At 40.8% G+C, this 118,700-nt stretch overlaps 3 protein-coding genes, 2 long non-coding RNA genes and 55 other non-coding genes across 62 annotated transcripts; 2 read left to right on the top strand and 58 right to left on the bottom strand.

The window, feature by feature from the left end:
• Positions 1 to 269: 269 nt before the first annotated feature.
• abca1a (ATP-binding cassette, sub-family A (ABC1), member 1A) lies at positions 270 to 45,843 on the bottom strand. Of its 2 annotated transcripts, none has more exons than XM_036564760.1 (50): positions 45,684 to 45,843; positions 42,773 to 42,866; positions 40,000 to 40,093; positions 36,621 to 36,762; positions 36,202 to 36,320; positions 30,753 to 30,874; positions 27,391 to 27,582; positions 25,864 to 25,953; positions 21,425 to 21,665; positions 20,775 to 20,914; positions 19,678 to 19,794; positions 18,545 to 18,739; positions 17,371 to 17,576; positions 17,057 to 17,233; positions 16,332 to 16,554; positions 15,990 to 16,211; positions 15,491 to 15,695; positions 14,691 to 14,804; positions 14,417 to 14,591; positions 14,189 to 14,320; positions 13,819 to 13,958; positions 13,583 to 13,720; positions 13,115 to 13,347; positions 12,929 to 13,001; positions 12,635 to 12,837; positions 12,473 to 12,521; positions 12,246 to 12,365; positions 11,886 to 12,034; positions 11,658 to 11,782; positions 11,082 to 11,180; positions 10,719 to 10,908; positions 10,403 to 10,497; positions 10,279 to 10,311; positions 9,947 to 10,052; positions 9,445 to 9,519; positions 8,660 to 8,829; positions 8,391 to 8,568; positions 8,005 to 8,120; positions 7,724 to 7,868; positions 7,487 to 7,610; positions 6,871 to 7,000; positions 6,614 to 6,734; positions 6,386 to 6,448; positions 6,104 to 6,210; positions 5,312 to 5,453; positions 4,760 to 4,894; positions 4,133 to 4,236; positions 3,823 to 3,915; positions 3,173 to 3,416; positions 270 to 2,807 (listed from the first exon to the last, which is right to left on the bottom strand). In XM_036564760.1, the coding sequence occupies exons 2-50, from the start codon at positions 42,836 to 42,838 to the stop codon at positions 2,667 to 2,669; spliced, it is 6,813 nt and encodes a 2,270-aa protein (XP_036420653.1). In that variant the 5' UTR covers positions 42,839 to 42,866; positions 45,684 to 45,843; the 3' UTR covers positions 270 to 2,666. The 2 variants fall into 2 exon arrangements, with proteins under 2 accessions (XP_036420653.1, XP_036420654.1); XM_036564761.1 differs by having other exon boundaries at positions 12,255 to 12,365.
• A 148-nt stretch (positions 45,844 to 45,991) lies between these two features.
• Positions 45,992 to 48,421, top strand: LOC118804218. The gene is made up of 5 exons (XR_005006973.1): positions 45,992 to 46,046; positions 46,172 to 46,272; positions 46,405 to 46,454; positions 47,380 to 47,605; positions 48,009 to 48,421. It is a non-coding gene; the product is annotated as an uncharacterized LOC118804218 (long non-coding RNA).
• A 5,767-nt stretch (positions 48,422 to 54,188) lies between these two features.
• LOC118804215 lies at positions 54,189 to 60,080 on the bottom strand. Its single transcript, XR_005006972.1, has 3 exons — positions 59,970 to 60,080; positions 58,112 to 58,274; positions 54,189 to 54,340 (listed from the first exon to the last, which is right to left on the bottom strand). It is a non-coding gene; the product is annotated as an uncharacterized LOC118804215 (long non-coding RNA).
• A 3,245-nt stretch (positions 60,081 to 63,325) lies between these two features.
• slc44a1a (solute carrier family 44 member 1a) lies at positions 63,326 to 79,798 on the top strand. Its single transcript, XM_036564768.1, has 16 exons — positions 63,326 to 63,806; positions 65,501 to 65,587; positions 67,710 to 67,852; positions 70,663 to 70,799; positions 71,473 to 71,566; positions 72,165 to 72,334; positions 72,547 to 72,636; positions 73,679 to 73,818; positions 74,017 to 74,203; positions 74,810 to 74,978; positions 75,402 to 75,558; positions 75,694 to 75,777; positions 76,078 to 76,215; positions 77,099 to 77,335; positions 79,099 to 79,179; positions 79,467 to 79,798. Exons 1-16 carry the CDS (start codon positions 63,783 to 63,785, stop codon positions 79,488 to 79,490), a joined length of 1,962 nt encoding a protein of 653 aa, XP_036420661.1. The 5' UTR covers positions 63,326 to 63,782; the 3' UTR covers positions 79,491 to 79,798.
• A 1,337-nt stretch (positions 79,799 to 81,135) lies between these two features.
• On the bottom strand, positions 81,136 to 90,527 carry aptx (aprataxin). Of its 2 annotated transcripts, none has more exons than XM_036564769.1 (8): positions 90,066 to 90,527; positions 87,188 to 87,234; positions 86,994 to 87,047; positions 85,000 to 85,254; positions 84,032 to 84,091; positions 82,821 to 83,047; positions 82,368 to 82,471; positions 81,136 to 81,552 (listed from the first exon to the last, which is right to left on the bottom strand). In XM_036564769.1, exons 1-8 carry the CDS (start codon positions 90,193 to 90,195, stop codon positions 81,398 to 81,400), a joined length of 1,032 nt encoding a protein of 343 aa, XP_036420662.1. In that variant the 5' UTR covers positions 90,196 to 90,527; the 3' UTR covers positions 81,136 to 81,397. The 2 variants fall into 2 exon arrangements, with proteins under 2 accessions (XP_036420662.1, XP_036420664.1); XM_036564771.1 differs by having other exon boundaries at positions 85,000 to 85,306; positions 90,066 to 90,166.
• Positions 90,528 to 95,242: 4,715 nt separating this feature from the next.
• On the bottom strand, positions 95,243 to 95,314 carry trnae-uuc. Its single transcript has one exon. It is a non-coding gene; the product is annotated as a tRNA-Glu (tRNA).
• Positions 95,315 to 95,643: 329 nt separating this feature from the next.
• On the bottom strand, positions 95,644 to 95,715 carry trnah-gug. The gene has a single exon. It is a non-coding gene; the product is annotated as a tRNA-His (tRNA).
• A 567-nt stretch (positions 95,716 to 96,282) lies between these two features.
• On the bottom strand, positions 96,283 to 96,355 carry trnam-cau. Its single transcript has one exon. It is a non-coding gene; the product is annotated as a tRNA-Met (tRNA).
• A 356-nt stretch (positions 96,356 to 96,711) lies between these two features.
• trnar-acg lies at positions 96,712 to 96,784 on the bottom strand. The gene has a single exon. It is a non-coding gene; the product is annotated as a tRNA-Arg (tRNA).
• Positions 96,785 to 96,952: 168 nt separating this feature from the next.
• trnae-uuc lies at positions 96,953 to 97,024 on the bottom strand. Its single transcript has one exon. It is a non-coding gene; the product is annotated as a tRNA-Glu (tRNA).
• A 330-nt stretch (positions 97,025 to 97,354) lies between these two features.
• On the bottom strand, positions 97,355 to 97,426 carry trnah-gug. Its single transcript has one exon. It is a non-coding gene; the product is annotated as a tRNA-His (tRNA).
• Positions 97,427 to 97,993: 567 nt separating this feature from the next.
• Positions 97,994 to 98,066, bottom strand: trnam-cau. The gene has a single exon. It is a non-coding gene; the product is annotated as a tRNA-Met (tRNA).
• A 356-nt stretch (positions 98,067 to 98,422) lies between these two features.
• On the bottom strand, positions 98,423 to 98,495 carry trnar-acg. The gene has a single exon. It is a non-coding gene; the product is annotated as a tRNA-Arg (tRNA).
• Positions 98,496 to 98,663: 168 nt separating this feature from the next.
• On the bottom strand, positions 98,664 to 98,735 carry trnae-uuc. The gene has a single exon. It is a non-coding gene; the product is annotated as a tRNA-Glu (tRNA).
• Positions 98,736 to 99,063: 328 nt separating this feature from the next.
• trnah-gug lies at positions 99,064 to 99,135 on the bottom strand. The gene has a single exon. It is a non-coding gene; the product is annotated as a tRNA-His (tRNA).
• Positions 99,136 to 99,702: 567 nt separating this feature from the next.
• Positions 99,703 to 99,775, bottom strand: trnam-cau. The gene has a single exon. It is a non-coding gene; the product is annotated as a tRNA-Met (tRNA).
• Positions 99,776 to 100,131: 356 nt separating this feature from the next.
• trnar-acg lies at positions 100,132 to 100,204 on the bottom strand. The gene has a single exon. It is a non-coding gene; the product is annotated as a tRNA-Arg (tRNA).
• Positions 100,205 to 100,372: 168 nt separating this feature from the next.
• On the bottom strand, positions 100,373 to 100,444 carry trnae-uuc. Its single transcript has one exon. It is a non-coding gene; the product is annotated as a tRNA-Glu (tRNA).
• Positions 100,445 to 100,774: 330 nt separating this feature from the next.
• On the bottom strand, positions 100,775 to 100,846 carry trnah-gug. Its single transcript has one exon. It is a non-coding gene; the product is annotated as a tRNA-His (tRNA).
• A 567-nt stretch (positions 100,847 to 101,413) lies between these two features.
• On the bottom strand, positions 101,414 to 101,486 carry trnam-cau. The gene has a single exon. It is a non-coding gene; the product is annotated as a tRNA-Met (tRNA).
• A 356-nt stretch (positions 101,487 to 101,842) lies between these two features.
• Positions 101,843 to 101,915, bottom strand: trnar-acg. The gene has a single exon. It is a non-coding gene; the product is annotated as a tRNA-Arg (tRNA).
• Positions 101,916 to 102,083: 168 nt separating this feature from the next.
• Positions 102,084 to 102,155, bottom strand: trnae-uuc. The gene has a single exon. It is a non-coding gene; the product is annotated as a tRNA-Glu (tRNA).
• A 328-nt stretch (positions 102,156 to 102,483) lies between these two features.
• trnah-gug lies at positions 102,484 to 102,555 on the bottom strand. Its single transcript has one exon. It is a non-coding gene; the product is annotated as a tRNA-His (tRNA).
• Positions 102,556 to 103,122: 567 nt separating this feature from the next.
• trnam-cau lies at positions 103,123 to 103,195 on the bottom strand. The gene has a single exon. It is a non-coding gene; the product is annotated as a tRNA-Met (tRNA).
• Positions 103,196 to 103,551: 356 nt separating this feature from the next.
• Positions 103,552 to 103,624, bottom strand: trnar-acg. Its single transcript has one exon. It is a non-coding gene; the product is annotated as a tRNA-Arg (tRNA).
• Positions 103,625 to 103,792: 168 nt separating this feature from the next.
• Positions 103,793 to 103,864, bottom strand: trnae-uuc. The gene has a single exon. It is a non-coding gene; the product is annotated as a tRNA-Glu (tRNA).
• A 328-nt stretch (positions 103,865 to 104,192) lies between these two features.
• Positions 104,193 to 104,264, bottom strand: trnah-gug. The gene has a single exon. It is a non-coding gene; the product is annotated as a tRNA-His (tRNA).
• A 568-nt stretch (positions 104,265 to 104,832) lies between these two features.
• On the bottom strand, positions 104,833 to 104,905 carry trnam-cau. The gene has a single exon. It is a non-coding gene; the product is annotated as a tRNA-Met (tRNA).
• A 356-nt stretch (positions 104,906 to 105,261) lies between these two features.
• On the bottom strand, positions 105,262 to 105,334 carry trnar-acg. The gene has a single exon. It is a non-coding gene; the product is annotated as a tRNA-Arg (tRNA).
• Positions 105,335 to 105,502: 168 nt separating this feature from the next.
• On the bottom strand, positions 105,503 to 105,574 carry trnae-uuc. The gene has a single exon. It is a non-coding gene; the product is annotated as a tRNA-Glu (tRNA).
• Positions 105,575 to 105,902: 328 nt separating this feature from the next.
• Positions 105,903 to 105,974, bottom strand: trnah-gug. Its single transcript has one exon. It is a non-coding gene; the product is annotated as a tRNA-His (tRNA).
• Positions 105,975 to 106,541: 567 nt separating this feature from the next.
• trnam-cau lies at positions 106,542 to 106,614 on the bottom strand. The gene has a single exon. It is a non-coding gene; the product is annotated as a tRNA-Met (tRNA).
• Positions 106,615 to 106,970: 356 nt separating this feature from the next.
• trnar-acg lies at positions 106,971 to 107,043 on the bottom strand. The gene has a single exon. It is a non-coding gene; the product is annotated as a tRNA-Arg (tRNA).
• A 168-nt stretch (positions 107,044 to 107,211) lies between these two features.
• trnae-uuc lies at positions 107,212 to 107,283 on the bottom strand. Its single transcript has one exon. It is a non-coding gene; the product is annotated as a tRNA-Glu (tRNA).
• A 328-nt stretch (positions 107,284 to 107,611) lies between these two features.
• Positions 107,612 to 107,683, bottom strand: trnah-gug. The gene has a single exon. It is a non-coding gene; the product is annotated as a tRNA-His (tRNA).
• A 567-nt stretch (positions 107,684 to 108,250) lies between these two features.
• trnam-cau lies at positions 108,251 to 108,323 on the bottom strand. The gene has a single exon. It is a non-coding gene; the product is annotated as a tRNA-Met (tRNA).
• Positions 108,324 to 108,679: 356 nt separating this feature from the next.
• On the bottom strand, positions 108,680 to 108,752 carry trnar-acg. Its single transcript has one exon. It is a non-coding gene; the product is annotated as a tRNA-Arg (tRNA).
• Positions 108,753 to 108,920: 168 nt separating this feature from the next.
• Positions 108,921 to 108,992, bottom strand: trnae-uuc. The gene has a single exon. It is a non-coding gene; the product is annotated as a tRNA-Glu (tRNA).
• Positions 108,993 to 109,320: 328 nt separating this feature from the next.
• On the bottom strand, positions 109,321 to 109,392 carry trnah-gug. The gene has a single exon. It is a non-coding gene; the product is annotated as a tRNA-His (tRNA).
• Positions 109,393 to 109,959: 567 nt separating this feature from the next.
• On the bottom strand, positions 109,960 to 110,032 carry trnam-cau. Its single transcript has one exon. It is a non-coding gene; the product is annotated as a tRNA-Met (tRNA).
• A 356-nt stretch (positions 110,033 to 110,388) lies between these two features.
• On the bottom strand, positions 110,389 to 110,461 carry trnar-acg. The gene has a single exon. It is a non-coding gene; the product is annotated as a tRNA-Arg (tRNA).
• A 168-nt stretch (positions 110,462 to 110,629) lies between these two features.
• Positions 110,630 to 110,701, bottom strand: trnae-uuc. The gene has a single exon. It is a non-coding gene; the product is annotated as a tRNA-Glu (tRNA).
• A 328-nt stretch (positions 110,702 to 111,029) lies between these two features.
• trnah-gug lies at positions 111,030 to 111,101 on the bottom strand. Its single transcript has one exon. It is a non-coding gene; the product is annotated as a tRNA-His (tRNA).
• A 567-nt stretch (positions 111,102 to 111,668) lies between these two features.
• Positions 111,669 to 111,741, bottom strand: trnam-cau. The gene has a single exon. It is a non-coding gene; the product is annotated as a tRNA-Met (tRNA).
• Positions 111,742 to 112,097: 356 nt separating this feature from the next.
• trnar-acg lies at positions 112,098 to 112,170 on the bottom strand. The gene has a single exon. It is a non-coding gene; the product is annotated as a tRNA-Arg (tRNA).
• A 168-nt stretch (positions 112,171 to 112,338) lies between these two features.
• On the bottom strand, positions 112,339 to 112,410 carry trnae-uuc. The gene has a single exon. It is a non-coding gene; the product is annotated as a tRNA-Glu (tRNA).
• A 328-nt stretch (positions 112,411 to 112,738) lies between these two features.
• On the bottom strand, positions 112,739 to 112,810 carry trnah-gug. Its single transcript has one exon. It is a non-coding gene; the product is annotated as a tRNA-His (tRNA).
• A 568-nt stretch (positions 112,811 to 113,378) lies between these two features.
• On the bottom strand, positions 113,379 to 113,451 carry trnam-cau. Its single transcript has one exon. It is a non-coding gene; the product is annotated as a tRNA-Met (tRNA).
• A 356-nt stretch (positions 113,452 to 113,807) lies between these two features.
• trnar-acg lies at positions 113,808 to 113,880 on the bottom strand. Its single transcript has one exon. It is a non-coding gene; the product is annotated as a tRNA-Arg (tRNA).
• A 168-nt stretch (positions 113,881 to 114,048) lies between these two features.
• Positions 114,049 to 114,120, bottom strand: trnae-uuc. The gene has a single exon. It is a non-coding gene; the product is annotated as a tRNA-Glu (tRNA).
• A 331-nt stretch (positions 114,121 to 114,451) lies between these two features.
• On the bottom strand, positions 114,452 to 114,523 carry trnah-gug. Its single transcript has one exon. It is a non-coding gene; the product is annotated as a tRNA-His (tRNA).
• Positions 114,524 to 115,089: 566 nt separating this feature from the next.
• On the bottom strand, positions 115,090 to 115,162 carry trnam-cau. The gene has a single exon. It is a non-coding gene; the product is annotated as a tRNA-Met (tRNA).
• Positions 115,163 to 115,518: 356 nt separating this feature from the next.
• trnar-acg lies at positions 115,519 to 115,591 on the bottom strand. The gene has a single exon. It is a non-coding gene; the product is annotated as a tRNA-Arg (tRNA).
• A 168-nt stretch (positions 115,592 to 115,759) lies between these two features.
• On the bottom strand, positions 115,760 to 115,831 carry trnae-uuc. Its single transcript has one exon. It is a non-coding gene; the product is annotated as a tRNA-Glu (tRNA).
• A 328-nt stretch (positions 115,832 to 116,159) lies between these two features.
• On the bottom strand, positions 116,160 to 116,231 carry trnah-gug. The gene has a single exon. It is a non-coding gene; the product is annotated as a tRNA-His (tRNA).
• A 567-nt stretch (positions 116,232 to 116,798) lies between these two features.
• trnam-cau lies at positions 116,799 to 116,871 on the bottom strand. Its single transcript has one exon. It is a non-coding gene; the product is annotated as a tRNA-Met (tRNA).
• A 356-nt stretch (positions 116,872 to 117,227) lies between these two features.
• trnar-acg lies at positions 117,228 to 117,300 on the bottom strand. Its single transcript has one exon. It is a non-coding gene; the product is annotated as a tRNA-Arg (tRNA).
• A 168-nt stretch (positions 117,301 to 117,468) lies between these two features.
• Positions 117,469 to 117,540, bottom strand: trnae-uuc. Its single transcript has one exon. It is a non-coding gene; the product is annotated as a tRNA-Glu (tRNA).
• A 328-nt stretch (positions 117,541 to 117,868) lies between these two features.
• Positions 117,869 to 117,940, bottom strand: trnah-gug. The gene has a single exon. It is a non-coding gene; the product is annotated as a tRNA-His (tRNA).
• A 567-nt stretch (positions 117,941 to 118,507) lies between these two features.
• On the bottom strand, positions 118,508 to 118,580 carry trnam-cau. The gene has a single exon. It is a non-coding gene; the product is annotated as a tRNA-Met (tRNA).
• Positions 118,581 to 118,700: the final 120 nt, after the last annotated feature.

Here is a 118,700-nt window from a genome sequence, read left to right as displayed (position 1 = left end):
ACCATCCATTAGTGGCCTGTTGTAATAGTTATAATGCATGTGAGCCGCTTTGCTTCATAAGGGCACAAAAGTTTAATGTCTATTTCATGCTTTTGTAGATTAAGAATATCTTAGCCAATTCTAGGGTTCAAAATCACTGTTGGCCTGTTACAAAAACAAGAATTATTCATGTCAACAGCTTGTGTGTCTTACTGTAGCATTGTGATAAAATGGCACATCAGTGTCTACTGACCAAAAACATCTTCAAGGAATAAACACAACGAAGGAGACTGAATGTAGTCTTTTTTATTCATATATAAGTACAGAAAAGACATAAAAGAGACTAAAATAGCCTTTTAATACTTAAAATGTAAACACATAATTTAACACAAAATGACCATAAGACATTTTATAATAACGTCTTAATCTTCTGTTAAACAAAGAGCATCCTGTGTAGAAACTTTTTAAAAAGTTCAAAAGTCCAGAACAAAACTAGTTCAACAAAGACTGTTATAAAGTGCTTCAATGTTGGACCTATGATGTCAGGCTACAGAACTAGAACTGCATTCAGATTGGAAAGACTCTCTTTTGTCTCTCAAATCGCAGTGAGGATTGTTTATTTGAAAGGAATTGAACTATAAAGCAGCTATGCAGAAAAGAGTATCGGTGGCACTTTGTCACTTTTGGTCACTCTTAGCTTTAGGCTAGCAACAACAGCGCCTCTGGGAGGAGAGCCCATAGTGGTTTCACAAGATAATGTAACGAGACGTCACTGTCGTAAGAAAACAGTCGCACTACTGTTGTATTGTGTGAGATTTTGAATGTTTGGACCGTTTCCATTGGTCCACTCCTTATGAAATGTTTATACGATGTAAAGGGTAACTGGTGTATACAAATGGTGTGGAAAAATGTAAGTTCAAACGTTTAGTTATGACAGTGACGCGGGAATTGAATTGCAAAAAAATGATGAAATTTAGAAAGAATTAAATCCTGAGTTATCAACTCAATTGTGTGCAATACCCGCTGATAGGACAGGTAGCCTACAATTGAGCTGTTAGTCTTCTGGTGCCAGATATGGTCTCATAATGGGAACATCTGGGGGACACCAAAGAGAAATACTAAGCTAAACGTGGGTGAGAACGTAGACTTAATGGGGGGATAAGCTGAGGTTTTAAGGCAGCTCTCAAAGTAGGGGGGGGCTATGTTTTGCCTGTCAGTCGACAGCAAGCCTGTTGTCAGTCTATTAACGGCTGATAAGTCCCCCAAAAACTCCAATTTAGCATATAGATGTGTCATGTGTGTGATAAAAATGAACATTTTAACATTAGCTTGTTTTGCGGGGTGGGTTTTAGAGGAGCCATACCCTTGTCTGCAGCGGATTAAAAGCTTAACATGTTGTCCCCAGATGTCTGTTCCACTATTAGATCACATTTGGCCCCGCAAAACTACTAAGCTGTTAGATGTCCAAGACTATTCAGGAGTAAATCTCTGTATTAAAAAACAAGCATGTGGTGTATAGGCTACTACAGCACGAAAATCACTGACCACAGCGCATGGAGTAGTCTACAATGGTGGATGACATCCAACAGTACACCACACTACAATATGTGTCCAACTAGCTAGCTTGCGCTCTCACATATTAGCCTGACTCGGTGGGCTTGCAGTCACCCGACGCGTACTAGGAACTCTCGTTTGGCACACACAATGTGTCACAACGTTTATGTAATATTTAGTTATAGGCCTCCTTCTCCTCATCTGTTTTTTTTTTTACGATATTTTATCTGTATTTTATTACAAACAAGTAACCTCTCAGTGAAGTCCTGCCATATACCCCCCCATTATCCACCTGTTGAAACTCTCTTGAAAACACAACAGTAGGACACGACAGTACTAGCACTCTTATAACTGGAATAAAGCACATGCTTCGGCTCGCACAGGAGTCCCCCATGCGGCTTCTTTGTAAAGCATGCAGCACACACCTCAAAGAAACCAGTAATTAGCATCCGCAAAACTATTTTAGCCATTTAAGGCAGTAAAACTCCTGTGCTCGAATAAAAATGTCTTGGTTTACATCAGCCGAAATCACATTTGTACCTTCCTCAACTTCTTGTAACAGCTGGTATTTTGTCCTCTTTTCCATTAGTTGAGTGTTGACCGTCAACTCAACCATGAAAGCCTCCTTACTGAACAGCAGTGGACAATCTCACTTTGTGTTTTTGCCAAAAAATAGTTTGATAGTCAAAGAGAGGCTAAAATTGCTGCTCCTTGTAATTGTAAGTCTGTTCTTGAAAGAGATGAACTTAGGCCCTGAATTACAAGTCTTGGTGGCAGTGTCTGATTGAAACTAGGCAGAATCTTCATAAGCACTCTGGTCTGTCGTCGCTACAACACTACACTGGAACAGATAGCTTCAAGTTTCACGCACGCTAATGTTGCGATGCAGCAAGGGGCACCAGGCTCTTCCTTGACAACATCGTAGTGGATTCTTCTCCATTTTTGTTTGTTTTTTTGCATTGATTTGCATTGAGTTTTCTCTCAGTAGTGTGTGGTAAGTCCAGCGCCCTCTTGTGGGCACACACTCCACTGAAGAAGTATAACAAAAAAAGAACTAAAAATAAGTATGAAAAATGACACTAGAGTCTCAAAAAACGGATTTCAGCACATCCGTTTGTGGCAAGTTTGGCGGATCACACCACTGTCTCCTTGGCTTTTTCGTCCATGAGGAAAGAGTTGAGTTGAGAAAAGTCCACCACCACATCATTCTTGCTTATGGAAATGTCTTTAAAGTGGTCCTCGTCACTTTGGTCCTTGGCAAAATTGACGAATACCTAAAAGAAGCAGAGAGAGAATGGAGAAGAGTGTCAAATACAGGTTAAACAAAAAAATCTGAGGTTTTCGAAATATTATAATAAAAGTAGACAGGTTTTGTATTTGCTACATTTCATGTTTTGGTATGAAAGTGAAGGAAAACGCTATTCTTAACTGGTTCTTAAGCTTAAAGTCAAGTTCATGTACATTCAAGTCAAACTCAATTATTTTTAACCAGTACATTAACCCTTGGAAGTGAAGTGTTACTATTGTCGTTAACTATTAATGTTTAATTATTTCAAGAATGTCTGGTTCAGCAATTAATAAGCCAGATTTCTTAGCGACAAACAAATTAAAAGCAGCTCATCCAAACCCATACACTTACTTGGTCTAATGTGGTCTGAGAGACGGAGTAGTCCTCGATATGGAGCTCGTCTTTGTTCTTGGCGAGGATGCTGAAGATTCGTGCTAGAGAAGACAGTGAGGAAGGCAGCTGGTACTGCAACATGTTCCTGTGTTTCTCCTTCAGAATGCTGCCAGGCAGCTCATGCTCAATGAACTGCATCACCGGCTCCAGCTGTGGGTCGGCCCCTGCGACCCGGAGGATTATGGTGTAGCCGTCGCCAAACCTGAACACACAAAACACTGATCAAACACTGTTCTTACTTTGTCTGTTGTCTGTTGTTACTACTGAAGGTCATCTATGATATCTACAAGTATATCTTTCATATAATTATTGTATTCTTCTTGTTGCCAAAACATACTTGACATATCGAACACATCTAAAATTACCATCTAAAAGTATTAAGAACTACACTGTATGTTGTTATTGTATATAAAATAATAAAAATAATTCATATCAAAAGTGATTTCAAACGTGCACTGAATTTAGTGTTTAGTAGTGCTAATATGATTTGGTTGGTGCACTCTTAGAACCAAATTTTAATGAATTCCTAGAACACACGACAATCATTGCTGGCTTCTGAGCAGAAGTCCTGTGGTGTGTTGAAAAGCATCAGTTCTCCGAGTTCCTACCTGTTTTTTAAGTGTTGGACACTGCCCAGGCAGCGGAAACTGCCATTGACCATAATGGCCATGCGAGTGCAGAGGGCTTCACACTCCTCCATACTGCAAAAGAAAAGCAGTGGATTAAGTTAGATATGGACTTCAATCAATCAAACTTTGAGTGACAGTGAAAAGGATTCAAGGGACAAGGGAAAACTGATATAACTAGTTATATGTATATTATTTGACATCACTAATGCAGTTCCAAAATGAGTGTAACTTCATTAAGTCAACTTAAAGATAACGTCATTTTAAGCTGAACTGGCTGTCTCTCTCTTACCTGTGTGAGGTGAGAACGACGGAGCGTCCCTCTTTAATGATGCTGAGGATGCAGTTCCATAACGCTCGCCGGGCCTTGGGGTCCATACCAGTGGTGGGCTCATCCTGTTACCAGAGCAACAATCAGGTCAAGTGTTACCCACAGATTGAGCCAGAATAACAGGCAGAACAGCATGAACAGCAGCAAAATGGTCATGATGTCTCTCGCTCTGCATATTTCCACAGGGACATGGCCAAGCTTTATGTGACAAGTGCAAGAAGACCCACCCAGCTTTAAAAACCTCTGGGAGGAACTTACAGTATCATACAGGGCAAAGACAGTAACAGAAGTCACATTGGTGTTGTTCGGGTCTTAAAAAAGGGATGGTAGCCAATTGGGTTTAATCTTGGCACTGTTCCCAAATGGCTCTGGCCAAGCCAGATTAATCTGTTTTCATGAATGGCAAATGTTAACTTAGATGACCCTAGTTAACCCCCTTCGCCTTTGGCTTATATTCTAGCTAATGATCTTTAGACTTATATTTTGTGGTATTTACATTGTATTTATTAATGTGTTATGCAGCTGTGTACATTATGTCTTTAAGCAAGGGCTCAACCCTTGGTTACTTTATATATGTTTCATACTCACCAAGAAAACCACTGGTGGACCCCCGATCAGAGCGATGGCAGTGGAGAGCTTACGCATATTTCCTCCACTGTAGTTCCCTGCAGCTTTGTCTACATATTTCACCAGCCCCAGCTTACGGATGCCCCACTCCGCCACCTAACAGCAATAATCAAGCATGAAACAATACTGTCAACTAAAGACTGATACTTATTAATAAACAGGTAGAAAAGGATCGATGCATTCATCTGAATGTTTTCAAACTCTTTCATTTTTATTATAATAATATTACATTAACTGTGGACTTTGTGGATTTTGGTAAACTGAGGTTATCTTAAAATGTGAGTCCCCAAAAAGTTTAGTGTATTGTTTTTGATGTTCCACTACTGCACAGTCACATTTGTAATACTGAAATCATACCGAAATAATCGAATTGAACTGGATCATGGTGAAATCTGATGCACTGAATCATTCCCTAAAGAACTGTTCTTGAATCAGTTCGATCACAGCGATGCTTATCAAAGATAAGGTTCCTCACAGTTCTATCCATACTGACTTTAGTTGATGATTACTGACCTCACAAACTTCTTTTTCAGGCACTCCCCGCAGAATGGCGTAAAACTCCAAGTGTTCTCGGCCAGTGAGCAGGTCATTTATGGCGTCGAATTGTGGACAGTAACCCATGTTCTGATGCACCTCATTAATCTCTGTCAGCACACTGAGAAAGAAATCAAGCATTTACATTTAGCCTTTTTCCAATTTTCCAAAGCTTCTTCATAGTTCAATTGTTAAGATGAAAACAGTCATTCGGAGTGGTTTGATGTGAAATGATTCATTCTAGAGAAACTTGCCAAGTCAGAATTGCTTGCAGTGGTGGTAATAAAAACCAGATCTCTTGTCTCAAAGAAAAATATTACATGAAATGGTTACAAATATGCTACTTGATGCCTGAAACATTGTTTTACAATACTTCTGAGACAAATTAATGATAAAGAGATACATGAGGGGAGTTCTAAAGCAAAATAGTCCCCAAAGAAAACTTTTTTTTCTGATTTACCACTATTTTACCATTAGCAGCATTATATGTTAAACTCAGAAGACGTGTCTATATTTGTGTCATAGATGTCACAAACCTTGGTTCCTATCACCACCACTGTAAAGAAATCTGAGTTGGAAAGTTTGTTTACATCTCAAAAAATTACAATTTTTGAAAAATTGTCAGAATTTTTAAAAATTGTTTAGAAATATTAAAGACTTTCCCAATTTTTACTAAATGCATTTTGCATACAGTGCTAAAACAGAAAGTGCAGAATTATTTATTAGCTGTATATTAGGTTACAGACAACACATTGAACTGAATTTGCTTACCTCTTGCCAGCTAAATAGGCCTCTCCATTTGTGATGACAGAATCACCAGTCAGCATCTTGAAGGTGCTTGTCTTTCCAGCACCATTTACACCAAGTAAGCCAAAACACTACAAAGAAAAAAATCATTTGAATAATCATGAACCTAATACAAAAAGTAAAGCTGATTAAAATTTTAAATATGAACCATTCTCAATTGTATATAGGCTGAGTATGCTCAGTAGTAGACTAAAAGCTCACAACTGTTCAAAAAGTTTATAAAGCTCATTGACATTATGTACTTACTTCTCCAGGTGGAATTCCTACACACAGCCTGTCCACAGCTGGCTTTTGTTTCCTTTTATACACCTGCAGGAACATTATATCATCACTTTATTAAGTGTCTGGCTATATTATTTCTGCTGAACCATCAAATCATCACTATATTGCTAAAAACGACTGGCTATATTATTTTTGCTGACCTATCACTTTACAAGGGACTCTTCATATTGCTTCTATTGTCTAAAAGCCTACCTTGGTCAGCTGTCTGAGCTCCAAGATGTCACTGTGTCCACCTCCACTCAAGATCCTTTGCCTTTCTCTGGCTACATCCTCATCTTCCTCACCGATTGGCTTTAAATGAGCACTAAATCCCCTGTACAAACAAAGATAGCCAGTATAGATGTAAATGTGGGTTAATGGCAAGATTAAAAGAAGCAGCTTTATTACAATGTTTCACAATATCTTGAAAAAAAATGCAATAAGCTAACAGCAACTGAGTGGAGTGTTACCTGGCCTTGATGCAGAAGCGGTACTGTATGAGCACAGTGATGAAGAAGAAGACCACACCTTCCACAGCCATAGCAAAAAGGTTTTTGCCCACCATATCCCACGCCAGAGGGGAACGGAACCGATTCTCACCTGAGAACACAAAGGAAGGTTATATTAGAATTTGCCCAAACACACAAATTCTTTTATTATTGCAATTAAGGGTTATATGGATGCTCCTGAAGGTGTTTTTTGTCTTGCGTTATATTAAGGAAAAATAATCTAAAAGTATAGGGGGACATTATAATGCCCTTGTACTGTGCTTATTAAGCCTTCATAAGCCAGTAGCTGGTAAATAACTGGCTGCTTATTACAATATTATACAAATAGCCAACTAATTACAACTACTTGCTAATTAAAACGTAATAAGCATATTACAATATAATGCCCCACTATATTCAATTCTTCTTCCCAACAAATTAAATCACTTTTATATAAGGAGACACCTTCATGGGATCGTTGCCATTTTTTGCGACAGGCAAGTGTTGGTACGCATGTGTAAATGGCTGTTATAAGCAGCTATCAGCTTTCATAAGCTTTAGTGATTGTGTGAATCTGAAATGTGAGACAATATCCTACCGAATCTCTCCAGGGCGTCAGCCATAGCCTGGTTCTTCACCATATCTATCAGTCCTCGGCCCAGACAGAAGTGGGGGAAGATCAGGAATACATTCTTCAAAATGTCATTGATGCCGCCAATCTCCTGCAATCAAAGACATCAGAGAGGAAAGACTTTATCTTGATGTAATTATGACGTTTAGGAAAGCACACTGAAATCAAGTGTGTTTTAGTGAAAGGCACTTGGTCAGTACTTACATTGCTGCCAAAAAGCTCCAATACAAATGTGGACACACTGCCATTAATTCCAATCAGGATGTTGACACTAGTTAGGACCACATATGCAGTGCTGGGTATCTTAAAGAAGAACGATGCTGGGTACATCAGAGGTGTTATGGACCACCTGTATACATATACAGACAGATACAGAAGCATATGAATTAACACTCCCTTGGAGAATAAAACTTACAAGAAAGTTAATTCTTATAAAATGTGCTGAGTAAGAGAACAATGTGCTGCCAGGTTGATTAAAGCCTTACCCATAGAGCAGCAGAAGAAGAGCCAGAACAGGCAGGTTAGTGGAGGAGACGTAGGCCTCTTGTTGGAAGCAGACAAAGATGATGATGACAAGGGTTGCTGGGACTATGTAGTTGCACTGGAGTTAAAGGGACAAGATCAGAGGTATGCGTATAAGCCACGTGTTGCACCCAACTACTCTGGCATTCAATCTGCACAGACAAAGTCTCTACTCCTGTATTACCCAAATACTAGTATTGCTTCTTACTAGTATAACTTGTAAAATTATTTATAACATTAAAAAATTCTTATTACATTAATGTATTTTAAAGCTAACAAGTAGTACCATCTCAGTGCCATTTTAATATTACTTTTGTCTGCTGTCCACAGAAATCCAGTAAGCTCTTACCATATCCCAGACAAAATTAGCCAGCCAGTAGAGGAAAGGCTGCACTCCACTGATAAACTGCATGTGCTTGGCTTTGTTCACTCTCTCCTGGATGAGGAAGACCACAAAGCTGGCCGGGACGAAGGACATGGCAAAAATGACACAGATGGATACCAGGACATCGACAGAGGTGGTCATCCTGGGAAAATAAGGAAATAGTAGCTTGTGATATTTTACTGACAGCAATTTTTAAAGTTCTTTTTTTTTTAACTGAAATTGTCTTTACTCACAGGGCCACTTGTGAGAGCTGCTCTTTGGTTAGATTTAGTGGGTGGTTAAAAGCTCTGATGGCAAACTTGGCAGGGTCCAGTCCAGCGGGCAGGCTGGCACGCAGGATGCCGTTGTTCATCACATTGAGGAAAGCTCCGATGCTATGCCAGCCTTTGTTATTGAACCAAACCTGCACGAGGACAAAAAAACGAATTGTTAGTGAGAAAACACATAGTAAAGTAAAGGTGGAGTAAAGACACCTTAGTTTATAACCACAAAAGCTGCACTTTAACTGTATTGTACAATTCAACACTTGTTGGTTTACAATATGTATGAATAAAGCTACAGTGAAGGTATTGCTAACAGTGAGTCTCCAATCTTCTACTTAAATAATTTTTTTCTGAACAGATTTAGTTTTTCTAAACAGTTTAGTTCTTTGATCACAACCACTATGAGGAAACCAAATTACATATGCAGTGCTAGTGAATAAAGACTTTTACTGCAGCTCATTTAATAGTATTACTGATTTGGCCTTAGTTGATAAGGACAGCTTTGTTGAAACTAAACAATAAGCAATTTTGCTATAATCAGCCATCACTAGTTGTATTTGTAGAACCAACTGTCTAAGGACATATAAGGAATAGATATATAAGAAAAAGATCCCAAACACACAACTTCAGCCTGAGGAATGCTACCTCTCTTACACAAGCATACAGTACTTTCATTAAACCCAACAAGTCAAAACATCATGATATTTATGGTATCAAGCACAGACTATTCCCAAACATAAAACAAGTCTTCTGACCTTGACATTGTTCTTGGTATCCAGGCCTTGGATGAAGCCAGATAGGCTTTTCAGAAACCTGTCAGCTGCAGTGCCCTGGAACCAAATCGCCAAACTGGTTTAGTAAAGTATGACTGACCGAAACTGTCAGTCACTACTGACGATCTGTTAATGGTTTGATTCTTTAATAAAATATTTGTCAGTAGTTGAGCTCTGTATGAGTATTTAAATAACATCAGAACCTGAAAAAACCTTAAGTCCAGTACAGTGCATGTTCTTGCCATTTTATTCAGTAACTACAGAGAAAAGCATTTAATTTATTTGATTCAAATATGCGCACCATCTTCACACAAATAAAATATTTTAAATCAACCCGATTATTGCCAGAAGGAAGTAAACTGAAATGATGTGATAGGATTTACTCTTATGGAAATCAGATACACATTTGAATCAAGCAAAATCTGTGTATTTATCTTGTAGGAAATGATCTATAGGATATTGTCAGACACAAGCTGAAACTCACCCTTTCCAAGCTGAAACGATGGCGGATGTGAGAGATAGCATCAGTGATCTCATCAGCAGGGGGCAGGGCCTGTGAACTTCTCGCACCTAACGAAAATCCACCATACCTGTGGACAACCAGGGCAGAGGTGTCAATGAAAGAGTGACAAAATCCATTACTTTTATGAAGATTAGTGGTTATATATGGTAATTTGTCAGTAAATGTGTCAGTGAAAGAGTTATAAAATCCAGAAATCAAGGTTTTTCACACAACAGGAATGTTACAAATGATATAGTATATCATAAAGACATCACAACATAAAGGCATTTTGAAGTTAAAGCTGATATACATACCTGAATTCATTGACCCAGATCTTGTTCTTCAAACTATAAAAACAAAAAACAGCTGCTGTTAATATGCATAATACTTTATTGGAGTTAAATGTTCTTCATAGTTTCTTTGTCTCCATTAACTTACCTTTTGCCAATAATCTGTGCATATGTTTTCACCAAGTAGTCTGAGATATTTCTTCCAGTCAGATTTTGCAAAGTGTCTGTGCTGCTGACTTTAATCTACAGACAATAAATGAAAAAAAAGGTTAAAAAGACAAAGCACAAAGAAAAACACTATATTATATATAAAAATGAGGGCAGGGATTTATCTACTTCTAGGCTAGTTATAGTTATGTTGAAACTTATTATTCCATAACTATTACAAATTATTTGGTAGCAACTGTAAAACTAATATGTAGTTAACCCAGTTTAAGGGGTTAATGTAATTTTTGTGTTTTTACCTGTGGTGGTGGTAGACCACCTGCTCCTGGTGGACACTCTGGCAGCATCTTCTTTTTCTTTTCACAGCTGCATTCACAAAGAGGTGAAGGGTTCTCCATGCTCCAGTTCCCTGTCACAAACATGTCCCGCACTGTCTCAGAAACCTCCTGCAGGGCCCATTCCTCTTCTTTAACCGGACAAGAGCTGCCTCTGTTTTATAGAAAATAAAGAATTAGTCATTCACTTCTGTAAGTTCTGTAAGCTTACAGACTTCTGATTTCCTCCATTAGACAAAGCCTGTATTTAATGAGAAGATGAATTATGTTTCCACCTTGGTGCTATAATACAGATGTCTGACACGATTAGAAGATTTCAGGACTTACACAGACTTTCCTTCCTCTGCACATCGTCCACTGTAGGCTGGTTGATCTGTTAAGGTTCCAAGAAGCTTGCCTGTGTGCATGTCCTCTGGGGCATCATTGCTGGAGTATAACCATGATTGTTAGCGTCCTGAAGATAGTTTCTTGGCTTATGCAGCATTTACATTACAGTTTTTATTGTTTTTTTCCTCCCGTTGATAACAAGGGATGAAAAGGTAATGTAATAAATGAGTATGAAAAATTAGTATGAATTGCCATCAGGAGATATTATATGAGTATCGGACAATATAAATACCAATACCAATATATTTTTTTAACTACTAAGCTATAATATCAGATTGGTACCATGTACATAGCATATTGGTTGAAATTTGTAATTTTTAAAACAATATTAGGTCTGTGTGTTTCAACAGGACTCAGAACTATCCTACAACTTAACATGCACTTTTACTCTAGGAAGCTAAATGTGCTTACACACCCCCAAAGCTAATAGCTAATAGCTGGCGAGGGAAGCAATTCGCTTCACTATTATGAAACTGCAGCCTTACTCTTCGAATTAAATGTTGTGGTGGGTTATACCTGATGAAGGTGTACTGCTCTTCATACATGCTGGGCTCCAGCTGTAAGCTGGGGTATTTCCCAAAGGGTGGAACAATAAGACTGAAGACCAGGGCAATGCAGACAAACACAGCCGGCAGCACGATCTGGAAAGAGCAAATTTGGTTGGAGATATCCTATGTATTTGTGTGTAAGTGTGAGAAAGTGTTGTGAGCCCATATAATAAATGTTCTGGGATGATGAACTCACCTGAGCAAAGAATCCTTTTCTGGAGCGTCGGGCATACAAGAAGCGTTTCCAGAGCAAGGCCACAAACTGCTGTCTCTTCAGACTCCAGCCTTTTACTTGGTATGAGCCTTTTCCGTCAGATCCACCCAACCAGTCCGTCTCACGAGATTCTGGAGATGCAGCATTACACATTAAATGTGTGAGCTAAATTCTCACTCTTAATACCTTTTATTTTTTTCACTTGGCAAACTGTGGCCAACTCACATACTCATTTCATGATTTGACAGATGAGATGTGATGTATGACATAATTGCAATATACTACTATTATACTAATATATACTAAGATGGGAGTGAAATGAGGGATGGGTAACAGAACTACCTGGATCACCTTCTGAGTCATTGAAATCAAAGCTATCATCTTCAGTGAATGGTTTCAGGCAGCTCTGATGGTCACCACCAAATGCATGTCTACGGTTCCTTCTGGGAAGAATAGTGCCATCTGGAAGTGAAATGATCAGAGAAACGAATTCATCAATGCATACTATTATGCACAGTTACAATGCATGCTCTACAGTGACTTCAACAAAAGAACAGGTTTGAGCTTACCTGACGTTTCAGCGTCAACTCCATTGTCCTCTGCAACTTTGAGGAAAATCTGCACCACAGAACATTAACATTATATCATACTGTTACATATAGTGGACTGAATTAAACCAAGCATCAAAAGCCATTCGATCAATTACAATAAGGACAGTAATACTGAAGTACCTCTTCCAGGGTTGTGTCTGAGATCCCATAGCTGGAGATACCAAGGTCAGTGAGGCGATCATCAATCTCATGGAACAGTTCCACAAAGGCTCCGTCTTTGGCTGCTTCATAAGGCAACACATATGTGATCTCATGACCTAGATCCTCTACCAATCTGGCAGATGGGACATGCTTGAAGATGACATTAGAGATGAGGGAGATATCTGGAAAGGAAATGAAGATAAAAGTAAATCTCTAATCTCATAAAAAATTTCATTCTTAGGAAACCATTCATTTGAAAAGTAAAATTCTTACCGATGGTGGTAGTTTCACTTTCATGGTCACTGCCCAGGCCAGCATCAGAGCTGCTTTCGGAGACACTGTCCTCCTGAATGGAAAAAAAAGCATGTTCATCGTTTTTCATTCTATTAGGTTACTATATCATTAATGCCCTGTTTACATAGCAACTTACTCCTATTATTTGGTTGAATGGATACCCACCTTCTTGAGGCTGTTCTTGGAGTAGGAAACAGTGCTGCTGGAGTTATGGCAGGAGCTCAGCGAGAGGTCAAAGTCCCTCTTGACCAGAGTCAGATAGTATCCAGTGCCCAGCTGTGTCTTGAGGAAAAGGGAGGAGCCTACACAGCACAGCTTCCCGTGGGAGATGATGGCTATGCGGTCGCCTAAAATGTCTGCCTCGTCCATGTGGTGGGTGGAGAGGATGATGGTTCGACCTGAAATTGTGAAAACCACTATTTGCAACTGTATCGCTAAACAAGTAGATGATTTAATTAGCAATGATTATGCTATGTATAAATGAGGATCAAACATTTTATATGCTTTAAATAGCTAGAATGACTACAACGGACTCAATACTCCTTTATACTCCATTCGCCAAACAAAGGACCCAAAGGATGAAGTAGAAAAGTCCATATTTTAAAATGTAAAAGAAATGTCCATATTCTATACCTTGACGATACTTCAGCAACAGATCCCAAATGCCCCTGCGGGCGTATGGGTCGACTCCAGCAGTGGGTTCATCCAGGATCACGACTTTCGAACCTCCAACGAATGCCAGTGCTACCGACAACTTTCTTTGCATTCCACCTGTAATGGAATCAATACAAATTATACATTGCACTGCGACAATGGTAATAGTGCTGCAGTGTGTTTAGCAACAGAAATACTTTTTGCCACATGCTTACCCGACAGCTGACTGGTGCGTGATTTGCGCTTGTGAGGCAGGCCGAGGTCTGCTACAATCTGATCCATCTCGGACTTCACCTTGTCCTCAGAAAGACCTTTCAGCCGAGCATAGAACCAGATGTGCTCTTCCACTGTCAGCCTGGAGGCCAACCAAGCACAACAAGTTCAAACACAACACTCATAGCTGGGTTTATGGCAGCAATTCCAAGCAACTGAGATGCTAATTGGGTTAACTGAGATATATCAAGTATCGTGTACTTGTTGTTATAAATTTATACTTGTTGTATTGTGTGCTTTACTGAGTTATGAAACAAAAAGTAATTAAACTGATGTTCAGTGTTCAGCTTAACAGAGAACGGGATTACGCACATGCTGAAAAGGACATTGTGCTGTGGGCACACGCCCAAATTCTGACGAATGGCGCTCAGATCCATGCGGATATCCTTGCCCATGATGTAGGCCGTGCCAGACGTCGGGGGGAACAGGCCAGTAAGAATAGACCTGAAAGAGAAAGCATTTAATACAAAATATTGCATATATAACTCATCAATTCTAATGTGATATACTGATTGATATATATAATATTAGTGGTCTTACATGGTGGTCGTCTTTCCTGCTCCATTGTGCCCCAGGAAGGATGTGATCTGCCCCTCATAGAAGCCCAGAGTCAGGTCATCCACTGCCAGCTTGTTACCATGTCTGTACACCTTCACCAGATTCTCAATGTAGACACCAGGTTCCAGATCAGCTGGTACCTCCTCAATGCATATTGCTTTAAGGAAACACATCATTCATTTAGGCTCAGCCGCAAACTCATTTCATCTCATATTATTATAAAAGAGACTAAATTCAACTGTTTTACAAGGCCTACCTTCTGCATTTTCCTTCTTGTTGGTGGTTGGAGGTGAAGTCCAGCCACATTTCTCTCCACACCAGTAGGACTTAGTGAAGGGGAAATACCATGGCCGAGGAATGCCATATTGACCTTAGGGTAGACAGAAAGCATTTAAGAAATGTTACCAATGCACAAAACTGAAACAATTTCAACACCACACACTCCTCCTATATTTAGCCCAGTCAGTCATACAGGACCTGTATAATTCCGGATACTATTATAGTTGCAGCTTCCGCAATTAAATGACTAGGCACTGCACAGCACAGTGATAATGTGTGCTGATTTATGCTTTCACAACAGTGAAGATTTGTGAATTATCAATAATTAGATTTAACACTGATGTAATTCTGAGTCACCACCAGAAAATAACATGACTGCTTATGAGAATACTCCAATGCTTTTCAAGCTAATCTCTGTGTCTGCTGTGTCTGTGTTGTACAGTCGATTGCAAAGGACAATAATTTTCACGTTTCTCTGTGTTGTGACAGAAGCCAGTGGGCAGTTACATCAACACCTGCACACTGGTTTCTAGTTTTAATGTGTTTTGCGCAGTGTTTCACTGTGATTAGTCAAAGAACATAAAACCTGTTGGCACTTATAACAGAACAGTGCCCATTGAATCCTACTATAAACATGCTTGAAGTTAGTAGGTTTTCAGTTCTTGGTGCCTACTTTGTCAATGATAACTGACCATGATGACCAGATGCAGCAGATTAGGTTGGAAGACTCTGTATTCCTTTAAGCCAAACCCCAACTACAGGAAGGTGCAAAGTTACCTGGGAAGACAGCTTCGATGTACCAGGTCATGACAGCATAGAGCAGAGCATCAAACAGCATGAGGGAGATGGACGTCGTGAGGCTGTAGCTGTCCTCCTCCAGTGGGCTAGAGAGCAGGTTGCTCCACTGAATTCCCACTCCCTGTTCCTCAAACAGGGCAAAGTACTCACAGCCAAAGCCAAATGCCACCGGTGACAAGAGGCTCTGAAAGACAGAGTGAGACACATATGTATATAAATATATATGCATATTCTTTGTCCAGTGACAAGCTTTCATTATTTATGAGGTACATTAGCCTTGTAGCTTCAGTGCAAAAGCAAAGAACCAAATTTCAGACACCAAGCATTTCTTGTTTGCCTGACTACATTTGAGGTAAGGGATCAATTCTGCAAATATATTTTTTGCTGGACTATTTGTTTAACAGTAAATACAGATACAGTGAAATGCTCTTTCCAGTCCTTCAAAGTCAGCCACTCTTGTGATCAACATGGCACTCACCACCACTACTTTGGCACCAAAGCCCACATAGTCCTGCCAGGCCACGCACAGAACATAGGGCAGGTAAAGGGTGAAGTAAATGATGCCCCCACAGGCGGCGGCCAGGTTAGCGCGGGAGAATATTGTACTGATGAGGAAGCACTGCATGATGGTCACTATGGCAAAAGACACCAGAAAGAGGTAGACCACGCCTGGGTCACTGTAGGGCAGCAGGTTCCCCATCTGTAATACAGAATATAATATTATACAGAAGTTATACAGAAGCTTTAATGAACAGGACGAATAAAGTCATCTTGGACCATTTCCAGGAGGCATTCTTATGACACTGAGAAGGACACATACCTTAAGAATGAGGACCAGCAGAGCGCCGCTGATGAGCAGAGGAATCAGGCTGCTAATGAACCAGCTTAGCCACAGGATTCCGTTATCCAGTCCCATGATCCTCATGGTCTCCTTCAGACGTGCCTCCTTCTCATAGACCACGCCCTTAATGATGATGGCCACTGAGTACATCCAGGCCAGGGTCATGAAGAGAGGCATTGAGCGACTCATCACGCGCAGGAAACTACAGCGGGGACAGGTGAAAAAAAATAAGAAATGTTTCGAGCAAACAAAAGCTATAGTTAATTCCGATTAGACCTCCCACTGCAACTAATGACCTAGGCCTGTCTTCATTGATTTTATTAATAAAAGAGCAATTTGTAGATCATTGTGATGGTTAATAAAGAAGAGTTTCAAAAAAAGCCCCCCAAAAATAAACTTAACTAATAAAAAAACACTAATAAAAAGATCCCTTAATACGTATTGGAAAAAGATACACAGCAGGTTTTACAAATTGGCCAACTGGCAACTAATCTCTGCCAATTCAATGAGAAGGTCATTTTTAGTACTGCAGATTTTTAGGGAAATAATCAAGCTTAATCAACTAATCATTGCAGTTCTACAATAATATGAGAGGGTGAATCAGCCTAATATGAAATCTAATTATCCATGTACAAAGAAAGTCAGAAATGCACACCAAAAGCACCAAGGTTTGCAATGTGTTACGTTATCATAACATCTCTTACATGTCATCAACATAGCACGGGTAAGGCATCTGCTGGATGTAGACTCCAGTTTTCTCCTTGCTGCCTGTCAGGGCCCGGATGATTCCATGTTCAATAACATCCTGCAGGTAAGAGAATCCGCCCCAGACGTAGCGCAGATCTTCAAAAGGATCAGCACGAGGACCAGGGTCCCAGTACCTGATAGCAAAAACCAAAACATCTTATTCTGATGCAAACGATACTCAAAATAAATGCTTTTTGTTGTCCTAACAATTAAAGAAAATTTTCAAATGGAAATTACTATACACAGCCCTTAAAGAGGAAACACTGCCTACCCGTCCTTGATCTTGTTGGTGCGCTCCACGTTGTCAATATCCATGCGGATCTTGTAGCTAACGTTCGGCGGAAGCTCTGAGGAGTTGGCTTTCATGTCCGGAAACACGATTCCGGCCCAGAACTTGCGATCATCCAGCAGACGCATGGACTTATTTACCAGCCGCTCCTCATTGGCCACTGGCTCCAACTTATCCAGGTTAATGCACTTTTGAGAAAATCAATGAGCAACTAGCATTAAACTTAAAAGAAAAAAAAAAAGTGAACTAACATAGAAAATAAATAATTCATTTTGAGAAGACCCTGGTCAACTTTTTAGCCCATTTCTTAAGAATTAACCTAAGTTTAAGGATTAAATTGCAAGCCAGTAATTCAGTACTGTTTATATGTAATCACTGTGACTGCCATGTACTCTTTCTGAAGTAGCACACTTGGCTACTTCAGGCCAGCGTAACCGATTTGCAGCTGTAACTGATAGGCAACTTTCATAGCACTACAGAGCCTGCAGTTTAATTTTGACTCACTGACCCAGAAAAATAACACACTGTCATTTTTTGCATCACAGTGACACAGATTGATTCAAGCACTTGAGTTCAAAAGCCTGATATGTCTATAGCACTATAAAAGCATTCTATTGAAGTGCAAATGTACACTGCTATTCAGAAGCTTGAAATTGCCATTCAAAAGTATGGAATGAGTGTTTTGAATAATATAAAATCTATTTTGTTGTGGACACAAGTTACACTAAGCTAAAATAAAATGAATATCCAATTTAAAAAGTTATTCAATTTCAAGGCAGGCAACTTGTTAATTACAGCACCTTAGTTTTTGCTTATTAATGTCTAGCTGTTACCAAAAAAACTACAAATATTTGAATAAAACATCTAAAATTACCTTTTTGTGTCTGCTTTGTAATGCTTAAATCTACACTGAAATAATTACAAATAAAGTGTGATTCTAAACCTTTGAATGGTAGTGTAATAGCTTGTTAATGGTCATGGCCCACCAGTGGGTCAAACTTTTATTATGCATTTATCATTTAAGAATAACTCAGCTAATTGCAGTCTAGTTCACACTGTTACTGAATAATAAGCTTTAGTTTGTAGTAAGCCTGGGATTTTAAAGGGTTACAGACAGAATACTGTACAGTGTCGAGCTGTGTGTGTTTGTGTGTACCTCCATGAAGCGGGAGATGGTTTGGATGGCCTGGTCCGTCTCGTTGAACACTTCTCTCCATGTGTATGCTGTACCAGGGGGACGTGTGTCCTCTGAGGCTTTAGTCAAGAACCTGGAAATGTCCTCCACTTGCCAGTCTGTTCCCTTCAGCTTGATGTTAAAAAACCGAGCACTGGCGTTGTTCTGGAGCAGAGTCTGTGGACGGAAGGCAACTTTCAATCAATATAAAGCTCACCTTTTTATGAAGGTAGCCTTCACATAGAAAAATGGACACAGAATTCAACATTATTTATTGTGTCTGAATTACTTGGATAATGATCTTTTATTCTAACCCTAAAAATTGAATAAATTATATCTTATGGCTGTTTTGACTGGAAATTATAATAATAAAGGTGGTCTCTGACTTTTGTATTTAAATGCATTGGTTTTCATGACATCACAAAAACAGTTCATTCAAAATGTAGAGTGGGGAGTCCATGGTAGGTTTTGAACCATAAAACAGTGTTTATAACTACATCAAACTCTTATTTAAAAAGGGGGAATTCACTTTTTCGTAAAATGAGCCCTTCACAACTTATTAGTCAGTACTTAGAATGAAATTAATGTAGTTATGGCAGTGATTAAGCCTTTCAGATGTTAAACATGGTACTATGAAGTTAGTAATGCTGTTCAGTAATACGTTACAATGAACTACTGCACAATATGCTATCAGTATAGATGACTTTCCTCTGAGCAAAACAGTGTCATTAATTATAAGCCATTAACATGATAATAGGAATGAGTAAAAACAGCACATTATGCTTTACACCACCATTATCTCTTTATATGACGTATCATTGAATTTGTTCAGCTTTTTGTGAACGCCCAGAATATCTTGTGTCCCCACTGTACTTGAGGGGACTATCAATGAGGTCCAAAAAAACACCCAGCCCAAAGCATTGCATAGCCCAACACGTTGAAGACCATGTGAGCTCGGGCAATGAGGTTATTCTGCAATACAGTAATGGACCACAGTGTGGCACTGTGGAGTTTATATTGGAGTAACGCTTCATCATTCTCAATAAGGGGATTCTCACACACTCAGGCTGAGGTAAGACGAAAGAAGAATGCTTGTGCACGTTAGTGAAACTCACACGGACGAGGTCCATTTCCTCACTGTTCTCCATGAAGTTCCACACTTTCGGTCTCATTTCCTCCCACATCCCCCCGAGGTCTCTCAGTACACCGAGCTGCTGAAACGTCTTATTGACCTGAGAGAGAGAGAGAGAGAGAGCAAGAGTCATTAAGAGTATATGGGATACCCAAGTCCACTTTACATGATCCTCAGTGGTAACACGTGACAATGACAGCTCTGTTAGTCCTCAAGACATGATGATCAGTAGCGGTCAGCAATATGAAAAAATATAAAATATAAAATCATGACACCTGAAGACCTTTTGACATTACACTTGAACGCAGGGTTTACAAGAATGCATTATAACGACATAAATTCCACAATTTTCATCGTTGATGTGCAAAGTCTATATGTCATATTATATATATATATATATATATATATATATATATATATATATATTATATACAGTAAAAAATTCCAAGTCCTTCACGATTGTAGCCTTGAGCTGTCATGTGTTACGTCTTGTTTCTTAGTTTTCCACTTTGCTGTCACTTCTGTTGCTTTATTCATTGCTCTTCTGTGGCAACTGTCTAGTGTAATCTGCTAAATGACTAACATTTCTGCATCAGCGGTGTGTTTTGCTTGTAGATGATAATTGCGACTTGATGTTTTTTAATGATAAATATATTCATAGCTTTGCAGCAGTTGGAAAAAAGGGAGCCATCAATAGAACTTGCCATTTAAAAACTATATTTGAACAATGGTGTTAATCATTTATCATGTTAATACATTATTGCCATATTAACTTTGACAACACTACTAAAAATAAACATGACATATGGTATAACAGACTGACATCAAATCAGTGACTTATAACTGTGAAGCTTATGCATTTACTACACACTGGCTGTTGTTTACAGGCTTATTATAGTCTATATATAAATCTGTCTTTATTATAACACATTCAGTTGTTCTGTGTTCTAGAAGTGCTGACGAGTCCCATCATAATATGCTCAGACAACCATATTATGATGTAATTTATCACAATAACTATAGCATATCTCCATCTTGCCCACTCCTGACTATCAGCCTCCACTAGTAAAGCTTAGTCACCTCATGTATGATCCTCTGAGTGGCTGGAGTGTCGGGTGTGTACAGGATCTTCCCCATCAGGAGAGGCTTCAGAGCCCTCCAGATCATTCGTGAGATGGGGCTGGACTCCAGGTTCTTCATCATGTTGTTACAGTAGGGAGCTGAAAGGAAAAGAAAGGGAAAAAATAAAAATAAAAAAATCAGAATCAGTCATTTTTTCTTGGCATGCTACAAGTACAAGGAGTTTGAACACATTTTAGTGTGTAACATCAAAGCATGCCACAAAAATATGAAATGTGATAAATAAAAAAAATAACCAAAAAGGTATATAGCTATAACAGATTAGTGGTATAAAAAGGAACAGTAAATATGTACATATGTGCAAAGTTTGACAAGATCTAAGAGACAGTATGATATATATTATATTATAGTATGATTTGTCCAGTGTGTAATGGTGAAAAGGTTTGTGCTATGACTGCACATGTCTGGATTCTTTAATGCTTCAACATTCACTCCCTATATTTCTTTATGATAAGTGTATGGAAAGACAACTCATGTTCATTGGCAGGGGAACGGATGGACTGAATTTTCCAATAAATTTACTGTAATATTGACCATGTGCAGACATGTGATGAGAATGAACAGATCTGCAGCAGTAAAAGTGCACTCACTGGACGAATTGTCGTAGACGGACATTGGCTCGCTGTCGCTATCATTGTGGTTGCCAAACAGGGCCTTGTAGTTGTTGTCTTCGTACCAGTTGAGGGATTTGATCTTAAGGCCGCCACCCTCTGGGTGGCCGCAGACGATACGGGACACGGCCTGGTACATGTGGTTGGGTGAGCGTGTGACGTTGCCTGTCAGGTACAGGATCTCATTGCGCATGTCCCGCCAGCTCTTCATACTCACCAGCTGAGAGGAGAACAGAGGAGGAGAGTTGATGATGCAGAATATTTCTCAGAAGATAAATGATCTTAATGCACCTAAAAGTGGCGTTTCGTTTGATTTTGGAATGTTACATCATAATGAATTTGAAAAATATTCAATATATGCTCATTTATTGATCAACATAAAATTCTCAGGCTACTTTCAAGTGTCAAAGAAAGCCTGGTGTCTTGTTTAAAATCATGTGAATTTCAATGCTGTGTAAATATTTCCTAGTTTCCTTTTTTTCCTATATCTTTTTAACTACTAGTCACCATGATGATAATCATGAGTTATCATCATTTTTGAAAGGTTTGAAGCTGCTTTTCCGATGTTTTAATGTCAACAAATGATAAATGCGGTTAATGTTTTTTTCTTTCCATGAAACAAGACTGTGCACAGCAATAACTTCTCAACAAATTCAAATCATTAAAAAACTCCTACTTACAAACACAAATGCAGTATTGATTAAATGTTCAATAGCAATACTTTCAGCCGAATTTCTGAGGTTGTTGAAACCTTCAGTCTGCTTGTTTCAAAGAGCTATCAGTGAGAAATAATTAATATTAAATTGCTTCATTCTTTTGTTATTGGCTAAAATTGGCAGAGTACAAACTAAGTAACTATTCACAAACATGCTGTTTTTGAACAATAACATGGAGAAAGAATGATGAGACAAGACTAGTAACATTAGCTAAGGTAACAGATGACTAGCGTTTGTTTGTACATCTTGATGACTTTAGACTGAGTACCCTTTTAGAGTAAATTTAAGGCCACGTGCCATCTCCTATGGTTTTTTGTGATCTTGTTCTATGTTTGATTGCTAGCAAAACGCTGAGTGCAGATGCAGATACGCATGCAGATAAGAAACATAGACTCTGTTTATTACATTCCCCATCATTCCTGTAACGGCTGAACAAGTTCAAGTGGCTGCCAAACGTTACATACGACAACAGGTCTGGCAACCGTCACAATGTGCAATTAGTTTGAAGTGTTTTCAGTATCAGCTGCAGGGTGTTGTTGTTGATGACTAAACTCCAAGCAGACCAAACGGAGACCAAAAAATCTTGTTCTGTTAGCAATAGAAGTCTTGTGTCTTAAGCTACTTTGCCTTATAAAACTGCAAATGTGATGTAAGAAGGTTTTGCACTGTGATAAAAAAAAGTGGCACCAAGTGCCAGCTGATCTGAGAGTTCTCCAAACGTTTTTTTAAAGCGCAAAGTCTTTTGGCTTAAAAGTGCTTTCAATCGATGCCACATTTGATTTATGAGTAGAAGAGGGGATCATTTATTGTAGTTTAAATGTAATAAGAAGTTATGCAGTCATGTTTATGTCATTGACATCGGAACAAAGAACGTTGGACATCCAGATTCAAAACTGCCGATACAGAATGTAAATTAAATGCAATTCATTACATAACCCACTTGATAATTAGATATGTAATAGTGTAATTACATTGAAATAGTATAGCAAAATGACAGTAATACCACACAACCTCTGAGGGTTAAGGCAAAAGGTAGAGCTCGTTCGGCATATTTAGAGTTATCCTAGGCTTGTGGAGTCGAGCTTGCTCACTGATTGCCCAGCAACAGTCTGAAGAGAGAGCTGTTAAGACATGCCGGAGTGCGTCTGCTTGAACAATGCGGCGGGGTTACTATCGGTCATTTGGCTGCTGCACTGGCAGAAGCCCTCTGCCAAAAAGGACAAAAGATGCTAATTAACCCAGTTCTCTAGCGACACCTCTTCACCGTGGGCTACAGTGTCACCTCCGCTGTGAAAAAAACAGTGCAGGCTGCATCTGCGTGCTCCGTTAACACTATTTCTCTATGTTTGCCGCTAGCGCTGAACCGTGAGGTTACTATGGGTCATTTAGCTGAGGAAAAACCTGCAACGATTCAACAGAGAATAAACATGCCTTTTCGTGGGCGTTCTATGAAGTCATGCGAGAGATCAAATAGTGTACGGTCATTCCTTGTATACAGTGTACCTTCACTGTCATGGAATAATACAAAGAATAAACAGAGCAGCAAGGTAACTCTCGGTCAAGTTGCAAATTAGGGAACTGGGCAGCTTCCTCCTACTCCTGACAAAAGACTTATTTTGAGCCACAGGCTGTACAAAATACAAAAGTACATGAGCAATGAAGGTTGCTCCAGACTTCTGAGTGTTAAATATGGTTGTGTACAAAGTGATATCTTATGTTTTTTTTACTGGGATCTTCATGTGCCTACTTTGGCTTTGAACAATTTGAAAAAAATTGTTGTCTATCTGTCTATCTATTTTATCTGTCTGTCTGCCTATCTCTGTCGATATAATAGCTTTTAAATCATGTGTAATACACATTTTTTTAGTTTCTGCTGTTCCATGTGTTTAGTCATATTCCAGTAACCACTTCCACGTATTTCATCCTGCAATCCTCTAAACGTACTGGTACATTCTGTCCTAATAAAGGTTTCCTGAGTAATGACGGTTTCAAAAAATCTCACTGCTGGATTCTTTCGCAGTCATCTCTGCCAGAAGTCACATGCTCTGAATCATATTTTATGAGCCTACCCCAGCATCTTTTCCTCCTTTAGTCTGCATGCTAACCACAAGCCAAAGGAGGAAGGCTATTGTTAAGATGTTGCTGTCACTGTGTCACCCCTTCATAAGGAGGAGGCAGAGGCAGCCCTGGAGGCGAATACAGTAGCACAAACAAAACTGAGGAACTCGAGGAGCGTGGAACGACCTGGAGTAACCTCACTGCTTATGTCTACAGCAGGGGTTACTGTAGTTCAGCGAGTGCTGGCCACAGCTGAACTGAGAACAAAGAGAAGCTGATGCAGGCTATGGCAGCTCTGCTGTTTGCTTTATTTTCTGTTTCATTTACCTACTAATGGCTTGCATTAGCATGTATAGTATAACAAGACTCTTAGGCATGTAAGAATAATTTCAGATATCTTCTAACACCATCAAACATAAATAAACCAGTACCTACTTAAGCGACACAAGATAGGAACCTCTAATACATAAAGCATTCCTCTTAAGGGAAATATAGCAAAAATTTCATGATACTTATCATGATATGAGAAAGGTATGGAATGCACCACTAAAATAGTATTTCCACATTTAAAATAGGCAACAAAAAACAAGTGCACGTTTTCCAATCATAAACTATTTAAAATGGAACAGAAAAAAAACAACTGATCAATTATTTAAATAAGATTATGGCACAATGGGTTGACATCCAATCAGCTACTTGTTACACTGCAGTTACTATACACTGCTTTTTGCTGTTTACAGGCTCTATATTGTCATTTTTATGAAACAAGTCCATGATATATTTAAAAAATTGTGATCATTTATCACGATGATGATAATATATCTATGTATCACCCACTCCAAATTATCCAGTGTCTTACAGTAAAAGGGAAAAAAACACTTCCTAATGCATGACACAAAGTAACCCCGTGTTAGCTAACTCAGCTATTTCAGCAGGAACAGCAGGACCTGCCAGCTTTTGAGAAAGGGAGCTGGCTCTGTTAAATCACTTACAGCTGTCTCGCTGCCTGGTTTGACTTTGGTTTCCAAAATCCAGGACCAAAATGCCTGCGAGCGGCCAAGCAGCCCCGGCTGACTGATCAGTGGTAGGCTTCAGGCTCAAATTTCAAGCCCCTGCTACTGTTTCCAAGAGCGGAAATGTAAGGGATGCTTATGCAAATAAATATGCCTTTTAAGACTTTGAAAAGCAACCACTGGGTGTAAGTTGCTCTTTGTTGGACCATGACTATAGTCAGAATCAATTTGCAACACTCAAGGGATAAAAGGGAGGAGGCGATAGGTAACTTATGGAAGGCCACAGAAAAGGATGCTGTTCTGATGGTGCTTACACAAGATCTGTCTGTAAAACCAAGCAAAGAAAAAAGTAAATCCTACCTAAATACTAAACAAAAAACAAGGACTGAAGACAATGCAAACTGCTTAGAAGAGTGAAGAGTCTACAGATGCCTTAAGTCAATGTACTCTTTGGGTGCACTTTATCTGTTCTAATCTCAGTCTAGTGGCGTTTGACCTACAAGCACACTCAGACACTGCAGAAGAATATTCTGGATGTGTGGCAGAAACTTTATCAGACTTATCACACTGCTTTGGCGCTTCCAGTCCTGCATCCAAAAGAAGCTGAGGGATATTTTAGGGGGCCACTCACCTCTACAGTCAGAGCTCCCAGGCTCTCCAGCAGCCTATCTGTTGCCATGGACACATCCTGGACGACTTTGGGGTCAGACCTGACGTCTTTCTGCACAGAAAAGGACATAAAGGCATATTTGGTTAAATTGCCTGATCCATGTTTACAAAACCATTGGATCATTTTCCAATGGAATTTTCAAGAATTTAGCACTAGCATCAGTATCTTAGCAGTAAGCTAACAGTTACTTCACATGAACAAATTATGGTTATTCTAGATTAAACACAGACATTTGAAGCTTGTAAAACAACAGATACATTCACATATATTTTACCGCATAGGTAACAGTTACTTCAGTAAAGGTGCCTGGCATAGACCTGCTGCCACAGTTTGATGACATTGAATAAAAATTAACTGCAGAAATGTATTTTTTATTTCTTAGAAATTAGTAGGCTTTCTTCTAGAAGGCCCTGACGGTTCCCCACTAATGGGTTAGCATCTAACTATTCACTTAGTCACACAGGCCCCTTAAACTATAGGACATGTTCTTGAGCTAAGTCTTTGTTCTGTTGCTTACATAAGCAAATTAGTTAATATTGTAGCTGGCCTTTCACGTCACTGTCTTGGGCTCTGATTACTATGAAAAGACAAAGGCAACATTCACCGCTGTTTGAGTTAGCATAGACTCTAGACAACGGCATCAATATGTTGATGCACTTGGATGGCGGCCACTGCTGTCCAATTCCCACAGAAACATGCATTCATCCTTGCTGACCTAATTGTCCCAACTTTTCATAAGGTTTGCATGTACACACTGTATAAAAGTGTTCATTATGCGGTTACAAAATTCCTTCCGTTGAACTTCATGAAAGTTCATTTCACAAGGGACAAAAATACACTTGTCCTGGTTTGTGGTAATTTGTTGGATGCACCATTTCTCGGCATCATTTACTATACAAAGTGTCCATTGTCGAAGTCAATTTGGAAAGCACCCAGACTTTGTTCTGTCCAGTTGTTCTTGGTACTGTCTTTTCTAAGACTGTAGAGAACCTAAGGCGATCGCTGCAATTATTTTATTTGCAAAAACAAACTGTAGTCCAAATCAATGCAAGGTCTGAGAGATCACAAATGATTTGGATGTCTGAAAGGACTTGCATTCTCAAAACATTTAATTGGATCATCTGAGGCCAATTCATCACTAGACACAGCAGTAATTTCAGTGCTTTTTAAGTGCTGCTGTTTCAGACTCAAACTAGAACACATGAAGTGTGGCCTTTTTTGAACAGAGCTAATTGCATCATCTAAAATAGCAAGTCTGATTAGCAAGAGAGTAAGTATCCCAGTCCCGCTGTGTCTGAAACCATATTTCATCACCAAACCCATACATATTTGAATCATTTTGAATTACAAAGTTCAACATGTGCGCTTCAAAAACAAAGAAAAATATCTGCTAATGAGGCATCATGTTCATTGTTGTCCTATAATGGAGATCTCTTTACTCTGGTCACATTACTCTGGTATGTATTAGAGCTGTGATGGTCTTCTTACCCTGATGGGCTTCAGAAAGTCCAGGTTAGATAGGAAGTGGCTCTCTGCGTTGTTCAGCCAGTCTGTGGAGGCCTGGCAGATGATGTGCTGGGTCAGCTGGGACACCCCGTGGTCAGCAATGGTCACAAAGTCCTCCAGTGACGTTGTGTTGCACAGGTCTCTCAGATGCACTCCGAAACCTTTAATCAGCACCTGAACAACAGAAAAGTTACACTTTATGTGTACATGTAAAGGGCTTAATTCCAAAATAGATTAAACGATACTTTCATTTTCTTTCTTTTTTCATGATATACTTTGTTCGGAGTGACCTTTACACATACAAGAAATATCAGAATATGCTATTATGACTAATACCACTTTCTAGCGAAATAAAAATGTGTTTTTATTTTTAGAGACCAGCTTTTATTAATTCATATCTTTCACATTTGTATATTTTTAAAGAAATATTTAATACATACATATGAATTAGAGCAATCCATAACACTACATACATACAATAAATAAAATTATACATAATTAAAAATGATTGTATTTATATATTACCATTTTTAATTTGCTTTTAAAACAAACACTTTGCAGGAAGATTAAAACAGATTGTCACAAAAATTATTGACAAAAATCAAAAATTGGAAAAAAAATAACTGATAAATAAAAGACTACAAAAAACAACTACAAAAATAAAATAAAAAACACAAAAATATAACTAGACATTGATTCTTCAGGCAGTTTCAGAGTTTGAGGCCACAGTGAACTGAAAGCTGACCCTCCCCTGTTCAGTATCTAATAATAAATAATTTCTTAAAGGAATACTCCATCTGTCACTAAAGCACCAACTTCTACTGTAGGTGCGTTTTTAGTCAACAGGTTTTCTGTTCTTTTCTAAATATGGAGAAATTACAATTAATGGGAATTTATCATATGCTATAGGTGTGGTGGATAGAGACTGGGTTGAGTATTCCTTTAAAAGTTTTAGGACAGAAGCATCTCCACAAAGAGAGCACTCTTTAGTCAATGGGCTTGAAAAGACTGAAAGCGTGGACCTGTACAAGTTCGAGTAGGTTCAAAATCTTCCAATACTGAGCTAAAAAACTATTGTGAGAACACTGAGCTATTTGAACAGTACATGTCATGTGCTTCATAATCTCTCTATTTCGCAGTTTGAGGAAAAAATAAATAAAAGGAAGGTTCTGTTTTTAATCACAAGCTCATTTTATCATCAGCTACCTTCTCACAGTGGAGAAAAGACATCCAGTACTGGCCCATTCATTTCCTGAAGCAACAGATGTTATGACGACCTTAAGATTCTTTTTGTGGATGCAGTGCACAAAACTCTACTGACAGCTGCCTCTCTTTCTGTCTGCCATCCAAACCCTCTCACTCTTACTGACTGCTTAAGCTACGTGGATAGCGTGCTGTCATTCAGCGTCGGGTCTGAACGATGTGGCTGTAGTTAAACTTGATACCCTTTCAGGGGGGCATTTCTTGGCACATTTTGCTGTATGATAAGAATTTTGTTGTCCACATTCTGTCGTCTGGTTCAAGTAACAGGGAGTCACTTTACAATTCAAAAAGTACTGGTACTCGGTTATTAACACTGACTAACATATGAATATGAATAATGTGTAATATTATTGCTTATTACAACTACTAATATATAAGCACCACTATGTATTCATGGCAGTACAATGTATAGGACCCAATCAATATATAAGCTGCTAAAACTGGCTGATACTAAAATTGCACAGATTTAATGGATTGGTAAAAACGCCACCAATAAATCAGTGGCCAAATTTTTAAATACTACATTTTTATCAAAGGTCCAGTGATGTTTATTTTTATCTAAGGTCTTGTGTTTGTGTGGGTTTTTGTACTAAAAAATTATTTTTTACATGCCCATCTTCCAGCCTCTCTCTATCCCTTTGAATTAAACAAGCTGCTTTTGTAACTATGCCTTTTCAACTGATATATGTAAATGAGCCCTGTTCTGATTGGCTTCCCTGGTTAGACAGCATCAGACTAAAACACTTGTTATAACTTCAGTGCGAATGGGTGGGGCTAAACTGCTGTAGGGTAAACATATGTAAATACATCAGTTTTCATGACATCACAAAAACAATGAATTCAAAATTGACCAAATTTGTCGTCTGGAAGAAAGTTTCATTGCCTAAATGTTGCTTTTTGATGGCTTAATGGAGATTCTCCTAAATGTTCCCAGAGAAATTAGACAAAAAAGATGATAAGACATGAGACAGTTTAGTTGCAGATAAACACAATTGTGTTTACGTTGGCAAATCTGAGTACAATATGTGATTTTTTTGGCATCTCTTCTCAAGCCCATGAGAAGACACGTGAGAGCACTAGGCTCTTTTTTTCAGGAGAAAAAACTGAACAGCAAGAGACTGACGCAAAAGTCTCTTGTCTTTTCAACTGATTTAATTGTTGTATAGGAAAACTACAGAGACATTAAGGATATCTCTTTATTGCTTTTCCTTTCCTATTGGTGTTTAGTTTCCATAAAAGGGCTGAATGGACTGGGTATGTTTTACATTTTTAGCAATGTTTATGATGGTTATCTGAATTTCTTTCTTCAAAATGTTCATATCAGTCAGCTACTAATAAATAATGGAAAAGACCAAGTGATGTAATTTAATTGGGGATGTAAAGAAGCAGCACATCTCAAACGGCTGTGTCATGATAAGAATGTGGTCCAGCTCTCTCAGGATTCTCTCTGCTCTGCATGTGCTGGGCATCAGTCATGTGACTCCACCCCTCCTCCCCTCTTCCCTCGCTCCCCTCACGTGAGCATCTGTGGACTGCAGCAGTCCCGTGGCAGCTGGGCTGATGATGCATTATCTGCACTGTCTGCCGCTTTAAACCCAGCATGTTTGACCCTGAGTGCCACAACAAGGTTATCTATATGCAAAGCGGTTCGGATGAGGGGATTGATAAAAATAATGCAGGGAATTGCTTGATTTTATCTTTTCTACATGAATAAAATATATTACATTAATCAATGTATTTCATTCATGTTTAAATAATGTACACATTTGAATCAAGCAAATTCATTGCATTACATTCAGTGCAGTGTCCATTGCTTCTTACATAACAGCCCCAGGGTGAAGTGACACTTATTTCACTATACCAGCCTCTAAAGTGAGGTAGCGTACAAATGAGAGGAAGGGGAATGAGGGGAGGGGGATATGTGCTAAATATAGCACAGAAATGGCAAACAAGTGTGGTCTACAGGCACAATATTATACACAAGGTAAATGCCAGTTATTCCTGAATTACGCCCACCTGTGCTGATATTTAATGTGACTATTTGAGGCAATGTTTAACAAAAGAAACAACAGCTGTCTTACCTTCTCCAGGTTGATGTCAGCTTCCACTATTTGCTGCACAGCGTGTTTGCTCAGGGTTGCGTTCTTCTCCAGGAACTCGGACAAGGTTTCATTGTCTCGGAGAAAGTCCTTCAGCTTGAAAGCTGCAAGCCAAAACAAATAAAATTATTACTGAGGGTTAAACAGAAAAGGTCATTATCATGTTCAAGATCCTCACATGGCATTTATCTAATAATCTATCGGAACATGGTTACGTAATGGTATTACGCAGCCATTTTGGGGTCATAAAAACAAAATAACTAGGTGTTCAGGCAACAAAATACAATTTCACTAACAGCCTGCATATTTTTTAGTCATGATTCATACTAGGAATGATCACTCAATTATTACTCAGTTTAAAAAGATTTAGATTAAAATTGATCAGTCAATGATTTAGCCATGATCGTTATAACAATGATGTTATGATTGGTAGCATGACGCTGAGATTATTAGCTAATTAACAGCCTACACAGTCGTTTTTATTTTTTAAAGAGGTCTTTTTACCTGTTTTCACACCTAGTTAATTTGATCCACACCAGAGATTAGGCTTTTGTGACATTGTATGTTTTCATTTGGTTTAACTGACACTGTAACAGTTTATTATACTTCTCATGTGGATGTTTGTTGATTGGTCAGGAATTTGGTGTGGATACAACCCCTCAGTAACTTCCATGTTTGCCCTCATTAGTGCCAAAACACAAACTGATGCCTGGCACCATCTACCAAAAGTACATATAGCGTTCCTGTGCCAGGATGGAATCTAAAATGCATTGCTTTGCTATTATTCTACTGCTTGTATATCATTAATAGCACCATCCTTTGCTGTAACAATGAAATGAGGGCCTGTAAAGAGGTGAAACAGGCAATTGTATGTAAAGTATACTCTGACACTGAATTCCTGTTTGGTGCAGAGCATCATAAACATGTGTTCCCATCAGCAGTGAGGACTTAGAAATAGACCGAGGCAAACAAGGCACGTGAAGAAGTAACCTCTAAAGACTATATAGTGTATCTTACTTCAATAAAGTGTTATGGCATCTCAGAAAAACTATGCTTTATTACAGTCCAGCTAAACCCTTTTTTGCTGTGTGCAATCAATAGTGACAGCTGTAATTCATATATAAATAATCATTTCTGTAATTTAATACAGAGTGGAAGAAATGTGACAAACAGGAAAAATGGCTAACTCTGCTACAAAACAGAAACAGGTAACATATGTGGTACAGACACTGCAGTAATCACAAGAAAAAGTGTCCACATATACCAAAGCATGAACAATATTGCTATATGATAGCAAGGATAAACAGAGGGGAGAGAGAGAGTGAGGGCAAGCGAGGCCCTCTTAACAGTGCTCATTGTGTTTAGTGAGTCAGAACGTTCCAGAAGTGTTGTCAGTGTAAACCAGATTGAGTCAGCCTTCTTCCCCTCAGAGGTTACTCTCGGTCATTCCCCTTTGTGCAATATTAACATCTTAGGTCCAGGAAGGAGCTCACATAACATTCTTTTGGTGTTGCCTGTATGTTGTGGTGCCAGTGCTATGAACCAGAAAAGGCACTTTTAAAAGCATATTGTAAAGCCAGTTTCACACATAAGAAGTTTTTTGATGGTGATTCAAATTGCAGACTGAAAAAATTGCAGAAATTGCGACTGATGTGCTTCACAATCTGGACGCTCAAAAACTAGCTAGATGATTCAGAAACAGGTCAAAAATATCAATATGCCTTTCATATAGGCTTGCCATGTCTTCTCTAATACTTGTTAAAGCATGGCGCTTTTCAATTAATCTCAATCTGCAGCACCTGTAGCATACTGTGATTGCTACAGACATGTCAGATAGACAGACAGGCTGGAATTTAACTTCAGACCCATACTTTGCACAATGTAAAGGTTACAGGTATGACTGTGTGTGTGTGTATCCGTGAGTGATGGTAGGAATGCATGTTTTATTTTATTTTATTGTTTTTTTATTTTATTTTATTTTATTGTATTGTATTTTGCCCTGCGATGGACTGGCGACCTGTCCAGGGTGTATCCTGCCTTCCGCCCAATGACAGCTGGGATAGGCTCCAGCACCCCACCGTGACCCAGTAGGATAAGCATTAAGATGATGTGTGTGTGTGTGTGTGTGTGTGTGTGTATTGTATTTTATTTTATTTTATTTTATTCACTACATGTAAATGTTTGATACTGTGCACTGTGAGCTCCTGTAACCAAAACCAAATTCCTTGTATGTGTAAGCATACCTGGCCAATAAAGCTTGATCCTGATTCTGATTCTGATTTCTTTTAAATGATTAAACTTAAAATTATTGCACTGTTCTATAATGAACTCATATAGACCTCTGCGAATGTCTTCAGCAGAAATCCCATCTGGAAGAAGGGGAAATGTTTAACTGTAGGTTGGCCCTCGGGGGCATGCTAATTCTCTAGGTGTTGAAGGTATGTAGGTGTTGCACGCTTTGCAAAGTAGGCCTCAGGAGCAAACAAAACCCACTCTGGGGCCATTAATTAAGATCTGTCAGCACCAGGTAGAAAGCTACAACTCCCAGCATGCTTTCTAACACTTAACACCAAGTTAAATAGAGCTGAAACCACAACATCCCATGCTATGCAACTTCTGTAATCCTTTAGTGCTCTGATTGGCTAATCGAATATGACCAAACATGTTAATGTGGCTAGCAATGAACGGAAGTTAGTAGCCACTAATTAGCATAATTACCACAGTGCTATATGATGGCTATCCATTTTCGATCCTTTTTAGCAACATTAGCTTTATTTGAGCAAACAGTACCTTTAACCTTGGACTAAATACTAAATACTGAAGCCTGAGTGTCAAAACCTGTGAATGGAACTTAGTGAAGCACACTTAAAAACATCTGATGAACCCAACACAAATGCTGTCCAGTAAAATCAGCTTAGTGGAGAGAGAGTGACTAATGACAGGCAGCATCCTGCTGTGTAGAGCCAGGTCTTGTGCAAGCATGCATGGAAATGTTACAATGAACTGAAGGGGTCATCGAGTTTTGCTGGACCGTTTTCAAAGAAACTGAAAAAGGAACAGGCGACTGCCTGAAAAGACTGGCCTAAAGTAAAGCCGGAAATTAGTTAACCTGCACCAAAGCAGCAGAGGAACAAAAGGCAGCGAGTAAAAGGACGTGTAGATTGCCTATAGTGTGTGTGTGTGAGACGTTTTCATTTGCATATATTTGATTAAAAGTGGGTGTTCGTGTGTCCCATCATTGACCATCAAATACCAAATTGCAAAATCAAATATCAAATGTATTCAAATGACAAAATTAAACCCTGCCTTACATAATATTCCAACTCTTAGTGCTAGGACAAGATACGAAGGCAAAGTCATGAATTGGCCTATTCAGTCTCCGCCCACAAAAGCGATCTTTTGTAGCCCCTGTTGCAAAGTTGGACAAGCTTTGCTGAACGCTGATAAAAATTCTATACAATCTAATGAGAAGCTGTAGCACAAGTTTTTGTCGAAATACATATATTTAGTGTGCATTATTAATATGAAATGATATTTATTTTATATATGTGTGAATGGTCACAGCCTTAGGATAGACTGAGTATTGTTTTATATAATGTAATCAAGACATTTACCACCTTCAGCTGTCGATTCAATAAAAATCTCTGTATTTATCGTTTTTATTTTTTATTATTTTTTTATGTGGCACTGCTGGGGCTTGTTTTACTGTTTCAACTATCAAACCACGGAAAAACTAAATATCATGATGCGTATCATGAATTGAGAAAATGTGTCCATGATATTACATTTTTGCTATATCACCCACTGCTAATAAAGCTATATTAATAAACTGTACTGAGACAACTGAAGAGCTTCAATTCAAAATGCTGTACATTCACTTGTAACACTTTTGGATATAACAAGTTTTTAAACAACAACAGCTAATGCATAAAGAAAAAAACACACTTCTATTTCTGTAATAAAGATGGCATTGGTCAGAATATTGATATTTCTTTTATGTATGCCCACTCCCAACCAACAATGCTATCAAAAAAAAACAAGAAAGTATAGTTATTATAGTGGCCTATAATGTGTTTTAGATCAAAACCCTTCAAACATAGGTGGAATTATTTACATCTCAACATACACAGATAAACAACACAGAGTCTCTAAAAGGTTTGTAGACGATTCATGAATGTCTACTGTAAGGCAGGATGGGATTACACCACACAAAAAACTGCACTTGATCTATCCTATCACTGTGACCCTCACACGCATACAAGATAAATACCCTTTGCATTCTAATGAAGTCTGAGTGTACTACAATTTCTCATAAAGTTTAATGGGATTTTTGCTAATGTTCTGTAAAGCCTTGCCCAACCTTGTGACAGTTGCTATGAGAGAATCTCTGGGCTGTACTCATTCAGTTATTTGGCCTCTAATGGAAATAATCTACACAGTAATGACCTGAATTTGACAAAGACCAATGTCAAGTCCTGAAAATGGCTCTTGTCAACAACACTGTAGCTGGTGAAAAGATGTTTATGGATCTGTGCATTCTTCCATCATGTATCATGCCACCATGCTATTTAAAAGACCTTGAGGCCATTGCACTCTATAAACCCACGCCAGTTGGGACTGTACACAAATGTCACGTATGCAAACATAATGTTAATGGAAAACAATTAATAATTGTCTTTCTGTCTTTGTTCATTATTGTTAAAAGAATAGTTAACTTATTAAAATAGTTTATCTGGCATATAAAATGGCACAGTTATAAAATGCTACTATCAACATGTTCACCATGATACAGGACATGCATTCAAATGGGCACACATTTTCTATATAAATAAATATATATAACACATGTATTGACAAAAGTAAGCAAAACAAATGACAAAACTGCGCTGAATCAAATGAACTCAATGCATTTTTTCAGTGTACTGTATCTTGGTACATGCTGATCAGATTCTAATTTGCGCAGCATATTTTAGAATGTTTGCACAAAACCAGGAAGCGAGACAGGAAACAGACACAGACGCCCCTGGTGTCTTCAAACAGCGCAGACAGATACAGTGATCGACTGCCAGCTCTGGGAGGATGTGGGCCTCACATATTCCCCTTTTATTAACCCCATGTACAGGGCAAGCAAGTTATCTAATGCTGCCCAGAGCAGGGCATGGTCTGATAATGCACTAGAGCTGGTGAGGGAAGTGTGAGGTGGGACTGTAAAAAGTGAATCGTGACATACTGCGATAACTATAGCAGATCATCATATTGCTCACCCTTGTCTTCCATGATGTTAAGCATTCTTGTTTGGAAACTCTAAATCATACTAAGAACGTAGGACCCTGTATTGAGGCTAGCAGGTTTTCACAAGATAACTCCTAGTAATCCTCCAAATAAAAGCCATAAGGCAAGGCATGTGGAGATTAGGAAAATATTGGCATACCCGCAGTGTTCCTTTGCAGTTTTCTAAGGGCCCTGACGAGTCCCTTGTACCCTTCAAAGCTCTTGTCGTTTTGGCTGTAAAGGAGGATTTTCTTGGCATCAATGAACAGCCGGGAGATTCTGTAAGAGATACAGAGACAGAGTCAGTTACAGTTACTTTAAACTACCACGCTGTCTAATTACGCTCATTTAGCTTCAGAGGAACTTTCCATGTGTTTACTTTACTGCTTCCATCTCCATTTCATTTTGAGATTTTTGCTGGAAATCATATGCTGCTTTGACGTCATGGGCGAACTCAAATTGTAAGCTACGTGTGCCGTGGGAGGTACCATTTTATGACTTAAAAGGCTCCATTTTGACTGCACTTGAAATGAATACAAATTGAAATTATTATTAAAGCATGGATTATGGAGGGCTTACATGGAGTCGTTGAAGTTGCCCACCACCCCAGGCGTCTCTCCAGGAGTGGGATAGCGGAAGCAAGGGTTGTTAGCATTGCAGATGATGCCTTGCACCCATGGTAGAGTGCCCGCCGAAGGCATGGCCTTGTTGGGAAAATGGCCTAAGAGGGGGAAAGAAACTTTCAGTCATCATAGAATCCAAAACAATATGAATTTAAATCTCTGAAAACAAAAGTTAATGAAGATTCTTTAGAAAATGATTTGATGAATTGTGAAATATCTGGCTTTGCAAGATTCACTTAGATTTTGAGGAAATGATTCAATGAATTCTGAAGTCTCTGCACACAATGATTCAATTAGATCACAATTCTTGATAAAGTGATTCAAGGCGTTATGAAATGTCAAATTTTATCACAATTCAATTTCATTTTGGCTCTTTAGGATGCAATTCACTGTATTTTAAACTCTCAAATTTCACAATTATTTCATTTTATTTCATTATTTTGTCTCAATTCACTATTACAATTGGAGCTGCACTGAATTTACAAATGTGACTGGATGAGCTATTTTCAAAGTAGTGGAATTTAGACAATAAAACAAACAAATAAAGGTCTGGTTTTTATTTATTATGTTTTTTTCGAATATTATTGTAATCAATTAGAATCAATTCTAAAATAATTAAACAAAGATCATTACCCTTTTTACACCTTTAAAACATCAACATAAAAAAATAAAAAAATCATCAACACAATAAGCTTAATGTTTAAACCATATTGCCTCATATTACTCAGAAAGTGACAGAAAACTATCCTCCTTTGGCATCTACCCCACTCACTGAAAGACATTATCAGGAACATGACTGCCAAAGTAAATAATTTCACTATATTCCGACCTGAACAAGTTTATCAAGTTCATCAAGTTCAAGCTACACACGAAGCTCCTTGTTGTTTTGAAGCCAAAAAGAGCCATTCTGGCCTAGTTTAGTAGGTGAATTTAGCCAAGGTATGTCAGGTGCATTAAGATTAATAAGGTGATGGACTTCTTTTTTTTGTTTTTTTTTTACAATGACTTGGCCTATGAAGTCATCTGTGTACAGTGAGCTGAGCACACTGTGTACAAACTCTGTTACACTGATTATTTACATTTCAGAGGTGGGTGAATCTCATCCCATAGGCAGGTGTTAGCACGAAAAACAATACAAAACAGTGAACCAGTGATTCTGTTAGGTCACGTTCTCTATGTAATATACAGTACTGTGCAAAAGAGAGACCATGCTTCATTTATTTATTTATTACTTTTTTTTAGCATCAGGAGAAAAACAGAAAACATATTTTACAGAGAATACATATTTTACCCAGAAACCTCAACAACTAAATACACTTTTATTGGCCTTTATTAATCAAATATCCTTTAATACCCTTTGCCTTTCTTACAGATGGCGCCTTGACAGCTTTTACTGAGCACGAGGTTTTAAACTCATATGCTGAGTTGTTTAATTACAGCGGAAGGACAGACAAAAACTCCTGTGGATTTTTTCAGATCTGAAGCAAGAATGGAGCTTGATTTTCTCCTCTCTTTAAAAGATGAAAGATTTATGTACTGTTTATCTGATGGTGACAGTCTCGGTGGTCTACCAAGTCTTGCATGGATGTTATTTGCTCTGTAACTTTTAATGATTTTTTGGACTCCAATTTTGGAAACTCTTGTTTTTCCACTTTTTTTCTTTGGCTTTCTCCTTCCTTATGCAAATGTATTACTTGACTTGACTGAAATCTTGCATTTAATAGCTGAAGGGTGGTCTCTGACATTTGCTCAGTACTTTACCTGTTCTTTTTAAAATTATCATTGGTTCCAATATAATTCGATCACTGCTAGTGGAAAAGAAAAAAGTGTATCAGAATTTTGGAAGTTCCAAGGCCATAACACAGAATTCGCAGAGAATAGGTAAACACTCCTGGAAGCATATTTCAGGGCTACTGCATCACATGTAATTCCATACTGTTCTTGGAGCTGCTCTGGCACCTTGACCTCCTTGGGGTCACTTTCCACACAAAAGCAAATATTTATGGTTCAACTAGGCTCGATGCAAATACTACAAGTTCAGGCTAATGCAAATAAAAAACATGCCGACCTTGTCAAGACCATTCGGCTGAGTCATTATTCTAGTCATTTAAACTCAATTGCTTAGTTGCTTATACATTACTTAGTTACTTTTACATTTATTCAGGTGACCTGCTCATGCAATTTCAAAACTACTACATGACCTATTCATTTGATTTCTGCAGAATTTTTATCCACAGAAATAAAGGTTATACTCAATACTGTGTCAAATCAGCATAGGAAAACGGGTCAGTGGTAAATTAACCTACATTGCTTGCAGTCACTGGTGGTAAACTTAGAAACAGTTCATAAGCAGGAACAATTTGGTAATCTAGCATTCACATCACGCAGTAAGGGGCATGTCTGGCTGTTTACGAAGGTAAAAAATTTGATCTGTATCACTACAGAGTCATGAAAGTCATATTCTTGTTTATTCTAAGACAGAAATCTCTACAAGAGATGAAACAAAGTTCACTTCCAACTTGTTTACATATGTGGATAAAGAATAAAGAGTCAAAATATGTGGCACTTTACTTAGTCCTCTGTTTACAGATCATTTTATTGGATATTTTAACTAATGAGCTTATGACATGCCATCATGTTAAGAAATGCTAACTATTTGGCTACAATAAAAGCTGCTGCCTGCTATTTAGCAAGAAGTTTTGATGATGTAATATCTTGGCAAGTGAAATGTAGGCAAATGTATTTTATCTAAAAGATCATGCTATGACATCAATGATTTTTTAACCTATTTTGAGATATTTTATTTATCTTAAATTAAATTTTTATTACAAGTTTTGCTTTTTTCAAGTACAATTAACTACAAATATCTGCCAGTGCAGCAAGATAACTTCAGCTGCTAAAATGAATATACAAATGGGTTGCATAAACTCATAATATTTTACAAGCTCATAATGAGAATGTTTATGCATATTCCCTACATGTAAGGCGTATTCATTTGTCAACACTGTAAAAAACGATTCAATGTTTTGATTTAAAAAAGTAAGTAACTTGACTGCCTTCAATTTTTGCGGTCATTCAACTTCTAATAGTAAGTAAACAGAAACATAATACATTTCACATTCTGTTGACTTATTATTTGAAGCAAAATCATATTGTGCAGCGCGATACCACAAACCTACATGATTTTGATACAATCAAAAGCTTGTGACTAGACTAGTTCTCATGATCCTTAATTCATGTATTACAAGTCAAGAAAGGAACTGGAAGTGGGCAGAAAGTTCTGGAACAGAGCACATTTGATTTTCGATTTCCATTGTGTGTCAAAGTTCACTTACATTCATGTTGCTCATACGGAGGATAGTGGAGTCGCACGGATATCAGAATGAAAAAGATGAAGAGGGGCCACACGATCTCAATCAGCAGCTGGATCTGTGAGAGAATAAAGAGACATGACTGTTTTGCCTTTCTCAGGTTAAATCGTTTTGGTCTTATCTTAGCATATAAAGTCTACTGATCTTGGCTGATGTGCTCAGATATTTTACCTGTGCACAAAAATCTTTCTCTAACATGAATAATAAGCACTGCTACATATTGTGATTGCGATAAGCCTGGCAATATATTTAAAAACATTGCTGAATCAAAAATGTGATGGTTAAAGATTGCTGTGCAGTACTTTGTCCAAAACAGTTGGCTTTTATTGGTCTGATGCCCTGATTCATCAAAACAAACACAGAAACTCATCTGGAACTGTGACTGGTAAGGATTCTCACCATGAAGAGCAAAACACTGACTGGCTAGAAACCTTATTTGTATAATGAAGTCAAAGGCCAGTATGGATACTGAACAATTAGCAAACAATATATCGTGCAGCCCTCGTGCATGACTGCAGTTTCTGTACATGATCTTTCAAGAACTGAGAATTTCCAAGGTTGGTCACGCAGCTGCCCAAAACTGAAGTGAAAGAGTCATTGATAATTGACAGTGTCTTCTGTTTGTTCATGCATTTTCTGGTGCACTCTTGCTCTTAGAGAACTGTGCAAAAGTCAGAGGCCACCCTTCATTTATATAATTTTCAGTCTAAACGGCCTTTAGGTACAAGTTATTCATTTTCCAGCATTAGGAAAAAAACAGAAAACATTCATTTCAAAGAAAATTACAGAGAAGCCTCAACTTTCTTTTTTTTTTTGGTATTTAATGTGTCTGCACTGTGCCTTTATTACAGCTTCCATTGTTTTCAGGAGGCCTGTTTTCAGGTCACAGAAGGAACTTGAGGGCTATTTTTCCACATCTCCAAAGTTTTTTTGCAAATGTTCTTCTTTTTTGTCCATTTCCTTTTTTCAGTAACAGCTTCTTGACAGCTACACATCCTTTGAGGCCCATAGTGTTGTGTCGTCTTCAAAATAGAAGGACACTTCCTTATGCAAGTGGAATATCTTATACTGTCTCAGAAGTATCTCCTGAAAAAATAGTACCTAATGGTTTTAACTAGAAATTAAACAAATATAGGGTGGTCTCTGACTTTTGCAGGGTGCTATGGATGTCTATTGCTGTTGTTTTTAGCTTAACACACACATAGAGCGAACACTTGATGTTCCTGCTATAAATGGACCACAATCAAATCAATTACACTACCCACAAATCATTTATTGTTACAGTTTTCTACATTTTGCAATAATAGTGAAGACATAAGAACTATTAAATCACTCATATGGAATTATGCATTGAGCAAAACAGCGTTAAACAAATTTAAACATGTTAAATTCTTCAAAGCAGCTGCAATTTGGAGCTACTTGCGATAGGATATATGTAAATTCAAAGCATTTACACATAAGCCTTTCGATCAAAATCTCTTTAAGATTGTGAAAAGCATATATTCAGTCAAACTCTGAAGTAATTCTGCATATTGTCTTTAGTTAATAGCCATGTCATTGTTTGAATAATAAAGTCTACTCATCTTACAAAGCAGAATTAAGGTACGCTTTGGTTTTGCTCTGCCTATGACTGTCATTATTCTCTGCCTTGTGGTTAAAACCACAGTGTTTCGGTCCTTTTAAAGCCTTGTCAGCCATTTTGTATGAGGCACGTTTCTGTGTTGCTGATGCCCCTGAAGAATGTTTTTCTTTTGTCTACGTTGCTACATTATTGCTGCAACACAAAGAAATGGTAAACAACTGGACAAAAAAACATGCCAAGCTCCACACGTGAACAAAACAGTTTAAAGGGGGCCTTTTGGGTCTGAAGGGGGTCAACAGTAATGTGGGAGCTTGTGGGGTGGCAGATGATCCTGAAACATCAGCTGTTTGAGACAATCCTCTTTTCATTATGAGAGTTTGTTCCCAGCTGCCCCTCTACATCTGTTGGTAGGCCCCCAAACCCTCAGCAGATGCTTCTAAACTGGCCTCCAAGACAAAGTTTGGAGTATATGTTCTAAAAATGCTAAATTTGGTCATGAATTGGTTAGTAGAATCACGTGTGTTTGAGTGGAGCAATCACAAAAGTGTAATGAACTTTTGCCCTGAAGCCAAAGTTAGACACCAAAAGGTATTTTCAGATGTTCATGTATTCAATATTCCAACTGTTTTGGAAGCATCAAGAACCTACTACATCATATGCTGTATTTATCTATTTACAATAATTTTGTCTCAAGGTTTGATCACCACTTTTGAAAGACAAGGCATTCTGAACATTCTAGATATTATTTTTATTGTTTCTTCATTTTCAGTGCTCATCAATCTGAACACATCTACCTTCTCCTACATTCTCCTACACTTATCTGCAATCAAATTGAGTTTCATATTATTAAAAACATTCTCCAAACAGACTCCAAACTGTTGATTTGCACTTTGGTAGATTGTGCCAATGTAGGCAAGAAGTTTTAGACAGTGGTTTGAATAAGACACCACTGATTCAAATCCAAATGTCCAAAGTATAAAGTGTGCAGAACAGTGATGAATGTTTTACCATTATAGTCAATGTTTGATCTCCATGTGAGTTTAATCCTTTATAATGTCTTTAGAGCACTGCTTACTTAAAGCCATGGGAGTAGTTTTCAAAAGTCAGAAGATAAAACAACTTTTAACGTGAGAGATAATGATGGTTTGAGCTTACGGTCTGTCTCCGTCGGTAGGTGAAGTTCTTCCACAACAGCAAACCCAACTGAGTGGAGACGGCCATCTTGCCCGTCCGTGCCACCTCTCTGGACCTGCAAAGACAAGAATGACCAAAAGAAAAGCTTTGTTAGTTCTGCGAATGGGCCACGATGCTAAACTAACTATACGCTTCATGCAGCCACCCAGTAGAAGCTAGACGTTTCTATTTGCTGGACAAAACTCACGCCACCCTTATCTTAAAGAGAGTTTATAAGATGAGAAATGGGACTGCATCCAAAATCTGCACCAGCACAATGTTGCACAAAAGTCAACAGAGACTTTAGAACCGGTAAACATTCGAAGCCAGAAGACCACCCACACATGCTCCGGTTAATAAAGCAAGTTGTACAGCTACATTCAGAAAAACCACAGGAGGTTTATATTTAAACGCAGCTAAAATACTGACTACATAAGACAAAAAAACGACCTCATGCGCACCTGCCTCAGCTTATTAAAGTCTTGATCATTACCTGTATAATCACAACACCAAAAACAAAAAGTCTAGGCACCCCTGGTCTATTGGATTTATGGATTTATTTTAGTTTACCTTGTATTTATGTATGTCATCACAAAATGTGAATGAAATGGCAACTTTAATGTAACAAAAATCTTTAATGTAATGAGATTTTCTTCTAGGCAATTTTGGATTATTTTTATAGGTCTATTTATAAGAAAAAGTTGATCCAATGCTAGGGGCAGCTTTGTGTAAATGGTGTAAAATACGTAAATAATTTAATATTCGAGGTTTTAATATGTATTATTTATGCCTGTACTGGCTTATCAATATGGCTATATTACACTATTTTATCACTTTCTCTCTTTTTTCTGTTCTTGTTCTGTTTTGTTTGTTTTTATTGTGTCCAAAATTAAATGAAATTTTAACTAATAGACCAAAAAAGTAAAAAGTTTATTTGTTTATTACAACTCCATATATATGTATATATATATATATATATATATATATATATATATATATATATATACTTTTTACTTTTTTGGTCTATTAGTTAAAATTAGTTAAAATTGTATTTAATATAGGACAACTATATATATATATATATATATATATATATATATATATATACACACATACAAAGGAATATAATTTTCAATAGTTTACATATAATATAACCAGAGATAGTTTAGTTATGTTTACGGCTATGGTCACTGTAATCCACCTTCCACCAGGATAACACAGTCCTAATGAAGGTGACAGATGGTGCATCCCTGCCCCTTCCTTGAAATGGAAGCTGTCAGGTTAGCATTGCACAGGATAGCCGGTGTGTGGTCACTGGTAGCATTTGGACAGCCTTTTTATGTCCACTTTAAAACACTTGCAGAGAGCAAACCCAGAGACCTCCTGGTTCATGAAAGAATGATTAATGACATATCTTCTGTAGAAGAGCAGGCATAAATCCACCTGCCACCCATGACTGCTCCTGGATGGCCAGTGCGGACAGAAAAAGCGGACAAAAGACAGAATAAAGAGGGGTCTGTTTCTTCTTACCCTGCAGCTCTTTGAACTCAAAGGCGAATCGCATGACCACACGGTATAATGGCGATAGGCCCTCTAGTGGTGCTCTGGCGGAACTGCATTTTTTCCTCTTGTTTATCACTTTTCTTGTTCGCATTGCTGTTGTGGTCCACAATGGGGTTACAGCCTATATGAGCGTGGTTTTTCACTGGCAGTCTAAACGACCATTTGCTGCTTGTAGACGAAATGTGGACGATGTGTCCTGTTCTAACAGATGTGATGAACGCAGTTGGCAGCAGACAAAGCGTTGACTGCGGTTAAACTGATGCCAGTCACTTTGGAGCGCAGAAAAGAGGATGAGTGTGAGAAAACAGGGATAATTGAACACACTGCTCATTCGTTTTTTGAGTAAAAATTAGGCGTTATTCATGTTTCTTTGTTCTGTCCCATTGTTTTCTTATGCAGCCTATTGAACAGTTCTGAATGAACATCTATAGTTTTATTGACATCCAGTGTTGACTGAACCCTTTGATTTGAGCTGGAATTAAATGAAAAGTGTGTACAATTAAATTAAATTAGATTCGATTAACGGTGACTTTACCATTGAGTCTCTAAAACGACAATAACTGGTCAATTTGTGTTACGCATATGTAATAAATGCGTAATATATATGTATATATGTAACAAAAGAAAGACAGAAAGAGCGTGCTTGTATTAAGCTTCATGTGAACAGGATACAGCTGAACTTCAGGGTAGCTTTGCGGAGAGAGAGAGAGAGAGAGAGAGAGAGAGAGAGAGAGAGAGAAAGAGAGGGAGGTTACTCTCGGTCATTTCGCTCAAGACTCCTCACAGCACAAAAATCCCCAGTGTTGCTTTAACACCGTCAACACTCAAATAGGTCCAGCAAACGGACACAAATGGACTCGCAAGTGCGATTTTAACGCTGTTCGTGTTAATTCGACGCTGCAAGATGATAATTCAACTCTGTGGGCAGCTAAAGGAGACGGACAGATAGATGCTCGACTGCTGCACCATTTAAGGTGGAACGGGAAAACTCGAACGAGAAGCTCGGTTCAATTTAGCATCTTTTACCACAGAAAGTGTGAAAAAAAATCCCTATCAGTGAAGAAAATTGACTTAATGTCCTAATGTATGTGTCACAGTTATAGCTACTCAGTTGAAGAAATTCATCAAAACAAAGCTGAAAGCCACAAGTCCTTCCTGACAAAGAAAACCTACCGAACAAACGTTTTTCGTGCAGACTAAACATGAACGCTGAGCTAAAAGGCACCTGTCAACACGGGACAACCACATTTCATCAACTTACAAAACTTAACAGCTCAGCGTCATTTCGATAGAAAAGGGGAAAAATCCCCCAAGAAACGCTTCCACTCACCCTCGATCCTCAGCTGCTACTTTTTCTTTTCATAAACCGTAGTTCCTTCAGAGAAAGAATGGAGGAGAAGTTCAGCCTCCTCAGACTCCGGCCTGTCTACTCGAACCGTTATGCTCCTCTCGGCTCTCTGCGCTGTGTTTGTGTTGTACTTTTTTTCGCCTCTCCACTCTTTTATAGCGCGAGCTGCGCTGCCGCTTTAAGAGCAGCGAGCGCGAGGTAACTCTCGGTCAAACGCGAGCCGAGTGTGTGTTACCCCCCCCCTCCCGCCGTGGAAGAGGAGCACGTGCGAACCCAAAACAGCTCTTAAAGGGGCAACGACCAAGCTGCAGCATGACGTTCTTTGTCTGGAGAAAAACGTAAAACGTAAAAAAACGCATAGAAACGTTTGTGATTTTTATGATTGTTTCGTTTAGTATTTTATTATAGTTTCTTCATAATTCAATCGTTCAGATGTAAACAAAGTTACTCAGTATGAATTCTCTATTCAGGAGAAACGTACAACTCGATTTCTTCACAGTGGTGGTGAACTAGGGGGTTGCTTCAGGGGTGCTGGAAGATTTCAACACAGAGATCTTAACTTTTTGAAAATGTAAGCGTAGCAAAGTTTTCTGTGCTTCTTTTAGAAAGGTGTTGGCATTTTTCTGTTTTTTTTTTTTGTACATATTTTCAAAATCTGCAGAAGCTGTGCACTATTTAAGTTATCTCTGTGTTTTCATTACAGTGAGCCGAATCGCTTCCCTAGAGAACCTTGGCTACATCACTAAAACACAGGTGGGTGCAAAGAGAGAAAGTGTGTGCAGCCTAATACTTTTGTTAAACAGTAAAAAAATATATAAAAATCTAATGTAATAAAAACGTTTTTTCAACTGTAATATCGCTCTCTCAGTGCGCTTTCCTGTGTTAAACGACAAAAAAGTGTGACTGTGAGTGTGTCACACATCAACAATCTGATTGGTCTCCCCTTTTTTTCATATTCATCCAGAATAAAAGAGCAGAGATAGGACATGTCAGTTATATGTATATATTGTCGTCTCTCGCCTCATTATAGCGCAGTATGACACATTCTGTTTAATGTAAATTCTGGAAAAAAACAAATCATTTTGCATGCATCACTCATGCCACATATATGCTGCTTAAAATCTTCTCGCATCCCTGGGTTGCAATGTATAAAATGCAAATGTAGCCCTTTTAATTTGTGTTCCAGCAAACAGTGAACCTCCATGTGTCTTCTGAGTTTTTATATGTAATGTCGTTGATGGTAAAATAGTGGTAAATGAGAATAATTGTTTTCTTTGGGGACTATTTTGCCTTATAGCACCCCTATGTACACCTCCCCCATGAATACATTTTAAAATATTAAAGAATTGTAGTTGGTGGGCATTTGCACAAAGTGATGAGCAGCTGCACGCAAACCTAGGATCACTATGTGCAATGCCATGCAATAGAAACATGACAAATCACACTTAATTATCTGGCAGTCTGATGGACGAATCTGTGTTTGGCAGATGAGAGGTGAACGCTACCTACCAGGTAGGAGAATGCACAGTGCCAGCAGTTAGGTTTGGTGAAGGAGGGATAATGTGCTAGGGCTGTTTTTCAGGGTTTGGGCCCCTTAGTTCCAGTGAAGAGTAATGTCAATGCTACAGCATAACAAGACATTTTGGACAATTATATGCTTCCAACTTTTTGGCAACAGTTTCATGAAGACCCTATCCTGTTCCAGCATGGCTGTGTCCCTGTGTACAAGGCGAGCTCCATAAAGACATTTGATGAGTTTTGTGTGGAGGACCTCCAGTGGCCTGTACAGAGCCCTGACCTCAACTGAACACCTTTGGGATGAATTGGAACATGGATTTTGAGCCAGGCCTCAGTGTCTGTACTCTCAAATGGGATATCCAACAAGCTCACATAGGAATATGATGGTAAGGTGTCCACATACTTTTGGCCATACAGTGTATGTTTATAACCTCACATCTGGTGAAAGTATAACCAAAGATGCTGAATGGCCTGAATTAAAAGGCTAAAGGGTAAACCAGTGCCCAGTAGCAGGACCGAGTTTACTGGATAACTTTAATAAAAACATCAGCAATAAAATGGTGGTTCATAATACAGCAGATTATAGTCTTAGGATGGTTTATTTGCCTCAGAGTTTATTTGTTTTCAGCTTTATTAGGTGTTGTTCACCAAGTAGTTTAGATACAGTATGTTGGAAATCAAAACATTAAGAGCCAGACAAAACTTTGCCAGTCAGCCTGTGACATGTACAACCTTGAGGTTTCTCCTTTGTCTGACCATGTGATCTATGTTTGCATCCTGTTTTTGCAGCCCACTGTCTCTGTGCATTAGAGTAGGCAGTATGGGAGCCCAGTTGGCAATGAAGGGAGTCACCCAAAGCCCCTCCATTCTCCGTTAAACATGCTGAGTAAGGGATTTGTTTGGGAAAATAAATGTATGTAAACTACAAATTCTCTTAAAGGTTTGTACTTTTCAAACCGTACACTTTTCTTGTGAAGCCTAGGAATCTGTTGGTGTACATGAACAATTTTAACATCATGATGTGACTAAATTTCTAACGATGTGCTAACACTGACCAATAGAGGATGCACACTGACCCTATGTAGTAGTGCTGTTCCTGTGGTAACTGATCAGCCCCATAAAGGGCTTAATGACCAGTTCATGAGTGGAATCAGGAGCACTTCAACTCTGCAACACAGGGTATTAAAATTCTTGCACATAAAGTCTTGCCCACTTTACATTGCAGTGATGACCAGTTTTTAAGACAGCATTAGTTGTTTTATTGAAGTGTACATGATGAACTTGAAATGTACCCAATGTACCAAAGTAGAATAGCTTAATCTATGAGAAAAGGAAATCATGAGCAAAACAGAAGACGATGTCTGCATGGTGATGAGATAAGAGTATGCAGCAGAAAAACCTTTTAGATTTGTAACTGCTTAAAGGCAAATCTATCAAACTGTAGTTACTTTGTGCATTTTATGTTGCATGCAGAGCATATTTAGAGCATATTATATGCTTTCATTGAGTTACATTAACATGATTTATATGCAACAATGGGACAAATACAGGAATGGACCAGGCCCCTGGGCTCAAGCATCTCATAGCAAACTAAAAAAAAAAGCCCTGAAAAATTTGAAAAAGTTAATAATTATAAAAAGGGGAACAGGTGACATTTATAACAATCATGAATGAGAAAAAAAATAATTTATTTTGTCATTTGTACATATTTAAAGTTATCTGTTCATGTAATATTAAATCTACAGTGTATTTTTCAGGTATGTGCCACCCCAGGCCTTGTACTCTGAGGCCCCATGAGGTCAAAGGCCCCGGGTAGTGGCCCTACTTGCTTGGTCACTAACCCATCCTTGGATAGATTCTATATTTAAAACTCTATCGATGAAGATATAAACACAAATTTTTCATGTTATTCATGTCTCATACAGTTAGCAGAAGTAGTCGCAGTACAAATTCTATGTACAGCAGGTGGGGCCCGCTCTATGTGATCTATCTCCCTGTATGCATTACGTCAGCGCAGTATCGTTGCCCTTTTAAGAAAGCGTCTCGGTTATAGCGATGCAGCAAAACGCTGAAAAAAAAACAACTTCGACGACGACCGTCAAAAATAAAAGTAAAATACAGCATGTCGAGCGGAACATATACCATTTTGACAGAGGAAAAGCCAGAATAACCCCTTTAAATCTGACACATGGTGCTTGTTCTTACATTTGCAGAGAATGTAGGCTGAACAAAAGAAGTACTGAAACAAAACAGGTGACGGAGGCTTCCTTTACTTCAAGCTTCACTGTCTCGGTTTCATTTACGACACATACAGGCTAGTTTGACCCCCTTCAGATCCATTTTATTGCTCCCATCCCCCTAAAGGTGAACGATTGCACAATTAAACGGCTGAGATGTGAACAGATTCATTCAGAGTGTTTTGGTGTGAAATACACTGTTCACCGTGGAGGTGATAGGAACCAGACGTCCTCCTCTACAAGCTTCCTCACATAAAGTTATTATATGAAATCGTAATTAATACACTGCCAATGTCCGAGACATTGATTAATGGTAGTTTTGTGATCAAGCTGTGGTCTAAAACGTATTTTAATCACTTTATTTTCATCGGAGGAATATTAGCAGGGCTTTGTGGGGCAAAATAGTCCATTATTTTAGTCCAGACTATTTTACCATCATTAACATTACATATAAACACCCAGAAGACCTGTGTAGGTTCACCTGTGGTTTTGGATAGTTAATAAAATGTATTTGTGTGGTAGACATTGTGACACCTTGTTCCTATACACCAGTGTAAAGAAATCTGACTCTTTCTTGTTTTTCTACAATGAACCATTTCACGTGAATCACATCAATTATATTTCCAAAGGGACGCAAGTGTTGTTCGCCTTTTAACTTTAGATTAAAGCCGTTCAGTTGTGCCTGCTAGCCTACATTGAGCATTTCACGGTCAGTACACAAAACAATGTGGATTTGAAGAAGAAAAACAGCTTAATGCTCCCCCATTCAGTCATCAGTGAGCAGTTTGGCCGATAGTAACCTCAGGAGCTGAAGGAGAGAAGGGGGGAGGGGTGAGTTTGTCTAAAAATAGCTTAGCGACATCGTATGAATAGCTGTATTCTTCTGTTTTCCCTCTTATCGCCTTAACACTGACACGACTGACCGGGTTGTACTTTTGCATGGCAATTTTGACTTTATTTTCGTTTATATTTTAACCCACACCGCTTTAAAATGTACAGTATTCGAGCAAAACAGAACCCGGAAAGACGAGGCTGGTAGCAGGCTAACTAGGAAAGCGTTAGACAGCAGGCGCTACGGAAACTTCAACGTTCAGCGATGTTTTTACGTTAACTGTGATATATTGAGGGAAAGTTTGTTAGTTCGCTTTAACCTCTTTTAGTGGAGCAGTCTGGGATGCGTCGGGACTGCTTTTGTGAGACTGAAAGAAGAGAAGGAGCGAGAAAAGTCCTCCTCCTCCGCTTTCTCTCTCAGTGACCGATAGTAACCTCGCCTCTGCCTGGAACTGGGTGAAAGGGGACGTGACGTCACTGCGCCGCACGAACCCAGGCATAGGGTGAGAAAATGAATAGAAAAGTGTTTAAATATAGGTGACATGATTGTATTATCACAGAAAAATCATGATGAGATGCATTTTATGACACATGGCCTGAATGACACATGGTCATTCAGCAGCCCATTCATTTCCAAACTGCTGTCCTGCTCTTTGTGCCTCGTGTGCCTCCACAATTGCATATTTGAAAGTATATTAAAGGGCCTATATTATGGAAATAACACATTTTTTTGGCATGCATACATGGCATAAGGAGTCATAAGGAGTGTTTCAACGACTGTTTTTACAATGGGCCACAATACAGCCAATGGCAGCCAATCAGAACAGAGCTCATTTCACATCCGTCTGAACAAGAACAGCTATTTAATTTCAAGGGATAAAGAAAGGTTGGAAAATGGTCATGTAAAATGAATTTATGTTTTTGGTACATAAAAGCACACAAATGATAAGTGGACCTCAAGGAAAGAAAGAAGAAAAATGTAAGAAATGGGCCCTTTAAATACTTTTTTACTCAGCCATGACATCATCACTCTAGGAACCAGGGGTTGCAATGTTTACAACACAAATATAGCCATTTTATTTACTATCCAAAACCACCAGTGAAACTACATTTGTATTTCTGTATGTGATGATGATGGTAAAATAGCGATAAATCTTAAGAAATAACTTTTCCTTAGCCACTATTTTGCTTTCCAACACCCTATATGTACCCTCTAGCATGCATGTATTTTAAAACATACATTTTCAGCCAAAACTTTTTCAAAACTATCGTAAAACAATGTATTGGGCATGAATTGGTACTCATGATCATTTAGTGTAATAACTTTCTGTGAGAGAGATTTTAGAGGTACTCAGACATCTGGTTCCTATCATCATCACTGTGAACAATCCTGACTGGGGACATTTCACATCAAACCACTCTTAATGACTTTGCTTCCATCTTAGTGATTTAATTATGCAGAAATCTTGATAATTTAGTTCCCCTTTAAGTACCCCGTCTAGGCCTGTGATTAGCATATTAACATTATCATGACCACTCTATTCACTGAGTCATCAGTCTAAATTCACCTCTAGAGTTAGAATAGGACTAAAGGAGACAGTTTAGCTTTAAAGGAGCTGATGTAACACTAGTTGTCCAGCAGCCTATATGTAAGTCATTCTTCTTGGGTTTAGGTTCAAATCACGCACGTCATATCAAGTACTGAATGTTCTCCCTCACAGAGAGTTGAGGTACTTAGAAATGTTCAGTGTGTCAGAAACATGGGCAGTGGGTAGTGCTGTCACCTCACAGCAAGAAGGGCTTGGGTTCCGGCTGGGCGACCAGGATCCTTTCTGTGTGGTGTTTGCATGTTCTCCACGTGTCTGCGTGGGTTTCCTCCAGGTCCTCTGGTTTCCTCCCACAGTCCAGCAGTCCGACTGTCAGGCTGATGGACATGCTAAATTGCCCTAGGTGTGAATGTATACGTCTGTCTGTCTGCCCTGCAATGGACTGGTGACCTGTCCAGGGTGCATCCTGCCTGGGATGGGCTATGGCATCCCTCCATGGCCCAGAGGGATAAGCGGTTAAAAAATGTGTGTGTGTACAATTAATTTGTACTGTAACTGATATTTACAAAATATTAAAGGACCCATGTTTTTTTCTGAAAAAAAGTTTGATGTATCAAACAAATATTGATAAACTTTTAAAACAATGTTCACTCCCCAGTCCAGGGGAGCTCAATAGTGGTCCTGAAGATCCACCACCCTGGAGGGTTCAAATCCAACACTACTGGCTCATATAGTCATATGTCCTTGAAGGCCTTGATTACCTGGATCTGGTGTGTTACATTAGGGTTGGAGCTAAACTCTGCAGGGTGGTGGGACCAGGACCCGGATTGAGCACACCTGTCCCAGACCATGCAGTGCACGTAAGGAAACTAAACTGAAAAAATCAGTAGTTATTAATTTTGTGTTTTCACAAAAACCAACATTTTCATATAACCAGCAAATCAGCCTAAAGCAGTTTAGCCCCCAGTTAATAAGCAGTGTTTCAGTCTGGATTGCTTTTTTTGAATGAGGGCAGCCAAAAAAGAAGTCATTTACATACATCAGTCTGAAAGGTACAGTAACAAAATCAGCCTGTTTATTTCTAAAGGATTCACAGAGGTTGTTAAATGGTCATGTAAGAATGAATGACTGTTTTCGGTACATAAAAATGCATAAAAACATTAAGTGGACAAAAGTGAGAAAATATAAAATATATTTAAAAATGTATGACACAGGCCCTTTAATTATACATTCATACACAATTGTTCCTGCTATGCATCTCCTCCACAAGCTTTTTGTGACGTTCTCAGACAAAAATGATGGACGTGTCTGATTTTTGTGGTTTTTAAGTATCACATTTTATTCTATCATTTCATGACCAAATCTTTTCAATTACATAATTTCAGAACTGTATGCTGTATGTTCTCATTGAATATGGAGTATAATGAAATCTGTAAGTCACGATGATGTTATCCAGCCTATTAGCTGACATAAGCATTTGTAAGCCTTCCAGTTAAGTAAATGATGCAACATTTCCACTGTGTAGCAAAGCAATGACTTCATGTATAAATTCGACGTAAAATGCTCCAATGTAGAGAAACTTACCAACTCGGAAGTCTTTACAGTGGTAGTAATAGAAACCAGGGATCGCAATGTCTGCAGCATGAATATCGCCATTTTATTTACTATCCAAAATGACTAATGAACCTACACTCTGAGTTTGCAGATGTGAAGTTGATGATGGTAAAATAGTGCTAAAAAATAAGTTTGCTTTGGAGACTATTTTGCTTTACAACAGCCAGTATGTATCCCTCCTCCATGAATGAATAAAAAGCAAAACCCTTCTCAAAATTATCATAAAACAATGTCTCAGGCACCAAACAGTGTGTTTGTAACTTTTTCATGTACTATTTTTCCATGCAGGAGCTTTTAGAGGCTTTGATACTCCAGACGTCTGGTTACTATCACTGCCACTCAGAAGTAATCTGATTTAGCAAGCTTTCTCTAGAATGGAGCATTTCACATTAAACCACTCTGACCAACTTTGTTTGCATTTTAACAATGTAATTACATGGAAATTAAAAATAAAATCAATGGCATTCCTCTTTAACTAGCACTACTTGGTTGCTGGAGGCCCTGGAGGAACATTATTTCATTCCGCTGTGGACCTGTATATGGATGGGCTGGCAATAAAGATCCTCCTGGTCTCGAAAACTCAAATGTCTATCATAATAAATGAAAACAAAACTGGTTTTAGTTTAGCACTGCAAGCAACTTCCATCAGCACCACGTCCCATTGGCCTCAACAACACGTCTGCACTCCCTCTATGCTTCCTGTCTGTGCTGAATGCTCACGCAGCTGCTCCACCACAGAGAGTTTTTTGTGTGTTGCCCCCATACTGGACCTCCACTGGTCAAAACTGCTTACAAGGCACAAAGGCCAGTCATGGCCTCCTCCACAGTTCCCTCTCAGACACTGGCAGGTTCAGACTCAGTATGGGCATGTTCGTGATCAAAATCAAAAGCGCTTTGAAAAAGAGAAGTTTGAAAAAATATCATTTGATTACACCTACAGTTAAAGGGAAAAAGGATGTCAGATGATGTCGTTGTTATTTTATATGTTACCAATCTCTATCTGCCACATCTCAATAGTCCAGTTGATACCAAGGACAATTAATCCATGTACTCAGAAAAGAATAGAATAATTGTCTCGAGGCACACTTACAACAGAAGTCAATGGGCAGATGCTGAAACACCTATGGTTTGTATTACAAAGGTTCATTGGTCTTTTACTTCTGCTGATGTTTTACATGGAAATAGATGTAATAGATAGAGATTACGTTGAAAAACACTGGAGTTCTCCTTTAAAGTGACACAACTTCCCCTTAACTCTCTTTGATGCTCATTTATGTTTCGCTACATGAAAGTTTTATATTCTTTATATAGTATATCCTTTATACTGCTGAAAAGTCAGAGACAACTCAATGTTTAGTTTCCAGACAGCCATTAAGTACAAGTTATTCATTTTCAGGAGATATTTCTGAAGAGATTAGATATAAGATAATCCACTTGCATAAGAAAAAAATGTTTAAAGACACTGAGAAAATGGAACTCCTAACAACCACCTGCAGGACCTGGTAGACCACCAAAACTGCCTCCATCATGCTTTTATCTTTGAGAGAGAGGAGAAAATCAAGCTCAATAGTTAGAAATCTAGCAAATAGAAGAAAATTTGCAAATAAAACAAAGAAGCTGCTGGTGGTCTCAGAATAATGGACTAATGGACCCCATGAAGTCCAGACCTCACTAAATGTGTTTGGCATTACTTGGTTGGTGAGAAGCAGAACATGCAACCAACTTTGAAGTTTGGAAGTGTGGAAAAATATCAATGCAGATTTTTCTGAAAAACTGAAAGTGAGTCTTCTGAAAAGAATAAAATGTAATAAAGGTAAAGTGTGAATGCCAATAAATGAAATATTTGATGGCCGTTTTGACAGCAAATTAAATTAGGGAAGGTCTCTGACTTTTGCACGGTACTATGCAAAATAGTAGTCAGATCTGTGTACTTTATCAACTTTGACATGATTGTACTTAAAACTGTTAAAAAGATGGATTGGATCGTTTTCCTGCCACGTAAAAGTAATCGAAGAGCCATGTTTTGCTTTGTGCATTTTGGAAGCTATAAAGCTAATGTAGCTAAAAACAGATGTGCCAATATGGTTTCTGACACCCCTGCTGAAATGACGTTTTGTTAATTTTCTAAGTGAAAATAAATGAACACATTCTCTACAAAGAACACACCTCTGCACACTTTAATGAACAATTACTGTTTATTTGCTGAATGTAACACGTTTTTGAATTTAACATGATCCTTTACTATCCAATATGTTAAACTTAGCAAATAAACAAAGTTATATATATATTATTTATCAACACTACATATAAAAAAAAGATTTGTGTAGATTCACTGGTGGTTTTGGATAGTAAATAAAATGGCTATATTTATGTTGTAGACATGGTGACCCTGGTTCCCATCACCACCACTGTAAAGACTCAGCAAGGATGTCTACAGTAAACCATGTTATATCAAATTACTCTGAATGATTTTAGTTACTTCACTTTATTTTATCTCAACCACTGAACTATGCAGAAATTTGAAAAAGAAGGTAGAGTTCCACTTTAAGAAGTGGATTGGGACACCCCCCCATGCAATACCTACAACACTCTGGACAGTCCGAAACCAAGTCCTGATCAACCCTAATAGTCACATAAGTATGGAAGATTCTAATGTAGAACTCTTGCCTAATTCCTGGTAAAAGCTGTCGTAGTTGTAGAAGCATCATGTCAAAGGCCTATGTACTCCCAAAGCACGGCCTTGCCTCAATCGTTGGGTCCCTCATGAATACACTGTTATTGCACACAAAGTTCACATTCAGTTTGTAAGTGTGCTGTGTATTGCTCAGACCCGAAAATGTCACAATACCATGATATAGAACAATCTACACTGATATTACAAGGACAAGTCTTAAATTTGTCTAACTTCAATCCAGAATGCAGCTGTATTGGACAGAAACGTTAAAACATATTAGCGTGGTGGGCCAAATGTGTGTGGAGTTGGGTTTATGAAAACTAGGTTTAATTTATCCCTCATCCCATTCTTTCCATCATCAAAGCAAGCAAGATTTGGTCAGTTACACATGGTTTTAGCTGCTCATAGACTGCTTATGATTGACAGATCATATTTAGGCATCAGCTTCACTATTTTTATTTGTCCTAAATCTAATTTCAAGTGTGGAAGCGTAAGCTTAGAGATAAAAATGTCTAGTTAATGTGCATGAGTCATTACTTCACTGCAGTACATAATGTCCCTTAGATAACATAGTACATGTACGCTGTACACACTTACAAAAGATGGTTCTTCAAGGGTGCTTTAGTAAAGAAAATGGTTCTATATAGAACCATGAACACTCAAAGAATGCTCTGCATGATTAAATGGTGCTTTGCATCATGAAAGCGTTCTTCAGATTAATTGAGAATGTACTTTAAATGGTTCTATGTAGAACGTTTTTGAAAAGGGTTCTATACAGCAGCAAAAAGGTTTCTTATATTGTTACAAGCTTGACATTGTAACAACAGAAGAACCCTTTCGGTGCTACATAGAACCATATACAACAGATTTTCCATCAATCTGAAGAACGCTTTCACAATGTAAAGAACTCTTTAATCATGCAAAGGGTTCTGTGAATGTTCATGGTTCTATATTGAACCATTTTCTTTACTAAAGGACCCTTGAAGAACCATCACTTTTAAGTGAGTTTATATGTGTGTGTTACATATGTAAGTGCATGTGTGTAATAAGAACAAGTCTCCGGACAGTTTTTATTATTTAATAAACTTCCAGTCCATAACTCCACTTAATAATTACGTTGTCTTTTGACTTTGTACCAATGAACAAAACAGTAAAAACATTGTCACTGTTGTGCGACAACTTTGTATCTCCATTTTTTGTTTGTTTTTTTTTTTCATTTTTTGCATAATATAACCTTTCACGTGTTAAAATTCTAAGAAGAATGGGCCAGTAAAAATGGTTAAGAATTACTTGAGAAAAGTCTTGCATTAACTTCCACTGAAAGTTACGAATGTATTTCTTTCCTCTGAAAAGGTACCATGTTTGGCCCACTGTACTTGGGAACCTGTCTTCCCCAAGATTAAGAGGTTCTCTCTGATAGACTCTCAATTTCAAAATCTTCCACACATTTTAAATGGGATTCAAGTCAGGAGGTTGGATAGACCATGCAAGCACCTTCATGTTTGTGCCAGAGCCTTTTTATAAAAAAAATTTAAAAATATTCAATGTTCAAAGGAAGTAACCCTGTTTTAAAATTTTGAGTTCATTGAACTTCAATAGTAAGTTAACAAAACAATATTTGTTTTATATTGGGTTAACATTATTTAAAGTTCAATGAACTCAATATTTAAAGGTAACCAGGTTGCTCACTTTTTGAGTTAAAACACTGAGTCATTTTTACTGTGTATGTTTATTTTTGCAGCATTAATTTGTAGAATTTATTTTGAACTTAGGTAGAATATGATTTTTTTAACCTCATATGTTTTTCAGATAGTGTCTGAAAACTTATTTTCCTATCAATTTGTAAAAAATATATGTATATGCTTGAGAGTACATGTACTTATAAATAACCTTTATATATGTGTATATATAAACACATATATACACACACACATATGTGTGTTATATGTATGTGTATAAGTGAGATGCTTCTCCTGTCCATATACTAACCTTGAAAAGAGGTGAAAACTGCATTGACTGGACCACTGAGGAAAACCTGACCAAAACCAACCAATGTGACCTCACATCACATAGATCTTCAGTTGAGTGAGTGTGTGTCGGCAGACAGCTGTGAGAGGGACACAGCAGTGCACGGTGAGTAAGCACTCTCTGGCTGAAAAAAGAGCAGAAAACAGATTGATCCGCCGGGACTGGAAGATCGTGCACACTTCACTGGTAGCATGTGACTGGAGGGAAGACATTTCCCCCTCTAACCCCCAAAACATGGTATCTTCCTTTGTAAATCCCACTTACAAAGGACATCCCATAAAATCCTCCACATGGGGGAATCATGGAATTGCATAATATCATATTTGGAAAGCTGGTAAGTGATTCAGTAAGTAATTTATTACGTGAGAGGTAACGTTAGAGGTACTGACATAAAGTCTGCCTTAAAGCTGAAATTGCTGTTTCAGACTTCTTTGGACAACTACTGCCATCAAGTTTTATTTTATTGAACAAAGCATTGAAGCAGTGAAATGAATAGGTACAACAGGACAACTACCCCCACCATCCTACTGTTACCCTTCATTATAACAAAAGATGAAGAGAACAGTAAAAGAATAAATAATTTAAAAATGAATAATAAATGTAATAATAGGTTCCTTTATTTTATTATTATTTTTGTGTACAGAATCTAAATGACTATATTTACTTGCATATATAACTAAATAAATACATCAATATATTAAAATAAATTACTTTTCTATTTATTTGCAGTAATTTGTATTATTTTATCATTTATTTACACCAATTTATTTTTTTAATTTATTATATCTAATAGTATATAATATATAACTTTATGAAGGTGATGATGTAATAATAGTATAACATATTACAGTACAAACAACATAATGCAACAGTAATGATCTATTGCTGGATCACTGTTTCCAGGAAGATGAGCACATTAAAAAAGGGGACTGGGAGGGTTATTTTACAGAAAAGAGAAATGAAGAAATCAAGTGGTGACTGCCATTTTTACATGTGAAATGAAACAAAAGTGACCTCAAAGAGAATCTACTTTCACTACAGTCCACTCTCCAGTCAAAACTGATGTAGCCATAGCAGTAAGAGCTATGGAAGGAAAATAAACACTAAAAAAAGCCTTCAAGAATCAAAATGAAGGCCAAATCTCCTCCATTCCCATTTCTCCGCCCCATGTGTCTACAAATGACATAATCTTTCGTCCTTTATCATTTTTTATCGTTATAGTTTTTATTGTCAACGAGGTCACTTTTAGCACATTGTGTTCCCAAACAAAAGAACCTGAAAGTTCACCCTGACTGTTCAACATAAAGCCAGAGTTGAAATACAATGGAACATCAGCGCCATCTAGAGGTGATGAAAATAACCACACAAAAAGTACAAGGTCAGTACAGTCAAAGGCCCAATCCCATTTCTTATTTTTACCCCTTTGCTTTCGAGGGTCACCTTGCCCCTCGGAACTGAGTTACAAGGATAGTGTTTGAAATCTTCCCCTATGAAACGGAACAACCCTCAAATAAAGAAGAACATTACTTAATTAACAGGCTACTAGCGGTGCTCTGTAGGCGACCCTGACAGTCTGCAGATATAGCAGAGAAGTAAAGATCAGCAACCTCGCTGCCGGGCTTTAGTTACGTTATTTGCCAACATCGTACCAGTACCGCTGGACTATTTGAGATGGAACCGGAAATTTAGCTACCTAGCTACCGAGAAATTAGCATACTATTAGCGATTTTTATGCTTGTTATGAATGAAAGGACCATAATACACGGAAACGACATTAACCTAAGGTTATACAATAGTTATTGTATTTGTAACAACTCACATTTGTAGGTTTCTTTGGTAGCTTTTGCAGCCATCTTGCCGGTTTTTCCTTTTTCTCATAACACTTTGTTTGGAGTGTCATGTAGCCCTAACACTTCATCCTACCCCCCTGTCTCAACTAAAATCGGGACAGCCCACCCCTAGACGTTAAAAAGAGGGCTAAGGGCTAAGTGGGAGGTGCAAGAGGTGAAATGGGATTGGGCCTCAAGAGCTTCAACTATGAGAGAAAAAAGAAAAAAAAAGAAGTGATAAATATAGGCTTGATAAATATGGAGAGGAATTCGTGCCACATTGAAAAGCAATCACAGTGGACATTACTTTTCCACTGTCACATGCCAAAATGAAAAACCTCTATTACATCGTTTTCACCTCTTTACTGAAAAACAGCACAAGGATTTGCATTTAAAAAATAAAATGCAGAAATTCTGTCAGAATTGAATACAGTCTGCCTTAAAATATAATGAAGGCTCACTTATTGCTTTCAACTGTGCTGTGCAGTACTTTAAACAGATCCGCCTCATTAAAATGCAGTCATGACAGTGAAAATAGTGAAATGCAGTACACACATGGCATTACTTTTCCACGGGTGACATGTAGAATATGAGCCAAAGATGAAAAGCAAAGATTTATTTTCATGTTGCTTGACTTTTTATTGTACTTCAGATGTATATGCCTCATTGAAATGCAACCAAAACAGTCAAATGAACTGCACACGAGATTGCATGTGAACAGCAACATGCAGAAAACGTGCCAAAATGAAAAAGATCCATAACACTGATTTAATGTTGTGTGAAGTACTGCACAGCAGAAAGCTAGTCATGCCTTCATTAAATGTCAAGGTGGATTGTATTCAATTCTGACAAGAATTCTGCATTTAATTTTTAGGTGCGAATCCTCATATGTTGTTTTTTAGTAAAGAGATAAAGAGACATAAAAAAACAATGCATTTTGTTTTTTATTTTGGCACATATTACAACGTCATGTGTGCAATGCGTTTGCTTTTTAACTAGGCATGAATTCCTCTGCATGCATTTGATGGAGTGAACATAAAATGAACATCATGATATGTTTTTCAATATCTTGCACATATTTTGTACGCCTCGGTGTTCTTTGAGATCCCAGGCTGTTTTAGCTGTATAAAACATAAGAAATATCAACACACATTTGTTTTGGCTGTTTTGGATGATATTGAAGTCACTATAACATGCAGAGCCCTAATCTGACATAACCACGCCTGTAGTGATATGAGAACCACTAACAGTTTACACGACAGGATGGGAAAACGGAATTCCCACCAGAACTTTGATATTTCCCTGAGGTTTAAATTGCTGGGGTCAGACTGATGCCAAGGATAAAACTGGTTAGTAAAACAAGACAACAGGAGGGTTAAGATTACTGCAAGAGTATTAGAAGTTTATTTAACGGTAACACTTTATTTAGAGTGGTCCTTTGTGATGATTAATAAACTCTTAACAGATTATCAGTAACCCATCAACAACATATCAGTAAAGTAGCAGTAGTGAAGCATCTGAATACACTGAAGTAAATATCTTGTAGATGTTCTGTTGATACATTGCTTGCATTAAGCAGATGTATTGTTTATATGGTACTTCTATTATGCAAAACCTAACCTCACCCAACCTTATCCAAAACCTAACCCTAACCCTGGCCCTAATTCTAACCCAAACCTCAACCTCAACCCAAAACCTAATCCTAACCCTAACCCTTGGGATGCATGATCAGAATCGGAATTGGCAGACTCTCCACAATTGACTAGTTCATTGCTTTTATTTTGGCTGATCTGTGTTGCAAGTTTTTGATGTAAATAATGTGAGTCTGATAAGTCAAGTCAAGTAAAAGTTTTTTCTATAGCACTGTTTACAACAGACATTGTCACAAAGCAGCTTTACAGAAAAATTCCCATGTGCAAGCCAATGGCGACAGGGGCAAGGAAAATCTTGAGAGGAACCAAGAGTCAAAAAGGGAACCCGTCCTCCTCTGGTTGACACCGGATAGCAAAAGCATAACACAGAAAAAGTGCACTTACACTATATTATATATTTGAATGCTGTTTCTACATCAAATGATATAAAAAATGTCATAATTATGCATGGATCGATGTTTTAAATAGCCAGTCACCACTTAATTTCAGTGATGCACTTTATTTTATTAATGTTACTTAAGTAGTCAACTGATTTTTTCATTTAAGAATTACAAATTCAGTTTGACGCATTAAAGAACACGTGATTTATATGGTGACTTCTAGAATGTATTGGAAATAGAGGTTGATATTGCAAAAAATAGAATATTGTGATACTTCAAAAAGTTGTCAAGATAAACAATATGTAACAATATTTATTTTTTCAGCTGTCTGATCAGCTGGAACTGAGAAAAAAGAACAAGAAGTGCTACTTCATGTTGTTATAGAGGGTCAAGCATGTGTGCCACGTGTGGCAACTTTACCACATTTCCTAGCCATGGTCACTCAGGAAATTTCAGTCTGATTCATCAGTGTTTTAAAGAGATCTGTGCCAAAGAGTGTTTTCAGGGCATATGAGTCATTTTTTCAACACAAGCTTTTTTGCTTACTGAGCTGTTTGTGTAAAACACAAAACCCAACCTTATATTACTGTAATCACCATCTTGTCTACAACGCCACACCGTTTTGAAGCATGCGACAAACTTACAAGAAGTGCTAGCTGGGCTTAAGTACAGCCTCTGCACTGTGGGGGTTGGTTACAACTAAGCCACCTTTAGTAAACAAAGACAAATAAAGTAAATCTTTCAGTTCCATATGTTCACACAGATTGTAAAATGAAAAAGGAAAATGAAATTTATTCTACTTAATTAGTATCTTTCAGATGTTCATGTTTTAGTGGTTTTAAAGAAGTATATTAATGAAATTGACATTAACAGTTGGTAAATCTGTAGCTATTCCTTAGCAATGTTCCATATTTTTCGGATGCGAGATTTTTTCTTTTTTTTATTTGCTGTACATTGGACAACAAATAAATTTGTTATTGTTTGACACACAGTCTCATGTTAGCAACCGAGACATTAGCGTACTATTCGTGATTTTTATGCTTGTTATGAAGAAAAGGATCATAATGCATTGAAAAGACATTAAACTAAGTCGTTTCTAACATGTTTATGTTATTTTTTTTTCCACAGGGTGTGCTTCAGGCAGAAAAAGCCTAATAAAAATCAGCTATCGGTCAATTATGATGTGAAAAAATCGGAATCAGCCACAAAACTGATGATCGGTGCATCTCTAGTCACTGCTGGTTGTGCTGTTGTGCCTCTGGGCCTCCGTAGCTCTACTACACCAACCGGTTCACTCATGCTTTGCCAGTCAAATCTGCCGCCGATGCTTCAGTCCTCTAATACCGAGATCAAACCGACTCAGGATCAGCTTAGACTTCTAGAGGCCGCGTCGGGTTGAACCTAGGCTAAAAACAAGCCCCTGATCCCGGATCAGCAGTCGATGAGAACCATTTTCCTCCGCCTTCTCGTTTCACTCGCTTCCACACCATTCAGGAAGGAAGTTATTCCTGTTTGCCAGATCCAGAGAAACAGACAAGCTAAAGTTAATCCTTTTAGCAGACCTCGGCAGATCGGACATGCGATCGGTGTGCCTTTCTTTTAAGCTGGCTACTACACACGCGGCCGTCTGAGGGCGTTTGCTTTGCTGAGTGGGATTTGTGTTGTTTTCGGCTTGCATTCCCGAGCTGAGCCAACTCCCATGTTAGTTTAGTTCATAGGTGCTGCCGTTTCCTCTCTGATTCGGACTATTTTAGCTCAGGAATTTCCTGCGATGGGGTGCTGTGGTAGCACAGAGGTAAGCATACATACTGAACCTCACTGTGAAGGCATGCTTTCGCGTTGAACGGCTCTGTTTTGTAATCACAGTCGGTAGAAATAGATTTTTTTTTCAATTTTCCAAACGCAAGGTTGGTTGGGGGTCTGGGCTTCACGAAGCTGAAGTTGACTTCCTGATCGCCAGCTTTTTGCTTGAATTTTCCCGTTCCACCTTAACGTACAGTTACTGCGGCACCATTTAAGGTGGAACGGGCAAATTCGAACAAAAAGCTGGCGAATAAGAAGCTGACTGACTTCAGCTTCATCTGGTCTCCTCCTTCTGAGAAACAACAGAGTTATAGAGACTTCATGTCTTGCATTTAAGTAGCTTTTAACACAAAATAAACACAAGTCGCTAGCAAATCCATCGTTACGTTGAACAATTTAAAATAAGGCGAGGACTCCCTGTAGCGCTGCAGAACGGCGCAGTTGTCAGGGGGCGTGGTCACGTTTACGCGTTCAAAACAACAGCCCATGTGTAAAAAAATGGACTGTCTACTACGATTACTGGGGGCCGTATTACAGAAACTTAACTCAGATCTTATCTGTTTAGTCACCATGACAACTTAGGTTCAGTTTAGGACAGAAGCTATTACAGAACAACAGTTCTTACGTTTATAATCTCATCTATTAACTCCAGATAAGAAAACAGTATTACAGAAACATCCTAACTTAACTACATTTTCTAAATATTGTACCAAATTTGACACTCCAGAGGTGTCTTAACTTCTGTGTTAACCGTCTGTTTCTGTTGTTTTATTCAGAGACAGGCAGCACAGTTTACTATAACTGGCATACTGACATTTGCTACATTTATCTACATTGAAGGTGCTTTGACTTATGAGTTTTTTTTATAACAGCATTTTAAACATACCAGACACGATCTCCACCTCCCTCTCTTCTCATACCTTTAATGATGGAATCACGTCAGATAAAATATTACAGTGATGGTGGTGAATAACGAAGAGGCAGTGTTGAACGTGTGTTAAGAGACATATCGTTAGCGCGCTCGGCTGAAGTGTTTAGCTAGGAAACTGAAACTGGGAGCGACGACGCTCTGATAAACAGCTGGAAGCGCTCTCACAATATTCTTAACATCAAGTTTATCGCGCTTTAGTTCTGTTTGACCCTTTTACCCCAGTACGGGTAGCTAAGCTTAGCGGTCTGGCTAACTAGCTAGCTAACCTAACTTGATTATTTTGATTACGCATTTACGTTTTTAGCTGTGCGTATGGTCGGTTGCTAGGTAACAGACATAACAGTTGATTGTCGACTTCGATCGAGTAGGTTAAGATTTCTTAACTTGAGATAAGGTGCTGTAAGATAAGGTTGTTAAGATTTGCTGCTGTAATACGAATATGTGAAAAATCTTATTTTGACCTGATCTTAATTTAAAAGGATTTTTTTCCCAATATTTCTGCAAACCATTAAATGTAAAGAAAAGTCATTTGTAGTGCTCTGTTGCAAAGAAGCTTACCCATTCACATTTCTTTGCATCGTTTGTGATAGGAACCAGACGTCTGAGGTGTTTAATACCTCTAATAGCTACATACATAGCTTTTGGGAAGTATTGGGAAGACAAATACAGAAATTAAGCATCTGAGAAATTAAGATCTTTTCTGAGTTGGAAAGTACCATTTGCAGACGTTTCCAACACTTTGTATTCCTTGGCAGAAAAAGCAAGACTGGAAGCCTCTGGAGGATCGCAGGTGCACAGACATACCATGGCTGATCCTTTTTGCCTTGTTCAACGTTGGAATGGTGAGTGCATGGATACTGACTGGGTGTCCAGTTCAGGTCTAGCATGGTGTGTTGTGGCTGTCATGAGCTTGAAGCTGTGAAGCTTATTCTGATCTATAAGGTCCCAGATTGAGATCCAATGTATCTTTTATGAGAAACAGAAGACATACTGCAGTGTTTAATGCTGGAATTTAATGGTTGTAATGACCTTAGTGATGACCTTGTTTCTTGAACTTGAATTCAAATTCATCTAAGACAGCACAAAAGCCATATTTATCTGAGGGCAATGGAGTTTATAATACTAGATGATCAGCCTTCTTCTTGGATCGAGGATCTTTTTTTTCTTCTGTTGTTGCTGTAAATGTAGAGCAAATTTGCTCTGTGTGTAAAGTTTTTTTTTGACCAATTTTGGATGCACAGTTTCTTAATTGCCCTTTTGAAAGGCCTCAGAGATGTCTTTGAACAAACTTAAAGGGAGTCTAGCCGGACTAGAAGAGTCTCCTGATGATGTATCTTGAAGGTTGGAGGAAAAACTACAACTGCTTCTGGGGTGCGTTTTTGGTGGCGGACTGTTTGACGTGCATGAACATGAGCTATTTGACTTCTTTCTGCATTCTGCATTCGGGCAGGAAGTACTAATACTTTATACATTATTTGACTATTAATTAAGTTAGGAAGAAACCAGACAAATACAGATAGGGTCAGATCATTGTTCACATATTGGAATTCTAGTTAAAGAAATACATTCATGTGGAAGTGGAAGAGGGTTAGTGGGGAGAGTTTTTCAAAATATGCAATCATGGGGTCCCATCTTCTATGGAATTTTACAGCTGCCTTTCTAGATGAAAACCTAATCTTTTCTAATTTAAGGGGCATAATAGGAGCCACTGTGAGGCCTTTGGTGGATAGGGTTGTTTCCAATTCGAAATTTGATTAATCTCCAGTTCAGATACTTCTGGTAAGCAGGTAGTAACTGCTTACTAGAAACTTGACAATACTTGACAGCCTTAGCTAAATGACAATGATGTATCTTGGTGGAATTTTTGCCAGTTTCACATTGCAGTAATAACCCTGTGAAGGACCTTAAACTAAATAAAATTGAGTAATGCACATGATAAAAATATATTACTTATGTTAATAGCAGATTCCCAGGTTTCATCAGGTATGACCAAACCCAACTCTTCATTTAAAGCTGTAAACATTTTTTCAAAACACATATTATAGAGAGGAGTAATTTTATTATAAATCCATGAAATTAATTTATGTTGGGTAATATGAGAATATCTACCGAAGAAGGTTTAGGTGGCAGAGAGGGAAAGTAAGGGCACTGATTATGCATTAAATTCTGAATTTGAAGGTATAAGTAAAACAAGGGTGGTAACTGAAACTTAACTGAAAGATCAGAAAAAGAAGCAAAGACTCCATCAATGTATAAAACTGCATATCTACTGATGCCCTGTTTATGTCAATCATTAAAGACCTGATCCATAATTGCAGGAATAAAATGATTTTTACAAATGGGACTAGATTAGAAAATCCAGAGAGGCCAAAGTGCCTCAATTCAAAGTGAGTAGTGGTAAATTGGTTGTTACTAAGGCTGGAAGTGAGGATGAAGTACAAGTATCAGCTTCCCAAATGCACCATTTTAGCTGTGGGGTTTGACAGTTATAGTTTTTTAAATGTTCCTCCAACCTTCAACATGTCATCAGAGGGGGTATTCCTGGCTGGAGTGTACCTTAAAAAAAACTGAATGATCATACAATTGGCAGTAGTGGTAGTGCAGCAATCCTCATATTGCTTGATTACATTGGCTGTCTTATGAAGTGAGGACAAAAACTTTTTTATGGAGTGATAAGCTGAATCTGATGTGTTTGAGCCAGAATTATGCTGGATTTCAATCCAGGACTAGAGTTGGACACCCCTGATTTTAGACAAATGTTATTAGTTAACACAGAACATGCAGATGTTTCATCTAACCCTAACTGGTCAAAGACTGGCATTTGAAAGCCTATGCTCAGAAGTTTAACATGCCTCTATATAGCAGGCATTGTGGATATATTGTGATACAGATGTGTTCAGATTGCATGTGATTGCATGGCTATAGAGATGTGATTAGATGTGTGTTTTTAATTGTCCTTGGTAGCTCTTCATTTGCGGGTTCGCAATATCAACGGGAGCGGCCTCCAGACTCATATCAGGCTATGACAGCTACGGAAACATCTGCGGACAGAAGAACACCGAAATCCCAGGGATCGAGCACAGCGGCCAGGACCAAACTTTAAAGAAGTGAGCAAAAGAAAGATAAAATGCTTTCTCTTTTTTTTTTTCTTTTCTGCTTTCTTCTTTTATTGCCTGCCTTGTTCTCAGAGGCACCTATTTAGGCCCATAAAAATAGCTGTTATGTTCTATTGCCTACTTTTCTTTTTTCTGCTATTGCTGCAAGTGTAGAACTGAAGTCCCTCTGTGTGCAAAATCTTTGTTTTTTTGACCAGTCTTGGACAGTCACAACACTGTTTATTATTTGCCTTCTTGAAAGGCCTGAAATGACGGTGATGAGGTAAATCAGGTTTATTAAAACAGGGAAAACAGTAAGCTCGTACCCAGCACAGCCCTTGGGCAGCCCCAGCTAGTTGACATGTCCTACATTTTTCTTCTGTTTAATTTTATCCCTGTGTTGTACTCATCATGTTTGTGTGGTTGTGTGCACAAAAAGCAGTTGTAATTCATTTTACATGACCATTTTCCAACATCTCATTATGCCTTAAACAAGCTGCTGTTGTTACTGTGCCTTTCAGACTAATTAATGTAAATGAGCTGTATTTTGATTGGCTATCCCATATTGTGCCTCATTCATAAAGCAGTCCAGGCTGAAACACTTCTTATAACTTAAGCGTGAATGGGTGGAGCTAAACTGCTGTAAGTAGATATATGTAAATGTTTTGATTTCTGTGACATCACAAATCAATGAATTGGAGGAAACTCAAGCTAGCCTTCTCCCATCGTGATAGTGTCATTTGACAGGGAGGAGACCAAGCAGCACATAGAAATTGGCCATGATTAAATTGAGGGAAACACTGGGTTAAAAAAAAGCCATCAACAAACCAACCAACCATTCTTGATATTGCACAGCTGCCATCTTCTTTTGACAAAAAACTAGTGGATGTCAGTGGAATTATACCAGTGTGGTGAAAAAATACTGTCATCAGATATAACAACACAGGTAGAATGCTTTTCAACCAATCAAGCTGCAGGCTGTGAACTAACTGTTGTATAACATGTTCTTACACACAGTTTCAGCTCTTGATGGACTTGATAAGAGTCTGTGCTGTGTCACTGCAGACACAGCACACTGTGGACTCCCCTACTTTGACGTATATTGAGTTTCAGTGTGAGCACTTGTTTTATTAGATGAGATGAAGTAGATCTGATAAAATTCTTGTCATTTCTTGTTGTATTTGCCCTCAAGGTAAGCAAAGCAGGTCAAAAGCCATGTGAAAAACCCTCTTCTACCCTTAGCTGCATTACTGGGGTAAAACACTGCTACATTTGCTACGTGTCTAAAAGTGTGTGCATGAGTCACTGGTTTAGACATGTGTCCTGCTTGATGAAGTAAGTGGTTTAATCTGATAGGGATCACTAGGTTAATGGATTACCTCACAGAGAAGTTCACTCAGCGACAGCTGTACTCTTATTGTTGAGTAACTGTAAGTAATTTTTATTTACATTTCTTTTTTTAAGGCAAAAGTTTTTTTTTCAAGAACAAATTACTCAACAGTATTTAGCACTGATGCACTACTATCATACAACCCCAATTACAAAAAAGTTGAGACGCTGTGTAAAATGTAAATAAATATAAATAAAAACAGAACACAATGATTTGCAAATCTCATAGACCCATATTTTATTCACAATAGAACATAGAACACATATCAGATGTTGAAAGTGAGATATTTTACTATTTCATGAAAAACATTAACTCATTTAGAACTTGATGGCAGCAACGCATCTCAAAAAAGTTGGGACAGGGGCAACAAAAGGCTGGAAAAGTAAGTGGTACTAATAAAAAACAGCTGGAGACACAATCTGCAATTAACTCACATGACTGGGTATAAAAAGAGCATTTTAGAGAGGCAGAGTCTCTAAGAAGCAAACATGGGCAGAGGTTCACCAAACTGCGAAAAACTGCTTCTAAAAATTGTGGAACAATTTCAGAAAAATGTGTGAAATTGCGAAGACTTTGGATTTCCCACCATCTACAGTACATAATATCATCAAAGGATTCAGAGAATCTGGAGAAATCACTGTACACAAGGGACAAGGCCAACGGTCAGTATTGTATGCTCGTGATCTTTGGGCTCTCAGGTGGCACTGCATTGAAAACAGGCATGATTCTGTACTGGAAATCACTGCATGGGCTCAGGAACACTTCAAGAAATCATTGTCTGTGAACAGAGTTCACTGTGAAATCCACAACATTCCTCTCCCAAAACTGCAGCAGTTGGTCTCCTCACTTCCCAGACATTTACAGACTGTTGCTAAAAGAAGAGAGGATGCTACACAAAGGTAGACGTGGCCCTGTCCCAACTTTTTTGAGATGTGTTGCTGCCATCAAGTTTTAAATGAGTTACTGTTTTTCATGAAATGGTAAAATGTCTCACTTTCAATATCTGATGTGTTCTGTGTTCTATTGTGAATAAAACATGGATCTATAAGATTTGCAAATCATTGCATTCCGTTTTTATTTACATTTTACACAGCGTTACAACTTCTAGAATTTGGGTTGTAGTATTTGAACTTTATACACTGGGCTATAATTTTATTGCTTAATTTATAGAGAAGAATCTAATACTTATATTTTAGTTGTCCAAAAACATAGAACTTCTTCCATCATTTTTTGTTCTGTATATTTTAGACGATTTGAAATAACAGCAGCTATTTACATTGTGTAATGTTATGACAAATGGGTGAATAGAAATGGTCCAAAATTATTTGATACTGAATAAAATCTTGTTACCTTAACATACAATAAAAATACGTTTTTTCTGAAAATCCTCCTAGTCTGTATTTGCTGATCCAGTTTTACACTTACATTGCAGGTACGTCTTTTTCCTGGATCCATGCAACATTGACATAGTGAAAAGGAAGATCAACTCTGTAGCCCTCTGCGTCTTCAGATGCCCAGAGACAGAACTCCAAACTTATGATGACCTCAGAAAATTTGCATTCACCAACGGTTAGCACTGACTTGCCTCTGTGGAGTCCTTTCAGTGTTTACACTGTTGAGGAAATGTCATTCTTATTGTCTAAACCTCATAACTCCACTTATTATTATTATTATTATTTATTTTTTTTTTTTTTTTACATGATTTGAAAACACCAGCTGCCCTTTACATTGTGTGAAAAGTCCATGATTTGAACATTTTGGATAGAATCTCATTATATTAACTTGCATTAAAAATTATGAACTTTTTTTCCTTATTCTGAAGTTCCCATTTCAGAGATGTGCGGTTATATTATGACAGTGACTAAAACTTTTCAAAGTAAGAACAGTGATCAGTTTGCACTGGTTTTAATCAATATTGCTACATTAGTGTCAAAGCTCATCCAAAATTAGCACTATATTAATCGCAAACCTAGTTTTAATATATCCTGTATAAGTATTAGTCAACTTGTTTACTTAGTTTTTTTTCCACTAGTAAACTATAGTTGCAACTGTAGTTGTTTCTGCAGATGAAAGTTCAGTACCATATAGTTAGTAAGTTTAAGCATCATAAAAAAATGTGAAAGTCAGGCATTAGTTGAAAATCCTTAGCTGGGACCCTAAATATAAAAATTTCACTCAAACCTGTAACACGATTAAAGGAATGATATGACTAAAGTACCTGTTTTTGTTTGTTTGTTTGAAGGTTCTAAGTTGTGCTCCTATGAACTGACTCCTGAGAGATACAGTGATGACCCAAACAAGGCTACAAAATGCCCCAAACTTCCAGTTCCTCCAAGGCAAATATGCTGACCATATTATACCAACAATTTTGAAAAAAAATACAAATGTTCATATGTTAAATTACACATAGCAATGTCATTAGCCTTTTTACTGTATGAAAAGATTTGGAATTAATTGTCATGGATAGTTCTTAACAGAAAAAGGAACATATTTGATCAGTATGAACAACTATTGTTTTTTTTTTTATTTTCACATGATATTAGAAACTACTATAATTATCATTTTTAAATAAATTGCCTCAGGATTTGATTGCTACTTTTGAAATATGAAGCATTCTATATAAGAATTCTATTAAAATCTCATGTTGGATTCTATAGAGATTTTTTGTCATTTTAGAATTATCTATAGCTTTGTAATTCCTTCTGAACACATCTAAAACTTTTTTTTTCACAGCTTGTTTTTGTTTCACGGCTTGAAAATCATTTGAAATGTGAAAGCTGGCAGCATATAATTTTACATAAAATCATTTTATGCATGTATCTGCAACAAAATGGATTTTAAATTTTAGAAAATATTGATTTTAAAGTTTTGAATGGATCTTTTACCACTTGTTGTGACTCATAAACATTGCTAATCTGTTCTTTCCCTGTGTAGTAAGTCTTTGCCAGTGTTCCACCGCTGCACTCCGGCAGATATCTCCTGCTATGCCAAGTTTGCTGAGGCGCTCATCACTTTTGTGAGTGACAACAGCGTGCTGCACAGGCTCATTACCGGAGTGATGACCTCAAAGGAGATCATTATGGGGCTGTGTCTGCTCTCGCTAGGTACGCTAGCCGTGTCCCAATTTAGCAAAACCTATTTACAGGGCATGCTGTATTGCTGAGGTAGACAAACAATAGCAGGTGCACAGTCGTGCTCCCAATTTAAGCGCGTCACACAATACAAAATGCTGAAAGTAAGCTAAAGTTAGGTTGTTTAGATAATATCCTGGCTCTTTACCACTCACTTACATGTATCACTCTTGTGTCCCCTGCAGTTCTGTCCGTAATTCTGATGGGAGTGATCCGCTTCATCTCAGCACTTCTGGTGTGGCTTCTAACAGCCATCGTGGTGCTCGGTTCCCTAGGTATGCACACACAAACTAATTAGGTGCAATTATAATGTTGTGACTTTGTTACAGATAGCACAAAAAAACATGAGATTAAACGCCTGGAAATCTTACATGTATGGTTTTCTAGTTGCCATTTTTTGAAGGATTAAGCCAAAAAAAGCTAGTGCTATTGGCGACTAATGAAAGTGAGTAGCATCCAGTTAGCAGTATGTGAATCTCTGCGAATTAGTGGCTACTACTTTCATGTGTTGTTAACGATGTTAGGATATTTGGTCAAGTGACGTCTTCTTATTTTCCCCTGAGGTCCATTTGTGATGTTTGTGTGGTTTTATATGCCAACAAAATAAATGTTTACATAACCATTTTCTGATCTCTATCACTAAGAATGACACAAATTATTTTTGTGAAATAAAACGTATATACTAAACCTCTGTAGGCTGTACATCAAACTCTTTTGTTTCAAAAAAGCAAGAAAGAGTCTAGGACCCTTTAAAATACACTATACATCCAAAACTTGTAGACACCTTCTAATTAGCGAAGTCAGCTACTTTAAGGTACTCCTATTGCTGACATAGGCATTCAGTTGCACGCATACAGCTTCTATAATCTCCACAGAAAAGCACTGACCAGTAAAGTAGGATGCTCTGGAGCAGCCACACATGAGGCTAAGGTCATCATGCCCCGTACCAAGTGTCAGCTAGAGGGGTATAAGGCCCTTCAGCATTGGACTGTGGGGCAGTTGAGCTGCATTTTCTGGAGTGGTGGAGCACCTTACAGTACCTTTGGGATGAGTTGGACTGGTCTTTGTGATCAAGACCCAATCATCCCAACATCAGTAACTGACCTTACTAATGTTCTTGTGTCCATAAATAATGCAGGTGTCTACAAACTTTTAGACACATTGGTAGTGTAGAGGAAGTCCTTTAATGTACAGCTTTTTGACTCTCCTCTGCTAATGTTAATTCTCAGATATGAGAACATGAGACAGAAATGATTGTAAATTATGCCACACTCTCACTGCCTTTTTCTTGAAATACTGCTGTTCTGTCTCTTTCAGGTGGAACTGGAGTCCTCTGGTGGCTCTATGTGGATCACAGGGTATCTGCCAACACCACACTGCCTGCTAATGAACTGCAGGTGGCTAAAGATAACGAGAAAGCTCTGCTCATCTATGCCATAGCAGCTACAATCTTCACGGTACAGTCCTTGCTCCTGTTAAAGGACAGTTAAAATGTGTTTTGTTGACAAAGATTAGATAAGATTTTTTGGCATGTTTAATTAAGATACAGTGCTCTTATCAACATGTTTCAGTGTGCTCAGTTGGCAGATGCCAGAAACACATCAACACCAAAAGTGTCTTAATATGCATATTCATATCTACCCGTAATCTTTTAGCTGGTCCTGCTGTTGCTGATGTTCTTCATGAGGAAACGAGTGGCTCTGACCATCGCTCTGTTTCGTGTGGCCAGTAAAGTGTTTGGCCACTTGCCTCTGCTGGTGCTGCAGCCTTTCTGGACATTCCTGACCCTCATGCTTTTCTGGGTCTACTGGATCACTGTACTCCTCTTGCTCGGAACAGCAGGTTTGTTAATAAACAGTTGGTCCCCTAGATTTTTTTTTTTTCAAGCCAGCTGGTAGATCTTTTTGAGATTTTGAGATGTGTATGTGGTCTCAAACATGCAGGAGCCTGAGTATCATCCTGCATCATGACCCATTATGCACCAAGTTTTACATTCTCTACACATTTATTCTTTACGCATGCAAAGTGCTATCATGAAAGTTATTATTAGTTTATTTATAGTCAGTTGATTAATTTCCAAAGGATTCATGAATTAATACTTTGCTTTAGAATGGGCCAAAATCTAATTTGCATATTTTTATATAGAAATGTATAAGAATAGTGTTAATAGGAAAGCCTACACTTGAATGCCTATGTCTGCGAACATCTAGAAAGGGGAGTTCCTGCTGGTTTTCTTTGTTGATAAAATGAGAGATGAAAAATGATGCTTGAGTTTTGCAGCTTTTATATATACTCTGAAAACCATATCAGAGCTAGATGCTACTTTTCCACCACAAGCCAGCTTGCATCTATCATACACTGCTATATCAATATCCAGAACCGAATGTAGTGTATTGAAAGTGTCAACACAGTTCATCTTAATGCCACTATGATATTTTACATCCACAGGAAATCCAGTAAAGAATAACCAAACTGGTTTGGTGGAGTTCAAGATGGATGGGCCACAGCAGTATATGGTGTGGTACCATGCGGTTGGTCTCATATGGATCAGCGAGTTCATTCTGGCCTGCCAACAGATGACTGTAGCAGGGGCGGTCGTCACATACTACTTTACCAGGTCAGATGTCACTATCATTATTTATGTATCTTTTTTTTTTTTGTGCAGTTAAATAGATTCTGGCTCATGGCAACCACATGCGTGATGATTGCATTTAAGAGCACTCTTTGTGCTGAGATGCTTTTTGTAAACCTAGCCCTGAACATTAAGGCTTTATTTTATTATTTATTATTTAATATAATAAATGTATATATGTCAGTGTGTTAGCTGAACCTTTTCCAAACCTCTCCTCAATATGGCTCCATATTTGTACTTACCATCTAATACTTGGTTACATACCTTGTGCCCAGACAGATCATCACCTTGGCTGGTCTGAGACTTTTACATAGTACTCATCTTCAAATAGCCACTTCAAATGTTAGTGATAATCAAAGGATATATAGTTTCATTATGCATTATGTAATGTCTCCTTTTTGATTGCAGAGATAAATCTCAGCTGCCTCTGACGCCCATCTTGTCTTCTGTGATGTCAGTAATGCGCTATCACCTGGGCACGGTGGCCAAAGGAGCCTTCATCATCACTCTAGTGGAGATACCACGCCTCATCCTCACTTACATCCACAATCAGCTGAAAGGCAGCGTGAGTCTAACACATAATGTACAAAGTTGTCTCCATAATCCAAATTGTGCAAATTTAATACACAATTTCTATAAATGTTTTCAAAGTATTAATGCAGTATTATTAGACGACCTGGTGTACTGCTCTCTTTCCTAGGAGAATAGCTGTGCTCGATGCATGGTGAAAGCTTGTGTCTGCTGCTTGTGGTGTCTGGAGAAGTGCCTCAGCTACCTGAATCAAGTAAGCAAACACAGCTCAAGTTTACTTATGACTCTGAAAGCTATTAGAGCTTGATACGGCTTTTGGCTGTGTCAACACTGCTGACGGCAGCAGCCGTTAACACATGATATAGTGATCTACTTGAGAAAATTTAAGCAAATGACAAATGGTTATTTGTCCTTTATGTTAATAACCCTGTTACATGTTCAGACTTAAACTGTTATTTGTAAACTTACATCTCTATCAATTGTATTCGTTTTCATGGTGTTCTTTAAGATTAGAGTACAACTTTTTAAGTGAAACTGTTCTTACTCTCTTAAGAACGCATATGTAGCAACTGCCATTAACAGCACCAGCTTCTGCACATCTGCCCGAGATGCCTTCTTCATCCTTGCTGAGAATGCACTTCGTGTGGCTACAATCAATTCCGTTGGAGACTTCGTCCTATTTTTAGGAAAGGTATGACCTCATACAGGAGCACTGAATAGTTTGAGGGTACGGCTAATATGTGCTTTCTTCAAGATCTGCCAGCACATCTTTTCAAACTGCCACTAAAGCAATGCCATTGTACAGCTTAGAGGAGAATGCTAACTGCCAATAGGGTAAAGGGGAGTAAGAGCCATCCTACCCACCCAGAGAGAACAAGGCCCACCATGGATGGCTATAGGTTGCAAGTTTGATCCTGATGTTAGAGTGAAGGCTAAGACGAAGAGTGGGAAACTCCTGTTCTGAAGAGCCAAATACCTCCACAGTTTTTTTTTGTTTTTTTTTTTTAAGTATTGAGAACTAGCCTGCTCAAACGCAAATACAACACATTAGGTTACTAGGTTCAGTTGGTGTATTTGCCCAGGAAAATCGTCAAACTGTGCTGGTCTCTGGCCCTCACACTTGGCTTAGACAGTTGCACCACTTGGGAGCCCCTCAAGTGTAATTCTTTAGTTTTGCCCTGGAGCTAACAAGCAAAGGAAAGGTATAATCCCTGCATTGTTATAAAGTAATCTCAAAAAGACTTGCTTATATGGTTTGACACTGTAGGACAGCTATAAAAATGGACAAAGTATGCTGTATGGCTAAAAACATGAGTAGCGTATGATTTTCATTTTGCATTATGCCAATTGTTGGTCATGTAATTACTCACAAATCAAACCTCAGACCCCAAACATGTCTTGGCAGATCAACTATTTTTTAAAATAGTTTCTATCTAATTATGTATTAGATGTATATAGTACTATAAGTATTGTTCATTATTGTTCTGAATTGAAGGTAGCGAAGCAGCAGCATCATTGGGCACAATACTGAATCCAAACTAGTATTTCTAATATGTGGTGGTTTTGGGTTCCAGGTCCTGATTGTGTCATGCACAGCGTTTGCCGGAGTGCTGGCGCTGAACTATCAGCGAGAGTACACAGTGTGGGTGCTGCCACTCATCATAGTGTGTCTGTTTGCGTTCCTGGTGGCCCACTGCTTTCTCTCCATCTTCGAGATGGTGGTGGATGTGCTGTTCCTCTGCTTCGCCATCGACACCAAATATAACGATGGCAGCCCAGGCAGCGAGTATTACATGGACAAGGCCCTGATGGTAACGTAAACCTTTGTCCTGATAAATTAGTTTTACTCAACTCCAAAATTCGTCATAGCCAAATCCCAATTACTATGTGGTTCTTCCTATAAATACCAACCTCTGACTGTGAGTGATAACACCTCTTCTTCTTTATACACTATTATTCAAAAGTTTGGAAACTCATCATTAGTATTTTTTTATTTTATTGACAAATTTTAATGTAAATTTAAATATTACAAGCTAGACACTTGTCTACTTTAAAAAAATCATCAAGGTATGATCACTTCATTCTACATGTTAATTTTATTGTAGCTTCATTCTCAGACATACAGCCTCATTTGAGAATGGGTTATTAGTAGAACATGAGAGAAGACTCTTGCCTGAGCTGTGTACTCAATCTAACAGTTATCTTTTGACTGAGCTGCCTAACAAATCCCTTATTTGCAAGGTATTTTAATCTGAATGAACCAAGTAACATAACCTAAATTAAACAATTTAAGACATTGCAACAACAGATCATAACCCTGATCCTGAAAATTGCTGTACTGCGTATTTTATCATTTGGCAAACTCTATTACAAATAAGTGTCAAAGGGGTTCTTTGCTTTCAACAGTGATCACCAACCTTGGCCCTGGAGGTCTGCCATGCTGCAAAGTCTAGTTCCAACTACAATCTGCCACACCTGCTCCGGTTCATTAATATCTTCAGAATTCCTAGATTGGTTGGATCAGATTCCTTAGCGTTACCTGAGGGCCAGGAGAGCATGTTAGATGCAGTTGGGAGCTAAAGACTGCAGGAAAGTAGATCTCCAGGAGGGAGGGTTGGTGGCCATTGCCATAAAACACGTCAGGCTCCAGTCCTCGGGCTAAAACACTACAGACTTTGTCACACTGCCTCATTAAACAACCCTGATTCAGCTCATCAGCTAATTAGCTAGGCCTTCATGAACTGAATTCAGAGTGTTAGATGAGGGTAAACCCTAATCTTTGCTGCACTTTGGCCCGAAAGGGCCCCAGTTTGAAATGCCTGCTATGTGGCATCTTAAAGCAGAGGTTCCCAGTCCTGGCCACCCAACACTATGCACATTTTTGTGCTGTGTCTCACTGAGCACCCCTGATTCAATTCATTAACTAATTAACAGGCACCTTGTTGGCTGGGTCAGGTGTGTAGAGTAGAAAAACAACAAAAATGTGCAGAGCAAAGGGTCACCAGGACTGGGATTGGGAACCCCTGACTTCAGGTATATATAAACCCCCTAATTTTCAAACTACAGCCATGCCATATTTGAGTGTGTGTGTGTTGTTGTGCAGTGGAAATGGTATTATTTTTTGGTTGGATTTGATTTTAAAAACTGCAGCAACCCTGATTTTAATTAGCTGATGGTAATGTTTTCAACATTTAGTGAATTCATCATGTTTGGTATTAATTGACAATTTACATAATGTGAAAAACAAGGCTTAACATTAGCTATTAGCATTTGTCATTTCTTCATAAATACTTTAGATTGGCTGCTTTTCTTGGTGTCAAAGACAACATGTCAATGCAGTATGCAGCACTGAGTAGCCCTGTACTATAACAAAGTGTGGCCTGTGGGCCAAGTTGGGCGACAAGGCCATTTCATTTGACCCACCTGAAAGCTACCCTAACCCTATCCTTCATCCAATGGGAGTTATATTATATTATTTGTCTTTTTAGTTTAACCCACCATAATTATTGCACTTCAGTTTGGGCACCTCTGTAAAAGAGTGTTAAAAGCTGTCTTTTTCGACTTTGCTGTATAGGAGTTTGTGGAGAGCAGCAAGAAGGCAATGGCCGAGGATAAGAGAGCAGCAGGTGGAAACAGCAGGGAAATGAAACCTATGGTAAGTTCTTGTGGAATTCATTCCCCATTTAGATGCTCCTGAAGGCTTGATGAAATCAAGTGTCTTACATTTAGAGTTTGTAAATAGTTTAAAAAAGTGGTGAATGTAAAACACTTATCAACAGAGTGTGTAAGATTTTCTCACAGAATGCATTTGAGTAAGAGTACATCACTGTAAACCAGTGGAACATTTTGGAAAATATTTCTGTGGTTAAACTAGTTGTCAATAAATTTGTTGACTGTTGGCAAATTGATAATTGGAAAGTGTATGTACTGTTTGTGTTTCAGACCCGTGGTGGGACGTTGGCGTGATGCGATTTGGCCACTGACACCATTATGCCTCCAACAGGTGCTACTACTGAGGAACGCTACCAGATCTTCACTCCAGGGACTTTCTCACTATATGCTTAATTACTTTGAGTTTGTAATTAAGCACTTGTGTGACATCTATGCATACTTTTCTTGATAGCCTTTTTGTATAAATGAATATTTGATGGTTTTTAGCAATAATGTTTTGTATATTTTTGGAACTGTAAGAAGTAATTTTGTAATTCAGGGGGTTTAGTTTGAGAACTGTTACCTTTTTTTTCCTGTTATCGTTACATTATATTTTTGTTATATCTTTGTTTACGCCATCTGTCTTAGTTTATTTCTAGTAAGCCATATATGATTCACTCCATACATGATTGGCAGCTGTTATTTATAACAATCATAGGCAAGCAATATTGGCATTTCCCTTATGCCAAGATGGCCTCTTTGCTTTCAGTTCCAGAAAAAAAGAAATGACTTGTACATTAGCAGAGTATGGAAAATAGATCATGGGAATATTAATAGTCCTAGGTAACTGTTACATATATATGGGCAAAAGACTGAAAAGCGTTTTAGTTTGCAACGCTGAATCCATGCTGAAAAAAAGTATAAACAAAATTAAATGCTGTAGAAGGTCCTTTAAGCTTTCAACAGTTTCCATTAGAAAGTGAGACATTGTGTCAAGTGGTTAAAGGTTTATGACCTACATCAGTGGCATTTTTAACAAAGATCCAAAGCAACACAGTTGTAGTAATTAATGTGGGTTAAGACTTAGGAAGTATTTGTAATATTATAGGAACAAAAAAGCCTACATAAGCTGGTAATAAACTTGATGCACCAGACACATATTGTCAGAAACTGGGGCTTCTGTCACTGGTTGTAATACATGCTCATTTTCATATTTATAAGCATAGAAATTAACAAGAAAATGTATAAAAACTTGTGTACATCAATGTTTTTAAAAACACTAAAAAATGTTGTCTCTGCTTTTTTGGTGTGATACTCAATTTTCATTAAAAACAGCATTAAGTGCAAGATGTTCCTTTTTCAGCATCATGGAAAAACATAAAATTACACATAAGCCTTGATAAAAAAATTTTTTTCCAGCACTTCTCAGTATTTAAAATGTTCTCCCTTTGTCTTTGCCCTTTATGAAAACATCAGTATTTTGTTTGATTTACAAGATAATCTTTTTCCTTTTATCAGTAAAGGCGTTTTAACAACAACAACACACCTTTTCAGACCCATAGTGCTGAATTGTCTTCTCACAGTGGAAGGATGGACAGAAACACCTGTGGATTTTATCAGAAGCAAGAGTGGTGCTTGTTTTTATCTCTTCTCAAAGATGATGCAGACAGTTTTGGTGGTCTACAAGGTCCGGTTGATGGAATCCCTTTTTCTCTGTATCTTTTTAAAGGAAATTAATTCCAGTTTTGAAAACTCCTTTTACCCCCACTCATTTTCCTGACTTTCTCCTTTCTAACGCAAATGGATTATCTTGTATCTAATCTCCTCAGAAATGTCTCCCGAACTTCATGGCTGTTTTGACTAAGTGAAGGAAACCTGATATCTGAGTTGTGCCATACTGTGCTGAAAACATTATTCAGTACTTATTGTATGTTAATTAAAGTGTTAGGGACAAGGAAAAAAATTGTAAATGAAAACATTTTAATTCAGTTAGGGTCTAATTATATACATACTGACAAACTGTAAAGCAGAATACTAAGCAACAATGCTAATGTAACCAAACACTAGGAACCCTTAAATGCCTTATTGGAGTATTACAGGTACAGGACCATTTATCTATAAAGCAAATAAACATTACTTTAAAACTCTCCATTATTTATGTATAGCTACATATAGTGCAGGTCTCTTCTTTTCAACAGAACTTTGACTGGCTTGGGAAAGTTTCAGGAAGGCAAATGAATTTTGAGATGGTCCTTCAGCTTCGGTATTGTAGCTTGCTCTTTGCGGCAAACATGGCAACGCAACGGCAGCTTCAACTGCTCACCCACGCCTTCTTTCACGCTCACTTTTCCATCTCGCTCCAACATAGCAATGATTTCTACAAAGGAAACATCCAATATTAGAGTCAAAATGGCATCCTTCTTCATATAGACTTTACTTGCTTGCCTACAAAGTATTGAGGAAAGCAGCTCATGCTTCCAGCCTTAATGACAGTTTGGCAAAAAATAATATACTAATATACTCCATTTTCCCTTGACCTAAAATGTAGTTATTCAGCCAAGACATGTTTGGTGTCTAAAATTTGCTTCTTCAGTTTTTCACTGGAGCTACTACTATTGTAGCTAAGTAGTAATGGAAGATTTCATCCACTGTGCAAACAGCATGCCTAAATCAAACTACGCCAAATCAAAATAGCCTAAGCATTCATTGCTTCTCAGCCTCATAACTTCAGACCCCAAGCGTCTCTTGAATTATGTTTTACGTGAAGGGGAAAATTGTGTCAATTTAATTTCTTTGACACACTTAGAAACTCATGGGCTCATAGCTCATGTGGAAAATGTATTACCACAGTTTGTTGCAGTGGGTCCACAAAACTGGAAGTAGGAAAAACTTTTACAAAATATAGCCATACCCTAAATTTGTTTCTTCACTGTTTTGTCAGAACTCTTTGGAAAATTTTTTCATGTTTTTGTTGAGTGTTTGATTTCAACGTGTGTATCCAAAATAAGGAATGTTTAAGAATTAATGAAGTTATTTCAATGCCTGTCATTAAATACAGAGTGAACACATGTTAAGCAGCATTTTTTTCAATTAATTTTCAAAATGTCAGCCTTCTTGAAGTACTTACACTTCAGGTTCAGTCTGAAACAAAGTGACTGTTCTATTAACGTTCTGAACAGAGCTCTTACTCACCCTGAGAGTCGATGAAGTAGTCAGTGGTGAATGAATTCCAGTGTTTTTTGTTCTTCAGACAAGAAGAGTCGAAGTCTTGGCTTATCACATGCAGGTGAATATGACTGCAAATGCAAAGGTAAGAACGAGGAACCAGCATGATTTGTTAAACCTTATTAAAGCAGATCACGGTGATATACAAATGCTAGTTCTGATTCTAAAATATGATCTACGCCAAGTTTAAAACTGCAATTCAATTCTAAATTAACTGTGTCAATTTATTAAAAATGAACTCTGCTTTGTATCGTGCCTAAAACATCCCTAAACTGTGGTAACTCATGGCTTATAGCTATCAATGCACAATTCTTTGGGAAAACTGTAATAAGTGTTCCTTTTCTACCCAATAAATCACTCACTACTAGAATAAAAGTAATTAAAATACCCTAAATGTAATAATGAAGGATCCTTACTGACCTCATACTGGGTATGGCATGATAGCCTTGGCGGAAGCGCAGTTTCTGGGCGTCGGGGCACTGCTTTATCATCCTGTCCCCCACTGTCTGCATGTGTTTTAGTAGCTCACAGTGGTCTGCCCTCAGAGCTTTCAGACTCGAGATCGACTCCCACGGCAGCACCAGCCAATGATACCGTGCCTTTGGGTATTTATCCTTGATCACCACTACCTTCTCATCTTTATACACCTGGGGACAAAAATAGATGCATGAAGAACCCAATAATGTAATAACTTCAAATGTGCACTTTGCTTCAAATGTACTTTCCTAATGATGTAATGCAGTGTCTTGACCTACAATGTACAATGTCATCACTGATAATATTTATAGCTAATGTATTAACTTGTTAGCAGGCAGCAGGGCACAACCTAACATTTTGTTTGTGCCAAAAGTGGGAGCAGTGCAAAAGCTGCAGTTTTCCTCATGAGTAGCTGAAGTGTTATTGGCTAAAAAGTGTCTTGAATTTCTATGTGGTTATATGGACTGCTCTCTTTGATTACTGCAAGGGACTCAGTTGGAACAGCGCGTTTAAACTAACATCTTCGTATGGGGCTCTCCTTTAGCTTGGCAAGCTCTCATTGTGAGTTATTTAGATGCTTTAAAATGATACAATATTATAACCACCCTGAGAGCAAATAAAATAAAGTTTTAAATTCTGTGACTTATACATACATTTCAACAGTCACAAAAGATGTATAATAAAAAAAAGCAACATTTATGATACAAAAACAGTCTTCAGGGTGAATCTTGAGAAATATCTGTCCGACTGCTATGAAAATTTGCAGGTAACTTTGCTATAAGAATATGAGAGGGGGATCAAAAGCACATTCTACCTGAAACTATTCTACTACACAAAATATAATATTACATTTTCCCCTGCATTAGTTTGCGCCCCATGCTCCCCTATATTATTGGTATTTGAGAAGGAATAACTCTATGGCCCCAAAAGTCATTTTATGTTTTCTGTTAGATTCCAGCTCTCAAGCGTGGTACTCAAAGGCTGCAGAAACTGTTTAATTGTCCGACTCTCAGGGTTTTTTTTGTCAGGAATCACTGTGGTCGATGAGAAACACATTTAATTTTTGTTATGAACTTATTTCCATCACTGTCTTCAACAATTCAGGTTGAATGGTCAATCTAAGCTTGCTGAGTTAAACTTGTCTTGCACCGTACCTGCATCTTTGGGTCCTGCATTGAGACTTTTAGACCTTGACTCCAATGGCCTGCAGGTTCCTGTGGAAAATAATGTTCAGAGACATGGTGTGAAACTACACAGATACAGCGATAGCGACAGTAAACAGTCTACAACCAGTGCAAAACCTCCTGAAGACACTTCAATTGTTCACTCTCATGACAGAAGTGTAAATCCCTGAGCTCCTAAATATGATTTGCTGGGAAGTGACTACATTACTTACACCAGTCAAACTAGGGAATGATGTGAAGCAATCTTCATTTTACAGAATATAGTCAGCCGGACTGAAGATTTTTATCATTCAATCCCTCTGATCCATCAATCCCGCTGACCTTCATCTTCTTCAGGCTTTGGTTATGCCTGAAGCTACTGCAATGTAACGTTATAGATGACTAATTCCTGCAAAATGTGATTTGATTCGGTTGGTTCTGTCCGACCAAATAAGTTCAGTTTTGTTATTAATGGTGGATATTTGTGAAACATATCAAAATGAAAAATTTGTACAAATTCAGCTGATGGCCAGTTTGTGGTTTACTAAAATGACCAAGGCAAATGGCAACTCAGGCCACGGACTCTTACAACTATTACTCACAGCGCCTAAAAATCCGAGTCAATGCACAGCAGTGCTTGGCTATTCTGGCAGCCAGTCTTTTAGGTAAACAGAGATACGATAATAAGATGCCTCAGCTGATGTTAATATCCTAGCCTATTGCTGCTCATATCTTTCAGCTCAAAAAACAGCGAGTCTGTGAAGAGGTAGTAAACAGAGGTAGTAAAAATGCTTTATTTCATTCAATTTATACGAGCAGAGTGTAAAAATTAACTTGAGCAACAGAAACACAGAAACAGCACAGAAAATGAATGCTGTGGTTCAAGTTTAAGTGATTTGGTACAGTTAAAAACTAAAAATTCAGCTTTAAATTTTGCAAAATGCTCAAAAGAAACTCACTGCCTTTTGTGGTGTTGCTTTTTCTGCCACAGATGCACCGTTTGATGCTTGTTCTGTGTGGGATGGTGTTGACATTTTAAAGGCTGGACTCTCTTTCTCTTTTTCATCTCCATGAGAATCTTTCTGGTAGGGTCTTTTCACTGGCTTGTTTCCTTCTCCAGTAGAACCAAATGTGGATGTATCTTCAGTAAACCGTACTGTGTATGGATAAAGCTGGTTGACCATGCAGAGCTTCTGTCCTTTCTTTAGAGGCACCTGGTTGTAGAGGTGAGGGAAATGCCGTTGGTAGGCTGTTATGGCCAGCAACCTGTACAACAGTATCAGTTACTGAATAGCATAGGGGATATTTCTGTGTATATCATTGTTACAATGGCCCATATTCATCAAAGTTGCATAGAAACAAGCACAAATTTGAGTGCCCAGAATGACGCATGGACCACTCTGCACCTGATTCATTAAACTGTCATATGACAATGAAATGAGAGGTGATATGAACACAACTGATAAACACAACTGACGAATACGCACAACTGACGAATCCATACAACTGGTCAATAAGCACAACTGACAAATCGGCATAACTGGTCAATAACAACAACTGAGGAATCAACACAACTGATGAACTGTCAAACTGTGGAAACTGTACAATTGACAAATGACGAATCAGCACAACTGATGAATCAGGGATGTGTAGGGGTGTACGAATACGGTTTGAGCTGCCAGTATTTGAATACTGAAATCATTATTTGGTTATTTGCTATATTTCATTATAGGAAGACAGAGGAATACAGGCTAACAATGCAGTGAAATGTGATGGTTTTGCTTGTACTGCGACTAAGTATGTTACACTTTGCTACTCAAACACAAATGTCTGCATATGGGCAGACTACCAAGGATGCGTTGTTAAGGATATAGCTAAGAAGGCAGAGGCTTTGCCACTAACTACTCTAGCTGATGTTAGCTGGTCTAGAAACAATGAAAATATATTTCTCTGACAAATACCATGTTGTCACAGCATCCACTGAGGAGAAAAGGCCGTCTGATAAAAACTACCAAAGCAGTAGTGCTGCTGTATTTTTATGCAGCACCAGTGCTGTCACTTGTACAGTCCCACATTATTTTTTTTTGTTTTTGTTCTTTTTTTTCCTGCCCTGCAAATATCAAAATCTGGAATACACATCCCTAAGAATAATGAGCCTAACTAACAAATCAACGCTACTGACGAACGACACAACTGACTAATCAGCACAACCAACAAAATCGAAACTACTGACGAGCAGACATAACTCATTAATCAGCACAAGTAACAAATTGACATTCACAAATAAATATAACTGACAAATCTGCACAACAAACAAAATCAAAACTACTGCACCACTAGTACCTTGTTTATCATTTGCAAATGACATGCCCCAATTTGGCTCCATATACATATCACTTACATGAAGCACATCCCAGTTCATGCAAAAAATAGGAAAGCACTGAGCAGACTAATGAGAAATAGCTTGTTCTCCATTTAAAAAATCTGCCCAGTCATGAAACACTATTTTGCGAGCACAAGCATTGTTTTCAGACCGCTAAATCTGCCATGATAGCATGCCTGATTTTCAGGCTGATTTCTATTTGTACCTACTTCACAATTTAAAGACTAAGATCCTGTAAATTTCAATTCACATTTCCAATTACATTTTGACTATATTCCAACCTATCATTTCGTAGCTATTATTTTTATCATCACCATCAACAGTTTGTAATCTTATTACAAATATTTTTTAATGTTGGTAATGATTTTGATGATGTAGGAGCAACTCAAGCATTTCTGAAGTTGTTAAAATATTACAACTGAATTTGACCACACACAACTCTGATGAATAAAGGGAACTGTGTTCCCTTTTTATGTTCACATACAAGTGAACATAAAATATGTGTAGTGTTTGAAGGTGCCTAACTGCATAGTCCGGTGGCACAAAATTCCCAGCCACTGGACAATTTACCTGATTGCCTTTACCCACAACGACATTTTCCACACTTGTAGGGTTGGTACCTAACTGTAAAACAATACAACCACAACAATAGTAAGAGTTCCTACATTTAATTATTATATTACTGTTTGATAAGTAAAAACATTATGTTAATGGAAAATGTTTTCATTGGCTTTATATGCAAAAATGGCTAAGCATATACTAACCTGCTTCACAGTGACAAATCCTCGGTTGCAATCAGCTCTCAGTTCAACTGTGAGGGTGCAGAAATGTAATATGGTGATGACTTGATATGACAGCCACAGATCAAACTGGTATTAATTAAGATGACTGAGCTCATTAACCACTAGCCATAGTCAAAAATAAAGCAACTAGCCTTACAAGTCCTACTATCCCTGACATTACCTATCAATAATACAAATGGAAGGTAACAGTATTAAAATATGGATCTTTGGAAGGTATAAGTATACCAAAAGTACCACAAAAGAACAGCCCCTATCGTACATCTTTCTTTTAGTCCACTTAGGACATTTATGTGGTTTTATTTACTAAAATACTCATAATTCATTTTACATTACCATTTTCTATCCATTCTTTATTGCTTGGAATTAAACAGGCTGTTTTTGATACTGTGATCCTTAAGAATGGCATATGTAAATGACCTTGGTTCTGACTGGCTGCCTCATTCAGAAAGCAGTCTGGACTGAAACATTCTTAATAGATCTCTGAAACTGTGCTGTTTGTGGTAGACAACATGCCCAGGAAATCTGGATCTAAGCTGGGGAAAAAGGAATGGCATTCTCAAAAATCACCGTGCCGCTACCTACTTCTCTGACTACAAAATAATGCAAAACTTTATAGGTCTCTACCTTGAATGAATGGACAGGGCAGAAAGGTGTGTGCAACCCCGTTTTCAATAAAGTTGGGACTCTATGCAAAATGTAAATGAAAACAGGTTCAAATGATTTGCGCATGCAACAATGCGCAAATCATTTAAACCTTATTTAACTGAAAACAGTACAAAAACAACATGCTGAACAACAAATGTTGAAACTGACATTGAAACATGCCCATTTTGAACTTGACGCCAGCAACACGTTAAAAAAAAAGCTGAGATTGGGCAACAGAAGACGTTGTGTAACGCTAAAAAACACCTGGTGGTTATTTGACAGCAGGTCAGTGACATGATTGGGTAAAAAAGAGCATCCCAGAGAGGCTTTCAAAAGATGGAGAGGGGTTCACCACTATCTGAAGGGTTGCGTAAGCAAGTAGTGCAACAATTCAAAAATAATGTTTCTCAACATACAACAGCAAAGAACTTAGGAATTTCATAATCTCATAATATATACATAACATCATTAAAAGATTCAGAGAATCCAGACAAATCTCTCTATGTAAGGGACAAGGCTGAAAACCAATACTAGCTGGCCGTGATCTTTGGGCTCTCAGGCAGCACAGCATTAAAAACAGACATGATTCTGTAGTGGAAATTACTATATGGTCTCAGGAACCCGTCTGAAAACCATCACCTGTGGACACAGTTCATTGCTGCATCCACCAAGTTAAAACTCTAACATAAAGAACAAAAAACATAGAAACAGGATCTAGAAACGCTGCTGCGTTCTCTGGGGCCCAAGCTCATTTAAGATGGACTGAGGAGAAGTGTAAAAGTGTTATGTGGTCCAAAAAAAATCAAAAATCGAAATTCTTTTAGAAAATAATGGATGCCGCATCTTCTGGGCTAAAGACCAGTCAGCTTGTTATCAGTACACAGTTTAAAAGTCAGCATCCATGATGGTATGGGGTGCATTAGTGCACATCGGGTGACTTGCACATCTGTGAAGGCACCATTAATACTGAACGATATTTAAAGGTTTTGCCAACATATGCTGCCATCCAGCTGACAGCTTTTCCTAGGAAGTCCTTGCTTATTTTTGCAAGAAAATGCCAAACCACATTCTGCACACATTACAATAGCATGACTCTGTAGTAAAAGAGTCTGGGTGATAACCATTGAAAATATTTGGTGAACTATGAAATAAAAAATACAACAAAGGAGGCTCCGAACTGTTGAGCAGCTGAAATCCTAGATCAAGTAAGAAAGGGAAAACATTTCACTTTCCAAACTACAACAACTGGTCTCCTCAGTTCCCAAACACTTAAGAGTGTTGTTAGAAGAAGAGGTGATGCAACACAGTGGTAAACATGCCCCCGTCCCAACTTTCATGAAACACGTTGCTGACAATTCAAAAAGGGCATATACTTTAAAAAAAAAATAGATAAAATCCTCAGTTTCAACATTTGATATGTTGTCTTTGTACTATTTTCAATTAAATATAGCCTTTGCAATGATGTGCAAATCATATATTCTGTTGTTATTTAAGCAATAGAACACGAGAGGGAGTGTGTTATCGCGAAATAACATCACAGGGTTGTACTTTTTTATTTACTCATTTATCTATTTATTTTACTCAAGTTGGGTTTTGATAGCTACTTGTACATCTTTTAAATGATTAAAGATCATTTTAAGCTTCTCTATCTCTGGTCAACAGCATGTAGGTTCTGACTGGTGGAGAAAGTACACAAATCCCACAAATCCGTTGGTAGCATTAAATATTACATGTAGAATTAAAAAGACTGGTCTTAAGTGTTCTTCAATGAGTTCTATACAGAACAATTTCATGCTTAAATGGTTCTTTGCATGGTGAAATTATTCTTCAGATTGATGGAGAATGTGCTGTATATGGTTCTATGTACATCCTTTTTGAAAATTGTTCTGTGATTATGATGGATAGTTCGTAACAACAGAAGTACCCTTTTAGGTGCCACAGAGAACCATTTTCAAAAAAGGTTATATACAGAACCTTACAGAACACATTCTCCACAAATGTGAAGAACTATTTCGCCATGCAAGAACCATTTAAGCATGCAAACGGTTCTACACACAACTCATCGTTCTAAAAAGAACCATTTCCTTTACTACAGACCCCTCGAAGAACAATCGTTTGTAATGGAGTGTAATGGACTTGGTTTGTAGTTTATAGCACCTGTAAACTGTCTTTAGTTTCTGAAGTGAGATGTTACCTTGATTTCTGGAGCACTTCTGGTCCTTAATCTTAGTTTCTGGGCCTCGACCCAAAATCAGAGCTTGTTGGTGAGGAAGCAGAATGGGTTTGTGTCTGTCATCTTCACTAACAAGCCAGCACGTTGGCATTTCCCTAGAAATAACAAATGCTGATGTAGCTCAAGTACAGCGGCTGGTTTACGGCTGATGAGTACTTCAGCCAACTACTCTGGTTAACACACAGACAGACTGCAGCTACCAGAATAGACTGTTTTCTCCGGAGATTGTCACCGTAGTCCTCAGATATCGGTATAAAACTACCCCTAGCACGGTTAATAACAGTAATGGATTTTAAAAAGCGTTTATTCGACAGAGCTTCGGTCTTTAACGAATAATACCGTGAACAAAACCGAGCCGTAAACTGCTACTTCGTGAACAGCGAGCAGCAAAAGCAACGTGCACACGTACGGCACACATTTCAAAATAAAAGTTGTACTTAAAACGTCCTTTTCTTAACAATTTTTCGCAACGTGCTTTGGCAAAAAAAACAAACAAACAATCAAATTAATAAAGAAACAAATAAATAAATATAAACGAGTCAAAACATCAGATGAGTCTTGCAAAATAAAAAAGCATATCTTGTATACAGAATGTAATTTATATGTAAAATTATTTCCAGTTTTTGAACTGTATTATTAATCAATTACCACACTACGAAAAGAAGCTTTGACAAACCTGATTAACGTAACATTTTAATTAAAAAAAAAATAAGTTTTTAAAATAATTGTATCTGAATAGATACAATGATGAGAGATTTACAGCCTACAGTAGGTGTGGGCGTTTAAGTGAAATGTGCTATTCGAATTTTGTAAGGTATTTTTAGAAAATTATTCGACTAACATTTGGAATACAGGACTTTTAAAGGGGAACTCCACCGATTTTACGAATTACTTAATCATTCAATAATTCAGTTTTGAAATGCGCCTTTCTAGAGAAATTTACTGAGTCAAATTTGTTCACCATTGCAGTACTACGAACCAGACGTCGATACGTTATGTCTACGCCACAAATATCACTATTTTATCGGCTATCCAAAATACATACATACATACATACATACATACATACATCATCTAAACCGCTTATCCTTCTGGTGCTGGAGCCTATCCCAGCTGTCATTGGGCGGAAGGCAGGATACATCCTGGACAGGTCGCAAGTCCATCGCAGGGCAGGCTATCCAAAATGACCAGTGAATTTCCAAGTTTTTATACGCCACACTGATAATGGTAAAATACTGCTAAATTTAAAAAATACGTTTTCTGTGGGTACTATTTTTTCCAACGCCCTGCATGTATCTCTCCGCCCTGCAAGCGTTTTGTGTTGTCAGGTGTGTTCTGGACCAAATCAGGGCCAAATTAGGGCCAAAGGATTTACCTTCACCTTCACCTTAAATGGGCCAGGTGTTTGCCAGATCAGGGCCATACCATTTACTTGCCCTACATCCGCCATGTTATGGCTTTAAATGGCCCGTATGTCAGGCACCCCATCCGGCATTCCTAGTTTATTCATGGTTGAGTCAGTGTTGTGAATCAAGGTTGAATCACATTTTAATTTTGGTTTGTTTTCAAAAGTGAATTAGCAGCAGTGGACATAGCAGCTGAACAATCAATAGTCTGGTGCAGTTTTAGGAACATAATGTGCATTATCATATATTAAGCCAGTATGCACCATACTGCTTTGTATAAGTCACCAATTTTTAAAGCTCACCTGTTTTTACCTGTCTGCATGCATGAATATCAAAGACAACACTAGAAATCATTTGAAAACAACTGCTTTAATTGTCTTATATGATATGGTGACTGATATGGTAATATGGGTGGTGTTGCAGTCTTTAAAGACTTAAGTGTATCTGCTGGTCTGAGAATAAACATCCAGCCGACAGCGGCCTGTGGGCAATGTCCTGTGGACACTGATGAAAGACTACAGGATAACTAACAACTGGGCAGCAACAGATGAGCATACATCTCTAACTTTATCTCTAAAAGGACTAACAAGGTAGGTATATAATTGGACACAGTGAATGGACACACTGTTTAAAACTCCAGCAGCATTGCCATTTCTGATCCACTTGTACCAACACAACCCTCAATAACATACAAATACCATGTCAATATCACCACAGTGCTGAGAAGGAAACCACCTCCCAAATAATACCTATTTGGTGGTCCTGATGTTTGATTAAGAAGTAAACAAATTATAGAAAAAAAACAGATGTACTACAATCTCTAATACATTGTCTACAGACACATGATTCTGATCACGTGTAAAATCCAGATGGAGGGCAGGAAGTAAAAAGCAAAGCCCTACGGTGCTAGTTTATACGATTTTACAAGAGAAATGTATAAACAGAAAATTATGACGTATGTTAAACATGATCCTTTTGTTATGAAGTAGAACGAATTTTAAACTGAACTAAAAGCCTTGCCTGCTCCATCCTTCTACTTACATGGAGCAGGTTTCTCACTGGTGGTCCCCGTGAGAAATTGAGCTAACTGTGTTAAGTAATGACAGCTGAGCAGTTACACTCATTAAAACTCTGTGCTAGCAGTTGGTATGAGATACTGGGCTAACTAGCTCACTGTCTTCATTCAGCTCACTGCATTCTAAACTAAAAGATGCTGGAACTAATTTTCTCTTTTAGAGTTTAAACTCTTTAACTCCTCCTAGGTTAACACAAGTTCTTCTGACCAACTCGGCCAATGTTACGTTTAGAATCACAAGAGTGGAGTAGGCAAATCTTTGAATGAGGAGTGTGATAACCTGAGGATTCTGTTTCTGAAGGTTTCGGAGGCCTCTGAGTACAGCTAGGTAAAGGAAAAATGAAATCACAGTGATTTTAGGATGTTTCTGGCCCTGTTATAGTAGAGTCTGTACAGATCTGGCATATGGATTTGGGAACATGTATTTGGCCTGATTTTGGGCAGTCATTCAAAAAGAGTCAGTGCTGACGCAGGCTGCCAGCCTGACCAGTTGTGGCACGCTTGGCTGGCAGAAAATGGACCAGAAGTGTGACCTTGTATCACCTCAGATCACAAAAAACAGTGAATTGAAAACAGTGAAGAGATAGTTGACTGATATTAAACATGATAAATTCACCAAATTATGCTGAAAGTTTTAGGGAACCCACCTTGTGACCGGAAGGTTGCTGGTTCGATCCCCTGAGCTGACAGTACATGACTGAAGTGCCCTTGAGCAAAACACCTAATCCCTAACTGCTCCCCCAGCGCCATGTATAGGGCTGCCCACTGCTCACTGCCTAGTGTGTGTGCGATCACTAGTGTGTATGGGTCTGATGGGTCAAAATGCGGAGGTGAAATTTCCCCGTTGTGGGAGTAATAAGGGTCACTTAACTAACTTCACTTTGTACTGTGGCATGGCGCAGATCTTCTTAGTTCTTACTTCTTACTTCTTCTTCAGTGTTTCCTTCCTCAGACTAAACAGATAAGAAACGTTAACCGCAATGTAAGATGTAAGGCTTCTCATTGATCTTTGGTGGAGCATAGAGTTCAGACAGCTCATTGTTGTTATGAAAATGTAAAATATTAGAAACAACTTAATTTGTATACCAAATTCCTAATTTACTTTTTGATTTTTTAAACTCTCATGGTTATTTGAAAATTGAAAAATTCTGACTCATTCCTAGTTTAAAGATTCATTAGGCATAAACATTGAACAAAGAGCTGCCAGCTCATGTGGGTTGCTGGAGTAAAACTGTTCAGTTTGACAGATCTCAGCTTCTAGCCCAACTGCAACTTGCTACTCTCACCACCTATCAAAATGAGCTGCAGTCAATCTCAAACAAGCCCTATTTTTTGAAGCAAATTTGAAGAAAAGTCATGCAATAACAGTGGCCATACTGGAGAACCTACCAACAGCAGCCAAGAAACAGTGAACTTTTGCCATAACTCTTGCTGCAGCCCACAATAAGTTTCTGACCATAATAAACTGCTTGCCAGCTAAAATCTCCTAAAAGTAAGCAAGAGTTTCTACAGGGAGATTCACTTGAAAAAGGCCCTGAATATTCGGTTGTAACTCCCGTTAGGATGAAGCAATCTGAACCAAAAAAATATGCAAACCTAAGCAGAAGGAGAACATATTCTATTAAGTGTTAAAGTGGGAATGAGTTTAGCATGTGCTATGATACAAAAATTTTTGGCTTAAAAACCTTCATCACTTTCAAATTCACTTACTGTATTTTATTTAAAAAGTTGTTTCCATTTTTCAAGGTGATCTTTAAAAAAAGGTGCTGATTCCTCTGCTCTTCTGCACCATTGTTCATTAAGTACATACTCATGTATGACGATGTATACTGGAGAAAAGGAAATTATATTCCATGAACGTCAACAAAACTTTTTTCTGTTCCACTTTAGCAAATCAATTATTTAACGAAAACTAAAATGTTTCAAAAATCTGTTTTACTTGGAAAAGTAATGTGTTTAAGAATGAATGTAGTCTCTTACAATAAAAAGTTGCATGGAATGAATGAAAGCACATGATTTGTGCCACTAATTCTTTTTCTACTGATTTTTTGTTTTGAGGGACACTTAAACATGAAAAACGTTTTCAGGTTTAGTGTTTCTGGCTGTACATGTCCAGGGTGTATCTTGCCTCACATTGCCTCCACAGCCCAGCAAGCAAGACACAAGCGTGGTAAAATGCCATGATGTGCTGTGTCCCGTGCACTTGATAAGTAATACATGGAAAAAATTAAGGCAATCAATTAACAATCTCTGAAGTGCTCTGTCTCTTTTCACGAGCAGGCAAATCAGAGTTCACTTACACATGATGAGCGTGAGAGCCAAGTGTCGCAGGTCTACTTGTCAGTCGCATGTCTTGACTTTGATCAACATCAGCTCTTCAGGTTTGTTCAGAAGCATGTCAAAAAGCACACAAAGACAAGCCAGCCAGGAGTCGAACCTAGAATTTTCTGATCCATAGTCAGACGCGTTATCCATTGCGCCACTGGCCCGCCTGCTTTGCCCCTTGGTGAGGTGTTGGTCAGTATAACACCAAGTTTACTTACAACAGGCTCCAATGCCAGCGTCCAAGCTGGACTCGCAATAGGCCTGCCATGACCCAAAACAAGCCCAAGGACGCAACAGACACTTCTGCCCGCTACACATTTTGGTCAAACAACTTCCCATACCGGGAGTCGAACCCGGGCCGCCTGGGTGAAAACCAGGAATCCTGACCGCTAGACCATATGGGATGCGTGCACGTCATGCACCCAGTCCATTTTTTTTTTATCCACTTCACCATTGTCGGTTTTCAGAAATGTAGAGGAAACACTTTTCGGGTGCTAGAGGCAAAGAGGGTGACTCCCCAGGTGTTGGAAAGCATAAAACCCGCAGCGCCAGCCAGGAGTGCGGCCGTGATTTCTCTGATCCGAGGCCGGACACTTTATCCGTCGTGCCAGAGGCCCACCTGCACTCATCCTCAGAGGGGCGTTCGAGAAGAGCAAGCCTTGTATCCTTTCAACATGGGAGAGTTGACGAGGTTACAAAGCCAATATCAAACAAAGCTCTACGGGCAAAAGGCTGCCGTGACCCGGATTCGAACCGGGGTTGCTGCGGCCACAACGCAGAGTACTAACCACTATACGATCACGGCTATCTGCCGCATGTGTCGTTCCTGTCCCTGTTCATCTTGATGAAATACATCTCTGTCGACATGAAGGCGTTTGGCTCTCTTTGTCAGATCTCAAGTGTCCATGTGTTGTGGAATTGCACTTTGTGGATCATGCGGAAAGCTCCCTCTCACATCTTCCATTCAAAGTTCTACAGTTGTAGCAAGGACAGCCTGCTTTGCCATACTTGGAGGGTCCTGGGCATCTGTAATGTTCTTCTCAGTACTAGAACCCAGCAAGCAAGACACAAGCGTGGGAAAATGCCATGATGTGCTGTGGCCCGTGGCATAGGATGACCTCTTGCTCCCGGGCCCAGTTCCAGGCCGCTGCAAATAGCTAAATTACTTGCTGTCGCCTTGTCTACAGGAATCCATCTACAGGCAGAACAACAAGCTGTCGTGAGGAACTCCGTACACATGCGCTGGGCAAGGATTTCAAAACTTGCGCATGGGTAGAAGGGTTCCTGAAGACTTTGTTTACCATGCTCATAATACAAAACGGAAAGATCCTAGCGGGTCAGAGGGCACAGGAGTGGCTTTTAAAACCATCGCTGCCCCGTGTGAGGATCGAACTCACGACCTTCAGATTATGAGACTGACGCGCTACCTACTGCGCTAACGAGGCACCCAAAACACGGCCCTGGCTTTGTGCCGTAGCCGCAGCTTCATGACTCCGGCTGCCGCTTGCCTGCTGCTTTGCCCAACGGCAGCAGCATCCTAGTAACCACACCAGGACAGGGATACATGTAGGGTAAGCCAAAGAAGCACTTGATAAGTAATACATGGAAAAAATTAAGGCAATCAATCAAGCATCTCTGAAGCGCTCTGTCTCTCTTCACGAGCAGGCAAATCAGAGTTCACTTACACATGTTGAGCGTGAGAGCCAAGTGTCGCAGGTCTACTTGTCAGTTGCATGTCTTGACTTTGATCAACATCAGCTCTTCAGGTTTGTTCAGAAGCATGTCAAAAAGCGCACAAAGACGAGCCAGCCAGGAGTCGAACCTAGAATCTTCTGATCCGTAGTCAGACGCGTTATCCATTGCGCCACTGGCCCGCCTGCTTTGCCCCTTGGTGAGGTGTTGGTCAGCATAACACCAAGTTTACTTACAACAGGCTCCAATGCCAGCGTCCAAGCTGGACTCGCAATAGGCCTGCCATGACCCAAAACGAGCCCAAGGACGCAACAGACACTTCTGCCCGCTACACATTTTGGTCAAACAACTTCCCATACCGGGAGTCGAACCCGGGCCGCCTGGGTGAAAACCAGGAATCCTGACCGCTAGACCATATGGGATGCGTGCACGTCACGCACCCAGTCCATTTTTTTTTTTATCCACTTCACCATTGTCGGTTTTCAGAAATGTAGAGGAAACACTTTTCGGGTGCTAGAGGCAAAGAGGGTGACTCCCCAGGTGTTGGAAAGCATAAAACCCGCAGCGCCAGCCAGGAGTGCGGCCGTGATTTCTCTGATCCGAGGCCGGACACTTTATCCGTCGTGCCAGAGGCCCACCTGCACTCATCCTCAGAGGGGCGTTCGAGAAGAGCAAGCCTTGTATCCTTTCAACATGGGAGAGTTGACGAGGTTACAAAGCCAATATCAAACAAAGCTCTACGGGCAAAAGGCTGCCGTGACCCGGATTCGAACCGGGGTTGCTGCGGCCACAACGCAGAGTACTAACCACTATACGATCACGGCTATCTGCCGCATGTGTCGTTCCTGTCCCTGTTCATCTTGATGAAATACATCTCTGTCGACATGAAGGCGTTTGGCTCTCTTTGTCAGATCTCAAGTGTCCATGTGTTGTGGAATTGCACTTTGTGGATCATGCGGAAAGCTCCCTCTCACATCTTCCATTCAAAGTTCTACAGTTGTAGCAAGGACAGCCTGCTTTGCCATACTTGGAGGGTCCTGGGCATCTGTAATGTTCTTCTCAGTACTAGAACCCAGCAAGCAAGACACAAGCGTGGGAAAATGCCATGATGTGCTGTGGCCCGTGGCATAGGATGACCTCTTGCTCCCGGGCCCAGTTCCAGGCCGCTGCAAATAGCTAAATTACTTGCTGTCGCCTTGTCTACAGGAATCCATCTACAGGCAGAACAACAAGCTGTCGTGAGGAACTCCGTACACATGCGCTGGGCAAGGATTTCAAAACTTGCGCATGGGTAGAAGGGTTCCTGAAGACTTTGTTTACCATGCTCATAATACAAAACGGAAAGATCCTAGCGGGTCAGAGGGCACAGGAGTGGCTTTTAAAACCATCGCTGCCCCGTGTGAGGATCGAACTCACGACCTTCAGATTATGAGACTGACGCGCTACCTACTGCGCTAACGAGGCACCCAAAACACGGCCCTGGCTTTGTGCCGTAGCCGCAGCTTCATGACTCCGGCTGCCGCTTGCCTGCTGCTTTGCCCAACGGCAGCAGCATCCTAGTAACCACACCAGGACAGGGATACATGTAGGGTAAGCCAAAGAAGCACTTGATAAGTAATACATGGAAAAAATTAAGGCAATCAATCAAGCATCTCTGAAGCGCTCTGTCTCTCTTCACGAGCAGGCAAATCAGAGTTCACTTACACATGTTGAGCGTGAGAGCCAAGTGTCGCAGGTCTACTTGTCAGTTGCATGTCTTGACTTTGATCAACATCAGCTCTTCAGGTTTGTTCAGAAGCATGTCAAAAAGCGCACAAAGACGAGCCAGCCAGGAGTCGAACCTAGAATCTTCTGATCCGTAGTCAGACGCGTTATCCATTGCGCCACTGGCCCGCCTGCTTTGCCCCTTGGTGAGGTGTTGGTCAGCATAACACCAAGTTTACTTACAACAGGCTCCAATGCCAGCGTCCAAGCTGGACTCGCAATAGGCCTGCCATGACCCAAAACGAGCCCAAGGACGCAACAGACACTTCTGCCCGCTACACATTTTGGTCAAACAACTTCCCATACCGGGAGTCGAACCCGGGCCGCCTGGGTGAAAACCAGGAATCCTGACCGCTAGACCATATGGGATGCGTGCACGTCACGCACCCAGTCCATTTTTTTTTATCCACTTCACCATTGTCGGTTTTCAGAAATGTAGAGGAAACACTTTTCGGGTGCTAGAGGCAAAGAGGGTGACTCCCCAGGTGTTGGAAAGCATAAAACCCGCAGCGCCAGCCAGGAGTGCGGCCGTGATTTCTCTGATCCGAGGCCGGACACTTTATCCGTCGTGCCAGAGGCCCACCTGCACTCATCCTCAGAGGGGCGTTCGAGAAGAGCAAGCCTTGTATCCTTTCAACATGGGAGAGTTGACGAGGTTACAAAGCCAATATCAAACAAAGCTCTACGGGCAAAAGGCTGCCGTGACCCGGATTCGAACCGGGGTTGCTGCGGCCACAACGCAGAGTACTAACCACTATACGATCACGGCTATCTGCCGCATGTGTCGTTCCTGTCCCTGTTCATCTTGATGAAATACATCTCTGTCGACATGAAGGCGTTTGGCTCTCTTTGTCAGATCTCAAGTGTCCATGTGTTGTGGAATTGCACTTTGTGGATCATGCGGAAAGCTCCCTCTCACATCTTCCATTCAAAGTTCTACAGTTGTAGCAAGGACAGCCTGCTTTGCCATACTTGGAGGGTCCTGGGCATCTGTAATGTTCTTCTCAGTACTAGAACCCAGCAAGCAAGACACAAGCGTGGGAAAATGCCATGATGTGCTGTGGCCCGTGGCATAGGATGACCTCTTGCTCCCGGGCCCAGTTCCAGGCCGCTGCAAATAGCTAAATTACTTGCTGTCGCCTTGTCTACAGGAATCCATCTACAGGCAGAACAACAAGCTGTCGTGAGGAACTCCGTACACATGCGCTGGGCAAGGATTTCAAAACTTGCGCATGGGTAGAAGGGTTCCTGAAGACTTTGTTTACCATGCTCATAATACAAAACGGAAAGATCCTAGCGGGTCAGAGGGCACAGGAGTGGCTTTTAAAACCATCGCTGCCCCGTGTGAGGATCGAACTCACGACCTTCAGATTATGAGACTGACGCGCTACCTACTGCGCTAACGAGGCACCCAAAACACGGCCCTGGCTTTGTGCCGTAGCCGCAGCTTCATGACTCCGGCTGCCGCTTGCCTGCTGCTTTGCCCAACGGCAGCAGCATCCTAGTAACCACACCAGGACAGGGATACATGTAGGGTAAGCCAAAGAAGCACTTGATAAGTAATACATGGAAAAAATTAAGGCAATCAATCAAGCATCTCTGAAGCGCTCTGTCTCTCTTCACGAGCAGGCAAATCAGAGTTCACTTACACATGTTGAGCGTGAGAGCCAAGTGTCGCAGGTCTACTTGTCAGTTGCATGTCTTGACTTTGATCAACATCAGCTCTTCAGGTTTGTTCAGAAGCATGTCAAAAAGCGCACAAAGACGAGCCAGCCAGGAGTCGAACCTAGAATCTTCTGATCCGTAGTCAGACGCGTTATCCATTGCGCCACTGGCCCGCCTGCTTTGCCCCTTGGTGAGGTGTTGGTCAGCATAACACCAAGTTTACTTACAACAGGCTCCAATGCCAGCGTCCAAGCTGGACTCGCAATAGGCCTGCCATGACCCAAAACGAGCCCAAGGACGCAACAGACACTTCTGCCCGCTACACATTTTGGTCAAACAACTTCCCATACCGGGAGTCGAACCCGGGCCGCCTGGGTGAAAACCAGGAATCCTGACCGCTAGACCATATGGGATGCGTGCACGTCACGCACCCAGTCCATTTTTTTTTTTATCCACTTCACCATTGTCGGTTTTCAGAAATGTAGAGGAAACACTTTTCGGGTGCTAGAGGCAAAGAGGGTGACTCCCCAGGTGTTGGAAAGCATAAAACCCGCAGCGCCAGCCAGGAGTGCGGCCGTGATTTCTCTGATCCGAGGCCGGACACTTTATCCGTCGTGCCAGAGGCCCACCTGCACTCATCCTCAGAGGGGCGTTCGAGAAGAGCAAGCCTTGTATCCTTTCAACATGGGAGAGTTGACGAGGTTACAAAGCCAATATCAAACAAAGCTCTACGGGCAAAAGGCTGCCGTGACCCGGATTCGAACCGGGGTTGCTGCGGCCACAACGCAGAGTACTAACCACTATACGATCACGGCTATCTGCCGCATGTGTCGTTCCTGTCCCTGTTCATCTTGATGAAATACATCTCTGTCGACATGAAGGCGTTTGGCTCTCTTTGTCAGATCTCAAGTGTCCATGTGTTGTGGAATTGCACTTTGTGGATCATGCGGAAAGCTCCCTCTCACATCTTCCATTCAAAGTTCTACAGTTGTAGCAAGGACAGCCTGCTTTGCCATACTTGGAGGGTCCTGGGCATCTGTAATGTTCTTCTCAGTACTAGAACCCAGCAAGCAAGACACAAGCGTGGGAAAATGCCATGATGTGCTGTGGCCCGTGGCATAGGATGACCTCTTGCTCCCGGGCCCAGTTCCAGGCCGCTGCAAATAGCTAAATTACTTGCTGTCGCCTTGTCTACAGGAATCCATCTACAGGCAGAACAACAAGCTGTCGTGAGGAACTCCGTACACATGCGCTGGGCAAGGATTTCAAAACTTGCGCATGGGTAGAAGGGTTCCTGAAGACTTTGTTTACCATGCTCATAATACAAAACGGAAAGATCCTAGCGGGTCAGAGGGCACAGGAGTGGCTTTTAAAACCATCGCTGCCCCGTGTGAGGATCGAACTCACGACCTTCAGATTATGAGACTGACGCGCTACCTACTGCGCTAACGAGGCACCCAAAACACGGCCCTGGCTTTGTGCCGTAGCCGCAGCTTCATGACTCCGGCTGCCGCTTGCCTGCTGCTTTGCCCAACGGCAGCAGCATCCTAGTAACCACACCAGGACAGGGATACATGTAGGGTAAGCCAAAGAAGCACTTGATAAGTAATACATGGAAAAAATTAAGGCAATCAATCAAGCATCTCTGAAGCGCTCTGTCTCTCTTCACGAGCAGGCAAATCAGAGTTCACTTACACATGTTGAGCGTGAGAGCCAAGTGTCGCAGGTCTACTTGTCAGTTGCATGTCTTGACTTTGATCAACATCAGCTCTTCAGGTTTGTTCAGAAGCATGTCAAAAAGCGCACAAAGACGAGCCAGCCAGGAGTCGAACCTAGAATCTTCTGATCCGTAGTCAGACGCGTTATCCATTGCGCCACTGGCCCGCCTGCTTTGCCCCTTGGTGAGGTGTTGGTCAGCATAACACCAAGTTTACTTACAACAGGCTCCAATGCCAGCGTCCAAGCTGGACTCGCAATAGGCCTGCCATGACCCAAAACGAGCCCAAGGACGCAACAGACACTTCTGCCCGCTACACATTTTGGTCAAACAACTTCCCATACCGGGAGTCGAACCCGGGCCGCCTGGGTGAAAACCAGGAATCCTGACCGCTAGACCATATGGGATGCGTGCACGTCACGCACCCAGTCCATTTTTTTTTATCCACTTCACCATTGTCGGTTTTCAGAAATGTAGAGGAAACACTTTTCGGGTGCTAGAGGCAAAGAGGGTGACTCCCCAGGTGTTGGAAAGCATAAAACCCGCAGCGCCAGCCAGGAGTGCGGCCGTGATTTCTCTGATCCGAGGCCGGACACTTTATCCGTCGTGCCAGAGGCCCACCTGCACTCATCCTCAGAGGGGCGTTCGAGAAGAGCAAGCCTTGTATCCTTTCAACATGGGAGAGTTGACGAGGTTACAAAGCCAATATCAAACAAAGCTCTACGGGCAAAAGGCTGCCGTGACCCGGATTCGAACCGGGGTTGCTGCGGCCACAACGCAGAGTACTAACCACTATACGATCACGGCTATCTGCCGCATGTGTCGTTCCTGTCCCTGTTCATCTTGATGAAATACATCTCTGTCGACATGAAGGCGTTTGGCTCTCTTTGTCAGATCTCAAGTGTCCATGTGTTGTGGAATTGCACTTTGTGGATCATGCGGAAAGCTCCCTCTCACATCTTCCATTCAAAGTTCTACAGTTGTAGCAAGGACAGCCTGCTTTGCCATACTTGGAGGGTCCTGGGCATCTGTAATGTTCTTCTCAGTACTAGAACCCAGCAAGCAAGACACAAGCGTGGGAAAATGCCATGATGTGCTGTGGCCCGTGGCATAGGATGACCTCTTGCTCCCGGGCCCAGTTCCAGGCCGCTGCAAATAGCTAAATTACTTGCTGTCGCCTTGTCTACAGGAATCCATCTACAGGCAGAACAACAAGCTGTCGTGAGGAACTCCGTACACATGCGCTGGGCAAGGATTTCAAAACTTGCGCATGGGTAGAAGGGTTCCTGAAGACTTTGTTTACCATGCTCATAATACAAAACGGAAAGATCCTAGCGGGTCAGAGGGCACAGGAGTGGCTTTTAAAACCATCGCTGCCCCGTGTGAGGATCGAACTCACGACCTTCAGATTATGAGACTGACGCGCTACCTACTGCGCTAACGAGGCACCCAAAACACGGCCCTGGCTTTGTGCCGTAGCCGCAGCTTCATGACTCCGGCTGCCGCTTGCCTGCTGCTTTGCCCAACGGCAGCAGCATCCTAGTAACCACACCAGGACAGGGATACATGTAGGGTAAGCCAAAGAAGCACTTGATAAGTAATACATGGAAAAAATTAAGGCAATCAATCAAGCATCTCTGAAGCGCTCTGTCTCTCTTCACGAGCAGGCAAATCAGAGTTCACTTACACATGTTGAGCGTGAGAGCCAAGTGTCGCAGGTCTACTTGTCAGTTGCATGTCTTGACTTTGATCAACATCAGCTCTTCAGGTTTGTTCAGAAGCATGTCAAAAAGCGCACAAAGACGAGCCAGCCAGGAGTCGAACCTAGAATCTTCTGATCCGTAGTCAGACGCGTTATCCATTGCGCCACTGGCCCGCCTGCTTTGCCCCTTGGTGAGGTGTTGGTCAGCATAACACCAAGTTTACTTACAACAGGCTCCAATGCCAGCGTCCAAGCTGGACTCGCAATAGGCCTGCCATGACCCAAAACGAGCCCAAGGACGCAACAGACACTTCTGCCCGCTACACATTTTGGTCAAACAACTTCCCATACCGGGAGTCGAACCCGGGCCGCCTGGGTGAAAACCAGGAATCCTGACCGCTAGACCATATGGGATGCGTGCACGTCACGCACCCAGTCCATTTTTTTTTATCCACTTCACCATTGTCGGTTTTCAGAAATGTAGAGGAAACACTTTTCGGGTGCTAGAGGCAAAGAGGGTGACTCCCCAGGTGTTGGAAAGCATAAAACCCGCAGCGCCAGCCAGGAGTGCGGCCGTGATTTCTCTGATCCGAGGCCGGACACTTTATCCGTCGTGCCAGAGGCCCACCTGCACTCATCCTCAGAGGGGCGTTCGAGAAGAGCAAGCCTTGTATCCTTTCAACATGGGAGAGTTGACGAGGTTACAAAGCCAATATCAAACAAAGCTCTACGGGCAAAAGGCTGCCGTGACCCGGATTCGAACCGGGGTTGCTGCGGCCACAACGCAGAGTACTAACCACTATACGATCACGGCTATCTGCCGCATGTGTCGTTCCTGTCCCTGTTCATCTTGATGAAATACATCTCTGTCGACATGAAGGCGTTTGGCTCTCTTTGTCAGATCTCAAGTGTCCATGTGTTGTGGAATTGCACTTTGTGGATCATGCGGAAAGCTCCCTCTCACATCTTCCATTCAAAGTTCTACAGTTGTAGCAAGGACAGCCTGCTTTGCCATACTTGGAGGGTCCTGGGCATCTGTAATGTTCTTCTCAGTACTAGAACCCAGCAAGCAAGACACAAGCGTGGGAAAATGCCATGATGTGCTGTGGCCCGTGGCATAGGATGACCTCTTGCTCCCGGGCCCAGTTCCAGGCCGCTGCAAATAGCTAAATTACTTGCTGTCGCCTTGTCTACAGGAATCCATCTACAGGCAGAACAACAAGCTGTCGTGAGGAACTCCGTACACATGCGCTGGGCAAGGATTTCAAAACTTGCGCATGGGTAGAAGGGTTCCTGAAGACTTTGTTTACCATGCTCATAATACAAAACGGAAAGATCCTAGCGGGATCAGAGGGCACAGGAGTGGCTTTTAAAACCATCGCTGCCCCGTGTGAGGATCGAACTCACGACCTTCAGATTATGAGACTGACGCGCTACCTACTGCGCTAACGAGGCACCCAAAACACGGCCCTGGCTTTGTGCCGTAGCCGCAGCTTCATGACTCCGGCTGCCGCTTGCCTGCTGCTTTGCCCAACGGCAGCAGCATCCTAGTAACCACACCAGGACAGGGATACATGTAGGGTAAGCCAAAGAAGCACTTGATAAGTAATACATGGAAAAAATTAAGGCAATCAATCAAGCATCTCTGAAGCGCTCTGTCTCTCTTCACGAGCAGGCAAATCAGAGTTCACTTACACATGTTGAGCGTGAGAGCCAAGTGTCGCAGGTCTACTTGTCAGTTGCATGTCTTGACTTTGATCAACATCAGCTCTTCAGGTTTGTTCAGAAGCATGTCAAAAAGCGCACAAAGACGAGCCAGCCAGGAGTCGAACCTAGAATCTTCTGATCCGTAGTCAGACGCGTTATCCATTGCGCCACTGGCCCGCCTGCTTTGCCCCTTGGTGAGGTGTTGGTCAGCATAACACCAAGTTTACTTACAACAGGCTCCAATGCCAGCGTCCAAGCTGGACTCGCAATAGGCCTGCCATGACCCAAAACGAGCCCAAGGACGCAACAGACACTTCTGCCCGCTACACATTTTGGTCAAACAACTTCCCATACCGGGAGTCGAACCCGGGCCGCCTGGGTGAAAACCAGGAATCCTGACCGCTAGACCATATGGGATGCGTGCACGTCACGCACCCAGTCCATTTTTTTTTATCCACTTCACCATTGTCGGTTTTCAGAAATGTAGAGGAAACACTTTTCGGGTGCTAGAGGCAAAGAGGGTGACTCCCCAGGTGTTGGAAAGCATAAAACCCGCAGCGCCAGCCAGGAGTGCGGCCGTGATTTCTCTGATCCGAGGCCGGACACTTTATCCGTCGTGCCAGAGGCCCACCTGCACTCATCCTCAGAGGGGCGTTCGAGAAGAGCAAGCCTTGTATCCTTTCAACATGGGAGAGTTGACGAGGTTACAAAGCCAATATCAAACAAAGCTCTACGGGCAAAAGGCTGCCGTGACCCGGATTCGAACCGGGGTTGCTGCGGCCACAACGCAGAGTACTAACCACTATACGATCACGGCTATCTGCCGCATGTGTCGTTCCTGTCCCTGTTCATCTTGATGAAATACATCTCTGTCGACATGAAGGCGTTTGGCTCTCTTTGTCAGATCTCAAGTGTCCATGTGTTGTGGAATTGCACTTTGTGGATCATGCGGAAAGCTCCCTCTCACATCTTCCATTCAAAGTTCTACAGTTGTAGCAAGGACAGCCTGCTTTGCCATACTTGGAGGGTCCTGGGCATCTGTAATGTTCTTCTCAGTACTAGAACCCAGCAAGCAAGACACAAGCGTGGGAAAATGCCATGATGTGCTGTGGCCCGTGGCATAGGATGACCTCTTGCTCCCGGGCCCAGTTCCAGGCCGCTGCAAATAGCTAAATTACTTGCTGTCGCCTTGTCTACAGGAATCCATCTACAGGCAGAACAACAAGCTGTCGTGAGGAACTCCGTACACATGCGCTGGGCAAGGATTTCAAAACTTGCGCATGGGTAGAAGGGTTCCTGAAGACTTTGTTTACCATGCTCATAATACAAAACGGAAAGATCCTAGCGGATCAGAGGGCACAGGAGTGGCTTTTAAAACCATCGCTGCCCCGTGTGAGGATCGAACTCACGACCTTCAGATTATGAGACTGACGCGCTACCTACTGCGCTAACGAGGCACCCAAAACACGGCCCTGGCTTTGTGCCGTAGCCGCAGCTTCATGACTCCGGCTGCCGCTTGCCTGCTGCTTTGCCCAACGGCAGCAGCATCCTAGTAACCACACCAGGACAGGGATACATGTAGGGTAAGCCAAAGAAGCACTTGATAAGTAATACATGGAAAAAATTAAGGCAATCAATCAAGCATCTCTGAAGCGCTCTGTCTCTCTTCACGAGCAGGCAAATCAGAGTTCACTTACACATGTTGAGCGTGAGAGCCAAGTGTCGCAGGTCTACTTGTCAGTTGCATGTCTTGACTTTGATCAACATCAGCTCTTCAGGTTTGTTCAGAAGCATGTCAAAAAGCGCACAAAGACGAGCCAGCCAGGAGTCGAACCTAGAATCTTCTGATCCGTAGTCAGACGCGTTATCCATTGCGCCACTGGCCCGCCTGCTTTGCCCCTTGGTGAGGTGTTGGTCAGCATAACACCAAGTTTACTTACAACAGGCTCCAATGCCAGCGTCCAAGCTGGACTCGCAATAGGCCTGCCATGACCCAAAACGAGCCCAAGGACGCAACAGACACTTCTGCCCGCTACACATTTTGGTCAAACAACTTCCCATACCGGGAGTCGAACCCGGGCCGCCTGGGTGAAAACCAGGAATCCTGACCGCTAGACCATATGGGATGCGTGCACGTCACGCACCCAGTCCATTTTTTTTTATCCACTTCACCATTGTCGGTTTTCAGAAATGTAGAGGAAACACTTTTCGGGTGCTAGAGGCAAAGAGGGTGACTCCCCAGGTGTTGGAAAGCATAAAACCCGCAGCGCCAGCCAGGAGTGCGGCCGTGATTTCTCTGATCCGAGGCCGGACACTTTATCCGTCGTGCCAGAGGCCCACCTGCACTCATCCTCAGAGGGGCGTTCGAGAAGAGCAAGCCTTGTATCCTTTCAACATGGGAGAGTTGACGAGGTTACAAAGCCAATATCAAACAAAGCTCTACGGGCAAAAGGCTGCCGTGACCCGGATTCGAACCGGGGTTGCTGCGGCCACAACGCAGAGTACTAACCACTATACGATCACGGCTATCTGCCGCATGTGTCGTTCCTGTCCCTGTTCATCTTGATGAAATACATCTCTGTCGACATGAAGGCGTTTGGCTCTCTTTGTCAGATCTCAAGTGTCCATGTGTTGTGGAATTGCACTTTGTGGATCATGCGGAAAGCTCCCTCTCACATCTTCCATTCAAAGTTCTACAGTTGTAGCAAGGACAGCCTGCTTTGCCATACTTGGAGGGTCCTGGGCATCTGTAATGTTCTTCTCAGTACTAGAACCCAGCAAGCAAGACACAAGCGTGGGAAAATGCCATGATGTGCTGTGGCCCGTGGCATAGGATGACCTCTTGCTCCCGGGCCCAGTTCCAGGCCGCTGCAAATAGCTAAATTACTTGCTGTCGCCTTGTCTACAGGAATCCATCTACAGGCAGAACAACAAGCTGTCGTGAGGAACTCCGTACACATGCGCTGGGCAAGGATTTCAAAACTTGCGCATGGGTAGAAGGGTTCCTGAAGACTTTGTTTACCATGCTCATAATACAAAACGGAAAGATCCTAGCGGATCAGAGGGCACAGGAGTGGCTTTTAAAACCATCGCTGCCCCGTGTGAGGATCGAACTCACGACCTTCAGATTATGAGACTGACGCGCTACCTACTGCGCTAACGAGGCACCCAAAACACGGCCCTGGCTTTGTGCCGTAGCCGCAGCTTCATGACTCCGGCTGCCGCTTGCCTGCTGCTTTGCCCAACGGCAGCAGCATCCTAGTAACCACACCAGGACAGGGATACATGTAGGGTAAGCCAAAGAAGCACTTGATAAGTAATACATGGAAAAAATTAAGGCAATCAATCAAGCATCTCTGAAGCGCTCTGTCTCTCTTCACGAGCAGGCAAATCAGAGTTCACTTACACATGTTGAGCGTGAGAGCCAAGTGTCGCAGGTCTACTTGTCAGTTGCATGTCTTGACTTTGATCAACATCAGCTCTTCAGGTTTGTTCAGAAGCATGTCAAAAAGCGCACAAAGACGAGCCAGCCAGGAGTCGAACCTAGAATCTTCTGATCCGTAGTCAGACGCGTTATCCATTGCGCCACTGGCCCGCCTGCTTTGCCCCTTGGTGAGGTGTTGGTCAGCATAACACCAAGTTTACTTACAACAGGCTCCAATGCCAGCGTCCAAGCTGGACTCGCAATAGGCCTGCCATGACCCAAAACGAGCCCAAGGACGCAACAGACACTTCTGCCCGCTACACATTTTGGTCAAACAACTTCCCATACCGGGAGTCGAACCCGGGCCGCCTGGGTGAAAACCAGGAATCCTGACCGCTAGACCATATGGGATGCGTGCACGTCACGCACCCAGTCCATTTTTTTTTATCCACTTCACCATTGTCGGTTTTCAGAAATGTAGAGGAAACACTTTTCGGGTGCTAGAGGCAAAGAGGGTGACTCCCCAGGTGTTGGAAAGCATAAAACCCGCAGCGCCAGCCAGGAGTGCGGCCGTGATTTCTCTGATCCGAGGCCGGACACTTTATCCGTCGTGCCAGAGGCCCACCTGCACTCATCCTCAGAGGGGCGTTCGAGAAGAGCAAGCCTTGTATCCTTTCAACATGGGAGAGTTGACGAGGTTACAAAGCCAATATCAAACAAAGCTCTACGGGCAAAAGGCTGCCGTGACCCGGATTCGAACCGGGGTTGCTGCGGCCACAACGCAGAGTACTAACCACTATACGATCACGGCTATCTGCCGCATGTGTCGTTCCTGTCCCTGTTCATCTTGATGAAATACATCTCTGTCGACATGAAGGCGTTTGGCTCTCTTTGTCAGATCTCAAGTGTCCATGTGTTGTGGAATTGCACTTTGTGGATCATGCGGAAAGCTCCCTCTCACATCTTCCATTCAAAGTTCTACAGTTGTAGCAAGGACAGCCTGCTTTGCCATACTTGGAGGGTCCTGGGCATCTGTAATGTTCTTCTCAGTACTAGAACCCAGCAAGCAAGACACAAGCGTGGGAAAATGCCATGATGTGCTGTGGCCCGTGGCATAGGATGACCTCTTGCTCCCGGGCCCAGTTCCAGGCCGCTGCAAATAGCTAAATTACTTGCTGTCGCCTTGTCTACAGGAATCCATCTACAGGCAGAACAACAAGCTGTCGTGAGGAACTCCGTACACATGCGCTGGGCAAGGATTTCAAAACTTGCGCATGGGTAGAAGGGTTCCTGAAGACTTTGTTTACCATGCTCATAATACAAAACGGAAAGATCCTAGCGGATCAGAGGGCACAGGAGTGGCTTTTAAAACCATCGCTGCCCCGTGTGAGGATCGAACTCACGACCTTCAGATTATGAGACTGACGCGCTACCTACTGCGCTAACGAGGCACCCAAAACACGGCCCTGGCTTTGTGCCGTAGCCGCAGCTTCATGACTCCGGCTGCCGCTTGCCTGCTGCTTTGCCCAACGGCAGCAGCATCCTAGTAACCACACCAGGACAGGGATACATGTAGGGTAAGCCAAAGAAGCACTTGATAAGTAATACATGGAAAAAATTAAGGCAATCAATCAAGCATCTCTGAAGCGCTCTGTCTCTCTTCACGAGCAGGCAAATCAGAGTTCACTTACACATGTTGAGCGTGAGAGCCAAGTGTCGCAGGTCTACTTGTCAGTTGCATGTCTTGACTTTGATCAACATCAGCTCTTCAGGTTTGTTCAGAAGCATGTCAAAAAGCGCACAAAGACGAGCCAGCCAGGAGTCGAACCTAGAATCTTCTGATCCGTAGTCAGACGCGTTATCCATTGCGCCACTGGCCCGCCTGCTTTGCCCCTTGGTGAGGTGTTGGTCAGCATAACACCAAGTTTACTTACAACAGGCTCCAATGCCAGCGTCCAAGCTGGACTCGCAATAGGCCTGCCATGACCCAAAACGAGCCCAAGGACGCAACAGACACTTCTGCCCGCTACACATTTTGGTCAAACAACTTCCCATACCGGGAGTCGAACCCGGGCCGCCTGGGTGAAAACCAGGAATCCTGACCGCTAGACCATATGGGATGCGTGCACGTCACGCACCCAGTCCATTTTTTTTTATCCACTTCACCATTGTCGGTTTTCAGAAATGTAGAGGAAACACTTTTCGGGTGCTAGAGGCAAAGAGGGTGACTCCCCAGGTGTTGGAAAGCATAAAACCCGCAGCGCCAGCCAGGAGTGCGGCCGTGATTTCTCTGATCCGAGGCCGGACACTTTATCCGTCGTGCCAGAGGCCCACCTGCACTCATCCTCAGAGGGGCGTTCGAGAAGAGCAAGCCTTGTATCCTTTCAACATGGGAGAGTTGACGAGGTTACAAAGCCAATATCAAACAAAGCTCTACGGGCAAAAGGCTGCCGTGACCCGGATTCGAACCGGGGTTGCTGCGGCCACAACGCAGAGTACTAACCACTATACGATCACGGCTATCTGCCGCATGTGTCGTTCCTGTCCCTGTTCATCTTGATGAAATACATCTCTGTCGACATGAAGGCGTTTGGCTCTCTTTGTCAGATCTCAAGTGTCCATGTGTTGTGGAATTGCACTTTGTGGATCATGCGGAAAGCTCCCTCTCACATCTTCCATTCAAAGTTCTACAGTTGTAGCAAGGACAGCCTGCTTTGCCATACTTGGAGGGTCCTGGGCATCTGTAATGTTCTTCTCAGTACTAGAACCCAGCAAGCAAGACACAAGCGTGGGAAAATGCCATGATGTGCTGTGGCCCGTGGCATAGGATGACCTCTTGCTCCCGGGCCCAGTTCCAGGCCGCTGCAAATAGCTAAATTACTTGCTGTCGCCTTGTCTACAGGAATCCATCTACAGGCAGAACAACAAGCTGTCGTGAGGAACTCCGTACACATGCGCTGGGCAAGGATTTCAAAACTTGCGCATGGGTAGAAGGGTTCCTGAAGACTTTGTTTACCATGCTCATAATACAAAACGGAAAGATCCTAGCGGATCAGAGGGCACAGGAGTGGCTTTTAAAACCATCGCTGCCCCGTGTGAGGATCGAACTCACGACCTTCAGATTATGAGACTGACGCGCTACCTACTGCGCTAACGAGGCACCCAAAACACGGCCCTGGCTTTGTGCCGTAGCCGCAGCTTCATGACTCCGGCTGCCGCTTGCCTGCTGCTTTGCCCAACGGCAGCAGCATCCTAGTAACCACACCAGGACAGGGATACATGTAGGGTAAGCCAAAGAAGCACTTGATAAGTAATACATGGAAAAAATTAAGGCAATCAATCAAGCATCTCTGAAGCGCTCTGTCTCTCTTCACGAGCAGGCAAATCAGAGTTCACTTACACATGTTGAGCGTGAGAGCCAAGTGTCGCAGGTCTACTTGTCAGTTGCATGTCTTGACTTTGATCAACATCAGCTCTTCAGGTTTGTTCAGAAGCATGTCAAAAAGCGCACAAAGACGAGCCAGCCAGGAGTCGAACCTAGAATCTTCTGATCCGTAGTCAGACGCGTTATCCATTGCGCCACTGGCCCGCCTGCTTTGCCCCTTGGTGAGGTGTTGGTCAGCATAACACCAAGTTTACTTACAACAGGCTCCAATGCCAGCGTCCAAGCTGGACTCGCAATAGGCCTGCCATGACCCAAAACGAGCCCAAGGACGCAACAGACACTTCTGCCCGCTACACATTTTGGTCAAACAACTTCCCATACCGGGAGTCGAACCCGGGCCGCCTGGGTGAAAACCAGGAATCCTGACCGCTAGACCATATGGGATGCGTGCACGTCACGCACCCAGTCCATTTTTTTTTATCCACTTCACCATTGTCGGTTTTCAGAAATGTAGAGGAAACACTTTTCGGGTGCTAGAGGCAAAGAGGGTGACTCCCCAGGTGTTGGAAAGCATAAAACCCGCAGCGCCAGCCAGGAGTGCGGCCGTGATTTCTCTGATCCGAGGCCGGACACTTTATCCGTCGTGCCAGAGGCCCACCTGCACTCATCCTCAGAGGGGCGTTCGAGAAGAGCAAGCCTTGTATCCTTTCAACATGGGAGAGTTGACGAGGTTACAAAGCCAATATCAAACAAAGCTCTACGGGCAAAAGGCTGCCGTGACCCGGATTCGAACCGGGGTTGCTGCGGCCACAACGCAGAGTACTAACCACTATACGATCACGGCTATCTGCCGCATGTGTCGTTCCTGTCCCTGTTCATCTTGATGAAATACATCTCTGTCGACATGAAGGCGTTTGGCTCTCTTTGTCAGATCTCAAGTGTCCATGTGTTGTGGAATTGCACTTTGTGGATCATGCGGAAAGCTCCCTCTCACATCTTCCATTCAAAGTTCTACAGTTGTAGCAAGGACAGCCTGCTTTGCCATACTTGGAGGGTCCTGGGCATCTGTAATGTTCTTCTCAGTACTAGAACCCAGCAAGCAAGACACAAGCGTGGGAAAATGCCATGATGTGCTGTGGCCCGTGGCATAGGATGACCTCTTGCTCCCGGGCCCAGTTCCAGGCCGCTGCAAATAGCTAAATTACTTGCTGTCGCCTTGTCTACAGGAATCCATCTACAGGCAGAACAACAAGCTGTCGTGAGGAACTCCGTACACATGCGCTGGGCAAGGATTTCAAAACTTGCGCATGGGTAGAAGGGTTCCTGAAGACTTTGTTTACCATGCTCATAATACAAAACGGAAAGATCCTAGCGGGATCATAGGGCACAGGAGTGGCTTTTAAAACCATCGCTGCCCCGTGTGAGGATCGAACTCACGACCTTCAGATTATGAGACTGACGCGCTACCTACTGCGCTAACGAGGCACCCAAAACACGGCCCTGGCTTTGTGCCGTAGCCGCAGCTTCATGACTCCGGCTGCCGCTTGCCTGCTGCTTTGCCCAACGGCAGCAGCATCCTAGTAACCACACCAGGACAGGGATACATGTAGGGTAAGCCAAAGAAGCACTTGATAAGTAATACATGGAAAAAATTAAGGCAATCAATCAAGCATCTCTGAAGCGCTCTGTCTCTCTTCACGAGCAGGCAAATCAGAGTTCACTTACACATGTTGAGCGTGAGAGCCAAGTGTCGCAGGTCTACTTGTCAGTTGCATGTCTTGACTTTGATCAACATCAGCTCTTCAGGTTTGTTCAGAAGCATGTCAAAAAGCGCACAAAGACGAGCCAGCCAGGAGTCGAACCTAGAATCTTCTGATCCGTAGTCAGACGCGTTATCCATTGCGCCACTGGCCCGCCTGCTTTGCCCCTTGGTGAGGTGTTGGTCAGCATAACACCAAGTTTACTTACAACAGGCTCCAATGCCAGCGTCCAAGCTGGACTCGCAATAGGCCTGCCATGACCCAAAACGAGCCCAAGGACGCAACAGACACTTCTGCCCGCTACACATTTTGGTCAAACAACTTCCCATACCGGGAGTCGAACCCGGGCCGCCTGGGTGAAAACCAGGAATCCTGACCGCTAGACCATATGGGATGCGTGCACGTCACGCACCCAGTCCATTTTTTTTTTTTATCCACTTCACCATTGTCGGTTTTCAGAAATGTAGAGGAAACACTTTTCGGGTGCTAGAGGCAAAGAGGGTGACTCCCCAGGTGTTGGAAAGCATAAAACCCGCAGCGCCAGCCAGGAGTGCGGCCGTGATTTCTCTGATCCGAGGCCGGACACTTTATCCGTCGTGCCAGAGGCCCACCTGCACTCATCCTCAGAGGGGCGTTCGAGAAGAGCAAGCCTTGTATCCTTTCAACATGGGAGAGTTGACGAGGTTACAAAGCCAATATCAAACAAAGCTCTACGGGCAAAAGGCTGCCGTGACCCGGATTCGAACCGGGGTTGCTGCGGCCACAACGCAGAGTACTAACCACTATACGATCACGGCTATCTGCGCATGTGTCGTTCCTGTCCCTGTTCATCTTGATGAAATACATCTCTGTCGACATGAAGGCGTTTGGCTCTCTTTGTCAGATCTCAAGTGTCCATGTGTTGTGGAATTGCACTTTGTGGATCATGCGGAAAGCTCCCTCTCACATCTTCCATTCAAAGTTCTACAGTTGTAGCAAGGACAGCCTGCTTTGCCATACTTGGAGGGTCCTGGGCATCTGTAATGTTCTTCTCAGTACTAGAACCCAGCAAGCAAGACACAAGCGTGGGAAAATGCCATGATGTGCTGTGGCCCGTGGCATAGGATGACCTCTTGCTCCCGGGCCCAGTTCCAGGCCGCTGCAAATAGCTAAATTACTTGCTGTCGCCTTGTCTACAGGAATCCATCTACAGGCAGAACAACAAGCTGTCGTGAGGAACTCCGTACACATGCGCTGGGCAAGGATTTCAAAACTTGCGCATGGGTAGAAGGGTTCCTGAAGACTTTGTTTACCATGCTCATAATACAAAACGGAAAGATCCTAGCGGATCAGAGGGCACAGGAGTGGCTTTTAAAACCATCGCTGCCCCGTGTGAGGATCGAACTCACGACCTTCAGATTATGAGACTGACGCGCTACCTACTGCGCTAACGAGGCACCCAAAACACGGCCCTGGCTTTGTGCCGTAGCCGCAGCTTCATGACTCCGGCTGCCGCTTGCCTGCTGCTTTGCCCAACGGCAGCAGCATCCTAGTAACCACACCAGGACAGGGATACATGTAGGGTAAGCCAAAGAAGCACTTGATAAGTAATACATGGAAAAAATTAAGGCAATCAATCAAGCATCTCTGAAGCGCTCTGTCTCTCTTCACGAGCAGGCAAATCAGAGTTCACTTACACATGTTGAGCGTGAGAGCCAAGTGTCGCAGGTCTACTTGTCAGTTGCATGTCTTGACTTTGATCAACATCAGCTCTTCAGGTTTGTTCAGAAGCATGTCAAAAAGCGCACAAAGACGAGCCAGCCAGGAGTCGAACCTAGAATCTTCTGATCCGTAGTCAGACGCGTTATCCATTGCGCCACTGGCCCGCCTGCTTTGTCCCTTGGTGAGGTGTTGGTCAGCATAACACCAAGTTTACTTACAACAGGCTCCAATGCCAGCGTCCAAGCTGGACTCGCAATAGGCCTGCCATGACCCAAAACGAGCCCAAGGACGCAACAGACACTTCTGCCCGCTACACATTTTGGTCAAACAACTTCCCATACCGGGAGTCGAACCCGGGCCGCCTGGGTGAAAACCAGGAATCCTGACCGCTAGACCATATGGGATGCGTGCACGTCACGCACCCAGTCCATTTTTTTTTATCCACTTCACCATTGTCGGTTTTCAGAAATGTAGAGGAAACACTTTTCGGGTGCTAGAGGCAAAGAGGGTGACTCCCCAGGTGTTGGAAAGCATAAAACCCGCAGCGCCAGCCAGGAGTGCGGCCGTGATTTCTCTGATCCGAGGCCGGACACTTTATCCGTCGTGCCAGAGGCCCACCTGCACTCATCCTCAGAGGGGCGTTCGAGAAGAGCAAGCCTTGTATCCTTTCAACATGGGAGAGTTGACGAGGTTACAAAGCCAATATCAAACAAAGCTCTACGGGCAAAAGGCTGCCGTGACCCGGATTCGAACCGGGGTTGCTGCGGCCACAACGCAGAGTACTAACCACTATACGATCACGGCTATCTGCCGCATGTGTCGTTCCTGTCCCTGTTCATCTTGATGAAATACATCTCTGTCGACATGAAGGCGTTTGGCTCTCTTTGTCAGATCTCAAGTGTCCATGTGTTGTGGAATTGCACTTTGTGGATCATGCGGAAAGCTCCCTCTCACATCTTCCATTCAAAGTTCTACAGTTGTAGCAAGGACAGCCTGCTTTGCCATACTTGGAGGGTCCTGGGCATCTGTAATGTTCTTCTCAGTACTAGAACCCAGCAAGCAAGACACAAGCGTGGGAAAATGCCATGATGTGCTGTGGCCCGTGGCATAGGATGACCTCTTGCTCCCGGGCCCAGTTCCAGGCCGCTGCAAATAGCTAAATTACTTGCTGTCGCCTTGTCTACAGGAATCCATCTACAGGCAGAACAACAAGCTGTCGTGAGGAACTCCGTACACATGCGCTGGGCAAGGATTTCAAAACTTGCGCATGGGTAGAAGGGTTCCTGAAGACTTTGTTTACCATGCTCATAATACAAAACGGAAAGATCCTAGCGGATCAGAGGGCACAGGAGTGGCTTTTAAAACCATCGCTGCCCCGTGTGAGGATCGAACTCACGACCTTCAGATTATGAGACTGACGCGCTACCTACTGCGCTAACGAGGCACCCAAAACACGGCCCTGGCTTTGTGCCGTAGCCGCAGCTTCATGACTCCGGCTGCCGCTTGCCTGCTGCTTTGCCCAACGGCAGCAGCATCCTAGTAACCACACCAGGACAGGGATACATGTAGGGTAAGCCAAAGAAGCACTTGATAAGTAATACATGGAAAAAATTAAGGCAATCAATCAAGCATCTCTGAAGCGCTCTGTCTCTCTTCACGAGCAGGCAAATCAGAGTTCACTTACACATGTTGAGCGTGAGAGCCAAGTGTCGCAGGTCTACTTGTCAGTTGCATGTCTTGACTTTGATCAACATCAGCTCTTCAGGTTTGTTCAGAAGCATGTCAAAAAGCGCACAAAGACGAGCCAGCCAGGAGTCGAACCTAGAATCTTCTGATCCGTAGTCAGACGCGTTATCCATTGCGCCACTGGCCCGCCTGCTTTGCCCCTTGGTGAGGTGTTGGTCAGCATAACACCAAGTTTACTTACAACAGGCTCCAATGCCAGCGTCCAAGCTGGACTCGCAATAGGCCTGCCATGACCCAAAACGAGCCCAAGGACGCAACAGACACTTCTGCCCGCTACACATTTTGGTCAAACAACTTCCCATACCGGGAGTCGAACCCGGGCCGCCTGGGTGAAAACCAGGAATCCTGACCGCTAGACCATATGGGATGCGTGCACGTCACGCACCCAGTCCATTTTTTTTTATCCACTTCACCATTGTCGGTTTTCAGAAATGTAGAGGAAACACTTTTCGGGTGCTAGAGGCAAAGAGGGTGACTCCCCAGGTGTTGGAAAGCATAAAACCCGCAGCGCCAGCCAGGAGTGCGGCCGTGATTTCTCTGATCCGAGGCCGGACACTTTATCCGTCGTGCCAGAGGCCCACCTGCACTCATCCTCAGAGGGGCGTTCGAGAAGAGCAAGCCTTGTATCCTTTCAACATGGGAGAGTTGACGAGGTTACAAAGCCAATATCAAACAAAGCTCTACGGGCAAAAGGCTGCCGTGACCCGGATTCGAACCGGGGTTGCTGCGGCCACAACGCAGAGTACTAACCACTATACGATCACGGCTATCTGCCGCATGTGTCGTTCCTGTCCCTGTTCATCTTGATGAAATACATCTCTGTCGACATGAAGGCGTTTGGCTCTCTTTGTCAGATCTCAAGTGTCCATGTGTTGTGGAATTGCACTTTGTGGATCATGCGGAAAGCTCCCTCTCACATCTTCCATTCAAAGTTCTACAGTTGTAGCAAGGACAGCCTGCTTTGCCATACTTGGAGGGTCCTGGGCATCTGTAATGTTCTTCTCAGTACTAGAACCCAGCAAGCAAGACACAAGCGTGGGAAAATGCCATGATGTGCTGTGGCCCGTGGCATAGGATGACCTCTTGCTCCCGGGCCCAGTTCCAGGCCGCTGCAAATAGCTAAATTACTTGCTGTCGCCTTGTCTACAGGAATCCATCTACAGGCAGAACAACAAGCTGTCGTGAGGAACTCCGTACACATGCGCTGGGCAAGGATTTCAAAACTTGCGCATGGGTAGAAGGGTTCCTGAAGACTTTGTTTACCATGCTCATAATACAAAACGGAAAGATCCTAGCGGATCAGAGGGCACAGGAGTGGCTTTTAAAACCATCGCTGCCCCGTGTGAGGATCGAACTCACGACCTTCAGATTATGAGACTGACGCGCTACCTACTGCGCTAACGAGGCACCCAAAACACGGCCCTGGCTTTGTGCCGTAGCCGCAGCTTCATGACTCCGGCTGCCGCTTGCCTGCTGCTTTGCCCAACGGCAGCAGCATCCTAGTAACCACACCAGGACAGGGATACA

The sequence above is a fragment of the Colossoma macropomum genome, unplaced genomic scaffold (assembly GCF_904425465.1).
Source record: "Colossoma macropomum unplaced genomic scaffold, Colossoma_macropomum, whole genome shotgun sequence".
NCBI classification, from domain to species: Eukaryota; Metazoa; Chordata; class Actinopteri; order Characiformes; family Serrasalmidae; genus Colossoma; species Colossoma macropomum.
This window is presented reverse-complemented; position numbering and strand designations above follow the sequence as displayed.

What these genes read in the sequence shown, in the direction of transcription:
- abca1a (XM_036564760.1), bottom strand. Translation starts at nt 42,838, where the DNA reads ATGGCCGTCTCCACTCAGTTGGGTTTGCTGTTGTGGAAGAACTTCACC. An exon ending in CCTACCGACGGAGACAGACC is followed by an intron (nt 40,094 to 42,772) that starts GTAAGCTCAAAC and finishes ATTCTCTCACAG; the next exon opens with ATCCAGCTGCTGATTGAGAT. An exon ending in CGCTTCTGCATCAAGGCCAG is followed by an intron (nt 6,735 to 6,870) that starts GTAACACTCCAC and finishes TTGTTTGTACAG; the next exon opens with GGGATTTAGTGCTCATTTAA.
- aptx (XM_036564769.1), bottom strand. Translation starts at nt 90,195, where the DNA reads ATGCCAACGTGCTGGCTTGTTAGTGAAGATGACAGACACAAACCCATT. An exon ending in GAAGTGCTCCAGAAATCAAG is followed by an intron (nt 87,235 to 90,065) that starts GTAACATCTCAC and finishes GCACCCTCACAG; the next exon opens with TTGAACTGAGAGCTGATTGC. An exon ending in TGCAGGACCCAAAGATGCAG is followed by an intron (nt 83,048 to 84,031) that starts GTACGGTGCAAG and finishes TTTTGTCCCCAG; the next exon opens with GTGTATAAAGATGAGAAGGT.
- slc44a1a (XM_036564768.1), top strand. Translation starts at nt 63,783, where the DNA reads ATGGGGTGCTGTGGTAGCACAGAG. An exon ending in CAGGACCAAACTTTAAAGAA is followed by an intron (nt 67,853 to 70,662) that starts GTGAGCAAAAGA and finishes CTTACATTGCAG; the next exon opens with GTACGTCTTTTTCCTGGATC. An exon ending in TCGTCCTATTTTTAGGAAAG is followed by an intron (nt 76,216 to 77,098) that starts GTATGACCTCAT and finishes TTTGGGTTCCAG; the next exon opens with GTCCTGATTGTGTCATGCAC.